Source organism: Podarcis pityusensis (genome assembly GCF_964106645.2).
Source record: "Podarcis pityusensis genome assembly, chromosome: 1".
NCBI lineage: Eukaryota > Metazoa > Chordata > Lepidosauria > Squamata > Lacertidae > Podarcis > Podarcis pityusensis.
The window spans coordinates 10,532,725-10,633,941 of record NC_138028.1 but is presented as its reverse complement, the minus strand read 5'-3'; the positions used below and the strand labels follow the sequence as shown (position 1 = coordinate 10,633,941).

The 101,217-nt window shown below is 45.2% G+C and overlaps 1 protein-coding gene across 1 annotated transcript; it reads left to right on the top strand.

Annotated features, from left to right (window-relative positions):
- Window positions 1–29,858: 29,858 nt before the first annotated feature.
- Window positions 29,859–98,697, top strand: ESR2 (estrogen receptor 2). The gene is made up of 9 exons (XM_080980922.1): window positions 29,859–30,222; window positions 52,296–52,769; window positions 55,012–55,187; window positions 59,897–60,013; window positions 69,356–69,655; window positions 75,602–75,740; window positions 77,938–78,071; window positions 83,082–83,262; window positions 94,256–98,697. The coding sequence occupies exons 2-9, from the start codon at window positions 52,345–52,347 to the stop codon at window positions 94,431–94,433; spliced, it is 1,650 nt and encodes a 549-aa protein (XP_080837048.1). The 5' UTR covers window positions 29,859–30,222; window positions 52,296–52,344; the 3' UTR covers window positions 94,434–98,697.
- Window positions 98,698–101,217: the final 2,520 nt, after the last annotated feature.

Genomic DNA, 101,217 nt, shown 5'->3' with positions numbered 1-101,217 from the left:
AAAAAGGGGAAAAGAGAGGACCCAAATAATTACCGCCCAGTCAGTCTGACATCAAAACCAGGGAAGATTCTGGAGCAGATCATTAAGCAAACAGTCTGTGAGCACCTAGAAAGGAATGCTGTGATCACCAATAGTCAGCATGGATTTCTGAAAAATAAGTCATGTCAGACTAACCTGATCTCGTTTTTTGACAGAATTACAACCCTGGTAGATGAAGGGAACGCAGTGGATGTAGCCTACCTTGATTTCAGTAAGGCATTTGACAAGGTACCCCATGATATTCTTGTAAAGAAGCTGGTAAAATGCGGTCTTGACTATGCTACCACTCAGTGGATTTGTAACTGGCTGACTGACCGAACCCAAAGGGTGCTCATCAATGGTTCCTCTTCATCCTGGAGAAGAGTGACTAGTGGGGTGCCACAGGGTTCTGTCTTGGGCCCGGTCTTATTCAACATCTTTATCAACGACTTGGATGATGGACTCAAGGGCATCCTGATCAAATTTGCAGATGACACTAAACTGGGAGGGGTGGGTAACACCCCAGAGGACAGGATCACACTTCAAAACGACCTTGACAGATTAGAGAACTGGGCCAAAACAAACAAGATGAATTTTAACAGGGAGAAATGTAAAGTATTGCACTTGGGCAAAAAAAATGAGAGGCACAAATACAAGATGGGTGACACCTGGCTTGAGAGCAGTACATGTGAAAAGGATCTAGGAGTCTTGGTTGACCACAAACTTGACATGAGCCAACAGTGTGACGCGGCAGCGAAAAAAGCCAATGCAATTCTGGGCTGCATCAATAGGAGTATAGCATCTAGATCAAGGGAAGTAATAGTGCCACTGTATTCTGCTCTGGTCAGACCTCACCTGGAGTACTGTGTCCAGTTCTGGGCACCACAGTTCAAGAAGGACACTGACAAACTGGAACGTGTCCAGAGGAGGGCAACCAAAATGGTCAAAGGCCTGGAAACGATGCCTTATGAGGAACGGCTAAGGGAGCTGGGCATGTTTAGCCTGGAGAAGAGGAGGTTAAGGGGTGATATGATAGCCATGTTCAAATATATAAAAGGATATCACATAGAGGAGGGAGAAAGGTTGTTTTCTGCTGCTCCAGAGAAGCGGACTCGGAGCAATGGATCCAAACTACAAGAAAGAAGATTCCACCTAAACATTAGGAAGAACTTCCTGACAGTAAGAGCTGTTCGATAGTGGAATTTGCTGCCAAGGAGTGTGGTGGAGTCTCCTTCTTTGGAGGTCTTTAAGCAGAGGCTTGACAACTATATGTCAGGAATGCTCTGATGGTGTTTCCTGCTTGGCAGGGGGTTGGACTCGATGGCCCTTGTGGTCTCTTCCAACTCTATGATTCTATGATTCTAAGGCTGAGCTTCTGTTTTGAACTCCGCTAATCGTGTGCTCATATCCCTGGATATGGGCCACATCAGTGTGATGGGAGACCGGAGTGATGAATCCCAGGCGATGCTGGATTAGGGGGAGGCACCAGGCCTCGGTGTTATCACCCAACAGTTTATGTACCTTCCCCTAACAGGCTGTGCACATGCAGCCAGAGACTGTGCCTACATGGAAATGTCCTCTGCTCCTCCCTTTTCAGTCCCCTCCTGGTTCTGGATGACAGTGGTGCAGGAGAGGGTGGGGAAGCACACAGCCCTCCACTTGCCTGACCTGCCTCTTCCTCCTCTTCTTCCAACACAACCTGTGCTCCACCCTCCGGCTCTGAAGCTTCCCTTGCCTCTGACTCTTGCCTCTTGGCTGGTACAGTTCCCCACAAACCACTGCCCGCCTCTCCTGAGTCAGACACCGGGTCCCATTCCCCTGGTATACTCTCACCAGCATCCTGCCAGTCCCTGACATCTGCTGGACACTTGATGATTTGATTTATTTCTTTGTTAGCATTTCCCATATTACTCTAGGCCAGGGGTAGCCAATGTGGTGCTTTCTAGATGCTACTGGACTGTAATTCGGTCTCTTTCAACCGTTGGCTGGGCTGGTGGGAGTTACAGTCCAATGACGTATGGCAGGAGGGCACCCTGTTGGCTTTAGACACCTCCTGCTCCTCAAATGTCCCAGCCACTGCTCAATAGGTATGAAGCAATCGGGAGAAGTAGGATTAGGTGGAAAAAGGCAGGCTGTTGCACAGGCAGGCACCCAAAAGTGCCAAAGTCCATCGCTTTGGTACTTACGAAACAGTGTACTCAGTAGAATAGTTTTCACTTCCAACTCTGTCATTGCTTTGTTTCCGATTAACTGAAGCGGAATAGCATATTCTGTGTTTAATTGCATGTTAACCTCTTAAATACAAAAATAAAATTGTGCAGCCTTGCAGCTTTGAACAGGGCAAAGGCAGGAAAGAGAGAAGAGGGAAACAGTGAAAGGAAGAATATGGGAGCCTGTAAAGGTAAAGGACCCCTGACCATTAGGTCCAGTTGTAACTGACTCTGGGGTTGTGGCACTCATCTCGCTTTACAGGCCAAGGGAGCTGGCGTACAGCTTCCGGGTCATGTGGCCAGCATGACTAAGCCGCTTCTGGCGAACCAGAGCAGCACACGGAAACGCCGTTTACCTTCCCGCCAGAGTGGTACCTATTTAAGTACTTGCACTTTGACATGCTTTCGAACTGCTAGGTTGGCAGGAGCAGGGACCGAGCAACGGGAGCTCACCCCATCGCAGGGATTCGAACCGCCGACCTTCTGATCGGCAAGTCCTAGGCTCTGTGGTTTAACCCACAGCACCACCCATGTCCCATGGGAGCCTCTAACGGGTAGCAAATAGGAGGACTGATACACGTGTTATGGGTTTTGATGCAACTGAAGATCTTGCAGTGGTTGTCTCTTCTCCCTGGCCCCTCCTGGTATACTAATTCAACAGCATATCTGGTAACAGGGATGCAAGGAAATGTAATTTTCTCCAGGGCCCTAAACTCTTTGCATGGAAGCCCTGGCACATGCCACTTCCAGGTTCCCTCCGCGGAACAATGCTCTGGGGAAATTATATTTCCCAGGGTCTCTGAAGCTTATCATAGAATTGGAAGGGATCCCTAGGGTCATCTAGTCCAACCCCCTGCAATGCAGAAATCTCAGCTAAAGCATCCATGGCAGATGGCCATCCAACCTCTGCTTGAAAACCTCCAAGGAAAGAGAGTTCACCACCTCTCGAGAGAGAGCCCATTCCACTGTCAAACAGCTCTTGCTGTCACAAAGTTCTTCGTGGTGTTTAGTCCGAATCTCCTTTCTTGTAACTTGAAGCTGTTGGTTCGAGTCTTACCCTCTAGAGCAGGAGAAAACGAGCGTCGTGACACCCACACCCGGTCACATCCAAACGTCAAACCTTTTCACAAGACGGGTGTAAAGAGCCATCGGGAGCGGGGGGGGGGGAGGGGAGCAGTCAGATACAGTTGTGTGGAACATTCCCAAAATGTTGAGGCATTTGGGTTGCTCCAACTTGCAATTTTGCAATTTACCTGGAATGCGTGGTTATTACAGTCATGCTCCTCTCGCAATCTAACACAAGGAGGAGCTCTTGGCATGGGAAACACTTGGTGCTGGGAAATGTGCAATGGCCTCGATGTGCTTGAGTGCCAAGCGGAAGCAGACACGAAATACAAACTGGGGACTTGCTTGTGAGGTTGGGCTCTTTGCCCTTGATTTGCAGAGCTCAAGGTTACACCACCTGAAGAAAGAAGGCTGCTGGATTAGGCCTTTGTAAGTCCCCAATCTGCTGCATGGGGGAAGCTCCAGAAACTGCCTTGTTCCACCTAGTTCAGTCGTGTCTACACTGACTGCCAGCTGCATTTTGGGATTTCAGACTGGGCATGTTCTCAGCCTTCCCTGGAGATGCCAGGGATTAAACCCGCATGTCAAGCAGGTGTTCTGCTCCTTAGCTACGGCCCTTTCCCCTTGATTTGTTTATATAATGTATTGTACCCCACCTTGGGACTATAGAGATGATGCTTGTGTTATAAATGATTATATGCATAATTAAAGTCAGCTGTCTGAGCTGTGTGTGTAGATATGTGTGTTGTAGATGTGTGTGTGTGCAATGTGTATCTATCTATGCAAATGCCACACATACTAAAATGTATTAACTCAGTGTGTTGTTTCCATTTATTTCCAACAGGTGTGTGGCTGCAAATTTACTCCTCCGAGTCTCTGTTTTAAATCGGTTTGTAATTTTAGAAGGGTGTTCATAAAATTACAGAAATGTAGGGTTGGAAGGGACCCTGAGGGTCGTCTAGTCCAACCCCCTGCAACGCAGGAATCTCAGCCAAAGCATCCATGACAGGTGGCCATCCAACCTCTGCTTAAAAACCTCCAAGGAAGGATTCGTTCCGGAGGTCCGTTCTTAACCTGAAATTGTTCTTAACCTGAAGCACCACTTTAGCTAATGGGGCCTCCTGCTGCTGCTGCGCCGCCGGAGCACGAATTCTGTTCTCATCCTGAAGCAAAGTTCTTAACCTGAAGCACTATTTCTGGGTTAGCGGAGTCTGTAACCTGAAGCGTATGTAACCCGAGGTACCACTGTATAAGCTAAATACCGTATATACTCGAGTATAAGCCGACTTTTTCAGCACATTTTTTATGCTGAAAAAGCCCCCTTGGCTTATACTCGAGTGACGGTCCTTTCAGGCTGTTCCATTCTCCTCCTCCGCCTTTTGGGCTGCTTGTTCTTCCTCCGCTGCTGCTGCTGCTGCCACTACCAGGTTTGTGGTGTGGTGAACTGGCTTATACTCGAGTCAAAAAGTTTCCCAAGTATTTGTGGTAAAATTAGGTGCCTCGGCTTATATTCGGGTCAGCTTATACTCGAGTATATATGGTAAGCTAAATGCATATAAGTTAAATAAGTAAAATGATCAGGGATAGGAATAAGTAAATCTGCCAGTTCTGGTTTCCCTCAGTTTCTCGTTTTTCCAACGTTAAGTTCAATTCTCTGCACTTCTCTGCGATGGATTTATTTTTTAAATCCTCATTAGAATTCATCTGCCTTTTAGTGTGGATTTCTCCTCATTTTTCCACATTTTTGTATACAGTTCCCCCAAATTTATTTTACTTATTTATTTCATAGAATTTATATGCTGCTTGATTGTAAAAAAAAAACACTTCAAACCCTCAGAAATGTTACTTGTTTTCACCTTAACAGGAAGCGGTGAAACAAAGCGGTTCATGGCTTACAGGTTTTAGTCAGAAAGCACAAAAAACAAAACAAAACAAAATCCCACAGGTCTGTATTAATTACATCATTTCCCCTCCACTAGCCCTCCCATCTCATCAAATTTACAGTGCTAATAGAAATCAGGGCAAATAAATGCTAGCCAGGAAAACATCTGTCAGTGGTTTTGTGTGTGTGTGTGTGTTTACACACACACACACACACACACACACACACATACACACACACAAAACCCCACCCTGTCATTGGCTGAAAGTCCTGTTGCTTGAGACCTGTTTCCATGGGAACAGGAGCTGGAAACTAAATTGAAAAGTAGCTGATGCAAAGAGCTGAAATAACAGAACAAGGGAAAGCCAGAGCATATGGTCTGTGCTGAAAATGGTGCCGGCCAATTTATATCTCCAATAGAATCAAGCAGTGAGGCTTTTCCTGGACTCAACCCTTTCAGGCTGCAGGTGTAACAAAAATGGGGCAAATACCTCAATTTTGGTTTCTCTCAGATATTCATTTTTCCCCGATCTTAAGTGCAGTTCTCAGCATTTCTGCAACCCTTTGTGATTTTTACAGCATTGACGAGAACTCGTCACCATTTTTGTGCGATTTTTTCCCAACATGCACATTTTTGTATGCAATTTTGCACACTCTTTACGTAATTGCAAAGCGATTTCCCGTAATATAATGCATCTTTCAATATTGTTTGCACAAATATATGCGCTTCCATGTGCTCTTTACCCCGCTGTACGCACACGTCACTTTCTGCACATGTTGCTTGGCACATTGTTTCAGAAAGTGAAAATTAGATAGGTTCACCTTTAAGTGTAAACTGAATCAAATTTCTCCCTCAGTCATAGTATTAGGATGTTTACATTCTCCCTAACACACACACACACACACACACACACACACACACACACTGTCTCCAGATAGTCTTTATTTTGCAGGAGGGATTCATGCTTATATCAGAAATTTAGTTTTGTGCTATTAAAGTAGATGAAAGTGCTCTGTTGCAACAAATCCATTTGTTTTTGCAATACATCCTTCTTTTTAATTAGCTACACTTACTGTGTTATCAATCTGGGAACCTGGATCACCTCATTTTGATGCAATACACATTATCATCTAACGGAGGGGCCCTTGTAAGACGATTACCGTATTTTTCGCTCCATAAGACGCACCTGACCATAAGATGCACCTAGTTTTTAGAGGAGGAAAACAAGAATAACAAATATTCTGAACGAAATGGTGGATGTATGATTTTTGTGGTTCATGCTGTGACCACAGACATGATATGTGATTTGACGGTGAGTTTGGGGTAGCCCAATGCAAAAATCCTGAGGATCCATGTGGATCCGTGCTTTGCTCCATTGCGGCCCCGCACAACAGTGGGTGCGTGATTTTTTTGATGCAGGCTGTAGCCATGGACATGCTATGTGATCTGATGGTGAATTTGGGATGACCCAATGCAAAAATCCTGAGGATCCATGGGCTTTTACCTCCCCGCTCCCAGGCAGCCTCATTTATCTCTAGTGTCCCTTATCTCCCTCCCCAATCACTTGCCGATCAGCTGCTTCCTTTCAACACTCCCTTCCCTCTTATTTGCCTTAGTGTCTTTTCCTTAACTGGAGCAGTTTTTTGCTCCTCCTTTTCTTCTAATTTTTCTCCTCATTCCTTCCTGTCTCCTCTCCTTACAAGTTCATTGTCTTTACCTCCCCCCTCCCAGGCAGCCTCCTTTATCACTACATCCCTTATCTCCCTCCGCTCTCTTGCCAATCAGCTGCTTAGCGGCTTTGCTTCAACACCCCCTTCCCTCTTTCTAAAAAAAAAGAAAAAAAAAAAAGAGCACGATCTGCTTTTCACCCCTGGGCAATTCGGCTCCAGGGACCACGCATTTGCTCCATATGATCCATAACAACAACCGGTAACTCCAGGGCCTTAACTATATCACTTACAGCAATACTTGTTTACCTATTGTACACCACTTTAGAACCGATGGGAATGCGAAGGCAGGATTCAGTGGACTGAGCAGACGAGACCAATAACATCCAATCATTCTATCCATCTTCAAATCCTGATGTTACAAGTTTGTTTTCTCTTTCACGCAAAAAGTCCATAAGAAGTTTCCAGCCCTGAATAAATGTTGATACTGATTTTTCTCTCATTAAACTTTGCCATCTCAGCCATGTCCAATAGTTTTATCGGCCATTCCTCTTTAGTGAGTAGGGCTGTATCTTTCCACTTTTGTGCGTATAACAATATCGCCGCTGTAATCATATATCGGAGTAATTATCCCTGGTCCTTTTCTAGTTGTGTGTCCATTGACCCTAAAAGAGTTCTGGCTTCAATTGAGTATTTAACCTTTAAAATCTGCTGTATCAGTGTATGTATGTGCATCCATTTGTTTAAAGCCTTTTTACATGTCCACAAAGCATGATAAAATGTCCCTTCGTGTTCTTGGCACTTCCAGCAAACATTTGAAACATCTTTATACATTCTGAATAGTTTCTCAGGAGTTAAACACCAATGATACATCATATTTGAAATATACTCAGAGTCGCAAAGTGATTTCATGCTCTTTATTCAGCTCATAGTGGTGAGGAGGAATGAATGAAAGTCCCCTCAAAGTATCTGCTTTATATACATTATTTACACAATGGGCTGCACATGATTGGCTAATTCCGGAATTCTGCTGTAAGCCAATCAGGTTGTGGATTCACTTCTATCTGGAGCATGATTGGGTGGTTCCTGCCAACCAATCATACAGCTGCATTGTTCTAGGACCAATCAGACTGCTGCATTCTGAATCCTATTGTTCTAGGACCAATCAGACTGCTGCATTTTGGATCCTATTGTTCTAGGACCAATCAGACTGCTGCAGTTTGGATCCTATTCAACTCAATACATAACAATATTATAAAAATCCTCTTTAAGATCATAACATAATGTAAATTTTAACCCCATATGTTCCCACTGTTCTATCTGTATATTATAATCAAAATAAATTGCATCCTTTTCCTAGTGAAATGCTCCTGTTCCTGTTTTTGTTACACAGGCTGAAAACTCTCCTTCTCCGTTGGCCCCCAAAGTCCCAGTGGTAAGAAATCTGCAACTTCTGTTAAGCCCTGCACATGCCTGGTCTTGCAGTAAAGAGAGTGCTTACAACTTGTAATAGATGCAATTTCTTGCAATCACACAATGTTCCTGACCTTTAGCTGGTCATAAAGCAAATGTACCTTTACTTATGTCAAGTAACATCAAATTTTCTTTCCTGTTGAATCAGAAGAATGAAGTTATACACTATGCAGGCTAATAGGAAATTTGAGCAAAGTATTCGATCAGAGCTTCGTTGTTAAAAGACTTTAATGGCCATCAATGCTCTGCTGCAATTTTCTTCTTCAGAGTCTCCCTCCTCTGCTTTTTCCTTGTACACAACCAAAATAGGGAAAATATTTTGTACGCCAGCTGAGAAGCTCACATTTCGAACGATGGCTTTAAACATGCTCTGTATGAACGATACCTACATACAAATAATTATAGCTTGTATTTTGCAATATACCCTCCTGCCGCTGGAAGGGTCTAGCCCAGGCTTCCTCAACCTTGGCCCTCCAGAGCTAGTGTGGTGTAGTGGTTAAGAGCGGTGAACTCATAATCTGGTGAACCGGGTTCGCTTCCCCGCTCCTCCACCTGCAGCTGCTGGGTGACCTTGGGCCAGTCACACTTCTCTGAAGTCTCTCAGCCCCACTCACCTCACAGAGTGTTTGTTGTGGGGGAGGAAGGGAAAGGAGAATGTTGGCCGCTTTGAGACTCCTTAGGGTAGTGATAAAGCGGGATATCAAATCCAAACTCTTCTTTGGCCTACAACTCCCATGATCCCTAGCGAGCAGGACCAGTGGTCAGGGATGATGGGAATTGTAGTCTCAAAACATCTAGAGGGCCGAGGCTGAGGAAGCCTGGTCTAGCCTCTAAATCCTTGGGATATTCAACACACCTCAGAAGCTTGGGGGTGGTATAGTGGCATACCCTCCAACATTTCTCCAAAAAAAGGGACGTCCCATTCCATAATGCTAATCTTACTATTTATACCCCAGTTGTCTTATTGGGTTGCTTTGGGCAGCCTTCAACACATATAAAAACACAATAAAGCATTAAACTTTTTTTTAAAAACTTCCCTATACAGGATTGCCTTCAGAAGACTTTGGGGTTGGGTTAATCCATACCCTCCAACATTTCTCCAATTAAAATAGAGACATCCTAAGGAAAAGCAGGACATTCCAGAATCAAATCAGAAACTGGGGCAGCTTCTCTAAATCTGGGATGTCCCTGGAAAATAGAGACACTTGGAAGGTCTGCAGTGGCCTGGGAGAGGGCATCTCTGTGGCAGCCCCCAAGTTGTGGGTCTCCCTCCAGAGGTGAACCTTGGTAATATTCTGCCCTGTGTGAGGCCATTTGACGCCTTTCCACCGGCTTTGGGAAGGAGGCTATGGGCTCTAACAGGGTCCTAGAGCCCCCCCTACCTCCTTCCAAAAGCCCAAAGTGCTTGCACAGGGTGCTGCTGAAATTTTAGAGCCCCAAATCTGCCGCTGAATACAAGTGCTCTCCTGGGCTGCCAATCCCAGAATGCCTCACTCGGTTGCATGTCACACTTGGTTTCCAGTGCACTGCTGCCATATCAGCAACAGTAAAACGCTGAAAGTAAGTCACGTTGGAAAAGGAGCAGAGCAGCGGTTTAGCTTGCATGGCGCCATGACTTGCCGACTGACCCTCCCAAGAGGGAAAAAGCATTTCTTTCAATTCACTTTCTCCATATTATGCAGAAGTTTATTGTCAAGTTGGCCATCCGTGCGCCAGCTTGCAGCTCTTCTAAAGAGTTCCATTTGTAGTAGAGCTTCATATAAAGTTGTTTTTCTCTTTGATGACAGTTTGATTCTCTGGATGAGAAGGCTGAAGGGTCTCTCTTTTCCATGGTAACAGCTTCCAGAATTCTTGAAAGAAGGTCTATTGGAAATGTTGAGAAGTCAAAATTCTGGGGAAGAGGGGGAAAAGCGAGGATGAGCTACACAAGAAAGGGAAACATAGAACGATAAAGTTGGAAAGGGACAAGGGTACAAAATGGGTTGTTTTGCATATGTCACTGCATTGTAAGTGGCTTAGAAGTCATTTTGGCATTTAGGAAGTATATAAATTAATTTGTTGTTGTTGTTTAGTCGTGTCCGACTCTTCGTGACCCCATGGACCAGAGCACGCCAGGCACTCCTGTCTTCCACTGCCTCCCGCAGTTTGGTCAGACTCATGCTGGTAGCTTCTAGAACACTGTCCAACCATCTCATCCTCTGTTGCCCCCTTCTCCTTGTGCCCTCCATCTTTCCCAACATCAGGGAACATTTGAAGGACAGCTGTGTTTCAGTTCTCATGTTGTTCCAGAAAGTGCAGCATTGATAGATTTGGCTTTGCACGTGAACTGAGTCTAATTTTCCCCGACCCCATCTCTTTTGGTACCTATGTGACTACCCTTTGGGGACATAAGTGCTGTCATGTCACCCCTCAGTTTTATTCAGGCCAAACATACGCAGTTCATCCAACCTTGTAGAACCATAGAATTGGGAGGGACCCTGAGCTTCATCTCTACCACAACCCCCTGCAATGCAAAAAGCTCAGCTTGACAACCATATGTCAGGAGTGCTCTGATGGTGTTTCCTGTTTGGCAGGGGGTTGGACTCGATGGCCCTTGTGGTCTCTTCCAACTCTATGATTCTATGATTCCCCCCATAAGGACTTGTTTTCTATTCTTCTGACCATGTTTGCTGTCCTATATTGAACCCGTTCCAGTTTGCCTGCTTAAAGTGAAGGCACCAGCTGAACCTCCCTGGGGACAACATTCCAAAAATGGGGATAACATTCTGCATTTAATTTTTTTTTTTAAATAAGACTATAGACAAACTGGATGGGGGTTTTTTTGGTCAAAGGACAACAAACCATTAATGCAGCATTGGCCAATAAGGTGGTGAGTTTGAAAATAGATCTTGAGAGAGCAGTATGAAGATCTATCCAGTGCTGCAAATGGATACTAATAAGCTTCACACTTTGAAAGAAAAGAAAGAAGGAAGGAAAGAAAGAAAGAAAGAACACTTCAGCTACCAAAAGGAGGAGAAAATGGTCCATTTTTTTCTCTCCATTTTCCTCCTCTGCCGAAGTAAATCATTCTGGTCCTTTTAGCAATCCTTAAAAAACTAATTAGTAATATTCTGATTCATAAATAGGTTGCAGCTTAGTTCACAGAGTGGCAGTTAAAAGAGAGGATGGGACACAGAAGGAGCGTGAGCCACCAAGTGCTCCACGAAAACACTTAATGTCTTGAGGACTGGCACCTTATTTAACAACCTGAATAAAAAGCTTCTGATAACTTAAAGGTATTTGAGCACTGCATAAAAAAATAAAAAAAAAGATGAGGAGGAGGCAAAAGCAGACACTCTTCACAAGAAATGTAACCAGCCTACATGGAGATGACCTTATCCATATTATTTTTTAAAAACTAAAAACGATGAGAAAAGTAAAAGAGATGAATTAAAAGGTGAAAAAAAGGAATGGTTTTCTGAGCCTTTAATTAAAAAGCAATATTGAAGCAGACAGCTATTTCTCCCTAAAGCTGCTCTTCACGGCACCCTTATCACTTCCACTCCTTGATGAAAGCAAGTGATACTCTCTTCACAATTGTTGCAGGGTTGTTTTTTGTTTTTTTTAGGTTTTTTGGGTAGCTTGTTGAATTTAGAGAAGCTGCTGAGGAGATGATAGGATTTTTGCATGAGCGCCTTTGATGTTTCTGGCGAAGAGATTCGAAGAAGTCATTTAAACTGAGCACTAAGGAAACTGTAAGAATTCTTGAGCAACTTTTAAGGATCAATGGCTCCCATTGTCATGTTGCAACCAGGACTGAATATTGGCAGCTGGGGGAGAAAGCTACAAAAACAAGGGACTGTGATGACTTTTACTAGACAAGAGGCCTGAACGTAAGGGCACAAGAAGATCCCTGAAAGATCAGGTCAAAGGGCAATAGCCCTCTCCTGCTTTTGTTTCCCAGTGACTGATGGGTGATATATCGCAATAGGATATAGCTATCATGATGACCGGGTGGGACGCGAGTGGCGCTGTGGGTTAAACCACTGAGCCTAGGACTTGCCGATCAGAAGGTGGGCAGTTCGAATCCCCGCAACGGGGTGAGCTCCCGTTGGTCAGTCCCAGCTCCTGCCAACCTAGCAGTTTGAAAGGACATCAAAGTGCAAGTAGATAAATAGGTACCGCTCCAGCGGGAAGGTAAACGGCGTTTCTGTGCGCTGCTCTGGTTCGCCAGAAGTGGCTTAGTCATGCTGGCCACATGACCCGGAAGCTGTACGCCAGCTCCCTCGGCCAATAAATCGAGATGAGCGCCGCAACCCCAGAGTTAGTCATGACTGAACCTAATGGTCAGGGGTCCCTGTATGACCAGTAGCTGTTGAGAGTCTCTAGTTAAGCTGTACAGCTTCTAACTGGTGGAGACTGGTAACACGCATTGCTATTGTGAGAAACCAGAAATGTACCACTTGTGAAAAAGCCTAAACAACTTGTTTTGCCACCCTCTGGAAGAAGAAGAAGAAGAAGACAAGAAGAGTTTGGATTTTATATCCCGCTTTATAACTACCCTAAGGAGTCTCAAAGTGGTTAACAATCTCCTACACCAGTGTGGTTAAGAGCAGTGGACTCGTAATCTGGTGAACCGGGTTCGTGTCCCCGCTCCTCCACATGCAGCTTGAAATATACTCAGAGTCGCAAAGTGATTTCATGCTCTTTATTCAGCTCATAGTGGTGAGGAGGAATGAATGAAAGTCCCCTCAAAGTATCTGCTTTATATACATTATTTACACAATGGGCTGCACATGATTGGCTAATTCTGGAATTCTACTGTAAGCCAATCAGGTTGTGGATTCACTTCTATCTGGAGCATGATTGGGTGGTTCCTGCCAACCAATCATACTGCTGCATTGTTCTAGGACCAATCAGACTGCTGCATTCTGAATCCTATTGTTCTAGGACCAATCAGACTGCTGCATTTTGGATCCTATTGTTCTAGGACCAATCAGACTGCTGCAGTTTGGATCCTATTCAACTCAATACATAACACAGCTGCTGGATGACCTTGGGCTAGTCACACTTCTCTGAAGTCTCTCAGCCTCACTCACCTCACAGAGTGTTTGTTGTGGGGGAGGAAGGGAAAGGAGATTGTTGGCCGCTTTGAGACTCCTTCGGGTAGTGATAAAGCGGGATATCAAATCCAAACTCTTCTTCTTATTATTATTTCCCTTCTTCCCCCGCAACAAACACTCTGTGAGGTGAGTGAGGCTGAGAGACTTCAGAGAAGTGTGACTAGCCCAAGGTCACCCAGCAGCTGCATGTGGAGGAGCAGGGAAGTGAACCCGGTTCACCTGATTATGAGTCCACTGCTCTTAACCACTACACCACACTGGCTCTCTGGACCTCTTGTGGAGGAGGCACACGAAGAAGGGCTTCAGATGGTGATCTCAGAGTCCAGGAAGGTTACTAGAGAGAGAGAGAGAGACGGTCCTTGGGGCATTGCGGTCCTGAGCCATTTAAGGTTTTATGGGCCAAAACCAGCACTTTGAATTGGGCCTGGAAGCTCATTGGCAGCCAGTGCAGTCAGGCCTGGATCAGTGTCATATACTGAAACCGTCTTCCCTAGTGAGCAACCTGGCTGCCAAATTCTGCACCAGCTGAAGTTTCTGAACCATGTTTGGAGGCAGAGGTAAATCTTCTTTGCAAGAGTGTGTGCATTTCTCACAAGATGGCAAAGGCTGGCCCAAGAACTTTCATTAAAGCTCAGCATCTTTCGCAGGTTGAACCTATGCAGTTAAATCAAGCACCACTGAGTTCAATGAAACTTAATCCTAAGCAACTGTTTCCTTTGAGTGGCATGTGCAATGAGCCATAAAGTATTAAATCCTGGCACATCTAAGGGTTTCCCCACAAACGCTCCATCGTACAGAACTCTTTTCACACAGGTTGCACCCTAAAAGAGAGGGAGGTCTCTTCTGACTCCCAATTCAGCTGAACTCAAGATATTTCAGTCTCATATTAGACAGCTATTATAAGACTACTGTCATATTGTTGCCACTGGCGATTCATTCACACCTATTATCTTTCTATTGGCTGAAAATATGTTCTCCATAGAGGGTCCTCATTTAGGCTTCATTTCAAAGAGCCTGACGGGCTTGAAACAAAAAAGGATAATTCACCAAGACCAAAAGAAGACAAAACCACCCTTCATATAATTTACCAAAATATTCTCTCCCTCTCTCTCTCTCTCCCCCCTCTCCCCTCTCTCTTAGGGTTGTCATATTTCAAAAAAGCAAAAACCAGGACATCCTAAAAGACCCAAAATTGTTGAGGTTTTTTTTTTTTTTAAGGAAAACCCCAAAGTTACTTTTTTTTCACAAAAATGCCAAATTTCACAAAAATGATACACAATTGACTTGCCTAAAACCCAGGACAAAGCGTCGCCCTTCAGAAATTCCCCCTGATATCAATTCCGCCTTTAAAATCCCGGTAATGTCTGGGAAAATCCAGACAGCCCTAATCTATTTTTCATCTATCTATCATCTGTCTATCTTTTAAACAAAGAAATCTTAGCATTTTAACAATGCCCAGCTTTTTGATTGTCCAAAGTAATATCTATCATCTATCTATCTATCTATCTATCTATCTATCTATCTATCTATCTATCATCTATCTATCATCTATCTATCTATCTATCTATCTATCTATCTATCTATCTATCTCATGACATCATCTCAGCATCATTGAATGATGGTAATGTATTCCACTATACAAAGGTCATAGTCACAACCATTGTTCTCCCCAGTTTTGCAGCTGCCCTACCCTGTACATGCCACACACACACACTCCGCCCGGAGGGTTGCCCATAACAGAAAGTGTCTATCAGGCCATGCATGGCATCTCCTAGGGGCTGAGGCAGTTTCGGCCCCCCAGTGTATTTTTTTGAGAGGACTGGACCCCCTCAATGTGCAGAGGGTAATCAGTTCCACCCACCGGCTCCTTGTGATGTTGCACATGTGACATCAGAACATCAATCAACTTGAGAAGATAGTGCCTCTGTCTTAGGCTGAAAAAGACTCCGAGCAGGGGTGGATTCAGAGCTGTGCAAGTTTTAAGAAGGAGGAACGAGGATCTGGCAGGGCCCTAGAGTCCTCCTGCCTCCTTCCCAAAGTCTAGTTAGTGCTTTCCCAACTTTGGGACTCTGCCAGAGCCTTGTGCCTCCTTCCCAAAGCCCTGCGCCTCTCTTACCTGGTTCTGGGAAGGCAGAGTGAGGGCTGCTGGGTGTGGGTGTCAAATTTTGACCTTGCACAGGGTGCCATATTGCCCAAGTCCACCTCTACTCCCAGCCCTGATTTATGTAGTTTGTTGGCCACCTTCAGGGCTCATTTTTAGGGTGCCAAGAACTGGAGTAACCCCACCAATAAATGATGATGATGATGATGATGATGTTCCTTCTGAAATCCTTCTGTTCTGTAACAGAGATGGCCATCATCAACTTTGGCCAGCATAGTGGGACTTTTGATTCTGAACATCTGGAGGGCACCACATTGGCTACTCCTGTAGACCCTGTGAAGAGCATTGGGCTTGCTCATGAGTTAGCTTTTTAGTGACATTACAAAAAAATCCACAATGTGGCCCCTGTTTGCACTAGCTCCTTCCCAACATGGAGCTGAGAAACTGTCTATAAAAACACCCCATGTTGGGAGGGTAGCGGACGTCAAGGAAATCTGTGAAATGGTTTTGAAGATGATTCTTCTGGCATTAATAAGAGAAAAATAACAAGCCATTGTCCTTTCCTATAACTGGACTCTGCCTTATGGAGTGATAAATATGGCAGAAAATGAGACTGTCTTGATTACTCTTCAAGCATAAAATAAGGGCTCTTACTAGCAAATCCAGAGGTTTCCTAAGAAATTGGTTAGCCTTTGTGATCCTTCCATTTCTGATGTTATTGGGTAGTTTAGGGCTGCTTAAGCCTAATCATTTTTTTGACAAGGTAAAAAACCACTATTACTGTTGAACATTTTCTTGGCAGAAGAATCTATTTCACAAATTAGGTTCTTGATCATGTTGGCTGGTCAGTGATGTCACGCACCACCCTCTGTCAAGAGAATGTGTGTGTGCATGCAAAAAAGGAGAAATGCAATGCAAAAAAACCCACACAAAAAACCCCCCAACAACTTCGTTTAATTGTTTTAGTGCTATGCTTTTCTCTTAACCCCACGTCATTTTAGTTAATGCTTTGAGGTTTGAGTGAACATCTAAAGATTTTCTGCCTTCTTTCTAATATACCCCCTTTGGAGCAATTATCATTAGAGGCAAAAACTGGCACTGATATCAATGGCAGTTCCCCATCCCAATGCTAATTGTTGTGTGTGTGTTCTGAGGGGGGCTTTTAATGCCTCAGAAAGGATTATTGTAGACTTGGAAAAGGTTCAGAAAAAAGGCTACCAAGATGATCAAGGGGATGGAGCCTGATGAGGAACGGTTGCAGTGTTTGGGACTTTTTAGTTTAGGAAAAGGGCGAGCAAGATGTGGTGCATAATGGAGAAAGTGGATAGAAACATGTTCTTCTCCCTCTCTCATAACACTAGAATTTGTGACACCCCATGATGCTGAATTTTGGAAGATTCAGCACAGATAAAGCAAAGGACATGGTTAAACTATGGAACTCACTCTCACAGGTGGAAAAAAAACAAAACAAAAAAGGGTTTTGCCCACTTGTTGAACCTGGCCTGTGAGGGTTGAGGAGATTACAATCTGCCTCACCAGGCTAGAAAAGTTCCCTACCCCTATTCTACAGCTTGTTTCATGAGGGATAAACAACCTGTCTAGAATCAATTGCATGGTTTTTCTGAGCAGGCCCAGCCCTACCACTGGCAGAGTGAAATGGCAGCCTCAGGAAGCACATAGTTGTTTATTATTATTTTTACTCCTAAGTGGATGTGTTTCTTGGGATTTTCTACCTCAGATACCAAAATACATTGACCAGTTTTGAGTACTAAGCAATCTCCCTGTGGGAAGGCACCAATTGGGGAAGCCTGGGAAGTTTCCTGAAGCATCGTATAACTCAAGAGAATACTAGGCGGATCTCTCTCTCTCCTGAGAGGAATCCTGACACAGAGGGTTTTTTATTTTTATTTTTTGGATGGAATACTTCAACTCCCTCCTTTTTTCTGACTATAATTAAATATTTAAGGGGTATGGGAAATTCAACCATTAAAGAAGCTGATGGACATGCAAAAATAATAATCCATAATCTGACATTTTGCCAACATTTTAAATGTTGCGTCTAAAATTATGTCTCTATGCTTGCCATATGAGGTCAGGCACTGTAAACTGCCATCAGTGTGGGACCTGGAGAAATATAAATAGGCATAGACTATTCTTATTATTAACAGCTCCATCAGAGCTGGCCCAACCATGAGGCAAAGTGAGGTGTACTGCCACAGATGCTAAGCTCCCCTGGCCCCAGGACAGAGCTGTTAGGGAGTCATTCTGCAAAGAAACAATTCGAAAGTTCCTAGAAGGTTCCAGAGTTTTTCCTTCAAGTTTGGGAGTGGCACTCTGAGTTTAATTAGTGTCAGCTGGAAGTGCTAATAAAAAGAAGACCACTCGGCTTCGTTTTTGCAGATGCCGGATAGCAAACGTCTGACCGAAGAGTGCTGCCCTTCGTCATTGTTCACCACTTCCGCGAGAGAGGAAGAAAGAAAAGCTCTGCTAAACAGTTTAGAAAGAGGTTTACCCTAACCACCAGTATTAGCGCAGCGAAAGTGTGTGGACGGTAACTTCTAATAAGAGCAACAATATCTCTCTCCTGGGCCCCCAATCTGTTTGCAGTGGAGGATGCTATCCTGTCGCAACTCCCACTTCAGTCAGCTTCTGTACATGGCAGCCATCTTGTCTTTCACCTTAGGGCACAAAATGTCTTGGGCAGGCCCTGAGCTCCATCAACGTACATGGTGGTCAAAAAGGATTGGGAGTGAGGTCGGCTGATGCCTGAATCAACCGAAGGAGAGATGTTCCTGCCTGGGCCTCTCCTGCATTAAACCCTCTTCCCCCAAATATGCCCGCATGTGGTTGGATGCCAGGATTGGACACATCCACCCCCTTCTATTCTAAACAGGAGAGATGCAAAGTACTTCTTTCTGTGAGCGATTGTGGTGGTGGCTAATGTAGGTGCCTACCCACCCCCCCCAATTGATAGGAATGGCTTATGGGGAGGAGGCATGCCCACAGCATTTTGTTTTTCTGTCTCTTTTTCAGCTCTTTTAGGTACGGTAGCCATTTTGTCACACCCCATGGCAGCCATTTTGTGACTGGCACCCACAACACTTTCTCAAAATGCGCCCACTGGCTCAAAAAGTTTGGGAACCCCTGATATACAGTCTCAGTGACAACTGCAACAAGTTGAGGAGAGATGCATACATCGAAACATGGTAAACATCAGTCCGGTAGCTACAATTAGTCACAACCCTTCTGCGAATAATTACAATGTGCTTTCAGGTATGCGTTTCCTTTTCTACAGGTTGTGGAATTCACCACAGAGACACATGATGAATAAACAAGAACTTGTCTTTCCCTGTAATGTCAGAAGAGGCCCTGAGCCAAATAGTTTTTTGGGGTGTGTGATAGATGAAATCTCACAGGCCTTAAGGAAAGCAATGAAGTGGGCAAGCGTTTTTTCTCTCTTCTTCTTCTTCCGTGCAACTCATCTTCTTGACAATAACAACAAAGAAAACACTTGTTCGTCTCTCTCCAGCCCCAAATTTTCTAAAAGCAAAGCACTCCAGAGCTAAGTCATTGCAAGTGTTTGCATTGAGCAACGAACAAAGCCTGGCTCCTTCAAGAGATGTGGATGATTCGTAAACAACTTGGCCACTCCATGCGTGACTTCGCCGCTCATCTTTCCTTCTCCTTGTTCCCATCAGGGAAGTAGCATCTCCACCCTGAACTTTTATTTTCTAGTCTGAATGACATTAAACTTACTTTACTTGAAGAATTTTCTCTCCGTAACATGACTCTACTTTCTAGGAAGACCTTTCAGTCAGAAAGCACAGGAGAAGAGCTACGGGGTCCGGGGTTTTTGCAAATGTCGTCAATAGAAAATGGCCGAGTAAAATATACAGTGGTACCTCGGGATGCGAATGGGATCGGTTCAGAGCCCCGTTCACATCCAGAAGCAAAAGTAACTAGCAATGGCATGTCTGCGCACGCACACGTCGCTTTTTGCCGCTTCTGTGCATGCGCGCGATGTCATTTTGAGCGTCTGCGCATGCGCGAGCGGCAAAACCTGGAAGTAACGTGCTTCGTTACTTCCAGGTTGCCGTGGAGCGCAACTCGAATGCACTCAACATGAAGCATATTCAACCCAAGGTATGACTGTATGGTCTTTCAATGTTTGCTGGGCTATTTTGCTTACTAGGCATTAGCATGGACAGGCAGACGTTCTTCTAAATGGAATTGGGGGTGATGGCAGGCACTTTTGAGCAGTGCCAGCCTTGAAATGGAGGGAGGGTGACTGTGGTTACACCATGCATGAAGAGCACTGTTATACCACTTTAACAACCCTGGCTTCCCCCAGCGAATCCTGGGAATGGTTATTTTTAAAGGGTGTTGGGACCTGTGGCTCTAACAACAGTTTTCTTCTGAGAAATTTCATCCCTGCTATTAATGCTGGATGAAATTATATTGGTTAGTTCAAACTGATAGCTGCAGGAAGCAATTGGGTAAGAGAAGAAGGCTGGAAGATGTCCACTGTTTCTTTGCAAAGGAGGAAAATAGGGAGAGACCCAGGACACAGAACCAGAACCACACAGTATTTCTCTCAGCAGAGAAACAATTGTCGCAGCAGAGACACCCCCCCTTCTGATCCAAAGTAAGACACTGTTCAGTTCAGTTAGATGTTAAGCATGCATGGTATATTTGCAAGGGAAGAGGGAGGACAGAAAAGGAGAACAACTTGGCCACTCCCCCTATGACCTCTCATTGGCCACACTTCTGTGACCTCAGTGCAGCCCCACCAAGTTACCATATTTTTCGGTGTATAAGCCAATGCTTTTTTATTATAAAATAATATTTTAATTTTTGGGTCGTCTTAGGCACGGATAGTGCAGGGGGGGCGGGTGATTGATTGCAGTCGCGAACATTAGATTGTCAGCGGCGATTGGGGGGGTAGATTGGTGGCTGCGGCAAAGGCTGTTGTTGATTGGCTGTCGCTGTGGCAATTGATTGGCAAGTTGATTGGCTATTGCTTTCGGCAACCCCCCCCCCAAAAAAGCTCAACAACTCTGGGCAATCTCCTCCCATTTTCTAAATTTGTAGTCCCACAAAATAGGGGTCATCTTATACACAGTAAATGTTGAGAACATTGGCAGCAAAGAAACAGTAAGGTGAAAGTAGGATAAAAAGAAAATGTTCCAATTTCTGATAGCTCAGTTGGTTAGAGCATGGTGCTGATTACACCAGGGTTGCAGGTTTGATCACCCTATGGGACAGCTGCATATTCCTGCATTGTAGGGGATTGGACTAGATCAGAGGTTGTCAAACTAAGGCCCGCGGGCCAGATACGGCCTACTGCGCTCATTAATTCGGCCCGCGAACCTTGCGGACCCTGCCGCCCGCTCAGTCCCCATGCTAAACAGGCGCGGCAATTGACTGCTGCGACACAGCCAATCAAAAGCTGTGCATGCCTCTGGGCGGGCAGCAACGCTGGAAGCTCCTGCAGCCAATCAGAAGCGGCGGACGCCTCTGGGCGCTGCCCCTTCCTTCCCGCTGAGGCGGCCGAGCAGGAGGAAGCCAGCTGGAAATGTAAAGAAACTGAAGGTACATTCTTTCACCTTTGGTGGACGTGCCCAAGGATTAAGGCTTTCTGGGAGATGATTTATAATGAAATGAAAAGGGTATTTAAATATACCTTTCTGAAGAAACCAGAGGCCTTTCTCCTGGGCATGGTCGGCCAAATGGTGCTAAAGAAGGACAGAACTTTTTTTATGTATGCCACAACAGCAGCAAGAATACTTATTGCAAAGTATTGGAAGACACAAGAACTACCCACTCTGGAAGAATGGCAGATGAAGGTGATGGACTACATGGAATTGGCGGAAATGACTGGCAGAATCTGAGACCAGGGAGAAGAGTCGGTGGAAGAAGATTGGAAGAAATTTAAAGACTATTTACAGAAATATTGCAAAATTAATGAATGTTAGAAGGATGTCAGAATGAGGTTAAGTGGTTTAAGCAGCAATGTTATAAAGGTGTATGTAAAAATGGATTGTTAACAGGTGAGAATCCAAAGTTATAATATATTATGTTAAAGGACTAAGATAAAAACAAAGATTCTTTTCTTTGAAACCTTAATAAATATCATTTAAAAAAAAAAAAGGAGGAAGCCAGCGGCATGGGCTCTGTGCCCCCTCAAGACAGAGGACGCCGAAGCTGCCGAAGATGAGGCAGCAATTGTGGCATGTGTGGCATAGGCGGGGGGCCCTTTCAGGAGGGGGGTTGCTTTCGGGAGGCGGTGGGTCCGGCCCCTCCTGAAAATGTTTGCTGACCCCGGGACTAGATGATCCTCAGGGTCCTTTCCAACTCTACAATTCTGTGATTCTAATCTGCCTCCCTGTTTCTTTCCTCCTAAGAACGTAAGAGACTGGCTGCTGGATCAGAGCAATGCACACATAGTCCAGCATCCGGTTATCGTATTGGCCAACCGGATGCCCAAGGGAACCTGCAAGCAAGATATGAGAACAGCGCTCTCCCCATTGTGAATACCAAGGTGGTATTCAGAAGCATTGCTTCCTCCGGTGATGGGGAGAGAATGCAGCCGTCTTGGCTAGTAGCGCCGATAGTCTTCTCTTCCACAAGCTAGCCTAATCTTCCCACATGCACCCCAGATTGGCTCAAAGGCACCAGGAAACCCCCAAGCAGCCTGTAGGGGGAAGAGTGAGGATATTGTTTTGTCTGGAAAGCTGCAATGCTTCTGCAGATGGGGTTCCCCATAGTGCAACATGGAATTCCATCCTGAGAGTCCTCCCTTGGTTCAAAACAAGTGGGAGCAGCTGGGATGTTTGTGCCTTTTTGTTTTCCTTTAAAAAAAAGGGTGACTCAGCATATTTTCCAAAGCACCTTCCTGCCCTGTGATAGCAGGAGACACAAAAGCTGATGGGCAATATACTGTTGCATGCCACCCCAGACTCTGACTGGTGCAAAATTCCAGGGTTTTGTGTTTCCTTTGGAATGAGGTACAGCTGTGGGGGTCTTTGTGATATATGGTTTATGTACATGGATATACAGCCTATGGTTTTCTTGGGAGAAAAGCAATGACAAACCTAGATAGCATCTTAAAAAGCAGAGACATCACCTTGCCAATAAAGGTCCGTATAGTTAAAGCCATGGTTTTCCCAGTAGTGATGTATGGAAGTGAGAGCTGGACCATAAAGAAGGCTGATCACCAAAGAATTGATGCTTTTGAACTATGGTGCTGGAGGAGACTCTTGATAGTCCCATGGACTGCAAAAAGATCAAACCTCTCCATTCTGAAGGAAATCAGCCCTGAGTGTTCACTGGAAGGACAGATCGTGAAGCTGAGGCTCCAATACTTTGGCCACCTCATGAGAAGAGTAATCTCCCTGGAAAAGACCCTGATGTTGGGAAAGATGGAGGGCACAAGGAGAAGGGGCCAACAGAGGATGAGATGGTTGGACAGTGTTCTCGAAGCTACGAACATGAATTTGACCAAACTGCGGGAGGCAGCGGAAGACAGGAGTGCCTGGTGTGCTCTGGTCCATGGGGTCACGAAGAGTCGGACACGACTAAACGACTAAACAACAAAATATACAACCTGAGTCTATGATGGAGGGGTTCATAGCCATAGCCTTGGATGTGAGCAGAAATCAGGCATGTCTATACCTCACAGGCTTCAGCCTGCTTCTTCCTCCGGCTTCTCTCTCTCTCTCTCTCTCTCTCTCTCTCTCTCTCTCTCTCACACACACACACACACACCCACACACCCACCCACCCACACACCCACACCCACACATACACACACACCCCTCAGCTCTGGCCTTTGTCTTTTCTAACTATCTACCAGCAAGTTGAGGGAGGAGGGCGCACCCATTTACTGTCTGGCACAGAACTACCATACTTCCTTTGTTACCCTGGCCATTCCAATACTTCAAACCCTTTCTTAGATTTTAACATTTGCTATATGCAGGAATTAGAAATATCTTGCATACAGCCTATTCCCCCCCCCCATAACAATATATTGAAAGGTTGACCTTGCACAAGAAGCCCATTTTTCCAGTTCTTTAAAATGGAAACATAAATCCTTTCTGCTCCAAGGCCATTAATTTTATTGGGTCCTTTAAAAAGGGGGGGGGGGATTGATGGTATGGACTGGACACAGAGTGGGGTTTAGTTATTCTAGCTTAAATAATTAATATGGAGGACAGAGGATCAACCACCAGAGGGCTACATAAAGTAAGGAAAGAGGAATAACTGTCAGATTTGGTTTCTCTCAGGTTCTCAGTTTTCCAGTCTACAGTTTTACTCATTTCCACATTAGTTTGAGATTTATTTATTTATTAGGAGTCTGCATTATAATGTATATGTATATTAAAATGTACATGTATATTTTTACCTAAAATGTACAATTTTGCAAGCATTCCCTCCCCCAGAATATAATGCTCTCTCTCTTTTTTGCATTGCTTTCACTATTAATTTTTGTGTGCACTTTCCCCTAATATTAGGTACACATTTCTTTGAGAGCTGCGTTGTAAAGAAATCTGAGAAGTGCGAAGGATACCTGCGTTTCAGATGGTTTGAGAAGTGCAAATGGTGTAGATTCACATCAATACGCGAACCAAACAAATTCATCCCCCATTACTAATCAGGGGCTATTAGAATTAATTACAAACTTAGTTACGTTAGTTTCGGCCATAGCAGATAGCAAGACGAATAAAGTAGGTTTTAGCAGAAGCCGAACTGCAGCAGAACCAAAACAGTGCTGATTGCGGCGAACACACTGCTGCCTCCTTACGTCCTTAACTGCCATCTTGGGGAGCAAGGTGAGTTCTAACAAGCTAAGGAGAGCCTGCTGGATCAGGCCAAGCCAGTCCAGCATCCTGTTCTCACAGTGGCTGCGCAGATACCTGTGGCAAACCATTGATAACTCACCCCTCCTCCTCCATGATAGGCCTTCTCTCCCATAGGAGGTGGGGTCGTCGCCCAAGTCTGTTCTGGCAAATAGGCATTGGTAATCCTTGATGCTACCCTGAATGAGACAGAGGAGGACAAAGTACAAAATATGAGGTCTGATCTGTTCAATCACAGACCACCATGATACGGGGGGGGGGGGAGTGCAAGTCCTCAAAAAACCGTGACCAGTGCTCGTTTTCTCCTTCCCGTCTGCCTCTTTTGCTGAATGTATATTGCTTTGTTCCATTTTGTGTGTGGCTTATAATTTTTATGAGTTTATTTGTTTTCATTATTGTATGTCCTGCAAAGATCACCAGTGTTGAAGCAATGATTCTTCAGCATCAACTTTGTTGGACTGGTCATGTTGTGCAGAGGCCTCCGCTGATCGTCTTCCAAAGCAACTACAGGGGTACCTCGGGATGCGAACGGGATCCTTCGGAACGGAACGCAAGACGCGACAGCGTGTCTGCGCCTGCGCGGGTCGCGTTTCGCCGCTTCCTTGCATGCGCACGATGTCATTTTGACCGTCTGCGCATGCGCGAGCAGCGAAACCCGGAAGTAACATGCTCCATTACTTCCGGGTCTCCGCGGAGCGCAACCCGAAAGCGCTCAACCTAAAGTGTATTTATCCCGAGGTATGACTGTATTCTATTCCGAACTTAAAAATGGATAGCATAATGCTGGTGGTCAACAAAAGAGGTTTAAAGACTTTCTCAAGGCAAATCTAAAAAAATGTAGTATAAACACCAACAATTGGGAAACACTGGTCTGTGAGTGCTCCAATTGGAGAACAGCATTTACCAAGGTGTCATGGGCTTTGAAGACACTCAAACTCAGGATGCAAGGGAGAAACACGTTAAGAGGAAGGCACGCTTGGCAAATTCACACCGTGATCAGCTCCCGCCTGGAAACCAATGTCCCCACTGTGGAAGGAGGTGTGGATCCAAAATTGGCTTCCACAGTCACTTACGGACTCACTGTTAAAACCATGTTTATGTAAGACAATCTTACTCGGCTATGAGTGATCACCAAAGAAGAAGACCGCACCCTGTTGTTGTAACCTCCCCCTGGAACCTCATGACGAAGGATGGGGCAAGAAATACTATTCAAGAAATAAACAAATCATTTTGAAATATTGGTGGGATGGTTGCTCTGAAGGAGATTCTCCCGAGCCCCTTTGACAGAGTGACAGGTGAAAAACGCCTCAGGAGGAATTTAGAGCAATATAGAGGAAGAGTTTCCTTATATAAAGAGGCTTTAATTGTGAGAATATAACTGCTTCTTACCAGAACCTTACAAGATGGGGAATGTCTCTCATCCCCCCCTCATCAGCACATTGTTTCTCATCTATAAGCAGTCCTTGCAATATCAGCACTGTGGGGATCAGTTGGTTATAAGCTACAAGCAGCTCCCAGCTTTAAAAACCTGCATGATTTAGAAAAGGATTTATTATTATTTTTTGGAAGGAACAGTGTGGTGCTAGACTTGCATTATCACCCTTGCAAAGCCACTCATTATACATATTTGGTTGTACTCGGTAACAGTACATATGGTTCCACCATCCCCATATTTGCAAAGTAGCAACATGGCATTAAATTTATATAGTTTTAAGTAATTCCACCCTCCTGTCTTGGAGGCTTTGGTTTAATATTGATTTTGGAAAGAGCAGTGATTCATTCTGTTTTAATTGATCTCACCCCCTGTAGATGTCTGCTGCTGGTTAATGCCCTTCACTGGGAAAGTAGAGCAAGATGATATATATTGCCGGTAACTGGTATTCTCCAGATATACAGTGGTGCCTCGCAAGACGAAATTAATCCGTTCTGCGAGTTTCTTCGTCTTGCGGATTTTTTCGTCTTGCGAAGCACGGATGCACCCTGGTACTGTATTATAATGGGATAGCGGGCAAAGCACAAAGCGGGTCGCTCCCCAGCAGGAGGAGTTTCCCCAGCCTGGAGGATCTGTTGCCGGGAAGAGGCAAAGACACCCCCTCCCACCTCCCCACGAAAACAGCCCCCGTTCCTCTGTCGCCAAGCCTTGCCGCGTCTTCGCTCCGCCAAACCGCGTCCCACATCAAAGCCCCAGCCCGCTCATCTCCCTCTCTCTCCACGAGGTGCCAAAGGAAGTTCGAGCCCAGGAACCGAGGGCGGACGCACGAAGCGCCTGGCGCGGACTCTCCCTTGCTCCCCCCGTTACCTTGCGCCACGCCGCCAGGCTCCCCACAGTCTCGGCAGCTGCTCCCGGCTTCTTCCCACCCCCGCAAAGGCGCCTTCGCGGCCGCCCAAGCACAGTGGATGCCTCCTCCTCCTCCTCCTTTGTCCCGCCTCCTCCTGCCTTCGCGCAGTTAGAGCAAAATGGAGCAGCCACGTGGGGAGGGGGAGAGAGAGAGGCAGAGGCAGAGGCGGCACAGAGACCCAGCCAGATCCGCTGGATCCCAGCTCACCTGCCTCCTCTGTGCCCTCTCCAGAAGAGGATCCCTCTGGAAAAGGTAGGTCGCTCCCCTGCTCGCTCCCTGCCAGCCCAGTTCCCGCTTCAAAAGGAAACAAACTCGCAAGACGTTCCGTCTTGCGAAGCAAGCCCATAGGGAAATTCGTCTTACGAGCACCTCAAAAACCGCAAAACCCTTTCGTCTTGCGAGTTTTTCGTCTTCCGAGGCATTCGTCTTGCGGGGCACCACTGTATTGCATTGTAGACCTACCAGATTCTGATGTGGGGAAACTTTAAACCCTTCCAGGCTCAGGGGTTTCCCCAAATCTGGTAGCTCTACAATACTAGTGGGTTCTGGTGCAATCTTGCATGACCTTGCCAAAATCTCGTGAGATCTCGCACGCTCTGCAAGATCTGGCAAGATTTTGTCGGAAGGTGGCACTAATGTCAGCACTGCTTCTCTGCCACTGGCAAAGGTGGCAGGATACCAACAGGGGCATTGCCTTGGGGTCTTCCGCTGCTTGGGGCAGCTGCTTCACCCCGCCTCATGGGAGGGCTGGTCCTGCCTGAGACTATAGATGGATGAATCTGTCAATTTTAGTTTCTCTTATCTCCTCATTTTTCCAGTATCCAGTTTAGTTGATTTGCACATCAGCAGTCTGATTTTTTTTTTAAGTCCTTCTCAAAGTTCATCAGGTTTTTTGTGCAAAATTCTACTTATATATCTAGTTCTGTATGGAATTTTGCCTAATATTCACATAATTTTGCAAAGCAATGGCTCCTTAACATAATGTATTTTTGCGTGTTATTTTCCTGAAATATGTACGTTACCCTGCTATATGCATTTTTGTACACTTGATTTTGCTGGAGAATTGCACTGGAGAGGTGCGTGAATTTCAAAGAGTGGCTGTGTTCGGGTGCATGTACTTTATCTGGAAAGCGCAAATTATGTAGCTTCACCTTTAATGTGAAATGGATCAGATTTCTCCCCTATGCCTATCCGGAAAACAAGTATCTGTCAGATTTCCTCTTCCCCAATCAACTGACCTGGGATTGTGGGGCAGTAGGTGTATGGGATTGGTGTAGGGCCTTCTCTGTAGTGGTGCCCTGGCTGTGTAAGGGCTCCTCCAGAAGGCCTCTTTACTGATCATTCAGCTAGATTTGCTTGCACAGAGCTTATGGGGAGTTTATATTAGGTCTCTTCCTTAGCGAGGCTACTGCTCATTGTCAAAGCACCTCCCTGCAGTTTTGTGAATAAAAAAAAAACATATTATAATAAACGAACATGCAACAACCTATTAAAAAAACCCAGCAGCCTAAACAACAATAATGCCAGAACTTTGGGCACAGATGAAAATATGGACATCCTTGTGTACTACTAACCTTCACTGCCCCTGTGCGTTCTGCAACTAAAGTGTGCCCTCCTTTTTCACATTGCTGATGGCATTTTTTTGCTGGCTCTGCATGAAATGGACTAGAACAGTCACACACACACACACACACACACACACACACCCCTGCTCTTCGAAGAAACATAAGACTGTCCAGTCTGTAGGGATGGATGAATCTGTCAATCTAGGTCTACTCTTCCAATCATAAGTCCTGCTCTCCACATTTCCACATCAATCTGCATTTTAAAAATAATCTTCATGACTTTTAGTGTGACGTTCTCATGATATATAATTTTTAAACGCAATTTTTCCCAGGAGGTGCATTTTTGCAAGCAATTTCCCACTTTTGTAGGATGCTGTCCACCAACATGTGCATTTTTATGTTTCCCCCTAGCAAACACGTTTTTGTCTACATTACCATGGCTGGAGATACTGCACTGCAAAATTCAGAGAGGTGCAAATTTCAAAAGAGAGACGTCGTTCAGGCCGCACATTGCTCCAGGACGTGCGAATTAAATAAGGCCGCCTTCAAATGTGATCTGAACTGCGTTTCTTTCCCATCCTTACCATCCAGTCTCATAGTCAGGATCTGGTTGCAATGAATATCTAGAATGGCCTCTGCCACTCAAGCACATCCAGCGACATTTATCACATCGAGGGGCAGTTATGGGTGAGGGTGAAAGTTCGGAAGCAGCCCGCTGGTGTTATGTTCATGCATTCATGTGCAATCCCGGGCATGCCTGCTCAGAAGTAAGTCCCACTGAGTTTAAGGAGACTTAAGGTAAAGGTAAAGGGACCCCTGACCATTAGGTCCAGTCGTGGCCGACTCTGGGCTTGCGTTCATCTCGCTTTATTGGCCGAGGGAGCCGGCGTACAGCTTCCGGGTCATGTGGCCAGCATGACTAAGCCGCTTCTGGCGAACCAGAGCAGCACACGGAAACGCCGTTTACCTCCTTCTACCCTCCTACCTCCTTCCAAAAGCCCAAAGTGCTTGCACAGGGCGCTGCTGAAATTTTAGAACCGTTTACCTTCCCGCTGGAGCAGTACCTATTTATCTACTTGCACTGCTTGCTTTCGAACTGCTAGGTTGGCAGGAGCTGGGACCGAGCAACGGGAGCTCACCCCGTCGCAGGGATTCGAACTGCCGACCTTCTGATCGGCAAATCCTAGGCTCTGTGGTTTAACCCACAGCGCCACCCGCATCCCTAAGGAGACTTACTCCAAGGTTAATGCAGCCTGTGTGTGGAATCAAGACGCAACTGGCTCTCCTTTTACCAGATTTAACCAAACGGAAGACTTCTATTGCATTCTGTCAGGGCACAGTCGCAAACTTACTAAATAAATAAAAAAAATCCCTCCCCAACTCCCCCTCCCCCGAGGAATAGAAGGGAGAGTTTTTACCAGCAGCACACCCTTAAAAAAAAAAAAATAAAATACACAGGGACCTGTCCCTGGTTAAGGACACTTGGAGAGTGTGATTCAAATGTTTCCTTTGGTAATTAGGTCTGTGTTGTCAGATAATAGATTATCCTCGCGGTGTCTACGAGGATAGACTAGTTTGGAACGAGCACAGGCAAGGCTGGGCACTAGAGCAGGCAGTGACTAAGAAGCTTCTGAAATTTGTCATGTCAGGGAAGGAGGGGGAACTTCAACGAAGCTGTTGCTTTTGCCGAGGAAAGAAAACACCGGGCGTCTGCATGTGTGCGTGTGTGCGCGCTCACTAGCTGACAAGATACCGCTCCGGAGCGGCTGGTATTTGAGCTCACGGAGGCTCAGCGGTGTGCTGCCGGAGCCGGTCTTGGATACAGCTGTTGCTCTGGTGAGGCAAAAGGAAGCAAAAAAAGGAAACTCGGAAATGCCGGCTCGGGTTTAATGCGTTCCCAGTAATTGCAGAGTCAAGAACGATCCATTCAAAAGCACTCAGGTAGGTGCTTGTATTGAGCTGTGTGAATTTTAATACATATAGAGAGAGATTGTGTATGAGTGAATGAGAGAGAGAGAGAGAGAGAGAGAGAGAGAGAGAGAGAGAGAGAGAGAATAAAAATGATTGCTAGGTAATGGATCATGGAAAGGGGTATGGGAGAACAATAAATGATGCTATTGTTGATTTGATTGATAATAATTCGGGAAAGAGGACAGTTAGATTTAGAAAGCTCAAAATGGCCTTTCCCGGGACCATTTCAGAATTTTCAGATTTTTTAACTCTCAAAGTTGTCTAGAAAAAATTGCTAAAGTTTGTTACTTAAGTCATTTGTGGTTTGCTTCCGTGTACGTGTGTGTGTGTGTGTGTGTGTGTGTTTAAATGACACCTGAAGAAGAAAGACTGGGGATGGCACAAGTGTTCAAAAACTCACGTGAATACTTTAACCAAAATGATGGGGAAACTGGATATGAATGAGAGAAAAGCCAAATAATATATTTTTTCATATGCTTGGAGTTTCCTGTTTCACTGGAGTTTATTTGGGCAAAAATTGCTCAAATCCATTATAAAGATGTGGAGCAGTGGTTTTTGGCTTGAGCCCAGTCTGAGCAGTGGGGGAAATTAAATATGTAATCCTATATACAAATAACTCTGGAGTACTCCTCATTGAGTTCAATGGAGATTACTTCTGAGTCAGAAGACATAGGATCACCATTGGGATGAGTTTTTTCAGCCTTTGTGTCTATGCTCCACGCTTTTTTTTAAGGAATGTTATGAAAGGTGTTAATGCAATGGCATTCCCAATTAATTAATTTCATCAATTCCTCATCCATTCTGCTAATGCCTCATTAATTCCTAATTCCACCGCATGGAAGTAGCAGTAGACTGTAAACCAGACTCTTATCTGCTGGGTAGAAAAATACTTCCCAGATCTGAGGGAAAATCACACACTGGGTACAATTTGCTCACCGTAAAATGCCCCCAAGTCCCATTGATGTCAGTAGGAAACTTAAGCTGTTGCTTAACTCACTTCCATTGAAACCAATGGGACTCCAAATCGTTTAGCTCTGGCTGGATCTTGCCCAGTGTGTATGCTTCCTAAAACAGAGAGACACAGACTTGAAGGTCACATCCTTGAAGCCCTCACATCCCTGTTAAGAAAGTTGAATGGGGGGGGGGGTTGTTGTGGCTACTCTGTACATGCTCAGAACAAGCCTCCTTTTAACTGTATCACATGGTTCCTCTGAGCGTCCTCCTTGCACTGGAAACCTGTCTCCAAGGCATAGTCTTATATGCATCCAATACACATCTTCTGTGGCTATTTCTTGGAGTTGTAGCCCACTCTGTGCCACAGTGATGTCAGGACAGGTGACAATTCCCTCTTACGCCACGCCAGGGGCTTTGTGCAATTGCTAGCGATGCCTTGAAAGGTTGTGTCTTTGCAGCAGTGGGGCATTGAAAGGTGAGGGTTCAAATCCTGCCCTCTTAGGGCTTGGCTTCATTACCGTTTTTCATAGCCTTTCCACGAGGGGGGGGGGTCACAGCTCATGCGCTGTCTGCTGCAGATCTCTGGTTCAATCCCACACATCTTTACCCAAGTCCCTGGGAAGCCATATCCAACCAAAGGTTGCAGCAATATACCGAGTTAGCACAACCAATGGTTTGGCACAGACAAAGGTGGCTTCATGTGCACTGTGTACTTGAACCTCACAATTTCCCGCTTGTTTAAAGTGGGTAGAGGTATTGATCCAGGTAAAGCCCCCCTCCCTTACAAAATGCACACCATCCTTACTCATTTGTTCCTCCCTGACAAAGGCTACTCAGACGATTACTCAGTCTACTTCTTTGGAGAAGCCCAGTGTGGCAAAAGGTCGAGATGCAATTTCTATGCGACGCAGAGCATTTCTATGCGACACAGAGATGTAGAGATTGTAGGATTAAACCTCAAGGTAGCGTTTTGGGCTAACTGATCACATCAGTTAAAAGGGTCCGTGGTTCCGGATCCATGCAGCGCAGCCTATGTTTATTATATAATTTTGCAGCCGTCTCTTTTATTTTTAATACTCCGCTGAATCACAATGTGTGTGCGTTCACATTTTTGGAATGCCAATGATAAAAATGGCAAATAGTTGGGCAGAGATCCAGTTCCTGGAAAAAAAGAAGAAGTTTGGACGAGCCCGAGAAATTGTGTCTCCTTGGAATATGCAGAAATGTGGGGATCCTATTCTGGTTTGCAAGACAACCTGAGCAATGATATGCAGCCACCTAATGGCAAACCAGCTTGTTGGGACCCCTTCCTGCTTGCAGCCTTCTCGATTCGAGGAGGACAAAGCAAAAACCAGACAAGCTAGCAGCGCAGGGAGAGCAGAAACCTAGGTGGGCTTTCACAGCATGTATCTATGCATTATTTGTTTATTTATTCAAAACATTTCCATGCCGCCCCGAAAGTCAAAATTCCTGGGGCGTTTTGCCATGACAATACAAATAGCAAGATAAAAACAAGGAAAAGCAAGTGCCAAAATAAGGAGGAAGAGCCGTAGCTAGGTGGGAAGCACCTGCCTTGGATGCAAAAGGCTCCTGTTTCTATCCCATCTCCGCTTATAGCAGCCTGAGTCATTGGAGAGCTGCTGCCTGTCCGTGTTGACAGTACTGGGCTGGATGGACCAATGGTGTGGCTCAGTATGGGGCTGCTTCCTATAATCTTAATAAATCACCTCAGGTGGGAAATGGCTTAAAGAGGTTTTTTTTAAATAATATTTTGAAAATGAATTTATCTCCAGTGCCTTTTGGAAGGATCAGATTTCAGACACCACAGGGTCTTCTTTTATCCCAACAAGTCAGTATAATTCTTTTATCCTCCAGAGGCTGCTATTTTATCCACATGTACCTTTAATGTTTTTAAATGTACCACATGTTTTTAATGTTCTGTTGAAAGCCACCCAGAGTGGCTAGGGAAACCCAGCCAAATGGGCGGGGTAGAAATAATAATAATAATAATAATAATAATAATAATAATAATACCTGGGAGGGAGTTAAGCTCCGTGACAAACATGGACTTATTCCTGAGTAGGCACACAAACACAAATGCACAGTTAAGGATTGTAATTAATAAGTTTTCAAGACCTCGTGTCAATATTTTGCTCTTTCTTTTTTCAGAAAAGGAAAGAGATGCTAGACTTGGCTCTAGATGCAGTAGACTATGGACTGGCACATGCTAAAATCCGCCAGCCTCTTCAAAGTAGATTACAAGGACTCTTACCTCTCATTAGTTCTTGGCCATCAGTTAAACACACAAACGCACACACCACCACAACAAAAACAAACAAACAAACAAACAAACCCTGCTATACATTTTGAACTGATTTGAATTTCAAATTTGAGTTTAAGCTTGAAACAGGAATTGAGGGGATGCTCACCAAATTTGCAGATGACACCAAACTGGGAGACGTAGCTAATGCTGCAAAAGACCAAATCAGAATTCATTATGACCTTAACAGATTGGAGAACTGGGCGCAAGCTAACAAAACGAATTTCAATAGGGACAAATGTCAGGTTCTGCACTTAGGCAGGAAGAACCGGATGCACAAATATAGGATGGGGTGCACCTGGCTTACTAGCAGTACATGTGAAAAGGATCTAGGGGTCTTGGTGGACCACAAGCTTAACATGAGTCAACCATATGATGCAGCAGCAAAATAAGCTAACGCTGTTCCAGGCTGCATTAACATAAGTCTAGTGTTTGATCAAGAGAGGTAATAGTACTGCTTTATTCTGCCTTGGTCAGAACACACCTGAAATACTGTTTCTAGTTCTGGGTGCTGCCATTTAAGAAAGATGTTGACAAGCTGGAAGGTGTGCAGAGGAGGGCGACCAAGATGATCAAGGGTCTGGAAAAAGCCTTATAAGGAACGGTTGTGGGAATTGAGTATGTTTAGCCTGGAAAAGAGGAGACTGAGAGGAGATATGGTAGCCATCGTTAAATATCTAAACGGCTGTCGCACGGAAGGTAAAGCAAGCTTGTTTTCTCCTGCTCTGGCAGGTAGGACCCAAATTAGTGGATTTAAATTACAAGAAAAGAGATTCCGACTAAACATCAGGAATAACTTTCTGACAGTAAGAGTTGTTAGGCAGTGGAACAGAGTCCCACGGGAGGCGATGTACTCTCCTTCCTTGGAGGTTTTTAAGCAGAGATTGGATGGCCATCTGCCATGGATGCTTTAGCTGAGATTCCTGCATTGCAGGGGGTTGGACTAGATGACCCCTGGGGTCTCTTCCAGCTCTAAGATTCTATGAAGGCAAAATTATGCACGATGCTTCAAAGATTTGTGTCCCATCAATGCTGGAATGGAGTGGGGTGAGTGTTTGAGGCAGCGTTGAGTTTGAATGAAGCTCCACATCCCTGCCCAGTCACAAATCTCCCACTATGGCCTTGGGCAAGTCTGAACTTACTAGGGCTCTTGTCAGGGTTCTGCTTTGCTGCTTTAAGCCAAGCAGCGAGCTATTGTGTTGCCAGCGGCGTGCAGTGAAATTTTTTCGCAGGGGAATAATTAAGGCCAGAGGTGCCAGCATGCAAGGGCAATTGGAGGGGGGAGTGATGTGTGCGTGACATCACACATGTTAAAGATTTTCTTGTTTTACAGAAGTATGTGTAATGTCTCTCGTATTTTTTCCATGTAACATTTTTACAAATCCGTTTCATTTGTTGAGACATTAGGGGGAGAAAAAAAGGGGTGGGGGGGAAGATGGGTGGGGGTGGGGTCGGGTGGCGATGTTTCTATTATGCTTAATGTATGTAGGGTTTGGTGTCAGCGATGCTTGTGCTGTTCACTTGTGTTCCTTTGGTGGTGAGACAGGTTGGGGTTGGCCTAGGATGTGGTTGTTTGTGATTGGCTGTGGTGATCTTTGTTTTTGTGTGTGAGTGGGGTGGATGAGTGTTTTGGATCAGGTTAGCCATATTGATTTGTATGCTGTTGGTGGATTATTGTCATTGTCTTGTTGGGCTGTGTATGTGATAAAGGGGAGCCATACTGGGGTAAAGACATCTTCTTCTGCTTGTCCCCGTGTCAGTTTCAGTTTATTGGTTAATTTTTCTAGTAGGGCTGTTTCCCATACTATTTGGTACCACTGGTCCATGCTTACTCCTGATAGGTCTCTCCAGTGTCTGATTATGGTGTTTCTGGCTGCTGAAAGTAGGTGGGTTATGAGTTCTTTGTGGTGTAAATGGGCATTGTTGTCTTGGAAGATGTTTAGTAGGGCCAATTCTGGGGTGTCTAATACTTGCTTATTTTACATATTTCTCATGTGGCTGTTGTCCAGAATAGTTGGATTTTGGGGCACTCCCACCACATGTGGAGGTATGTCCCTGTGGAGGTGCACCCTCTCCAGCATTTTGGTGAGGTTCGAGGTTCCTGGGCGTATTATCGCTAGTTTTCTTGGTGTTAGGTACCACCAGTAGGTGAGTTTCAGAGAGAGTTCTTTTCTTTTCGTTGATACGGATTTAAAGGGGGGTTTAGACCACATTCTGGTCCATTGAGTGGGGTTAATCTCATAGCCTATGTCATTCTCCCATTGTTTTTTGATTGCGTCTAGGGGGTTTGTGGGATTTTGGAGTAGTATTTTGTATATTGTGGATACCATCCCTTTACCGTTTCCCTTTGTTGTTAGGAGGAGGTTTTCGAAGGTTGTCAGGTGCCTAGTTGCTGCTGATTTTACTGTTGGGTTGTTTAAGAGGGCAGAAACTTCCTGAGCTTTGGGATGGATGCACCAGGCCTCTGACAGGATGCTGCGTCATACAGTCACGGAGTGAATGGGATCTCATTAGATTTCTGAACCTGGCAGGATTTGCATTTACCTCGGGTGGTACCTCGGGTTACAGATGCTTCAGGTTACAGACTCCACTAACCCAGAAATAGTACCTCAGGTTAAGAACTTTGCTTCAGGATGAGAACAGATATTGCAAGTTGGCAGCGGGAGGCCCCATTAGCTAAAGTGGTACCTCAGGTTAAGAACAGTTTCAGGTTAAGAACAGACCTCCGGAACGAATTAAGTTCTTAACCTGAGGTACCACTGTATCTCTTTTGGACAGAAATGCCAAGTCGTCTTTTTCTCTACCAGGTTTCCCTCCCATTTGGGTTCCTGTCAAGATTTTGAACACTTGGCCATCTATTTTTGATAAATTTTGTTTTCTTATTAAAAGACCTTAGTGCTCAGCACTCAGCGTGTAAATAGCATTCTAGACCAGGGTTTCCCCAAACAATAATTTTAAAAATGCAATATTACAAGCAGTTACAAACAGGCTTCTCAGTTGTGGCTCTGTTCCTGTTTGCATGGCAGCACAGAGTTCGCTGTTGGAGGGAGTGATATCAGGACACAGCTGCCCCACGGAGCTCTCCAAAGTATTGATTCTTACTGCGTTCCTGAAACTGACTCTCTGTTCTCAGAGAGCCTAATGCCACTGCTTTCTGCTCTTCACTCCTGACTCTCTCCCCTCCAGATCTAGGGGTTTTAGTGAACCATAAGCTTAACATGAGTCAACTGTGTGATGCGGCAGCAAAAGAAGCTAACACTGTTCCAGGCTGCATTAACAGAAGTCTGGTGTCTGATCAAGAGAGGTAATAGTACAACTCTATTCTGCCTTGGTCAGGACACACCTGTGTCTAGTTCTGGGTGCCACAATTTAGGAAGGATGTTGACAAGCTGGAACGTGGGCGGAGGAGGGCAACCAAAATGATCAAGGGTCTATAATTGGAAGTAAGGATAAGAAGTTTGTAATGAAAGAGGATATTGATGTTACAAATATGAAATTGGGAACTGCTAAATATGTGTTATGATGAAATTCAGATTGGAAGGTGTCAAGGAAGTCTTCTAGCAATGTAAATATAACAGGGAATAATAAGAAGAAAAAAATCTTCTTTTAACTTTTGCGTTTTTATTGTTGTTAAGTTTTTATGTTGTGTTAAATGTAATGTTTTTTTCTGTGTTTATGTTTGTTTATTATAAGAGAAAACCACTAATATATTTTTTTTTGGGGGGGGGTGAATGATCAAGGGTCTGGAAACCAAGCCTGATGAGGGATGGTTGAGGCAATTGGGTATGTTTAGCCTGGAAAAGAGGAGACTGAGAGGAGATATGGTAGCCATCTTCAAATATCTTAAGGGCTGTCACATGGAAGATCGAGCAAGTTTGTTTTCCCCTGCTCTGGCAGGTAGGACCCGAACTAGTGGATTTAAGTCACAAGAAAGGAGATTCTGGCTACACATTCAGAAGACTTTTCTGGTGGTAAGAGCTGTTCGGCAGTTGACAAGATTCCCAAGGGGAGTGGTTGACTCTCCTTCCTTGGAGGTTTTCAAGCAGAGGTTGGATGGCCATCTGTTATGGATGCTTTAAACTGAGATTCCTGCATCGCAGGGGGTTGGACTAGATGACCCTCAGGGTCCCTTCCAACTCTACAATTCTACGATTCTATGATTCCTTTTCATAATCATAATAATAATAATAATAATAATAATAATAATTTAATATTTGTACCCCGACCATCTGGCTGGGTTTCCCCAGCCACTCTGGGCGGCTTCCAACAAAGACCAAAAAAACACTAAAATGTCACACATTAAAAACTTCCCTGAACAGGGCTGCCTTAAGATGTCTTCTGAATGTTAGGTAGTTGTTTATCTCTTTGACATCTGACGGGAGGGCATTCCACAGGGCGGGTGCCACTACCGAGAAGGCCCTCTGCCTGGTTCCCTGTAACTTGACTTCTCGCAGCGAGGGAAGCACCAGAAGGCTCTCGGCGCTGGATCTCAGTGTCTGGGCAGAACGATGGCGGTGGAGACGCTCCTTCAGGTATACTGGACCGAGGCCGTTTAGGGCTTTAAAGGTCAGCACCAACACTTTGAATTGTGCTCATAAATAAACAGGTTTTCCAAGGAAGCACTAGAGCTTCAAAATCAACTTTAAGTGTACCACCTGACCCTGCTGGCATGCCATTGAATCCCACCTGTACATAGTGGCAGTCTGGACTCCACCTAGAGGCAAGAAGAAAGACCAAATATAAAAATAGCAGGCGCTTTGGCCCCATGTGCACATAATGGTAGAAGCCAGACTTTCTAGCTTATTGTGATATATTGTGAAAGACAGGTGTGCTGGTATGTGCTGCCTGATCATTCTCTTGTTGCTCCTTCCCCAGAGGAATAAACAAACCAGAAAATTATGGTTTCCTGTTATGGATGAAACAGGCCATGGCTTGTTGCTCCCTATTGCTAGCCAACCTTAAGCCATAGCTATTGTTGGCTAGGGAATGTGCCTTGTTTCGAAGAATCACTTATACTTCAAAAGAAAAGGCACACCTGGTGTTTATTTTTTAAATTGAAGGGATGGCTAACATCACCAAGAACCCCATGTAATACATAGTCCTTCAGATGTTGCTGGACTTCAACTCCCATCAACTCCCTACCAGTATGGTCAAGGAGGATGGGAGTTATAGTCCAACAACATCTGGAGGGCCACGAATTCCAAATCCCTTTATTAAACGAGGAATACACGAGAACTTGGGATGCGGGTGGCGCTGTGGGTTAAACCACATAGCGTAGGACTTGCCGATCAGAAGGTCGGCGGTTCAAATCCCCGTGATGGGGTGAGCTCCCATTGCTCGGTCCCAGCTCCTGCCAACCTAGCAGTTTGAAAGCACGTCAAAGTGCAAGTAGATCAATAGGTACCACTCTGGCAGGAAGGTAAATGGCGTTTCCGTGCGCTGCTCTGGTTCGCCAGAAGTGGCGTAGTCATGCTGGCCACATGACCCGGAAGCTGTACGCCGGCTCCCTTGGCCTGTAAAGCGAGATGAGCGCCGCAACCCCAGAGTTGTCCACAACTGGACCTAATGGTCAGGGGTCCCTTTACCTTTACATGAGAACTGCTGGAGCATTCAGGTAGCTCAGACTGTTCCCTGTCCACCGCTGAAACATGGTTATTTTTCTGGATTTATATCTAAGTCAATTTCCTTTTTTTTGCACATGACCTGCCTAGAGAACTGCATTGCAAAATTCAGGGAGATGAGAAGTTTGGAAGATGTTTCGGTTCATTTACTGCATTGGAAAATGTGGATTAGGTAGGTTCACCTTTATATATGAACTGAATCCAATTCTACACCATCCTCATTTACATCCAGTGGGTTTAAGGCACTGCTTGTATGTTTATTCTAAAGATTTGCACCCCGCCTTTCTAGGCACAAGCCAGCTCAAGGCAGCTTAAAAGTAAAGGTACCCCTGATCATTAGGTCCAGTCGCAGACAGCTATGGGGTTGTGCGCTCATCTCACTCTATAGGTTCAGGGAGCCGGCGTACAGCTTCCGGGTCATGTGGCCAGCATGACTAAGCCGCTTCTGGCAAACCAGAGCAGCGCACGGAAACGCCGTTTACCTTCCCGTCGGAGTGGTTCCTATTTATCTACTTGCACTGGCATGCTTTTGAACTGCTAGGTTGGAAGGAGCAGGGACCGAGCAACGGGAGCTCACCCTGTCACGGGGATTCGAACCGCCGACCTTCCGAAAGGCAAGTCCTAGGCTCTGTGGTTTAGACCACAGTTCCACCCGCGTCCCACCCAAGGTAGCTTACAACGATCTAAATATAATGTAGGTTCATAGGATTTTCAGCTAGTTTTCCATCCAGGCACTCAGCAGGTTGAGATCATCTGAGCTTCACCAAGCTTGCTGCATTGTCCTGGGATAGCTCAGTCAGTAGAGCACGAGACTCTTAATCTCAGGGTCATGAGTTCGAGTTCCACATTGGGCAAAAGATTCCTGCCTTGCAGGGGGTTGGACTAGATAACCCTCGGGGTCCCTTCCAGCTCTAACAATTCTATGATTGTATGTGCCTTGCAGCCAGGCTAAGTCAGATATCTCCTCCTATGACCAATCTTAAAAAAGAAGAAGTCAGAAATAGTATTTTAATTTATCTTCCATAGTGGAACACTCCTAAAATCCTAGCCACTTTGTGGCTTCAGCATCAAAAACGTTTTGCTCCCCCCGCCAGCACCATCCTAACTTTGCTTAAAATCCAGCCTGATTAAGAGTCCTGGGGGCTTTAGAAGCTTCCTCTCTGTTCTCTGACGTTGCAGTTGGTCCTAAGAAAAATATTGTGGATTGTGGGTCTCTCCCCCCCTACCTTGGAATATAAGAGATGAGTGGGGGAGAGGGGAAAGGAGAAGAAATTATAAAGCATTTCTGATTAAAGGAGACTGTGGGAGCAAATATCAGTAGCAGGAAATATTTTGTCTCCTGATGCTTAGAAGCGGCTTATCGTGGCTGATATCTTCCTGCTGGCAAGGTCTCAGGCTGAGACTGCCGGCCTTGAAATCTCCAAAGCTTTGAAGATTTCCTGGCTACCCAGCATCTATGGGACATTACTGCAGCTCCTGAGAAAGGTCAATATTATAACTGATTGAAATAAACCCCTGCATAAAGATGTGCTTTTCTGAAACGAATGGCTAAATTTGTTCTTAAGCAGGTAACACCGTCCCCACAAAAAAAAACAATAAAACTGGTAATGTCGCGCATGGATTCCTTTATATTGACACAACTCTTGGGTTTAAAGTTGTGCAAATATGACTCACAGGCTGGATTTAATAGATTTGTCTCTTTGGAAGGAATTGAAGCCCAAAATTTGGACATCAAATATACGATAAGAATATACATGCGCAGAAAACTGTTGGGTGTGGTTCAAATAAGCACACAGTGCAGGTCGCAGTGACCATCGGTGTTTGCAGAAGCAGGGGGCCAATGTCTAAAACCAATTTCTCTGCAACACGGGCCAAGTTTTGAATTTTTTACCTGCATATTCTTTTTTTAATCAGTTTAACTGACTAGGCCTTGAAAATTTACCATCTACTGTAATTAAGCAATGTCAGTATATTAAGCAACCGGGGGGTGGGGCGCAGCCCAGAAAGGCTAATAGGAATTAATTGGCTGGTAAAAATATAACAGTGAGCGTATCATGCGAAGTAATGTTGTATCGTTTTGTGACACGGTTTGGATTCTTGGATTATTGCATGTGGGGTTTGGGTTGGTGTGCTCACTGTCTGTGGTGGACATACAGACAGATTTTTGTTCTTGTATCAAGGGCTTTTGAATCAAGAAGAGATGAAGGAGGCCGAGTTCTGCTCCTTGCAACAACAACAAAACCTAGGAGATTGCTTTAGTTCCATTGAGAGCTGAGATGTATTGCTTTGCCTTCAAGAATGAGGCTGGCGATCCTGCCAGGAAGCTGGCTTTCTTGCTTTTGTTGTTGTATAGTCGTTTAGTCTTCGTGACCCCATGGACCAGAAAGCACACCAGGCACTCCTGTCTTCCACTGCCTCCCGCAGTTTGGTCAAACTCATGCTGGTAGCTTCGAGAACACTGTCCAACCATCTCGTCCTCTGCCGTCCCTTCTCCTTGTGCCCTCCATCTTTCCCAACATCAGGGCTTTTCCAGGGAGTCTTCTCTTCTCATGAGGTAGCCAAAGTATTGGAGCCTCAGCTTCAGGATCTGTCCTTCCAGTGAGCACTCAGGGCTGATTTCCTTAAGAATGGATAGGTTGGATCTTCTTGCAGTCCATGGGACTCTCAAGAGTCTCCTCCAGCACCATAATTCAAAAGCCTCCATTCTTCAGCGATCAGCCTTCTTTATGGTCCAGCTCTCACTTCCATACATCACTACTGGGAGAACCATAGCTTTAACTATACGGACCTTTGTTGGCAAGGTGATGTCTCTGCTTTTTAAGATGCTGTCAGTGCTTTTCTCCCAAGAAGCAGGCATCTTTTAATTTTGTGACTGCTGTCACCATCTGCAGTGATCATGGAGCCCAAGAAAGTAAAATCTCTCACTGCCTCCATTTCTTCCCCTTCTATTTGCCAGGAGATGATGGGACCAGTGGCCATGATCTTAGTTTTTTTTTATGTTGAGCTTCAGACCATATTTTGCGCCCTCCTTTTTCACCCTCATTAAAAGGTTCTTTAATTCCTCCTCACTTTCTGCCATCAAGGTGGTTGTTATGTACTGAAGTTCTCACCCTGGGCCAGCAGGGGGATACTGTAGATAGTTCAGGTCCACATATGCAAATAAGGGATTGAAAGTGACGTTCAGTGATTGGATAGTTACAGAAAATGGTTACTGTTGCGTTCTAGTGGAGCTCTATATAAGCAGGCTGGCTGAACCCTTCAGTTCAGTTCTGTTCTGGCCTGTGAATAAACAAGAGCTGTTTGAACAATCACTGTGTCGTCTGATATGTTCACCCACAACTTAACATTTGTGTCATCTGCATATCTGAGGTTGATATTTCTTCTGGCAATCTTAATTCCGCCTTGGGATTCATCCAGCCCAGCCTTGCTTAGGGAGTCAAATAGATGTGAATCATAGAATTGTAGAGCTGGAAGGGGCCGTGAACAGGAGTGCCAACTTGGCCCCGCAACCGTGTCTGCCCGGGGCCATGGGTGCCTTGCAGCATGCATGTCCCTGACACCGAAATTTGTGGGTGCCCGGCCCCTTCGTGGGGAATTTTGTGGGTGCTTGGGCACCCAGGGCCCCAGGGAGTTGGCACCTGTGTCCATGAGAGTCATCTAGTCCAACCTCCTTCAATGCAGGAATCTTTTGCCCAAAATGGGATTTGAACCCATGACCCCGAGATTAAGAGCCTTGAAAGGGCTACAATTTCACAGACTGGAAATGGGTGTCTTCTGCAGATCAATCAGTCCCCAAATGCCTGGGAGAACAAAAAATGCATTTGCCTGGCACTGAAAAGCTATCTATATTGGTGAGCTTTCCTTAGGAGAGCATTCCACAAGCCAGGGTAGGGTTGCCATATTTAAAAAAGGGGAAATCTGGAGACAAAACTTGTTGAGGTTTTTTTTTGGGGGGGGGGGGCGCACGTGAAGTTTTGAAATCTGCCAGAACCTACACTTCCGACATGGGTTCCCATATGTCCAGATTTTCCTGGACATTTCAGCGATTTCTGCACGGACACTGTTAATAATAATAATAATAATAATAATTTTTATTTATACCCCGCCCTCCCTAGCCAAGGCCGGGTTCAGGGCGGCTAACAACCAATAATAAAAATGAGTTAAATGAATACAGCTTAAAAACAAGATTAAAGTACAACATTAAAACATGAAAACAATTAAAATGCAGCCTCATCACAGGAGGAGAAAGGAAAAAGAAAGACGGAGAAGGAATCAAACTGATTCTAAGCCAAAGGCCAGGTGGAACAACTCTGTCTTACAGGCCCTGCGGAAAGAAATCAGATCCCACAGGGCCCTGGTCTCATGAGACAAGAGTGTTCCACCAGGCCGGAGCCAGTGTTGAGAAGGCCCTGGCTCTGGTTGAGGCTAATCTAACTCCCTTAGGGCCCGGGACCCCTAGGGTGTTGCTATTTATGGACCTTGCGGCTCTCCGTGGGGCATACCGGGAAATGCGGTCCTGTAGGTACGAGGGTCCTAGGCCGTGAAGGGCTTTAAAGGTCAAAACCAGCACCTTAAATCTGACCTTGTACTCCACCGGGAGCCAGTGCAGCTGGAAAAGCACTGGGTGAATATGCTCCCATGGCAGAGACCCCGTGAAGGCCAAATCCTAGTTATGTCTGGAAAATTCCAGACATATGGCAGCCCTAATAGGGCTACCTCTGAAAAGGCCTGTTCTCTGAAAATCCACCCTCTGGACTTCTCTAGGAGCAGGTGCATGGAGGAAGGCCTCCAATGATGATCTCGGGGTGCAGACAGTCTCACTGTCTGGGTGCAGGATTGTGCCACTGCAGCCTGGAGGTGGTATGTGCCTGTGTGCATGTTTCTATAGGCTTGTGCTGTGCTTTTTTTCGGGGGGGGGGGACACAGGGGTACGCATACCCCTAAACATTTGGTGAAACTTTGTACTTTTGTCCATTTACAGTGGTACCTCTGGTTGCAGATGGGATCTGTTCCGGAGCTCCGGTCAGATCCCGAGGTTTTCGCAACCTGTTCTGCGCATGCGTGCGGTGCGGTAGAGTGCTTCTGTGCATGCGCACGGTGAAACCCGGAAAAATACTTCCGGGTTTGCTGCATGTGTATCCTGAAGGATATGTAACCAGAGGTGCACATAAGTAGAGGTACCACTGTACTATATTTATTTTTCCGGATTTGAACTATAAAATTGTGATTTTCTTGAGTCAAAACGACAGTACCCCTAAACATTTCTTTTTTAAGAAAAAAAGCACTGGGTTTGTGTATTATAAAGTTATAAAGACTCCCTGTGTATAGCAAAGTAGCAGAACAGGAAGAGAGATAAACAGACGACCGGGTTGGCGCCTCTGGCAATGGCGGATTTCCTCCGATCGGGAGGAATCCGCTCCGTGGAAAAAAGGGTCTGAACCGCCATGGCGAGGCGGAGACCCATTAAAAACCACAGGCGGGAGAAGCCTGTGGACGTGGGATTCGGCTGGCACCTTTTGCACCCCCCTACTCGCGGGGAGACCCGGTTTCGGGGATCCGGAGCGACGTGGGGTGAGCGGCGCGGTGCCTTGAATCGACTGCTTCTTTCACGGAGTGAAGCCGCATTGCTGTTGCCAGAGAGCGCTGACTTTTTCCTGTGGACAACTGGACTCTAAACAACGACCCGTGAGTAGAACAGAAAATTGGATTAAGAAATTTCTTCTAATTTGGCACTGAAGCGGGAAGGTCTAAACAGGAAGTCAACCTTCCACTTTTTGTAGATAGATTAAAGCAAAGACATGGCAAGCTAGAGTTTAGAAAATTGTCTGTAAAGGATCAATTTTCATCATCTAAAATTACTGAACCCCCCTTGGAAGCAGGAGAAGAGGGGGGATTTTTTCTGGACTGTTTAAACCTGCAGAAGAGAGTGTAAAGAAAAGTAATTTTCCACCGTCTTGAACCTGGGAGCGGGGTGTCAGGACAGACGTCCTCGGGAAGTTCATTGACTATAGACAAACGTTTTTGACAGACAGTTAAAAGAAGAGAAACATAGTGACTCCATTGTTCCCCTTCGCATCTAAAAGGAACAAAATATTGACAAAATATCTGAAAAAGGAAACTTTGTTGTTAGATCTGCTATAAAAAAAAGAGAGAGAGATGGATACAAATAGAAGCTTTTCCCCTAGAGGGAGCTTGTGAAACTGTTATTAAATCTGAACTGGGGAGCTTTGCAGCTGCAATAGATTAAGATCGTGGGATCAGACTTTGACCTTGCACAAGAATGTACTCGGCGGCTCTGGTGCGTGCTTTCTGCAAGACAAGTGCTTTATTGGAACAGTTACATGAGAAGACGGATTTGATGACTGTTGTGATCGGAAATTTTGGACAGGTAGTGGGTATCTATATAGAACCCACTCAGGAATTAATCCAGGAATGTGTTCTGACAGATCAGATGAGGGAGGAGGTTGTGGCTGGACCTCGGGAGGCAGAGATGGAGGGAACTGTGGCCCAGCAGGAACATGAGTTGTTGGATCTGACGAATGAACCTGGAAAAAGCCAGATTTGGAGAGATAGAGTCTTGCTTGGCTTGGAGATGGGGGGCTGGATAGACCCCCCTATGCAGGGATGTTTTGACTTTTCAAGTCTGGCTTTGGGCTGGGAGGAGTTTGGAGTTGTGGGGGTCCTCAACTTTGGAGGGACTTTGAAACATGCTTTTAAATACCACATGGAGTTCAGTGTTGACTATGGAAAAGGGGCTGATCTGTTGAGAAGGGACAAAAATATTGTCAAGCTGGAGTCTCCACGAGTGAAAGGAGCAGAAGACAAAGTAAAGTACAGGTATAAATATGAAGAAGATCTGCGGAAGGGACATGGAAGAGACTTAAGGGCCTCAGACATAAGGTTACCAGGTTAATGAACTAGATGGATGGGATAGAAAGGACTGACAAAACCCGAGACCAGGAGGAAGAGACGTTGGATGAAGATTGGAAGAAAGTTTTAAAAATTTTACTTAGGAATGTTTTGTAAAATTAATGAGTATTAGAAAAATGTTGGAACGAAATTATTTGGCTTTAGGAGAAATGTTAAAAAGAATTATGTAAGAATATGCTATGGTTATGAGAAATTGGTATAAATAAGATTTAAGTTTTACGTTTTAGGGTTTTTTATGGTAAGATAAGGTTAAAATAGACTAAGGTAATTTAATGACAGAATATTATGAAAAATGGAAAGGATTTGCTGTGATAATCAACAACTAGAATACAAAAAAGGGAGGTGTGAGGAGGTCGATGAAATAAGGTAATGACAGTTAAGGATTTGGGAATACTGGATCTGTTTTTTTAAAAAAAAAAATTGGCTTATTTTTGCTTTTTGCTTTTGATGTGTTATGTGTTTTGTTTTTGTTTTTTGATTTTGACTTTTATCGATTTGTATTGTTTAATTGCTATTTGTTCTTTCCTTGTTTTTTCCTTCTTTTTCTCTTTGTTTTTTTTGTAATTTTAAAATTCTCAATAAATATCATTTAAAAAAAAAAAAGGAAGAGAGATAAACAAAGCCTCTATTTTGGATGTGCAAGTTATTACATCCTGGTGTTTTTTGCTTTTTGTATGGGAGACATCAAAAAATATGGCATCTCCCCACATGAATGATATGACCTTATTCTGCGTATTATGTTATACCCTGCAACATTTCTCTGTTGAAACTAGGAATAGCCCATTCCATAAAGATAATTTTACTATTTAAACCACACACCTCTTACTGGGTTGCCCCAGCCACTCTGGGCAGCTTCCGACATACATATAAATATAATATATTTTTATGGACCGGCCTCAGTCCAGTATATCTGAAGGAGCGTCTCCACCCCCATTGTTCTGCCCGGACACTGAGGTCCAGCACCGAGGGCCTTCTGGCGGTTCCCTCACTGCGAGAAGCCAAGTTACAGGGAACCAGGCAGAGGGCCTTCTCGGTAGTGGCACCCACCCTGTGGAACACCCTCCCACCAGATGTCAAAGAGAAGAACAGCTACCAGACTTTTAGAAAACATCTGAAGGCAGCACTGTTTAGGGAAGCTTTTCATGTTTGGTGCATTACTGTATTTTAATTTTTTGTTGGAAGCTGCCCAGAGTGGCTGGAGAAGCCCAGCCAGATGGGCGGGGTATAAATAATAATATATTATTATTATTATTATTATTATTATTATTATTATTATTATTAAAACATTAAACATTAAAGAAACGCTCCCCTATACAGGATTGCCTTCAGATGGCTCGGGGGTCGGATAACGCCATACCCTCCAACATTTATCCAATGAAAATAGGGACATCCTAAGGAAAAGCGGGACATTTCAGGATCAAATCAGAAACTGGGACGGCTTTTCTCAGGGCCGTTCCTGGAAAATAGGGACACTGGGAGGGACTGCTATATAGATCTGAGCTAGACTGACCCGGAGTGATCTCTCTTGCTCTCTTTCTCTTTCTTTCTCTCTCTCCAGACAGTGCTCCTGCAGTCTCAGAGCTGCAGACTGCACAGCATAATCTGTGTTTGCTCTTTGGTTTATTAACGCTAATTGAGGCTTCACAAATTTGCATGCTGAAATTATCTTGGCTTCGCTAGGTATTTGTTGAATGGATTTCAATGCAACAATCAGAGGTTTCCTTGAATAGATGTTGTTACAAGGCTGTAGCACCTATGATTGCTATGATTAAAGGAGAGTTAAGAAGAAAAAGAGCTCATTTCTCCATTCAGTGCTGTTGCAGTTTGTTTACTTTCTCAAGGCTTTCTTCAGCTGCTTTCTGAGCAGCTATATCTGAAGATGTACAGTGGTAAAAGTAAGCAACTATCTTCATGTATGGAGCGCCTGCACAAGCTGTTGCTGAAATATTGCCACTATAAAAGCTTTAAAATAAATAAATAGATAGATAGATAGATAGATAGTTTCTGTAAAGGGAAATGATGCTGGATCTCAGGCCTACATAGGGCCCAGCATCATTTCCCATTTCGGAAGCTAAATATTGCCCCATTGTAGCATTTCAAATAAATAACCATTTATCATTGATAGTTTGGGCATAACAGAAGGAGAACCCAGCTGGATCAAAGCTAATGGCCCATCTAGTCCAGCACCCCTTTCTTACAGTGGATAGCCAGGTACATGTGGGAAGTCTGAAAGGGGTGTTTTATTTGATTCCTTTACTTTTGAAGCCTTCACATATTGAGTGGGGGGCAGAATCTGCATACAGTGGTACCTCGGGTTACAGATGCTTCAGGTTACAGACTCTGCTAACCCAGAAATAGTACCTCGGGTTAAAAACTTTACCTCAGGATGAGAACAGAAATCACATGGCGGCAGCAGCGGGAAGCCCCATTTAGCTAAAGTGGTGCCTCAGGTTAAGAACAGTTTCAGGTTAAGAACGGACCTCCGGAACGAATTAACTTCTTAACCCGCAGTACCATTGTAGTTTTAAAGTCTTTGATCCAGGGCTGGCCCACTCAGGTGGCAAGGGAAGGAACCTGCCTCAGGCGGCAGGATCCACAGGGGCAGAAGATGCAGCCTCCAAGCAGGGCTGGATTTAGGTTTGATGAGGCCCTAAGCTACTGAAGGTAATGGGGCCCTTTATATGTTCAGCTGTCCTTTGTCAACAACAAATTGTTGCTTTTTTGTGTTGAATATATGCTATATGGTAATTTATGGACCTAATAGGTATCTAAAGCCATTTGCACATAATAAATAGGAGCCTACATAACACAAAATACTGTTGCTGTACAGTGGTACCTCAGGTTAAGTACTAATTCGTTCCGGAGGTCTGTTCTTAACCTGAAACTGTTCTTAACCTGAAGCACCACTTTAGCTAATGGGGCCTCCTGCTGCCGCCGCGCCACCGGTGCCCAATTTCTATTCTTATCCTGAAGCAAAGTTCTTAACCTGAAGCACTATTTCTGGGTTAGCAGAGTCTGTAACCTGAAGCGTATGTAACCTGAAGCGTATGTAACCTGAGGTACCACTGTATGTAGGTTTTATTTTAGTTTTTTTATCTTATATTTTGGTAATGTACATCCATTTTTTCCCCTTTTAATTTTTTTGGGGGCCCCCAAGAGAGTGGGGCCCCAAGCTATAGCTTGTTTAGCTTAAATGTAAATCTGGCAATGCCTCCAAGGAATGTATCGCCTGCTGCAGCTGCAACTGCAACAGCTATGGCGTCTCCTCGGCTGCGCTCCCCATTGCTTCCTCTACATCAGTCTCTTGGCAAATAGGAGGCACCGCTAATCTCCTCCCACCCTGGTTCCTGATGTATATCTTTATTCCCTCCTTGTTCCTGACGTAGATCTTCACACACCCCTTCTTCCCTGGTGGCGAGGGACGCCATTTTGCCGTTTGCCTCAGGCGCCAAATATCTTGGTCCGGCCCTGCTTTCACCAGTCTCCTAATAAGAAACACATTTTCTGTTCCCTTGTGTTTTTGTGTTGTTTTGTTTCGAAACTGGGCAGCATATCGCTACCGATATGAAAAGCCTTAATACATCTTTTCTCCAGGATTTCCCCTCAACCATCAATTTACTGTTTGTTTGTTTGTTTGTTTGTGCATTTCTCCTTTGGCTTGGTTAGTTTAATCTTTTATCTGTGTACCTATTTGACCGTGGCATCTGAATCAGTCGTTGTACTTGATTGGAGAAATAATTGGCAAATTGTTCAGTGGGAGCGGGAACAAAATAAAGATCGTTCAAACACAGAGCAGCTCAGGAAAAGCAGCTAGAAGACTAAATTTGGACATATTGGTGGCGGGGTCATTTTTATAACTTCAGACATCCAAGCTGTACTTTGGTTGTTTTTAATTTGTGAAAGCAGAAAGGTACTCACTGAATTTTGTTGTTGTTGTTGTTGTTTAGTCGTGTCCTACTCTTCGTGACTCACTGAATAACAGTTGTAAATATATTTATAGTTCACACTACATTCTACAAACGCCTGCTTTTAAGAATTGTGTTTCCTAAGGACAAATTATTTCTAATGATGATTGGAAATATTCCTCTTCTTCTTTTAAATACACACGCATACACACTCCTTTAATTGTGCTGAGGGCTGCAAATATAAATTAGTTACATGTACCAGGTCAAACCTTTTGGCAGACTTAAAAGGTGTTCAGAATAATTTGTATTATTATTCTATGCAAATGTTTAGAATACCTGCAGGTAGCAAGCACCTGGTATCATCATTACACATCGTTAGGTGGCGGGCAAAAACCCTCCTCTTTACCCAGGCCTTCAGTCATTAATCTATGGCCTTTTAAAAATGGGGAAATGTTATTCTGACCTCCCCCCCCCCCGGTTGCTTTAATAAATCAGCACTGGTGAAATGTTTGGTAGTTCAGATGATGAACCACCACTCTAAATCTCAGAGGCTCCCAAATAGGTTGACAGGAGCAAGTGAGGATCTGAGTAGTCACATTGCTGTCAGCCTTGCAAGATGGCTCAGGCAGAGCCTCAGTACACAACCTTGTGTTTTCAGGGACTGCTTGTGCCTTTGACAATGGTACATTCTTCGAAATCGGAACAAAATGCTCCGTGCAGGATCTACAGGGGGGAATGCAACCTTGCCATCTCTGGCAGATGAGTGCCTAGATTAAGCTAAAACACTTCTTAGGATAAAGTTTATCCTAATGTTTTGCCAAAATCTGCTCACCTGATATTTCCACCTGCTGGTCTGAGTCCAGCCCTCTAGAGCAGCAGAGATATTTCCTTAGAATTCAGAAACTGGTAATCTAAGGATTTGTCTTGAAGTCATTTGACCCAGGCAGGTCCTAAAGACTCAGGGATTGTTGATGGAGTTGGGTATGTTCAGCCAGGGGAAGAGAAGATTTAGAGGCCAGAGGTAATACAATAGCGTCACATTATTTCTAGAAGTAAAAATCAGGACACAAGTAAAGTTGTTGAGCTTTTTTTTTTTTTGTAAAAGCAACTTGCTTTTAGGAAAGTTTGCTTTTGGGGGGGGGCAAGTTTCAAAAGCCCAAACATTTCCCAAAATCCCCCCTACAATATGATGCTCTAGATGGCAGAACACAAAATAATGGATTAAAATTTCAAGAAAGGAGATTCTGACTAAATGTTAGGAAGAACGTTCTGACAGAGAGAGCTGTTCGGCAGTGGAGCAGACTCCCTTGGGAGGTTGTGGACTCTCCTTCCTTGGAGGTTTTTAAGCAGAGGTTGGATGTTTACATGTCATGGATGCTTTAGCTGTGATTCCTGCATTGCAGGGGGTTGGACTAAATGACCCCTGGATTCCCTTCCAACTCTATAAAAATCTGTTATTCTAAATTTATCTTAGATGTTCTAGTGAATAACGTTATTTCAAGTTGTTCCTTGTTCTTCTAGTCTATCTGTGGACCAAGAATCATAATAGGTTAAGGTTGCCGGGTCCTCTTGTACAACAAAGCTCTGGTTCTTCCTCTGGCTTAAGGACTGCGATGACTAATTTTTCTGTAATCAATGTTTTTGAGATTCTGTGCCTGCAAAGCAATTCCTCTGGCAGTGAGGGTCAAAGTTATTATGAGAGCATTGTGAGTGCTTTCATTGGGTCAAAGAGAACAAAGTCTAAATTTAGCCCTGTGTATTTGTTGTGGGTCAGTTGAATGTGCTGTTTTGGTCTTTCCCCTAGAAATTAATGGAAAATATATGTAGGAAGAAGATAAACAGCCAAAGATATCTGCAGGTTTAAAGACATTTTGTGATGTTATATCCCCAGCAATTAAGTTTTAAAAATAAATCAAGCAAGCAGAGAACAACCCAAGGTTCAGAGCACAAGATGGGCAGTCTGTAACCCTCCAAGTTGTCATTGAACTCAAACTCCCATCATCCCCAGTCAACATGGCTAATGGTCAAGCAAAAATATCTGAAGGGTGACAGGTTCCCCATCCCTGATCTAGATAGTGGCGAATCCATCCAAGAAAAGTGGAATAATCTGTTGTTATCATACATGATCAGGTCATGTGTCTCTGTAGACATCTTGGACAGGATTCAACCAATGAGTTCCATCAGCAGAAGTTCATGCAAGGACTTCTGCTTGTGCAATGGAGGTTGCCCTCCTTTCTACCTGTTTCAGCACCAGAGTCATGCAGCAAGAGAGAAGACCAAATAAATATAATTCTTAATGTTTCTGTTTTCCAGATTGAATATTTGAGGATGACTGCTTGAAGAGGAGGCACTTGGCTCCAGCATGTCCCTCTGTGCATCATCTCACAAGGAGTTGCCACCAATCCAAGATCTCGTATGTACCAAAGCAGAAGTGAAAAGCTCCCTCTCCGAGCTGGTCTCTCCTGTCCCTTTCAGCTGCAGCCAGTCTGCTTTGAGCGTTGAGCACAGCCCAATTTACATCCCATCCTCTTATATGGAAAACAGGCATGAGTATCCGGCCATGACATTCTACACCCCCGCTATGATGAACTACAGCATTCCAAGCACTTTCGGCGACTCGGAAAGTGCCTCTCTCAGACAGTCGGCCAGCCCGAGCATGTTATGGTCTGGTTCTGACCACATCTCTCCTTTGACTTTACACTGCCAGTCGTCCGTTTTATTTGCAGAGCAACCAAAAAGCCCGTGGTGCGAAGCAAGACCCGGGGATCATGCCCTTCCTATGCACAGGTAACAAATGCTTATCTATCTGTCTTTCATCAGTTCCAACAGTGTTGTTTCTCCAAAGCATAGGCTTTGGGGGGAGATTGCTGTAGTGTGAACAACTACAGTGGGAACAACTACAAGCAGCCAGTGTGGTGTAGTGGTTAGGAGTGGTAGACTCGTAATCTGGGAAACCGGGTTCGATTCCCCGCTCCTCCACCTGCAGCTGCTGGGTGACCTTGGGCTAGTCACACTTCTCTGAAGTCTCTCAGCCCCACTCACCTCACAGAGTGTTTGTTGTGGGGGAGGAAGGGAAAGGAGAATGTTGGCCGCTTTGAGACTCCTTAAGGGGAGTGAAAGGCGGGATATCAAATCCAAACTCTTCTTCTTCTTCTTTGGAACTCCCTGCTGATTGACATCAGACAGGTATTTTTCACAGTACTCTTTTTGGAGCCTGCCAAAAATGTTTTTCTTTAGGCAAGTCTACCCAGATAATTATTCATATTTGAATATTTTACACAGTTGTTTTTAACTGTTTCATTTTCTGGTAATTCCATTATTTTATTCTTTTTGTAAACCACTGTTTGTTTGCTTTTTCTCTCCCAAAAACAGTAACAACAAACAAAAGGTATATACGTTATATGTGGCTTTCTTGCTATCATGTCAAGTCGGGCTCGTGACAAGAGAATGGCTTATTGGAGCAGAGATTTTGGCCGAACTCCTTCCTCCCTTCTTTTCTGAGAATTGGTTTTAAAGAGGCATTTCTTGTCTTCAGAATGATCTGCCTTTGCAGACACCCCCTCTTTTGCAGTTGTGCTTCTCCTCCCGTTCGTTTTTTTGTGGCGGTGTCTTAATGGTGTGTTCATGCCATTAATTTATTGCCATGGAAACAATGATTGTGGTATTGAGCAATCCTGAATTATAACTTAAATGAAAGTTCAAAGATGGGAAGAGTATGAACTCCACAGAACCAATCCCTCCCCCTTTCCTTGATTAAATGAGCATAGGCCATTATTATTATTATTTTAATGAAAGGGTTTTGTTTTTAAATACGATGTACCAAACTTTGCTTGAGTTAGAAGGGAACCTCTTTGAAGCCCTGAGGCAGTTGACACAATTCAGAGCCCCACACGTGCAGTGAAGCATGCGTGGAGCATCTATGCTTGCAGAGCTCCCTCATTCATTCCAGTGGAGGAGGTTCTTTCACAGAGGCCCATCTCTTTGGATTTGTTGAGCAACGCCAGCTATTGTAGGGTTGCCATATTTCAAAAAGTAAAAACCAGGACACCCTGAAAGTTGTTGAGCTTCCAGCATAACCCCTCCAATTTTATTTTTTCACAAAAACACCAAAAAAAAAAACAACCCCCGTGATTTTTTGATTGGCTTGACTAACGTCTAAGACAAAGCGCCACCTTTCGGAAATTCACCCCAGATGTCAATTCCGCCTTTGAAATCCCAGTAATGTCCGGGAAAATCAGTACCCTAAGCTATTGAAGAAATGTTAGCAAGCCCCCCGCTCTTCTCCCTTCCCCTCCCCAACACAAAAATCAAACGTAAAAGGTTTTCATTGAAAACTGTCAGTCTGGCTCAGCTGAAGTAAAAAAAAAATCATTATTTTTACACATCCTCAGGTAAGCAGAAAGGGAAGTGACTAGGGCATGCATAGGCAAGCTAAGGCCCAGGGGCCACATCCGGCCCAATCGCCTTCTAAAACCGGCCCACGGACGGTCCAGGAATCAGCATGTTTTTTACATGAGTAGAATGTGTGCTTTTATTTAAAATGCATCTCTGGGTTATTTGTGGGGCATAGGAATTCATTCATCCTCCCCCCCAAAAATAGTCCAGCCCCCCACAAGGTCTGAGGGACAGTGGACCGGCCCCCCGCTGAAAAAGTTTGCTGACCCCTGGACTAGGGCCTTGGAATAAGGAGCAAACGGTGGGAATATATAGACTATGGACTTCAAACATATTTTTAGTGTGTGCTAATTTAATATAATTTTTAGGAACAATGACTCTGGGCAGCTTCCAGCATATACAAAAATGTAACAAAACATTAAACGTTAAAAAACTTCCCTATACAAGGGGTCCTTCCTGCAGCATTGTAAAGGCAGCCAGATTTATGGAGGCACAAAACAAAAAACTGCCAGAGGTTTTGAGGTAGAAAAAATAAAATCACCCAGTAGTTTTGAGGACTGCCACAAAAAGTTATGAGGTAAAGACGTACGTGCCACTTCACTGTTTCCTAACGGCTCTTCTCCTGTTCCCCCAGAGAAACGCTGAAAAGAAAAGCCAACAGCAACGACTGTACCAGCCCCTCCACAAACAGCCCCGTCTCGAAAAGGGATGCCCATTTCTGTGCCGTGTGCAGCGATTATGCCTCAGGATATCACTATGGCGTTTGGTCGTGTGAGGGCTGCAAAGCGTTCTTCAAAAGAAGCATTCAAGGTAAGGGGAATGGCAGGCTTTCCCGGGAAAGGAAATTCTTTGAGGATGCAAATGTTTCTGCGAAAATGTGTGAGTGTGTTACTGCTTTCACAGGTAAAAATTGCCCCTCAGATAAAAGTGCTTGAACACATGGAACTTGCATATATGACGGAAAAGATCGGAGATTGTTCAACCCAAAAGTTCAAGAGGGAATGGGGAATTTATAGACAATATTTTTAAATGAACAGTGCCCTCAAATAAAAACTTTAGAATCGAATAACTCTCAGAATTGATTAAGGTGTAAAGAATACAAACAAGATTTAATAAGGATAAGGTTTATTGGAAAATAGAGGCAAGTAATTAAGAAAACAAAGAACCCATATCAAGGAAGTCGGAAGCTGATGGAATATTCTTGTGAATGGATTGTTCTGGTGATGGATTGTTCTATTGTTTTTTTGTTTGTAAGAGATGTATTGTGCTTCTTTTGTTTCGTTTTCTTTTTTCTTTTTTCAAGCTTTTGTTGTTTGTGTATGTGTTGATTTTAAACCATTAAAGATTTTTTTTTTAAAAAATGTCCCTCTCTCCAGCTACTTTCTTACCATTGGTGGGAGTGGGGAAGATCCATAGTCCCCAGTTTGGAAGGAGGGAGAGATGGAAAGCTGAACACCACCCACAATGAACAAACATTAATTTCTTGGGGGAGAGAATGACTTTTGAACTCCAGTTCACACTGAATGCTGCTGGTCGGGCTCCGAGTGGTTTACAACAGCCCTGCAGTGTTGTCCAGCATCATTAAGCACCTGTTGCAGGTTGAAGAGTCTGAAGGAAAGAGAGTTCAGTGACCACCCTCCCAGTGGTGTGATCCATTGCTTTTCTCTTGACCCTGGAACTTGGGCCTTGTCAGAGGAATCTATGCATAGGATTGCATCCTGTGCCCCATTCCTGCTCTTGAATTAGCCTGAAATCCATGTTTGCTCAGAGGAAAATTTCATTCTCCTTGAATGGTTACTCCCCAATAACTGGTCAGTTTTAGTGCAGGTCTTATTACAGGAGCTTAATGTTATTCAGGGAAAGCAAAACATGTGCATGTCATATGTTCTGTTCACTTCTGCTTTATAGAACAGGACAAAATAACCTTTTGAAGGCCGTGACATATGCTGAGAAACTTGGTGGCCCAACATTTTAATCTTGCTTCCAGCGGACCTTTGACTGCAAACAACCTTCGCTGCCAACCACAGGCTTCACATCTGCTCTCTGAAGGCTTATCAAAAACCACCCAGCAGTCCTGCAAAACTGATTTTTCAGGTCACGTTAAACTAAATTTTCTTAGTATCTGTGTCAAAGAGCAAACAAGCTCCTCCACCCTGAAATATCTAAGCTGAAAAATTTCATAAAGCTTTTGTGAAGGCTTATTGAAATTCAGCACAAAATGTTTGCAATAATTTTATGTTCCAGGACAGCTTCCCACTTGAGGCTTATATATTTGCAAGGGACGGAGGAGAATGAAACAGAATTTGCCTTTTCTTTCCCTGAAAGCTAGCCTTGCTGATAACCCACAGACATTACTAGCCTGCAGATATTTTTATTAGCTGGGAGCAGAGCTGGGAGAGCTGGCAGAGGAGTGAGTGAGATTTCTGCCCTTCCTGAAACATGCCAAAAAACCCAAAGTGCTGCACTAAGCAAGCACAAAACAACCCCTCTGCTACGCCACAAATCCAACTCAATGGTATAACATTGGAAAGTGTCAATTACTTCTCCTACCTGGGCAGTTATCTTTCCACAAGGGCCAACATTGATAGCAAAATCCAGCATTGCCTGAGCTTGGCAAGTGCAGCTTTCTCCCGACTGAAGTGCAGAGTATTTGAGAACCAGGACATTCACAGGGAAACCAAAATGCTTGTTTACAAAGCTATTGTACTACCAACCTTACTGTACGCTTGTGAAACATGGACCACTTATAAACGCCATCTCCAGCTCCTTGAAAGATTCCATCAATGGCGTCTCCGAAAATTTTTAAGTATCACTTGGGAAGACAGGTGAACAAATGCCAGTGTACTGGAAGAAGCAAAGATCACCAGTGTTGAAGCAATGATTCTTCAACATCAACTTTGTTGGACTGATCATGTTGTTTAGATGCCTGATTATCGTCTTCCAAACAACTACTCTATTCCGAACTTAAAAATGGAAAGCGTAATGCTGGTGGTCAACAAAAGAGGTTGAAAAACTCACTCAAGGCAAATCTTTAAAAATGTAGTATAAACACCAACAATTGGAAAACACTGGCCTGCGAGTGCTCCAATTGGAGAATAGCCTTTTCCAAAGGTGTCATTGACTTTGAAGACACTTGAACTCAGGGCGCAAGGGAGAAACGTGCTAATAGGGAGGCACATTTGGCAAATCCTCACCATGATCAATTCCTGCTGGAAACCTATGTCCCCACAGTATAAGGACGTGTTGATCCAGAATTGGCCTCCAAAGTCACCTATGGGTTCACTGTTAAGACTGTGTTCATGGAAGACAATCTTACTCAGCTACGAGTGATTGCCAAAGAAGAGAAGAATTGCATTTCTGTGCTGGACGAGGGGACAACCCACTTGGTTTCTGTGCTTGGTGCAGTGGAAGGACTTGACTGCATGCAATTCCTTCTCACTTCTGGCTACCAGGTGCATGCTTCATGAAAGCCGACTATAAACCTACATGCATACAGCCTCTCTAAAGGTGAAGGTGAAAGAAAAGGAAAGGGAGAAGCTTAGCCAGGCAGCTGGTAGGCCTTCCAAGGCTTGTGCGTGTTCCCTGTTGCTACGATGCTGTTTGTCAAATCAAGGATGCCTGACTGCTCAGGGCCACATACCAAGTGCTTAGTGCAGTGAGATCAGCATGCAGAAGCCGAGGCTTCGTTTGGCAGCCTTCCACGTGGCAGCTGTGTTGAAAGACAATCCTGGGGTCCTCCGAGGGCAAGCCAAGCTCGCCACTGTCGCCCCATGATACAGAAAAATTTAGGAATTGCCAGCTCACTGTGTGAAATGCCTCGTGTCCCAAATAGGGATGGGAGGATCTGCCAGTTTTGATTCTCACATTTTCCTATCTTAAATTCAGTTCTTCACCGTCTGCATCAATTTGAGAATTTCCTTTAAAAAGGGGGGGAAATCCTCCTCCCCCAAACCAGCACATTTTTATATGCAATTTTGACCAATGTGCACACATCAGATACAATGCCTTTTTGTATGTTGCTATCCCTATTCTATTCATTTTTATGCAGCCTTGCCTCTTAGCACAGGCATTTCGATAATGGTTGGTTGGAGAACCATATTACAAAATGAGGATAAGGGTGGATTTTGAATGATAGCCATGTTCCCGTTTACATATTGTTTCAAAAAGTGTGAATTTGATAGATTTGCTTTCATGGACTGGCTGGATGCAGAGGGAGTGGTGGGAGGCACCAGCTGGGGAACCCCCAAGAGAACCCCCAGGGGAAGAAGGCTCAGAGCCAGGGGGCTGCTGGGAGGCAACAACAAGGTGGTCAGAGGAAGAAGAGGGAGCAGACTGGGAGGAGGAAGAGGTGTCGGAGGTTGAAGAGGCAACAGGGCTTAGTGAGCAGAGAGAGGCTGTGACAGAGAGCAGTCCAGAATCAGAGGCAGAATCAGAGGCTGGAGAGGAGGGAGGTCAGGAGACAGAGGCGAGGCAGGCTGCTGAAGAATCTGAATCAGAATTATTTTTCCTTAGCTCTAATTATTCACCTCAGATAGAGGAAGGGAGAGAGAAGCACTCTGCCTGGAGATGCTACTCCATTGCCATCTTAGAATCCTGATAGTTATTAAATTAGCCCCATCCTTTTTCCGCTGAAGAATCCAGGGAGTCTCCTCCTCTTCCTGCTGCGACCAGCTCACCTCCTCCTTGGTCTCCCAGAACCCAGAGAGGCATGAAGAGGCCAGAGCCTATCAGGCAAGACGAAGGAGCCTCAAGTTGCTTGGGAAGGACCCAGGAGTGGAGGAAGCTTAGGCAACTATAGGAAGACAAAGAGCTTCTGTCTCCGCCTCATAGGGGCAAGACCTGCTGAAGAAGCTGCTGTGCTCACTAGCTGCCTTGTTTCTTTGTATAAAGAGTTAAATTCACTGACACCTAGAGAGCCAGTGTGGTGTAGTGGTTAAGAGCAGTAGTCTCCTTATCTGGGGAACCAGGTTCGCATCTCCGCTCCTCCACATGCAGCTGCTGGGTGACCTTGGGCCAGTCACACTTCTTTGAAGTCTCTCAGCCCCACTCACCTCACAGAGTGTTTGTTGTGGGGGAGGAAGGAAAAGGAGAATGTTAGCCGCTTTGAGACTCCTTAAAGGGAGTGAAAGGCGGGATATCAAATCCAAACTCTTCTTCTTCTTCTACCTTGTGAGTTATTGCTGACCTGTTCCTGACACCTGCCCTGACAATTTGGCTCTAAATGTGAACTGAATCAAATTTCTTCCCTATCCTTAGTCGCAAATCACATAAACCTAGGAGTCTGCCTTATCCCAAGTCAGTCCATCTAGCTCAGTATATTCTACACAGACTGGCAGCAGCTCTTCACAGTTTCAGGCATGAGTTCAGTACTACTTGGAGCTGTCGGGGATTTGAACCTGGAACCTACTACATGCCAGGCAAATGCTTAACCTCTGGACCAATCACCACAGGTGTAATCACAGTCCTCAGCAGTGATTTCCTTCTTCTTCAGATGTTCCCCCTTTTATCTCTCCTTGCAGGACACAACGATTACATTTGCCCAGCGACAAATCAGTGCACAATAGATAAAAACAGACGCAAAAGCTGCCAAGCCTGCCGACTTCGGAAATGCTACGAAGTTGGGATGATGAAATGTGGTGAGTTTTGCATTTCCTTGGGTCTGTCCTGTCGCATTTCTCAGTTACAGATCTTTGCTCGCATTCTAGAGGAGTCGCGGGCTCTCATCCTGACCACAGTTATGCATGTGCGAATTCTATTACAGTGGTACCTTGGTTTGCAACCGTTTTGGATTACAACCATGTCAAACCCAGAAGTGTGTGTCCCTTTTTTTGGATTACAACCCCCCCCCCCTTTTTTTGGGGAGGCCCCATTGGTGAAAGCGCGCCTTGGGTTACAACCTGTTTTGGTTTACAACTGGACCTCTGGAACGGATTATGGTTGTAAACCAAGGTACCACCGTAATGCCAATGGTAGGTGGATCCAGAACTCCAGTTAGTCATTCGATCTTAGCTTAATCATCCAATATTGTTTGGGAACCCTTTGGAGGGAAATAAAACAGTACTTTTGTATTGTTTTATTGTTGTTAGCCGCCCTGAGCCCGGCTTCGGCTGGGGAGGGCGGGATATAAATAAAATTTATTATTATTATTATTATTACTAGTACTGCCTACTGGTCAGTACTACCAGAAAAAAATACTGCTGGTTTAAAGAACAACAAGAACAACAACAAAAATAATTCTGGAAGGTTATATGCAACTGGGATAGAACTGGTCTTTCCCATGGGGCTGATCCCTCTGTCTTAAGGCGTCTCCAAAATGCTGATGAAACTTCAAGGGTGCCATCATTGATATTTTTCATTCTCATGGTTTAGGCAGACTGTACTGGCTTGACTTCAGTGAGTCACCACTGAACCTGTTGTACTAAAAATCCATTTTGGGAAAAGCTGACAATACCGGCTGCCTGCCTGAAGTCACATGTCCTCAGTTTGCTCCTCCTCTTCCCATTGCATTCTGCCGGATGCTCTTGACTGTGTTAGGCTACAGGCACAGAGCCAGCATGAAGCTACAGAGATGTTGCTCTGCCTTGCCTGCTGCCCTTACTAAGCCTCTGCGATGCCTGCTGTTTCATCGACTGCCTTGGTAACGCTGAACTAATACAAACTAAAGGGGAAACACGATCTGGTTGAATGTGGACTTGATAACTGTTGATAGATTACATTGCTTTTCATGTCTGGGTTATGCCCAAGTCAGGTAATCCCTGTTGCTACACCCTAGATGCCCTATTATTTGAGATTCCTATCCAGGAGAAACATTCTAGGGGGAAACTTACAATTCATAAGGAACTGCAGTGGACACAGCAGTCCAGATACACTGCCCATCTTGTCTTGTGTGTTGTCCTTTGCAGGGACAAGACACTTCCAGATTGCTATTTTTGGGTGAGCTTCAGGTTATGCAATTAAAGCACACCTTCCAACACGGTGCAAAAGAAAATCGGGATGTGCATCTTTAGAGACCATGCTCCTGTGCAAGTTGCATGAATTGTGTGAGAATGCAGCCCCCCCAAAACACAGCCTTTTGGGACTGAGCTCTTGTGGGAGCCAAAACAAGACATCCCAGGATCTAATCCAGTGCTATTTTTCCAGAAAAGGGGTGTCAGAGCCCACCTTGTTTTCTTAGAATGGCAATGGCACTCACCTGAGAGGTGCGCTCCAGTGCGCTCTGGCCTGAAAAAAAGCCCTGGTCCAATGAGAAGCCAGGTTGGCTTCTGTAATTGCAGACTGTTCTGCTCAAAGCAGGACATTGGGGTGGGGGCATGTTAAAGTGGATTTGGAGCTCTTGTGCAACAAACCCACTTCCCCCTAAAATGGACTTTTGTGATAAGGCAAGTGATGGGGATATGCACTGAAAAATAAGGGACAAGAATTTATTTATTGGTCATGTAACCACCCCACAAGCAAATGAGAGCAAGTGCTCAATACAGAGGTAGTGTGTAAGTCACCTCCCTCCCTCCCTTCTCCCCCTTCTTCTCTCTTTCTGTTTCTTCCAAGGCCCTCAAGGCAGTTTACACTCTCCAGACACTGAAATGCAATTACAAACGAACAGGTTGCAGAAGACTTAGCACTAAAGCAGCAGACTTGTCTCTCATTTCTGATGGTCTCCATCAGAATCTGATGGCCGGAACTTCCTAGCCAGGGTTTCTCCCTTCCCACCAGGGCACAGAGGGTCTTTAAATGAGGTCTTTTTCGCTCCCTAAGACACACTTTTTTCCTCCTAAAAAAGGGAAATATCTGTGCGTCTTATGAAGCGCATGCTGCGCGGAGGAGGGACGTGTAAGCCGTTTCTGTCTGCTTTGCTGCTTTAAAGCGAGCGACAGAGGAGGGAAGGAAGGGGAGCCACGAGGCTCCGTTTTAAAGCAGCAAAGCAGAGAGGAGCTGTCCGCTTTGCTGCTTTACAGCAAGCGGCAGAGGAGGCACTGATGGGTGCCATGGCTCCCCTTCATTCAGAATATTTTTTTTCGTGTTTTCCTCCTCTAAAAACTAGGTGCGTCTTATGGAGCGAAAAATACAGTAGTAAGTTTTTAGCAGGCGGTGGACCAGGCTTCACCAGCTGTACTGCCTGGGGTCATGGTGGTCTCTTCAGGAGCTGACCACATGACTTCACTGGCCTGGACTCTGCTTTTCCTTCAGCTGTCACCTGACACCGTCACAGATGGCCAGGCTCTTTAATAAAGTTGTCATCATTACCTAGCTAGAAGGATCACCAGTGCAGAGTGTACGTGCCCAGGAGACATGAGGCCATTGATTGGGAATGGAGGAATGACAGCGCGGTTTGAACGATCCCCTCATGAGGTAGAATGAAAGCTGCCTTTCATCTTTCCATAAGGCAAGTGACACGATGGCACATTTAAATGTGAGGGGCATAGGTCCCTCAGGCAGCTGCAGGAGTTGCCTCAGGGCCCCAATACAGGCTGCTAGAGCTGCCTTAGCACAATGTCCTATATTCAAGTCACTCCCTGAAATCAACAATGCGCCTGGATAAATATTCTAGGATCCTGGGTTTGGTACTGCTGTGAAGTGGTGAGCAGGCCAGGCTGTGAACCAGGAGATCCCCTATCTAGACCTTGCCTCTGCCATGAACCCAATTTACTACCTCTCAGCCTTAGTTCCAGATTGGCAGTAAACATATAGGGACTGCCCCAGCCCCTGCAATAATCATCTGAGGCCTTTCTTCATGTGCCTTCACCATATCAGGTCCAGAGGATGGCAATGCAAGAATGGGCCTTTTCTGTGGTGGCTCCCCGCTTGCTCTCTCCAGGGAGGCTTGCCTGGCACCTTCACTACCTATCTTTAGGCCTCAGGGAAAAACATTCTTCTTTTCCCAGGCCTATGGCTAATTTAAAAATCTGTGGCTGTGTGTTGGGGGGGATATTGTTTTTGTTTGTTACTATGGTATATATATCTTTTGCGATTTTATATTGTAAACTGCCCCGTGATCCTCGGAGGAAGGGAGGCATGAAAATTTAATAAATAACAAAAATAATAATTCGCCACTTATAAATGAAGGACTGTAGTAAGGATCACCAAGGGCCTAACTACATGTTAATAACAGGGTTAGCAATCACATTATAGGATTTAAAAACTGAACGCCAAGTGCAGGCTACTGTGGTTGTCAGCAGAAGTTTAGTACGTGGGTTTGTGAAGTTTAAACCTCCGCTCACTGGCTGTGATTTTGATAAAAATCATCCCCACTGGCAACAATTACCATGGGGGGAGGAATTCACATTGACACCAATTCCAGTGCTAGTTGCTTATGTGTGTGTGTGTGTGAGAGAGAGAGAGAGAGAGAGAGAGAGAGAGAGCCTTACCTCAAAAAGGATATTGTAAAGTTGGGAAGGGTTCAGGGCAGCCAACGTGATTGAGGGGATGGAGCAACTTTGCTTATGAGGGAAAGCTGCAGGATTTGGGGCTTTTTCGTTTAGAGAAAAGGCAAATAAGATGCAGTATGATAGAAGCTTAGAAAATTAGGCACAGTGCAGAGAAAGTGGATAGAGAAATGTTTTATAGTACTAGAACACATGGACATCCTGTGGTGCTGAATGTTTAGGGAATTTTTAAATGTCTGATGCTGTATTGTTTTTAATATTTGGTTGGAAGCTGCCCAGAGTGGCTGGGGAAACCCAGCCAGATGGGCGGGGTAAAAATAATAAATTATTGTTATTATTATTATTCAGGACAGGTAAGAGTGTAGCTGAACTATGGAACTTGCTCCAAGAGGAAGCAGTGATGGCCACCAACTTAGATAGCTTTAAAAGGGGATTGGACAAATTCATGTTGTTGTTGTTTAGTTGTTTAGTCATGTCCGACTCTTCGTGACCCCCTGGACCAGAGCACGCCAGGCACTCCTGTCTTCCACGGCCTCCCGCAGTTTGGTCAAAATCATGCTTGTAGCTTCGAGAACACTATCCAACCATCTCATCCTCTGTCGTCCCCTTCTCCTTGTGCCCTCCATCTTTCCCAACATCAGGGTCTTTTCCAGGGAGTCTTCTCTACTCATGAGGTGGACAAAGTATTGGAGCCTCAGCTTCAGGATCTGTCCTTCCAGTGAGCACTCAGGGCTGATTTCCTTCAGAATTGATAGGTTGGATCTTCTTGCAGTTCATGGGACTCTCAAGAGTCTCCTCCAGCACCATAATTCAAAAGCATCAATTCTTTTGTGATCAGCCTTCTTTATGGTCCAGCTCTCACTTCCATACATCACTACTGGGAAAACCATAGCTTTAACCATACGGACCTTTGTTGGCAAGGTGATGTCTCTGCTTTTTAAGATGCTGTCTAAGTTTGTCATTGCTTTTCTCCCAAGAAGCAAGCGCCTTAAGAGGCCATTAGCCACAATGGCGATACTATTCCTCCATGGTTGCGGGCAGCAACACTTCTGAATGCGAGTTTCTGCAAACGGTCCTGCTTGCAGGTTTCCCGTTGTGAGAACAGGATGCTGGACAGCTATTGGCCTGATCCTGCAGACTCCTCGTATGTTCTAATAATGTCTTGATTGGGTATGGGTGATTCTTGTGAAACCCTCTATCTGGAAGCAGCACTGAATTGTAAGAGCTAGATTGCTGTAGATCTTGGATCAGAAAGTGTTCAGAGAAATCATTTTGTAATCTAAGAATCCATGTATCCGGATTCTGCTTACATTTTTTCCCCTTTGCCATATATTATACCCTTTCATTTTATTTGTATACAATGGGGAATTATTATTTTTTTCAAGGTGCAGGAATGCTTTCCTAAACTTCGGAGTCACTCGAGTTGAATTGCAGAGTGGATTTCAAGGAGAAAGAATATTATTGACACTTACGACTTCACGCTGAAAATGAAAAGCGGTTTTCAATCATGTGTCTCATTTCATTTGGGGAGCCTGCCCAGCACAATCATTAGCCTTTTATTCTAGGAGAGGGAAACAGATATTATATATATATACTGCAATCAAAGCCGAATTCTCTCAGGCTACCCAATCAGTTCATTTATACAACAACTGTGATAAAAGGGTGTTGTTGTCTGTCAGCCTTGGATTTTAGGCTGTTGGGATCAACAGAAGCAGAACTCGGCAGAAGAGACTGGTTACTTACTCATTCTGATCATTTAGAAGTGAAATCTCCTACCGACTTTTATATGCAAATTTAAAATAAATAGGCGTGTACTGAAGGTGCAATGAGGTGGGGGTATGGCAGATAAGCACTCTGTTCTGTCTTTGGAGCAATCATAGAAACTACAAAAAGCACAACCCCCCCACCCCCCAAAACACACACACACACACACACCAGGGTTTTGGTTATTCATGGTATGATAAAAATGACAATTTGTTTTCTGCTAGAATTGTAGAGTTGGAAGGGACCCATCTTGTCCAAACTCCAGTGAAGGCGAGTCCACTGCTTCTCAAAGGAGTCCATTCCACTGTCAAATAGCTCTTACCACCAGAAAGTTCGTGGTTCGATTCTCTCAAACAAAGCCATGGTTTCTAAGCCAAGAAGAAACCTTCACTACAAATTGTGGTTTGTTTGGAGTGAAATGAATGACAATTCCCAGCTCAGACATAAATCTAAGCCAGGGGTTGGGTGGCACGTTTTCTCTGCATGCTAGAGGGGGAGGAACAAAGCAGGCCAAATCTAGGTATTCGTTACAATTCATTTACTATGGCCTTACAGTGAGTGCAAACTGGTGCATTCCCTGTTCAGGCATAGCAGTACGTCAGAGACCATGTCAGTGTGATGACTGCTGGCTAATTCCTTGAGGCTAGTCAGAGATGACAGGTTGATCTTCAGCAAGGAGCTCATGACGGGAAGTTTCTCTCCCCTGCCTTTGGAATGGGACACCTTCAGCCAATGCCAAGGGTAGAGAAACAGTGTTGAATTAAGAGGACAAAGAATGAGACAGGGAGCTGGATTGCAAGCAGCCCAGCAGGTTCCATGGCCACCTGGATCATGACCAGCAGCTTTAATGCTTGCATTAGGAACTGATGTATGATTGTAAATAAAACAAACAATTCAAAGACAAGTCTTCAGTGCAGTCTCATCCAAAGCAAAATATACCCTGTAATGATACCTCTGGAACTTCTAATCACTTCGGGAAGTGGAGAGTGCTTAGTAAGAAAAAGCAATGGAAAATGTTGTAATAATCCGGGACCCAGCAATCAAATATCAAAACTGGGACGTGATATTTATAATTTCAGGGTGGGTGAATCAGGGCTGGTGATTGCCTCCATTGAATCTTTAAATAGACCTAACGGGCAGTGTTCTTTCCAGTGCTCAACAGCGGTGAATCGCTGACATGTGGTGTTCTGGCTAGGATGATCTCTTTGCTGTTTACAAAAGGGTAATTGGCAGTGAGGAACTAGCTGTGACGTTAACATATGAGAGTGCTGGAGGTGAAATAGTTAAACAGGTCACCCAATCAGAACCCAGGGGGGTGGAGTCAGAGGGACTATAAAACCAGCTCTGGGAAGGGCGAAGGGAAGAGTTCGTTGGGAGGTTGGTTGGAGTGGGAGTGAATTGGGATAGAGTCTGTGGGCAGGTTGAGTTAGTGTAGCGAAATAAGCTGAGTCAGGAACAGTTAGGAGCTAGGAAGACAAGTAAATATCTGAGAGGTGGTTTAGTGAGTGAGAGCAGGTAGCGGAGGTTATAGGTCTGGATAGGCACCCCATGAATGTAATTGACCGATACCGTTTATGAAACCACACGCTTGTTAAACTGCAATAAATAAACAAAAGTATACGTTCCAATTTAACCCTGACTGGACTCAGTATTGTACCAGGTAGGGCCTGGGTGGTGGCAGCATGAAATTAAGTGGTGGCACAGGGATCAATAGACGGTGTAACATCCGGGGACCCTGTGTGATCGCCACACTAGCGTGCCCAAGCAGGGCAATGGCGATGCCAACGGAGGGTGTTTGGACTCCATATAAAAGATGACAAATAGGGGTTGGTATTTTCAAAAGGAAGATGAGAAGTTCAGGTGCTTTTCTTCAGCAAGCTTCTCTTCAGGAAATTTCCAGGAGGGTTGTGTGGCGCACTTTCTGCACCTATTCCTCCCCATTCTCTGAGACTCTGGCTTTTCCCTTGTAGTGTGTAGGGAGAGGAGGGAAAGCATAATGCAGAATGAAAACAAAGGAGAGGGCAGGCTCATCTGATGAAGAGAGCACCAGGTTGGCATCGCTGGGATAAGATGAGTCACTTGTTTGACCACGAATATATGTGCTGCTGGTTCCACTTCCACTTTTCTGACTTTATTAATGGTGGTGGTAATTACAGCGAGTCAGCATGGCATTGATTTTTGGCAAAATAATGGCAAGGTTGACGCAGGGTCTCTAAGGGGTGCAAGAACAGGTGCAACATAGATACTCCTGGACAGCAGTGGCTTTTGGAAAATTCTTCTCATAATGATCAGTTTCATAAAGAAAAAAAATTATGACCAATAATGGCTGGTGCACTAATTTAATATGTGTAGACCTCTTGACTTGCAAACTTGTTACAGTCATACCTCGGAAGTCTAATGGAATCTGTTCTGGAAGTCCATTAGATTTCCAAAATATTGGGAAACCAAAGCGTGGCTTCTGATTGGCTGCAGGAAGCTCCCGGAAGCTGCCGAAGCCCCGTCGAACGTTTGGCTTCCAAATGAATGTTCAAAAACTGGAACACTCACTACTGGTTTTTGATTGTTCGGGAGCTGGAACATTCAACTCCCAAGGCGTTTGGGAGCCGGGGTACCACTGTATATTCCAAGGAAAAATAGAAATATTTCACATTTATAAATGAGTTACCAACTTACCAAGTGATATGTCTTAAAAGGCCTGTTGTTGTTTTCAGTTATGTTGATGTTTCCAATAGAGTTTGGAAGTGATTGATGTTTGACCTGACATAAAAAAGAAAATTGAGTTGCTGACTTAATCATGGATTATTTGCTTCTCATTATTGCTAGTTCAAACCTTTTCTCACCACATGGAGAGGAATTGCAGTAAAATAAACATGCTACACTTAGGAATTATTATTTTTCATGTAAAAAGGCTCCCTATTTAGTGCTTTAAAACAAATTCATTCATTACATTCTTAAAGCCATAACATTATTTTAAATTAAGAAGAAAACAAAAGGGTTAACACCTACAGTATTTGAAATGGGCTGCGGGGGGGAGAACAGTAATTTGGAGCAGGGCTTTTAGTGTACCTGTCCCTGTTCTGTGGAATAGCATTCCTGCTGAGGTACGACAATTGAAGACATTTTTATTCTCTCAGGCTTTGGTCTTGTTTTAAACGTATATGCTTGTTTTCCTGTTTTTAACCACTTTTAATTATCTTGTGAGTAAACAGACAGTGGTTTAGAAAGTGACTAAATTAACTGCATGCAACACTATGGCTGTGTCCTCATTATACTAAATACTGTAGTTGGGAATGAGCCCATTCCTCAGTGGCAGCAACATTGCAAACCAAACATATATATAAAATCCAGCATATTCCTTCATCGCAGCAGTTTGTCCCTTCCAACTTTATGATTCTATGAGGGTCCTGCTGCCTCATTCATTGAGTACCAAAGCACTTCACAAAAGATCAGATTTGCAGAAATAAAGTAATAGAACATTCCAACAGAACATTCAATGAACACTGATATCAGCTGTAAACTGAAGGTTCTGGAGAACTGACATTCGTGGCTGGGGAATGCCTGAGCAAAAAGTTAAGCTTTTAATTGATGGAGAAAGCATGAAACCATCGGTGCCCACCTAATTTCCGGGTCTACAACTTGAATGCCGGATGCACTGGGGAATTTGGCAATTAGTACATTGCTCTTGTATTGGCCAGTTTTGTGTTTTAAAATATTGTTATTAGAATATTATTATTATTATTATTATTATTATTATTATTATACCCTGCACAAGGGAAATGTGGTGACTGGGTTAATGAAAAACTTCCTTTAGTTCTGAAATATTGTGAATTTCAGGTTCAAGAAGAGAGCGCTGTGGCTATCGCATAATTCGCCGCCACCGTAATTCAGACGACCCAGTGCATTGCGTAGGCAAAGTTAAGAAGAACAATGAAGCCATAATTCAAGTAAAAGAACTGCTGGTCAATGCACTGACCCCGGAACAGTTCGTTTCCATATTACTTGAAGCCGAGCCGCCAAATGTGTTGGTGAGCCGCCCCAGCAAACCATTTACAGAAGCCTCCATGATGATGTCGCTGACGAAGCTTGCAGACAAAGAACTGGTCCACATGATTGCCTGGGCCAAAAAGATTCCTGGTAAGAATTTTGAACATTCCAGTTTTCCCAGTGGACTTTTCTGCCATGTAACATACATTGCAGACATAGGCACTAGTGTAATTTAGATCCCAGAACAGATCCCATATTGTGATTTGGTTATGCAACCTGGTTTGTGCCATCGCTAGTAACAAGACACATGTTGAAATAACAGTAGCAAAATCACAGCTAAGAAGCTCAAATCATATACCGTATTTTTCGCTTCATAGGGCGCACCTAGTTTTTAGGGGGGGAAATAAAGGGGAAAAAAATTATTCCCCCCCCCCCAGCCCCAAAGAACAAAGAAGCCAAGACAGCGAGCGGGATCCATCCGAAGGCTTGCGGATAGCTTCCTGAAGCCTGGAGGGCGAGAGGGGTCGGTGCGCACCGACCCCTCTCGCTCTCCAGGCTTCAGCGAAAGCCTGCATTCGCTCCATAGGACGCACACACATTTCCCCTTCATTTTTGGAGGGGAAAAGGTGCGTTCTATAGAGCGATAAATACGGTATATCACTGACACCCTTCTTTGGAAATTGGAAACCAATTCCAGACTTCAACATTAATAAACTTTACTTGCAGAAACTTATAGATGAATTAAAGCACAACATTTACAGCCCCATGCTTCTCCAAGCATGGGCTTACAGTCTCTTCTTCTAACTTCCAAACAACTGTATTTTCCTCTCTTTCCAGAGCTCAGCACTTTCAGCCTTCTGTATCTCAATTAGGCCATGCCTTACAGCTCCTATGGGAGACCTCCAAAGAAGAAGCGCTCCCACACTCATTCAACTTAGCAGTGTTCACAGTGGATTCTAAAACACAGTCATCTTGCCGCACATAAAATTGGAGTCTTTCCTTCACTAGATACCTCCCATGCGACCAACGTTAGCCAGTCGCATGAGAACTACTAGACTCTAGAATTCATTTACCAACCAATCGAATTTAAGCAACCTGGTAATGCATACAAGCATTTTCAATTTCGGTGAATTAAATTGCTATACTTAAAAACACATGCTTTGAATGTAGAATGTTTCAGATTCAATCCCTGACCATTTCCCAGGAACCGCAGGAAGCGGTGACTCTCCAGACGTTGCAGGACCCCAGCTCTCATCGGCCCCAGCAAGCGTAGCCAATGATCAGGTAGCAGGTGATGGAAAAGACTTTGACCTTGGAAAGCCACTGCTACTCAGAGTAGGCGATACAGATGCTGTTGGACAGTAGGGTAGCTAGGAATAAGGAAGCACCTAATTCAATTGGTGGAATGTCTTTGCAATTCCAGGCATAACTTTGTAATCAGAACGCCCACCCAACAGCTGCAATTTCTTATCTATATGGCTACTTTTCTTTTTTTCCTCGTGAGTGATTTGGGCAGAGTGAATGGAATCAATCCAAAGCCCTTTAAAAAATGAAAATAAAATAAAAAGATCAACTTACTTTTTTTTTAAAAAAGTGCTGGAGAATCAGTCCTTCAGCCGTTTTAACAGTCTTGGCAATTTCTAATTTTTCTAAGGCGTCTAAAATGTGCACACAGCAGGGCGACTGAGAGCTGCCTGTTGCAAGTGGAAGGAAGGATCATAAATACAAGAAGAGCATTATATCTGAAAAGTCTCAAATGAAATTTAAAGTCACTGAGGTCTTGAGTGGGCGCTCCGGCGACGAGTAATTTTACTTTGATCATTGGAAAATGCCAGGCATTTGCACTCAGCTGGGGAATGAATCCATTTTCACATTTGAGTGGCTGCTTATTTTGTCACTTAAAGTGTTGGTGGTAGGAGATAGAAAGAGAGAATGAGAGGAGAGAAAGAGAAAGAGAGAAAGAGAGAAAGAGAGAAAGAGAGAAAGAGAGAGAGTTTGGTAGGAGTGTCTGATTTCCCAATCCCAAGGTAGTAAATGCTGCTGTTAAAGATTCAATATTCCTTTCATATAGGGTGGGGGAGGGGGGAAACGATCTCTCTTTTCACAAGTTGATGATCCTCGGAATTATTGACCTCTTCAATTTCAGGCTGATCTGCCTTTTCTCTTTTCATTTGACTCTGAGCAGAAATGCGAACTAAATTCAAAGCATTATTTTTCAAAAATCAAGCTGTCATGCTGTACTTGTGTAGCAGGGTGCATCTGTGGTGCGAACGATGGTGGGGCGGGGCGGGGAGAATGAATAACAGTGCGATCATACTGTAAATTTAGTACCACAGATATTTGCACAGTTCCCTCCCCCCCCCCCCATTGTGCATCAGCATTCACACAGGCCAACAGAGCAGCGTTGTAACTCGCATGTTGACTCTGGAAGTAGGATACTGAGAGGAATATTAGTGTAGGGGGGAGCAGGAGTTGGAGAACAGCGCAGGGACTTTTTTCCTTTTTTTTCAGAGGATGGGTAAGGATGTCAACCGCAAGAGCACCAGGGTAACTGATGCCCCCTCCTTGCATTGGCAAATACAAGAGGTGACAATGAGGCAGGGCTGTCTTAACCATAGGTGTTAGGGGTGTGAGGCACCCGGGCGCTGGGCTCTCAGGGGCGCCAGTCCGGGGCCCGAGAGTTGGAGTCTGGGGGAAGAGCCCGCCCGTTGGCAGGGCCTTGCGGAGCCAGGCAGAGGCCCAGGCCAGGTAGATAATGTGGCCCCCCCTTTTTTTTACCCTGGGGATAACTGAAGTCTTATAAATAAGTATACAGTGCTGCCCCGCAAGACGAATGCCTCGCAAGACGGAAAACTCGCTAGACGAAAGGGTTTTCCGTTTTGGAGGTGCTTCGCAAAACGAATCTCCTATGGGCTTGCTTCGCAAGACGAAAATGTCTTGCGAGTTCCTGCGGGGTTTTTTCCCTTCCCCCCCCCTTTTTCTAAGCCGCTTATCCGCTAAGCCGATAAGCCGCTAAAAGCCGCTAATAGCGCTAATAGCGCTAATCTGCTAATCCGTCAATGGGCTTGCTTCGCAATACGACAAAACCGCTAGACGAAGAGACTCACAGAACGGATTCTTTTCGTCTTGCGAGGCACCACTGTATAAATAATTTTCACAAAAGGTATGCTGACAAATAATTTTATTTCAAGGCTTGAACCGTATCTGCATATAAAGACAAAATGGAAAATATAGATATACGATTGTGAATAAGCTGACCGAGGCCCCCTTTGGAATTGGAGGCCCGGGCCAAGTGGTCCATATGCCCCCCCCCCCCCCGTCTGGGCCTGCCCGTTGGTCAGAGCACTGCGGCGGACTCTTCTGCTACGGATGGCTTTGCACTGCGAATTTGGGGGCAACCGAGCCAGCGAGATGCTGAGGTGGCCAATTAGCTCCACCCTCCTGCCTGGGATTGGCATAGGGCCGCAGAGAGGCCTTCCCATAGCATGCTGCCCACCTGACGAGGTGTCCAGCCTCGCGCTCCTCGGTGCGCTGCTCTGCCCTGCCTGCGCGCCTCGATGGCCGGCCCAGAGCGCGCTGCCCCCCCATAAAGGTCGACAACTCTGGGCAACCTGGGGGGAGGTACTGGGCGGGTTTTTGCACCCCGTCGTCACATATGCTTAAGACAGCCCTGCAACGAGGCTTTGGAGTTTGCCACAGATTATCACAGCAGTAGTCAAAGAATGGGGGGCATCCGTAAGCAGAGGGTGGGGTCCTTATTCTTTCCCTTTGATGGTGTTCCTTCTTCATTCATGACAGCAGTTTGAAATGGAAGATGGTTTGCCGCCCTAAACAAAGTTTAAAAGTTGCTCTTCACCTGGCTGAATATATTTTGTTACAGCTCAGTGCACTGAACCTATGCCATTCAGGAGTAAGCACCATTCAGTTCAAAGGAGCTTTACTCCCAGAAAACAATTCAGAGAGCTGCAGTCATAGAATCATAGAGTCGTAGTAGGGTTGGAGGGGACCCCAGGGTCATCTAGTCCAACCCCCTGGCCATGCAGAAATCACAATGACAGACAAAAAAGTTTTGTGTCAGGCAAGCACGATTTGGACAAACTTGGGAGTGGCAAAGAACTTGATAGGACATTGAAAAGCAGAAATGACCTATTCCTAGGCCGGTGCCTAGATAACAGAGAGCCGTGTGCGTGTGTGAAAGTAGGTGAAATTTATATTAATTGCCCCTGCCTACTTTTGCTCTGGCCCTGCGCACCACTGGCATGTGGCCCCTAGAATGTTGCCCGGAAGGAAATGTGGCCCCTGAACTGAAAACAACAACAACAACAACTGAAAACTGAACTGAAAAAAGTTCCTTTTTCAAGCAGGATGGGGGGCAGAAGCAGCAGGGCTTTGTTACACTTATATGTGAGCAAAATGTTGGTTCCTCAGCCCTTCTCCTGCACGTATCTGTATCCTTATTCCCCCCTCCTCTTCCTCCTCCTTTGCCTTTTCTTTTTCAGTTTGCCACTTTCCCCCTCTCTACAAAGATGACACTTCTCCTTCCCATAAGGCTTTGCTTCTGGTGCCAGAGAGAACAGCAGGTTGCTACTGACTCATTCCCAAGTGGTTTCACGCTGTTCTTGCTCTTGGGATGTAGCGTGTAGGAGGGGGTGTGAGAGATCCCGCGGGGTGGATCGCCATCCGTTAATTTCCCAGCGGCCCTCATTTTAGTGAGGATACCCTCCTCGCCCTTTCTTTAGCATCCCAAATGACGGAGCAGGACATTTGAGAGAGCACAGCACCACGGCACTAAGACCGGGTCCATATGGCAGGCTTTTTGCACTGCGTTGCCACTGCAAAGTTCTGGAAGGAAGATCTCTTTCATTTCCCAAGTTGCATTTGTGTTGTCTATACTTTGCTCGCCTCTCGTGCTGCTGCTTCTGCCTGCTTTTCTTCGCTGCCTTGAAATATACCACAGTTCAAAAAGAAAAGGGAAAGGGAGGCTTTTGTTGACATTCCTGTCTGGAGACAGGCTTCATCCTGTGTGCCAACAGCACAAGTATGGGGATCAGTTTTGTTAAAAGAAGTAATCCAAAAAAAGATAAGGAGTTGGTTTATGAGCAGACCAGGAACAAGCAGAAACTAGCCAAGCTTGTTGATCCTCTTGCGTTGGGGTTGTCATATTTCAGAGAGTGAAAATCCGGACACAAAAGTTGTGGAACTTTTTTTTAGTTTTGCCCAAAGTTGTTGAGCTTGCAAGATCTCAAAAAAAAAGAGAGGAAGCTATTTTAAAGGGAATTCGCCAAAATCTAGACTTCCGACACGGCTTGCCATACGTCTGGATTAGACATTAGAAAGCTCCATCCCTTGCATTATACAAGGCTATTTCAGAAGGAAGGAAAGGGAAAGGGAAACTGTTTTTCCATTTCCGACTCTCCAGAACCCCTCACAAGTATAAAATGTTCCAGTTCAAGGCTATTCCTTATACTGACTCAGCCAGTTTGTCTTAGCTCAGTATTGTTGACATCAACTGCTACCAGCTCTATCCAAGGTCTCAGGTAGAAGGTCTCTTCCATTACCTGCTACCTGATATGTTTAGCACAACAGCGGAAGGCTGCAAGTGAAAATGAAGGTCTCCTTTTCCCCTTTAGCTGCCTCCCCAATTACAGTATTAAGCAATTGCAGGTTTGTTGGATCGATCAACAGAAACGCTTCTCTTAGGGGCTGGGGACGCACTGCAGAATTTTGTTGCTGTCCCACTTGTATTAATGGATAGGGGCATGTAGAAACAAACTGGCTTTCCTGTCTGCTCAGATCCTTGTCAGCCTCTCCAGCACCTGCCGCCCTGGGTTTCCCGTGTACATATCTCCTCTTCGGGAGGATGACGCACAATGCCCAAAGCCCCGTGAGATCAAGAGATTAAGTCCTGCCAGCCTGGAAAAGTTCATGGCTTCTCTGGTTTTAAAAATGACATTCAAAGATGCGAGGCATTCAAAGTTCTGATTCTGAAATGATTTGATGCTTTCAAAAGTCACATTTTTCCATTCTAGAAAAAGTTGGATGGTTAAGCGGATGTTTATGATGTAATGACACGCCCCCCCTTTCCTCCCCATAAAGGCTTTATAGAACTCAGTCTGTTCGATCAAGTAAGGCTTTTGGAAAGCTGTTGGCTCGAAGTGTTGATGGTGGGTCTGATGTGGAGATCCATCGATCACCCTGGCAAGCTCATCTTCGCGCCAGATCTCGTACTCGACAGGTGAGAAAATGAATCGTCTTTTGGGGTTAAGGGGCTCCTTTTTATTTTTGCTTGTTAGTTTGATTTGCATTTCAACCTTGTGGCACAGAAACATCGTGGGGGCTGCCAATGTGGACACTTTAATGGGGGATAAGACATCCGTGGAGGATGAATCTATCCATGGTGGCTACCAAGCATGATGACTGCATTCCACCATCAGTATTGGAGATGACAAGCTTCTGAAAACTGGCAAATACAGTGGTGCCTCGCAAGACGAAATTAATCCGTTCCTCGAGTCTCTTCGTCTTGCAGTTTTTTCGTCTTGCGAAGCACGGCTATTAGCGGCTATTAGCGGCTTAGTGGCTATTAACGGCTTAGCGGCTTAAAGAAAAAGGAAACAAACTCGCAAGAACTCGCAAGACGTTTCGTCTTGCGAAGCAAGCCCATAGGGAAATTTGTCTTGCGGAACGACTCAAAAAACGCAAAACCCTTTCGTCTAGTGAGTTTTTCGTCTTGCGAGGCATTCATCTTGCGGGGCACCACTGTATGAATTCTGTTGTTCTCATGCCTTGCTTGTGACCTTCTCAGAGCATCTTTTGGGCTGTTGTGGGAAGAGGACTAGTTGGGCCTTTGTTGTAATAATGAAAATATTTGAAGTCCTTAAACCATAGAATCATAGAGTTAGAAGGGACCACAAAGGTCATCTGGTCCAGGGGTCAGAAACTTTTTCAGCAGGGGGCTAGTCCACTGTCCCTCAGACCTTGTGGGGGGCTGGACTGTATTTTTTTGGGGGGGGGGGACGAATTCCTATGCTGCACAAATAATCCAGAGATGCATTTTAAATAAAAGCACACATTCTAGTCATGTAAAAACACTAGGCAGGCCCCACAACTAACACAGAGATGCATTTTGAATAAAAGGACACATTCTACTCATGTAAAAACACGCTGATTCCCGGACCGTCCGGGGGCCGGATTTAGAAGGAGATTGGGCTGGATTCAGCCCCCAGGCCTTAGTTTGCCTATCCATGATCTAGTCCAACCCCCTACAATGCAGGAGTCTTACACCCAACATGGGGCGCGAATCCACGACCCTGAGATTAAAAATCTCATGTTCTACCGACCAAGCTAAAGAAACCTTTCAAATTACAGTTCCTAACATTAGAATAACTGCACTCACCACTAGAAACCTCCAGATGATTGCCAAGCAGAGCATATGGTGATAGGCTGCTAATAATAAAAAAAATAAAAATAATAATATAGTAATAATTTTCTGGGGTGAATTTCAAGCCAGGATTGGGAATCTGTGACCCTCCAGATGTTGCTGGACTCCTGGATAGGAATGGATGAATCTTCAGTTTCAGGTCTCTAAGTTTATTTTGCCGGTCTTAAATTAAGTTAACCACAATTAGTGCAGCAACTTACGATTTTTGCAAATAAACAATTCTCATGAATATTTGCCAGCATTTTCATGTGAATTTCTCTGCAACAATTTCCTCTAATATACTACATTTCGTATGTTATTTTCACTAATATACTATGCACATTTCCCCCTAATATATGCACTATTGTACATATTGTTTGGTTGGAGACCAAAATTCAGTGAAGTGTGAATGTCAAAGGATAACTGTGTTTTAGTTTGTGTATGGGTGGAACAAGTGCAAATTACGTCGTTTCTAATTACAATGCAAATAAAATTGAATTTCTCCTCTCCTCCCAAACTCCCACCAGCTCCAGTCAGCAGAGATAGTGAGGGATTGTAGCCTAACAACTTCTGAGGGGCTGCAGGTTCTTCATTTGCATTGTAAAGTGAAGGACAAGGATTTTGTGCAAGACACTTAGGTGCTCTTTTCAAAGACAAAACAAAAACTGGATGTCAACAAAAAAGGCAAATACAGTGGTACCTCTGGTTAAGAACTTAATTTGTTCCAGAGGTCCGTTCTTAACCTGAAACTGTTCTTAACCTGAGGTACCACTTTAGCTAATGGGGCCTCCCACTGTTGCCACACCGCCGGCACGCGATTTCTGTTCTCATCCTGAGGTAAAGTTCTTAACCCGAGGTAATATTTCTGGGTTAGCGGAGTCTGTAACCTGAAGCGTTTGTAACCCGAGGTACCACTGTACATACTAGAGCATACTGGTGTGTTTTTGTTTTGGCTTTTTTAAAAAGGAAATGCTGTTTTGTGTCCTCAATAATTCTTTTATGTCTCCAAAATTAGGGATGAAGGGAAATGTGTGGAAGGAATTTTGGAAATCTTTGACATGCTCTTGGCGACGACTTCAAGGCTCCGGGAGCTGAAATTGCAGCACAAGGAATATATTTGTGTCAAGGCCATGATCCTCCTCAATTCCAGTGAGTAGACGCTTCAGTCATGTCAAGCTGTACTTATTACCGGGAACAAAAAGTTGGGTGGTAGCAGAAGAAATACGAAAGGGCACAAGAGCCATTAAGGTAAAGGGAGTAATAAATGCCCTAAGTGCTTTTTCCGTCCTCATGCTCTAATGGTTTTATGACTGGTACACAGAAATAATACTGAGGTCACCACATGCCGCTTCATCCTAGACACCGTGTTGTTATACTCCCCAAAGGCAAAACTTAAGGACCCTTAATGAAGCTGCGTGCAACCTGGGACTTGAGCTGTTACTCCTCAGTGCCTGCCCATCCGTGAGGCAGACTGAGGTGACTGCCTCAGGCGGCAGAATCCAAGGGGCACCTCTGTGGACACGCCTCCCCACCGTCACTGGAGAAGGGAAGAGAAGCGGAGGCTTCCAGGTTCTGGCGAGTTCTCGTGGGAGCCCCACAAAATCTTGTGAGAGCCCAGTGAGCAGGGGCGGAGGAAGGGGGTGCGGTGGGGGCAGGGCACCCCAGGTGTCACCACTGAGGGGGGTGACAAAATGCCAGGCGGCGCTCACCGCGGGGCCTGTAGCGCGCCTGAGCCACACATCTTTCATGGGAGTGATGCAGTGGCTTGGGTGCCCACAGGCTCCGCGCTGCCCCAAACGGTCCGCCCACTGCCTCCCCTTCAGCTGTAGGGCGGCTGAGTGGGAGGAGGCAGGCAGACTCCTCAGAGGCCCCGTGGAGTATCCTGCCCTCGCTGGCAGGGCACGCATGCCACCCCAGGCACCCGAGCTGCTCGCTCTGCCACTGCCAGTGAGATCTTGCCAGCCATGTAACCCTGATAAGCAAGGCTATGGAGGGGGTGGCAAGGGGAGTTTTGTGCCCACAGAAGTGCCCCATTTTGCCTCAGGCAGAGAGGTAGGACAGGCTGCCCCTGTCCCTCACACTTGGTTTGAATCACGCTGCTGTTCATCCTTATGCACACGGCTGTCCTAGGGAGCAATGGGATTTAAAACTGCTTTCATTTTTTCTGGGAAGTGGCTGTTGTGTTCCATTAAAAAGGTAAAGGTAAAGGTACCCCTGACCATTAGGTCCAGTCGTGACTGACTCTGGAGTTGTGCGCTCATCTCACTCTATAGGCCGAGGGAACCGGCGTTTGTCCGCAGACAGCTTCCGGGTCATGTGGCCAGCATGACAAATCCGCTTCTGGCGAACCAGAGCAGCGCACGGAAATGCCGTTTACCTTCCCGCTGGAGGGGTACCTATTTATCTACTTGCACTTTGACATGCTTTCAAACTGCTAGGTTGGCAGGAGCAGGGACAGAGCAATGGGAGCTCACCCTGTCGTGGGGATTCGAACCGCCGAACTTCTGATCAGCAAGTCCTAGTTTCTGTGGTTTAACCCACAGCGCCACCCGCGTCCCTTGTGTTCCCTTAGGTCTGCTCTTATCAGACCACAGGCTGCTGCCCAACTCTGAATGGGGCAGATACATCCAGCTGCTATTTGTCTGCGAATCTTCAATGAAATAACATGAAATATCAATATTTCAAAGGGGGGAAGCATGTTCTTAACTGCCACTTTGCTAGTTTCACTAAACATCCTCGCCCTCAATGTGCATGAGGCTTTGTAGGATTTTTTTTTTAAGTCCCTGCCCCAAAGAACGTACAAATGACATTTCAGCAGTGATGGCGGGACAACTGGGTTAGCAGGAGAAGAGGCGAGAAAAGAAAGAACAGTGAATGGAAGGGGTGAGATTATTAGAGAGAGAATATGAGCAAATGCAATTACATATATTTAACTTGGGTTGGGGTGGAGAATGAAGATAAAGGGATTAAGCCAAAGGTGTTTGAAAAGGTGGCTTTTAAACAGAGATGCTGGCAAAGTTCTCCTGAGTCAAGATAATTATCTTGTGAAAGAGCACTGTAAAGAACAGATGAGCTTTTAAAGTGTCAGCGTAAAAACATAGCAGCACAGTTCCAAACATCTTCTCTTCCCTCTTTGCCTGTCATCTTTCCAAGACACGTTCTAGCTTGCAATATGCAACGCTCCCCTCACAAACACCGGAACATCCCATCCAAATTCTCTCTTACATTGAAACAAATCACGCTACTCATCCAATATCACCCATCCCATTCTATTCTCACTGATCACACTCTTCCACCAATACTCACAAGCACACCCTCCACCTAATCTCTCCAATATCTCCCACTCAGTTGCCCGTTAACATCAATCACGCCTTCCACTCGACTAAAAAATTATTGCAGAAACACCAGGAGACGACACCACTCACGGATGAAACCGTATAAAATATCAAAATAAAATTAATACCCACCAATCGCACAGACGTACCATTCTAGGTAGTAACTCTGGTTGCTAACTCTGGTTGCTACCTCTCAACTAAGGATTCCTTTCTCTCACCAAGTCATGGCCTCAGACATTTACTGTTATTTATTAATTTATATGGGACGCAGGTGGCGCTGTGGGTTAAACCACTGAGCCTAGGGCTTGCCAATCAGAAAGTCGGCGGTTCGAATCCCTGCAACGGGGTGAGCTCCCGTTGCTCGGTCCCTGCTCCTGCCAACCTAGCACTTCGAAAGCACGTCAAAGTGCAAGTAGATAAATAGGTACCACTCCGATGGGAAGGTAAACGGTGTTTCCGTGTGCTGCTCTGGTTCACCAGAAGCGGCTTAGTCATGCTGGCCACATGGCCCGGAAGCTGTATGCCGGCTCCCTCGGCCAATAAAGCGAGATGAGCACTGCAACCCCAGAGTCGGTCATGACTGGACCTAATGGTCAGGGGTCCCTTTACCTTTACCTTTATTAATTTATATACTGCTTCTAAGCCGTTAGAAGCTATAAAAGCCAACTACAAAATGCCAACCTCCTTCATTAAAGCACACCCACTGAAACACCGAAATAAAGAACGGTGATTAAAATATGCTGCAAAACAGTACAGCCATCATAACTGAGAGACCCCTCTCAAGAGATCAACCATGGTTTCTTCAAGAGCTGACAGAGTGCCGTTACCTCAGGGGCCTTTTGTATTTCAGCAGGGAGGGCATTCCTGTAACACCAGGACTTTTTTTCAGCCGGAACGCACCGGAACTCAGTTCCGGCACCTCTCTGGAGGGCACCGTTGCCATTATAAGAGAACAAGGGAGTTCTAGCACCTCTTTTCCTAGAAAAATAAAGGTAAAGGGACCCCTGACCATTAGGTCCAGTCGTAACCGACTCTGGGGTTGCGGCGCTCATCTCGCTTTATTGGCCGAGGGAGCCGGCGTACAGCTTCCGGGTCATGTGGCCAGCATGACTAAGCCACTTCTGGCAAACCAGAGCAGCGCACGGAAACGCCGTTTACCTTCCCGCCAGAGCGGTACCTATTTATCTACTTGCACTTTGACATGCTTTCGAACTGCTAGGTTGGCAGAAGCAGGGACCGAGCAACGGGAGCTCACCCCGTCGCTGGGATTCAAACCGCCAACCTTCTGATTGGCAAATCCTAGGCTCTGGTTTAACCCACAGTGCCACCCGCATCCCAGAAAAATAGCACTGCATAATACTGATGTGACCAGAGAGAGGACCTGCCTCTTTCACGTCACCACAAGCCCATAATAATTAGGCTGCCTGTGGAAAATACTGTTATGAAGAACCAGGAGCTCCAGATGCAAACAGCAACACTGAGATGAATTCTTGCTTCTGTCTCCTGCGGTATGCATGGGAAAAGCATACGTATTTGCAAAAGGTCTCAAGTTTAAGGCAGAATCCAAATAGGGTGTTCGGTTGGCACAAGTTTTTTGCTTGCACCGTCTCCTAACCCAGGCATACATCCTAAATCTGTTCTAGGGTGATGTGAAATTAAGGTTGGATACCAGCCTTTAGGGACACGGGTTGCGCTGTGGGTTAAACCACAGAGCCTAGGACTTGCCGATCAGAAGGTCGGCGGTTCGAATCCCCGTGACGGGGTGAGCTCCCATTTCTCGGTCCCTGCTCCTGCCAACCTAGCAGTTCGAAAGCACGTCATGTGTAAGTAGATAAATAGGGACCGCTCCGGCGGGAAGGTAAACAGTGTTTCCGTGTGCTGCTCTGGTTCGCCAGAAGTGGCTTAGTCATGCTGGCCACATGACCCGGAAGCTGTCTGCGGACAAACGCCGGCTCCCTCGGCCTATAGAGCAAGATGAGCGCGCAACCCCAGAGTCGGTCACGACTGGACCTAATGGTCAGGGTTCCCTTTACCTTTACTTACCAGCCCTTAATCTCTACATCTCACTTAAAAGGAGCAGGGAGCAGGGTCTGGGAATGACCTCCACCTGTTAGCCACTGCCAATCAGTGTAGACATTACTGGGCTTGATGGGTGAATATTCTGACCCGTTTCAAGGCAGTTCCTATATGTAATTAATGGAAACGTATGACATATGTCACTCCCATTTTCTTTCTTAAATCATAATCTCGGTGGCGAAAATGTTCTAGAGTCAACCAATTTATGGAGATGACTTCAATTTTTCCATATAGAGGTGATGGAAAATGTAGTATTTCCAGGCACACACATTGTGTATGGAATTGGAACCAAGTTGTCACCTGATCCTAAATCTATTTCCTTGGAAAGTATAGCTGCAGCTCAGTGCATTGTATGCAGAAGGTTCAATCCTTGCCATTATCAGGTGGGACTAGGTAAAAGTTGCACCCACAACCCTGGGGAGCTGCTGCCAGTCTGTGCTGTCAGTACTGAATGAGATGGAGCAATGGTTCAATTTGGGATGGAGCAGCTTCCTGAATAACACATGTTCAACACGTGTGGGTGGGTGTCTCTACAAAGTTTCACATAACTATGTTCTACCTCCACAGTCAGTTGCCACTGAATACCAGTTTCTGGGAACTGGAAGTAAGTGGCCACAGTTGCACTCAAGCACACTTTGGGAAGCTTCCCAGGCTGAGCTACTGTAGATAAGCCACACACACACACACCCCCGACGCAGTACAGCTCTTATTCCTTAAACTCTGGTCATTTGGCATCTTTCTTGTGTAGATATGTATCCAATCTCCTCAGCTGGAGGAGAGTCCGAGAGCAGCAAGAAACTGAGTCACCTGCTGAACTCTGTGACAGACGCCTTGGTGTGGGTCATTTCAAAGAGCGGGGTCCCTTTGGCCCAACAGACGACGCGCTTAGCAAACTTGCTGATGCTGCTCTCACATGTCCGGCACGCAAGGTAAGGCCATTCTAGGGGGTGATCCAGATTCCCATCCTAGAGACCGTCAGCCATTTAAAAAAAAATCTGTGGCAAAAAGCAACAACAGGGCAGATGACTGGCCTGCTCAAGTTTTAGGTGTCCATTTCTCTTTTCCTCTTATTTTTGTTGACACCCCACCCTTTTCCCCATGGAGTTGTAGTTTCTCCCCTATTTTCTATCTGTCAAATCATAACCACAATAATCTAATTCCTTCTGTTGCTCATAGCTCAAATCCTGCTTGCAAGTTCACTGTACTATATTATTTCTTTAAACAGTCCAAAAAAGGCATCCATTCTTCCAGGCTGATCCCGAATCAGTCCTCTGGTCCATGTATCACAATCTTTCTCAATGTTGCGTTTCCAGCTGTTGCTGGACTACAACTCCCATCTTCCCTGGCCACTGTTACTTCTAGCTAGGGGAGGATGGGAGTTGTTGTTCAACAACAGCTGGGGACTCAAGGTTGAGAAAGGCTGGTGTAGCACATTATCCAGATTTCAGGCTTGCCAGATCTAATCTGGTTTTTATTAGAGTCCCAAGAGCTCTTAACTAGAAGCAAGGGGGAAAGACAGTTGGAATGTAAGAACAAAGTGTCCCTGAGTGCATTCTGAGTCAAGGAATTTGTTTTCAGTACCAAGACTAAAGAGAGCTCACTGTCCTTTCCCACAAGAATCCAACCCTGGCTAGCGTTCTTCATTTTGACAACTGAATTTAGCTAGGAAAAAAGATCGCCGTTGTAAATAAGTGAGAGTCGGTATTTGAGGAGGCAGCAATTTCCATCCTGTACCGTGTTCATCACAAACAGCCTTGCTTCCATTCCTCCACACTTCAGCTTCCCCTAAAACCTCCATTGCTCTCACTATCTGTTGTGGCTGAAACTAACATACATTGGCTTGCTGATGTAGTGCAAGATCATGGGGTGTTGTTGTTTTGGAACAGACAAATCGGTGGTTCGCTTTGTGCTTTGTGAACAGTGTTACGAACATGCTTGTAATGGTTGCTCGTGCGTTAATCAGCTCCCCACCTGGCTGGGTTGCCTGAGTGAACCTTTTCTGTCCGGACAGCCACTCGCCCGTGGCTGTCTCAATCGCTGGCAGAATCCGTCAGTGGGCGTTTCTTGAACTTCTTCCAGCACAGAAGTTCTTTGACGCCTAGTCTCCGCCTAGTCTCCCTGCGCGGAAGCCTTCTGCGCAGGGAGGGTGTGGGCAGCGGAGGACCCGTGCTCTCCCCGCTGGTCCCTGGCGAAGAGTCATGGAGCCACCTCGCCGATTCCCCCATCTGCCCCCCTTCTCCACTGGTGCTACGCTGATTTCCTTCCCCAGAAGATGTGCTGCTTCTCTCCCTCCCGGGAGGCTCTCCGGAATCCCTCTGAAGCCCTCCCTCTCCACCTGGCTCCGATGGCAGTTCCCTGACAATGCTGGTTCCGCATTTTGAGCTAATGCTTTCTTAAGTTTAGCTTGCTTTGCATTGGGATTCCAAAAACGGTGCCCTTCATTGAAAGACGTTGGCTGATGGTTTTGTCTACAATAGGGCTCCTTGTTCTCAGTGGGCAGTTGCATAGTTTAAACTGAGAAGCAAATCTTAATTGCAATAGAGCACTTGTGTTTTCCCAAGGCTTCTGATCGTAAACCATGGACAATAAGGCTATCGGTATCTACTAGACACAACGGCCATATGTAATCTGCAGGTTCAGAGGCACTATGCTGTTGTGAATATCAGCTGCTGGTGAGCCACAACAAGAGAGAGCTGTTGTCATGTTGTCCTGCTTGCTAGCTAGCTTCCCAGAGGCATCTGATTAGCTGCTTGTGGGAACAGAATGCTGAAAGAGATTGTCCCCTTTGTATTATCATGCTGTGCTCTCCTTATGTTCTTTTCCTTGGTCTCACGGTACTCACTAATCAGGCAAGACTAGGTGGCCTTGTGCTCTGATCCAGGAGGGCTGTTGGTATGATTTTGCTGGCATCATTCTTAGTCCACTAAGCAGATCAAGTCTCTATTCAGGAGACTTGATTTACCCTCAACAGTTAACCCAAGTGCTATTAAAATACTCCGTTCAGGATAACATTCAGTTGGTTAGAGCGTGATGCTGAGAACGCCAAGGTTGCAGGTTCGATCCCTGCATTGGGCAGCTGCATATTCCTGCAATGCGGGGGGTTGGATTAGATGATCCTCAGGGTCCCTTCCAATTCTACAATTCCATGATGGTTCTGGTTTAGACTGCGTGGGCCATCGCATGAGGATGGTCTCATGATACTATTTATGCCTTGGGTTTGTTCCAAAGAAACAACTCACCCTAAGGTCAGACTTTCTCCAGACTGCATCATTTCAGCTGGGAGATGGCATATTCAAATGCTCCTTTCCACACAAACCAAATGATGTTGGAGAAAAGGCTTGCCGAAGTCTCTTCTTCCTGGCAGCTGGTTTTCTATGTGCAACAAATTCTGTATACGGGACAGCATTCAGCCACGATAGCTATGTACATTCAGTTGCAATTAGGTCCTGCTTGGAGACTTCCCATAGGCATCTGGTTGGCTGATGTGGGAACAGGATGCTAGCCTAGATGGGCCATTGGCTTGATCCAGTAGGCTCTGCTGATGTTCTTAATTTTCCACCCATAGCTTGCAGCCATAAAGCCCAGGCACAGTTTTGCTGCTTGGTGAGTGCTGGGTATAGACTGGATCCTCCCTGTGGGCATATCTAATAAGAATGGTAACTTCTTTAGATTTTCCTCACAGAACTAAGACACGTTATATTTTTTTCACAAGGCAAAAAAGGCTATTCAGCAGCTGCATTGCTCACAAAATTATGTCATAGGGTGGCAGAGTTGGAAGGGATCCTTAGGGTCATCTAGTCCAACCCCCTGCAATACAGGAATCTCCACTAAAGCATTCATGACAGATGGCCATCCAACCTCTGATCAAAAACCTTCAAGGAAGGAGATTCCACAACCTTCCATGGTCAAATAGCTCTTACCGTCAGAAAGTTCGTCCTGATGTTCAGTTGGAATCTCCTTTCTTGTAACTTGGAGCCATTGGTTCGAGTCCTACCGTCCAGAGCAGGAGAAAACAAGCTTTCGCCCTCTTCCAAGAGGGATATTAGAAGATGGCTGTCATATCTCCTCTCAGCCTCCTCTTTTCCAGTTTCATTCATTCTGAAAATTCCAGTGCTGTTATAAATGCGTTCTGGGTCTTCATTTCAAAGGAATTCTGTGACTCACAAAAGGCAACAGCCTCTGCGGTTTTTCTGATGAGATAGCTGCTATCTCTGTCTGACGCATTCAGAACTTTAGGTTAGAGAAGTCAAGGCCTCAGTTTAAGTTGCTCTCATGTCATCAAACCCCAGAGTCAGCAACTAACTGTGTTCAACACTCACGTCTGGAAAATAATATCTAGCTGTTCTCATACAAATATCCTATTGTTTTTTGTTTTGTTTTTAAATTAAGATCTTTGTACACTGCCTTGAACAGAAAGATGTCCTGGATTTCAATTGGTATGTTATTTTGCAAGTACATGCAGTATTACAGTGGCTGTGTTTAGATGGTAAAGGTAAAAGTAAAGGGACCCCTGACCATTAGGTCCAGTCGTGACCGATTCTGGGGTTGCGGCGTTCATCTCACTTTATTGGCCGAGGGAGCCAGCTTACAGCTTCCGGGTCATGTGGTCAGCATGACTAAGCCGCTTCTGGCGAACCAGAGCAGCGCACAGAAATGCCGTTTACCTTCCCACCGGAGCGGTACCTATTTATCTACTTGCACTTTGACGTGCTTTCGAACTGCTAGGTTGGCAGGAGCAGGGACCGAGCAACGGGAGCTCACCCCGTCGCGGGGAATCGAACTGCCGGCAAGTCCTAGGCTCTGTGGTTTAACCCACAGTGCCACCCACCTTCCTTGTGTTTGGATGATGTAATGCTAAATCTTGGTTTGTTGTACATGAACAAGCCTAGCTTCCCTCCAGAGTCACATGCTGCAGCTACAACTGGGAGATTTGAAGCTTCTGTTTCCATTTTAGATTCACCTCAATTTAGCATGTTGTCCAGATTCTAAACTGTGGTTAATCTTAACTATGGTTAGTGGGAAACAAAGCAGTTTCATAAACCATGGGTTGAAGCTGGCTTGTTTCCATGGATTGTACTTAAGGTTAACCAAAGTTTGTCCAGGTTTGGATGACATGGTATCAGCTGCCCTCCAAGATCCCTTAGGGGAGATCCCCTGTGGACTGGAGCAGTTGTGACAATAGGAATGAAGTGACCTGAAAAGAAATGCCAGAATTTCAATTGTTAACATTATAGGGTGGGTGGGTGGGAAGCTCACTCGAAGGCCGAGGTGGAGGCATCAAGCATGTAGCCCCTTTTATGCTCCTGGGGTGCACCAGTCCTCCACAGTCTCCTCTCTGGTCCACCCAACCCAGAAGCCTCAGCACCTGGGAGCCCAGCAACGAAGCTGATTGGCTCGCAGTTCCACCACAGTCCATACCCTCTGCCCAATTGTGAGGCATACACGATTCATTCTTCACACTCCCAAAATCTCTTTCTGTCTCTGTTTTAAATGGATTCCGGCCCTAAATATCTGTTCGTTTCATCACCTTTCTTTCAAGAAGAACAGAAATTGGACAAGCGTTTCCATTAATGTTGCTAGATTGTATTTCTTCCCAGCAAAAGAGTAGATGGGTTTTGGCTGAAGAAATGATTACCATGGATTCTTTTCTCTTTTTTTGCTCTGCCCACCCCTTGCAATTATTTATTCTTTGATAGTGTTAGAAGTCCGTTCAGTAATTATGTTAAAATGTTCGCTCATCACAGGAAAGCGTATCCATTCCTTTTCTCCCACTTTTAAAAAATGACACATTAAAATGATTTGAATCAAATTATTTTAGTTGTATGTATGAAAATACTGTGGCACGAATGGGGAACCAGTAGCCATCTGGTTGTTGTCAGACTACAACTCTCATCATCCATGGCCATTGGGCACAATGGCTAGGAATGATGGGAGTTGGAGTCCAGCAACATTTGTTGAGCCACAGGTTACCCAGCCCTGTGCTGGGCAGCCATTGTGATATCTTCCAACTGTTGTTGGACTACAGCTCCCATCAGCCCTAGCCAGCATGGCCAACAGTCAAGGATCATGGGAGTTGTAGTCCTAACAGCACCTGTAGGGCACCACATTGGCACATGATCTTACTCCAGTCACATTTTTCTTGTGAATGTAAACAGTCCAAAACAACCCACTGTGGAGCAGAGCGCTCATTGGCATCACAAAGTTTCCTCTTCTACTTTCTTTCCTGTTTGGCTAACATAAGTAGCTTGTAAGGTAAAGGGACCCCTGACCATTAGGTCCAGTCGTGGCCGACTCTGGGGTTGCGGTGCTCATCTCGCTTTATTGGCTGAGGGAGCCGGTGTACAGCTTCTGGGTCATGTGGCCAGCATGACTAAGCCGCTTCTGACAAACCAGAGCAGTGCACGGAAATGCCGTTTACCTTCCCGCCGGAGTGGTACCTATTTATCTACGTGCACTTTGACGTGCTTTCGAACTGCTCGGTTGGCAGGAGCAGGGACCGAGCAATGGGAGCTCACCCCGTCACGGGGATTCGAACCGCCGACCTTCTGATCAGCAAGTCCTAGGCTCTGTAGTTTAACCCACAGCGCCACCCGTGTCCCTAAGTAGCTTGAGAAAGGCTCAAAAGCAATTTTTAAGCCTCCTGTGTGAAAATGCACTTAGGTACTCAGCTGGTTTGCCATGGCAGAGACTACATTCGCAAGCTCCAATGAGGTGGCCAAGTTCGGAGAAGATGGAACAGACTGTACCACTTCAGCTGTGTGTGAATGGGAGGGGAGGCAAGATACGAGAAAATAATTCTTGTAGGTAGAAAATTACTCCATCAGGGAGAGCAAGTCTAGGTCAGGACTCTCATTCTGTGCTAATGTTCTGCCTCCAGGGTGTTTAGAAGCATTTAGAAATGTCACACACAAACATCTTCGCCTGAAGTGGTACAGACCAGTTTACCACCTCATTCTGAATTACGTCTGCTGCAGATATCTGCTATCTGGCTCTAATGCTTAATAGCAAGAACCATGCACACAACTCTTATTTGCCCCCAGTTCACAGAATTGTAGAGATGGAAGGGACCCCAAGGGTCATCTAGTCCAACCCCCTTGCAAAGCAGGAATCTCAACTAAAGCATCCATGACAGATGGCCATCCAACCTCTGCTTAGAAACCTCCAGTGAAGGAGAGTTCCACTGCTGAGCAGCTCTTACCCCAATAAAGTTTTTCCTGATGTTTAGTTTGGAATCTCCTTTCTTGTAATTTGAATCCATTGCTTTGGGTCCAGAGCAGGAGAAAACAAACTTGCTCCACCCTCCATGCGACAGTCCTTGAGATACCTGAAGATGGCTAGCGTATCTCCTCTCAGCCTCCTCTTTTCCAGGCTAAACATACCCAGCTCTTTCAACTGTTCCTTATAAGGCTTGGTTTCCAGACCCTGGATCATCTTGTTTTTTGTGTTTTTTTTAAATAATATTTATTAATTTTCAACCATTTAAACACAACAAAATAGACAAAACAAAAAAAACAAAACAAAATAAGACACAAACCATTTAACACACAAAACAATTTCAATATCTTATCTTTCATTCCCTTATTTCCAGGACCTCCTCACACCTCCCTTTTTGTATTCCACTTCTATTAATTGTTTCAGCAATTCCTTTCCATCTTCCTCTGTTTCTATCCTATAATTATCTTAACATATTCTGACCTTATTTTTCCCTTTAATAGTTTATTAATCTATTTATACTTAATTCCTTATAGCATTTCTACTAGGGCCATATAACTTCATTCCAACATTTTTCTTACATTCATTATTTTTACAGTATTTCTATAAATAGTCTTAGACTTTTTCCAGTCTTCTTCCACCGACTCTTCTCCCTGGTCTCGGATTTCTGCCAGTCGTTTCCGCCAATTCCATATAGCCCATCAACTTCATCTGCCATTCTTCCCGAATAGATAAATCTTGTGTCTTCCAGTACTTCACAATGAGTATTCTTGCTGCTATTGTTTCATATGTGGAAAAAGTTCTATCCTTCTTTAAGACCAATTGGCCGACCATGCCCAGGAGAAAGGCCTCTGGCTTCTTCAAAAGGGTATATTTAAATGCCTTTTTCATTTCGTTATAAATCATCTCCCAAAGTGTCTTAATCCTTGGGCATGTCCACCAAAAGTGAACTCTAATCCTCAAATTCGTCTGTTTTTCTTTAAGTTCAGTCATAGCATACGTCAACTTATGTTCATCAAATTGCATCTGTAGGGCTGGGGCTCTCTTTCTCTCCAGTTGTGTTACTTTACATTCAGCAACAACAGCTTTTTCCCTGGCTTCCTCCGCAGTTTGCCGTATCAAAGTAGGTTCCTGTATCAATTTCTGGGTGGTTTCTGCATTGGTATTACTTATACTTTCTGTATTTAGGTTGATTTTAGTAATTGAAACATCCATTTTCGCATTTATCATGTCCATTTTCCTGTTAAGCTGGTCCAATGAGTCATTTATCTTATAAATGCAGCCACTAAAGCCTCTTCTGTCGACATTCTTCTTGGTTTTAAATATGCTGGTACAAAGGCAGCAACAGAAGGAGCAGGGGGGCCTGATGATGGACCTCTTCTGGATTGTTGCCAAATCCTCCCAGACCTTACTGTTTTGTCAGCAGTTGACTGATCTGTTTTTCCTCTTCCATTTACCATAACACTTAAAAGATTCAAGGTCAGTCCCAGAGTCTCACGGTTTTTAACTTGCAGCTGGAAATTCCCCTAGCCCAGCTCTTGTAAAACAACTGGTTTCAAAGGCTTCCACTAGGGGGAAACAGTTTCTATTTGTAATAGTCAATAGTATCCTCTTTTCAACAATCCAAAATTAGTTTCAAATTAGTTTCAATTTTCAGTTACTTTTACTCCTTTTTAAAGCAGCCAGAGACAGTAGAAACAATGTATTTCTCTTGTTTAACTAACTGTCAATGAACGTTCTAAACGCTGTCAATAAACATTCCAAAAGACGTCAGTCCTACTAGCAGCCTGTTTCCAGGGTCAGAGCAGCGGTGTTTTAAATCTCTTCACTCTCTCCCACAGGCATAATCAATCCACAACTTCCCCCTCTCTTCTCCTGCCTCCAAAAGGGGGTTTAATGTTCTTTATTGATGGAAATTTAATCTTTTACAAAAGACTTTCCAGGACTCCAGCTTGCAACTTCATTGCCTCAGTCTATTTACAAAAGGGGAAGGCGGACTTCCTGTTTTGAACCTCCCCGTTGCAATACCAAATTAAACATTTAGAAATCCAATTCTTCCGTTTCAGATCTACTCACGGGTAATTAAGTCAAATTGTCCACAGGAAAAGGTCAGTGCTCTCCAGCAACAGCTATGCAGCTTCGCTCTGTGGAAGAAGCAGACGATTCGATGCACTGCGCCACTCACCCCACGCCACTCCGGAGCCCCAAAAACCGGGGTTCCCCGCGAGTGGGGGAGGCGCAAAAGGTGCCCGCCGAATCCCACGCTCACAGGCTTCTCCTGCCTATGATTTTAATGGGTCTCCGCCTTCGCCGTGGCGGCCAGACCCAGATTCCCACGGAGCAGATTCCTCCCTGTCAGAGGAATTCCGCCATTACCGGAGGCACCTCCCCGGAAGTCCTCCAGACCCTGGATCATCTTGGTTGCCCTCCTCTGCACATGTTGACAACTTCATGGCATGGAGGAAATTAAACGTTCATTGAGAGGGATGGATTGGCTGTTAGCTTAACTAGAGCAGGGGTCCCCAAACTAAGACCCGCGGGCCGGATAAGGCCCAAGGGACTCGTTTATCCAGCCTGTGGCGACCCTGCCGCCTGCTGCCACTGCCCACTCTTACCAGCGTGGCGCTGCGCGGCTGCCCACTTCCAGGTCGGAGGAGCACCGGAAGTAGCTTGTGCGCATGCGCAAGCGTTATTTCCGGTGCACATCCTTGTCGGAGGAGACCCGTGTGCATGTGCACAAGCTATTTCCGGTGCTTCTCCAACCTGGAAGTGCACCGGAAATAGCGTGTGCACACGCGTATCGTCACGCGCTCCCCTGCCCTCTGGCCCGCCGCGCGATCGGCGCTGGAGACACCGGCCCGAGGCGCGGTAAGTTTCCTGACCCCTGAACTAGAGCATCAGATGCATAGCAGGGGAGAGGAGCATGTCCAGTGGTTGACAATGCTTTTATTGCTTTGAGACAGAAATTCTACAGGTGCCTCTCTTCTCAATAAAAAATTAATGGCTAGTCACAATGCATAAAATGCCACAAAACATACAAAACCATGTATTTTTTTTTAATTGATACACCAAAAAAAGGAAAAAGTGCAAAAATACAAACAAAACAGTGATAAAGACAATATTAATTACAAATCAATAAAGCGAAAAGCGGTCCTTGGACTATAGACCCGACCTCCCGTCCATTCCCTGTTTCAGTTATCTATTATTTGATTTATCTTAGGTTTCATATCTTTCTTAAATCTACTACTAAAGTTACGCAAATGCTGCGACAGAGTTTAAACTACTGTAATTGTTTTTCAAGTAAACTTTGAAGACTTCCCATTTCGAGATGAATTCCTGTTTTTGTTTATTCTTTGTTTTTTCTGATAAACTATCTAACTCCGCGTAATCTGTTAGCTTTTGGATCCATTCATGGGTAGAGGAGATTTCATCAATCTTCCACTTTGTAGCAATAAGAACTCTTGCTGCCACTGTGGTGTATAAAAATATACTCTTCATTTTTTGCGGGCTATCCAAATCTGTGATCCCCAAAAGATAAGCTTCTGGTTTTCTCTTAAAGGAAATCTTTATTATTTTTTGTATTTCTAAGTGGATAGTCTCCCAAAATGCCTGGATTTTTTTTGCATAGCCACCACATATGATAGAAAGTGCCTGATTTATCTCCACACCTGCAGCAATTACTTGGGACACTTTCGTACATCTTTGACAGTTTCCAAGGTGTTAGATACCATCGGTGTTGCATTTTTAGGAAGTTTTCTCTTAATTCACAGTTTGTGAATTTCCAATTATTCTTCCACAAATTTTCCCACTGTGGCATGGTTATTGAATACCCAAAGTCTTGTGACCACTTTACCATGGCCGCTGTGACCTCCTCCTCCTTGACTTCCCAGTCAAAAAATTAATGGCAAGTCACAATGCATAAAATGCCACAAAACATACAAAACCATGTAATAGGGTCAAACTGAGAAACAAGGACACACAACCTATAAAATTATTATTTTTTAAATATCCCTGACCTCTTCCCAGCTACCGTATTTTTCGCTCTATAGGACGCACTTTTCCCTCTCCAAAAATTAAGGGGAAATGTGGGTGCGTCCTATGGAGCAAATGCAGGCTCCTTGGCTTCAGCGATAGCAACGCGAAGCCTCCAAAGTGCAGAGGGAGCGCTCCCTCCGCGCTCCGGAGGCTACGCATTGCTTTCGCTGAAGCCTGGAGAGCGAGAGGGGTCGGTGCGCACCGACCCCTCTCGCTCTCCAGGCTTCAGTGATAGCCGCCTGAAGCCTCTGGAGCGCAGCGGGAACTCGCGCTGCGCTCCAAAGGCTTCGGGTTCCTTTTGCTGAAGCCGGGAGAGCAAGACTCTTCTGGCTTCAGCAGAGAGGGAGAGCTGCGCAGCGCCCCTTCAGCCAAGCAGGAGGAGAAATGGAAGGGGCTCCGTTTCTCCTGCCACTTTGCTGAAGGGGCGCTGAGCAGAGAGGGGGAGATTTTTTTTTTCTTGTTCTCCTCCTCTAAAACAAGGTGCGTCCTATGGTCAGGTGCGTCCTATAGAGCGAAAATATGGTACTTCTGCTGTCATGGTCTGGGAAAGGCTTCTAGAGGGTGGGGCAAGGCAGGTGGGAAAAGCTGTTGCCTGACGGACAGCAGAAAGTCTCTCTCCCCATAGTGCATTTTAAACCTCAGTGGCTTGCTGTGACCTCTTTGCTTTCTTCACAGTAACAAAGGGATGGAGCACCTTCTCAGCATGAAATGCAAGAATGTTGTTCCCGTCTACGACCTACTGTTGGAGATGCTCAACGCTCACACCCTCCGAAACAAAGGGAAAACCCCTGCCTCTAATATCCAGGTCACCCCATCGGAACAAACTAAGAGCGCAGATGGACCTCAGCAGTAATTTCATACCGGAACGGGAGCCCAGGGAAGCACCAAGAAAACAGTCCCAAGATTCAAAATGTGGGTGTTTGCTTTAAAAGAAAGAAGGCACAGATTTTGATCTCTCTCTCGCCTGGAGTTTTTTAATGGGATTGTACTCTAATCTTTTTACACTGGATGCAGTATGTCTTGGAAAAGCCTCATGGGGTTGGAATGGAAGAATCTGCTGGTGAATGTAGCTTTATCATCAACTCTGCACTTCTGGAGTGCCTTTTAGAGGAGACTGTTGAAGTGCCATATGCGCCTTAGGCTTCATGGTTATCCTACTTGGGTGGCAGAACACAATTTTTTTTGTAGAAAGAAGGAGGTTGGGTGATGCACCTAGGGTTCCACTGCAAAAAAATGGGAGCAGCCTCTTCTTACCGAAGTAGCCTATGAAATACGCTGTACATTACAGCAGAGAGGAGGGATCCCATCCACCTTAAGAAATACGTGCTGTTCCAAACTGAAAAAGACATGGATAAGTTTACCTTTGCGCAACTGCGCCTTTGATCAGTAGTGGGAGAAGGAGGTCCTCCTATTTAAAGGAAAGCGCTTGGAGAGTTTGTATCCTGACCCACTTTGACAATGTGGACCAGAAGCTTATTTTTTATTATTACAAAGCTCCAGTTTCTATTGACTGTTATCTAAGCATTTGCCGTGTTTGATTTCTGCGCTCAAGCACTTGAGTGGGTGCAAGGCTTGCCCTTCTTGTTTCCTGCTGCAGACTCGTGCAACGTATTGCCATGTGTGGAGGAATTATTGCTATGAATAGTCAGAATTCGTGAGTAATTATTTCATGCTTAGCTACACAGGATCGATATGATTGTGGCTATAACTGTGGAAACAGGTTTTGGTGTCCATAAATGTATTCATCCTATGGGGGGGGGGGTGTGGAAGCACAGAATAAGGTGCCTTCCGGTGGACCAATTAGAGTATGTCCCAACAGGAGCAGATGAAACGACTATGTGCCATATCAGTGCATGAATTCCAATGCACATGCACAAGCAACTCTCCCAGTAGCAAGCGCTTGCCCAGTTACTTCAGTGGAGGAGGCATCTCTGCACACAAAAAGAGAACATGCACAAGTTAATGTGAAAGACTGATTACTCCCCATGCAAATGTGCCAGCATTTCTTGTGTGCGTTAGCTAATGCACCTTGGATAGAAAAGGGAGCCTGGAGCATGTCTGTCTTCAAGCTTCATTGGAAAGCCATGGGAAAACTCTTGGATAGCTCAGTTGGTTAGAGCAGAGTGCTGATAATTCCAAGGTTGCAGGTTTGATCCCCAAATGGGACAACTGCATATTCCTGCATTGCAGGCAGTTGGACTAGGCAAACTCAGCCCTCCAGATGTTTTGAGACTACAATTCCCATCATCCCCGACCACTGGTCCTGTTAGCTAGGGATGATGGGAGTTGTAGTCCCAAAATATCTGGAGGACTGAGTTTGCCTATGCCTGGACTAGACAATCCTCAGGGGCCCTTCCAACTCTACAATTCTATGATTCTTACCTGGTTCTATTATTCTTACCTGATACTTAGCATGGGAAATGTCCAGTGGGAGGCAGCTTACCCCTAGACACCCTCCCATGTACTAGGAGAATCCAGTGACAACCACAGTTGCCTCTTTAGACCAGCACTGGCTGACACACCCACACACACCCACACACACAAATTTGACCTATGGGAATACGAAGCCCTGAAACTATATCAGTTTCCATGCAGTTAGAGCAATCCGGCAGTGTGCTTCCCTGCCCCATGGGCTGCTGAGCCATTATTTGTATCTCATCTGCCAACTTATGCACTCTCAATTTATGGCCCCGAAAGCTAGCGCAAGGGCAGAGAACTTGTGACTGTCCAGATGGCAGCATTTCCAATGGACATGGATGGCGAGAGCTGGCATCCAAAAACATCTGCAAAGCCACAGAACACGCCCCCCCCCCAGCCCTGAGCCAGTGGCATGCTTTATTTTGGGCTGCAACTCCCAAACTTCTGATCTGTGTGACACCCCTTTTTCCTGAATTAAAACTGGAGGCACCTTTCACTCCTCTGGCACACAAACAGTTTGCAATGTAGTCTGTAAAAGCTGATGCCAAAATAATCTGTTGTAATGAAAACAACGTTAGAGTCTTGCAGCCCCTCAAAGACTCCCATGGCTACCCCTCTGCACATAGAAACAGCTCAGTCCATCACAAGTGTGGCACTTTTTGTCCTGGCTCACCTGTCTTCCCATCCCTGCTTATCCCTCCCCCTTCAAATCTCACCTGAAAACCCTAACCTTGTTCACTTTTTAACATGGCATCTCGGACTGTGGTTGCTCAGCGCTTGCTCCTATTCCAGTGCTCGTAGCTTCTGCCTGTTTGCTGTGGAAGCATTGTCAGATTATGTGTCATGTTGCCAGCATGCGGCCTCCTGACCAAGCCCAGTAGGGCCTCAGCAGGAGATGTGCCACCAACATGGCACCTAATTGTGCAGTCAGTGGAATGGGAGCAATCCCAGAGACGGCGACAGCCACATGTTCAACATCACCCAGGCCTTTTGCAACTTACCCCTCACTTTCACCGTGCCTTCATCTCCTTGTTGATTATATTTCACTATTGCTTGTTTCGCCTCTTCTCTTTTGCTTTGTTCATTCTATGTCAGTTGTAATCAGGGGTCGTTTTACATCAGTGTGATGCCCGGAACGCAGCCCATTGGCACCAAATAAACATTGTGCGAACAAGCACTGCGAGACTTTTCTCCGTAATTGGACAATGTTGCAGGTGCATGGCCCTGTTTCGTATGTGCATGATGTACATAAATTGATGTCTCTGTATACATGACGAATTATGGCTAATTGTTAGAACTGACTCGTTTTAGGAGATTGTGTCTGAAGGGAAGATGGGGGGGGGGTATAGGAAAGGGCCATTGGCTCTTCCATACACACAGCTGGCCAGCTGATTTTGCAAACACCTCCTGATGAATCTGTGTGTCAACCAGCCCAATGAAAGTTTGACACGATGCTGTGAAGAAATGCTTCAAATCTTTGCCTGGGGGGAATCTGCGAAGGCCATGGAGATTTATTCTGTTTGCTGAGCTAAAATGGACTTTGGATGCAAATATCAAAAGGCATCACATTTTAACAAGAGGTAGGAATAAATATCCACTGGAAAAATGCAGAGATGCTGCCAGGCATTTTTGTCTCTCTTACCAATGGGCCTTCTGACTCTTTGTAAAGCACAGAGTTGGGGGGGACAGGACAAAACAGGTTACTTGTTATCTGGGTTATGCATAAATGGTGACTTTGGGGGGGGGGTACGGAAACAGTATGGAATTCATCTTCCTCAGAATTTTAGCTTTCATTTAACCCCCCCCCCCAAGTTTCTAGTTTTTAGGGATGTAAAGTTTTTCTTGAAATGCCTCCAGGGTGCAGCTGAATGTTTCAATGCCCTGAGTAGCCCATTGCCCAGCCTCACATAGAGCAAAACCTGAACAAATTATGCAAAACAAGAGAACATAAGCAAATTTACTTAATTTAAATTAGTTGTGGTTGTTTTAAATTATCTAAATGAGATCCACCCTGTACACAACCCTGGCAAGAATGTTAGAAGAGATGGAAATGCAGTTGGAAAGCTCACTCTCGATGTGTGTGAAGACACAGATTTCCTAGTGTCATGAAGGGGATGGTCTAATCCAGAGGAAGAATAGGAGGAGCTCAAGGAGATGGATCTGGGCAATCCTGGAGAGTGTCCTAGTAGATGAGGGAGGTGGAACCAGGAACCGGAGAAGTGTCTGAGTCTGGGGAGGAGGCCAGTAGTCCGGGGAATGAAGAGAGGAGGGGGTGGACCAAGGAGGCAGATAGAGGGGTGTTCTGCCCCCTGACACTGGGCATTCCTAATCAGATACCTCCTGCTAGGGAGCTGCCACCCCACCTTGGTAGTATCTTCACCTACCAAATGAGACTAAATTGGATGCTGAGGTGGCGCTGACCCCCATCTCCATCTGCAAGGGCACAAGAGATGCCAATGCGAACCTCACAAGCCCAGCCCACTCAAAGGAGTGCCAGTTCTGCAGAGTCCTGGGGCTCTGACTGCTTGCTGCGCTGTGTGCTCTGCCCAAAAGCAAGGTGCAGGGGGCACATCGCTTATTGGGTGAACGTCTTGCGCTTAGCTATGTATTTGTACCTCCGATGTACCTGCTGTACCTGCTGTACCTTGTGCCTTGCTTATGTACCAATCTGACTTATGCATTAAAGCCTTTGCCAGAAACTGAGCTGGGAGTTCCATTTCTTCCTCTGACCGGCAGCGAGGGCCAGGGTCTAACGGTCTGCAATTTCAGTGAAAAGCAATTTCTGCAAATTATTACTATTATTATCATGCTGTGGGGTTTTTTTTGCAGGGTGTATGCTGCATGCCCAAGTTCCTTCTAATTCCTAGATCCAGAGGGCACCCAACAGGTTCTGGATAAAGCCTTTTATTAATCTGCATTGGCATTGTTTGCAAAGTCATACTCATGGGCCTTTTCAGATTGAGTTTCAAAATATGGCTCCTGGCTACAGGGCCGTATTTAGGTTTGATGAGGCCCTAAGCTACTGAAGGCCCTTAATATGTCCAGCTGTCCTTTGTCAACAACAAATTGTCGCTGTTTTTTGTGTTGAATATATGCTATATTGTAATTTATGGACCTAAAGCCTCTAGTGCAATCTTCTGCAATACAGGAATCTCAGCTAAAGCATCCATAACAGATGGCCATCCAACCTCTGCTTGAAAACCTCCAAGGAAGGAGAGTCCACAACCTCTCATGGGAGTCTGTTCCACTGCCGAATGGCTCTGTCAGAAAGTTTTTCCGAATGTTAGTCGGAATCTCCTTTCTTGCAACTTGAAGCCATTGGTTCGAGTCCTCCAGAGCAGGAGAAAACAAGCAGCAACTAGGGTGAATTGCAAAAGGGAACTCAGTGCATGGCAGCCAAACTTGGACTTTGTTGTCACTGAGTGACAAGGATGCATAACTTTGGAGACAATTGCAGCAAAAGATGGAGTGCAACTCTTTCCAACGTACAAATGTGTGTGACATGCTGGGTTCAAACAACTTTCCCCCCTGCACTTTCTGCTTCCACCATTTGGTGGGACATAGTCTTTTCTCTACAGCTTTACACCAGCTGTTGCAGAAAATTTTGGGGTTGACTTTTGCAGCCCAACTCCTCAAAGGACTCTGAGTCCCTTAAGTCCATGATCAGTCAGAGAAGAATGGTTGAAGGCAGGAACCAGTAGAAGGAAAGCAAGGAAGATCTTTATTTTCCTGTTGCAACAGAGTCCTCCCATTTGCAAGGGACCCAGAACAAAGATGGGCAGGAACTTTAAAAAACTTTATGAACCCCTAGGCTTAGCCAGAGACCACCCCAAAACATCATACATGTGTCACAGAAAGACAACAGACATTTGAGTCTCCTGTCTGTTGAGATACTGCTTGCTGAAGGAACCTGGCCAGTTCCTTGGAGTGGGTGAATTTCTTAATCCTTGAATCCAGGTCACACACCTGCCCTATTCATATACAAAATATGCCCTTAAGACAGGATTTGAAGGATTTGTAAATGAAAGAACTACAGAGAAAGGTTTCTCTAAGATATTCCTTCTGCAAAGGAAATATTTCGAGTCATTAGGAGAGCCAAGGTGGTATTTGGGATTCAGTTAAGTATAACTTTCTCAGGGAATGTTTCCTTAATTCTGAAGGATTGGGGTTTTTTGTGGTGTGTGTGTGTCTGCTGTGTGGGTGCACCATAACATTTTATAACACAGTACCTAAAAAAATGGAATGAGAAGCAGAGATTATCGCATACACAGGGGCCAGCAACCTTTTTCAGCCGTGGGCTGGTCCACTGTCCCTCAGACCATGTGGTGGGCCAGACTATATTTTTTTTGGGGGGGGGGAAATGAACGAATTCCTATGCCCCACAAATAACCCAGAGATGCATTTTAAATACCGTATTTTTCGCTCTATAACACACACCAGGCCATAACACGAACGTAGTTTTTAGAGGAGGAAAACAAGAAAAAAAATATTCTAAACGAAATAGTGGATATATGATTTTTGTGGTTCATGCTGTGGCCACAGACATGTGATCTGACAGTGAGTTTGGAGTAGCCCAATGCAAAAATCCTGAGGATCCATGTGGATCCATGCTTTGTAACCATGGAGGAGGGAAGGAAGGGGAACCATGGATCCTCTGCTCACGACTGCAGCAGATCCCCCCCGCCACCCGCAGGCATTTGCTCCATAACACACACAGACATTTCCCCTTACTTTCTAGGAGGAAAAAAGTGAGTGTTATGGTGCAAAAAATACGGTAAAAGCACACATTCTACTCCTGTAAAAGCACCAGGCAGGCCCCACAAATAACCCAGAGATGCATTTTAAATAAAAGGACACATTCTACTCATGTAAAAACACACTGATTCCCGGACCCTCTGAGGGCCGGCTTTAGAAGGCAATTGGGCCACATCCGGCCCCCGGGCCTTAGGTTGCCTACCCTGGCATACAGGGAACTCCTTCTTGTTTTGTTGGCTTAGCTGCCCTGGATGCTTGAAACTCCCTGCGAGTTCCTTTCATGACAAGCAATTTAGCACCTCCATTCATGATGACTGCTTTGGCTGTATATCTTTACTTACAGCCTGCATTGTTTTCCTGAATTGCTAAGTGCAAGTATTTGGAAATAAGTGCCTCTGAAATTAGCAGGGCTTGTTTCCACAGAAGGGAGTTTGTTGAGGCTAGAGCATTCTCTAGCTCCTGCC

Bases quoted from the DNA above. Each gene is read 5' to 3' on its own strand.
- ESR2 (XM_080980922.1), top strand. From the start codon at position 52,345: ATGTCCCTCTGTGCATCATCTCACAAGGAGTTGCCACCAATCCAAGAT. The intron at 55,188-59,896 runs GTAAGGGGAATG...CTCTCCTTGCAG, and splicing joins CTTCAAAAGAAGCATTCAAG to GACACAACGATTACATTTGC. The intron at 75,741-77,937 runs GTGAGAAAATGA...CTCCAAAATTAG, and splicing joins CCAGATCTCGTACTCGACAG to GGATGAAGGGAAATGTGTGG.